Here is a 144,179-nt window from a genome sequence, read left to right as displayed (position 1 = left end):
CGGCGAGGTGCGGGGCAGGGGCGCCCGGCAGACCCCGCGACCCCGAGCGAGCGGGCGCCCGGAGCGGGCAGCCTCGCCGGGGGAGGCGGAGGCGGCCACGGCGGCCGCGCTCGGGCGCCCCTCGCGCAGCGCTCCATGCCCGTGTGGTGCTGCCGCTGCTCCCTGGCCGGTCATTTCAGGTGACTTCCTCGCCGAGGATGGGAGGGGAGCAGGCGGGGATGCAGCGCTCTCGAGCTCTTTGGCCTGGCCGGAGTCGGGACTGGGGTGGAGGGCGAGCGCCGGGACCGCAGCGTCCTTCCGCCTCGGCCGTCCTGCTGGGCGTGGGGGTGGTGTGGGGTGCGGTGTGGCGGGGTCCTTGCTCCGGGGAGCCTTGCGCTGTTGTTCCCTTTTCTCGCGCTGGACCGCGCGGGTCACGGGACTGCGGGACTGGCTAGGCCCGGGCTGAGTCGGTTACGGCGAGCTGAGACTTCCCAGTAGTGCAAAGTTTTAGCGAAGGTTTCTACAAAGTGCCTGCCTCCCTAAAAAAAATTATTTCTTAAAAAGTCTTCTAAATAATGTAATGAGTGGGAGGAAGGTAGGGAACTACATTTCAGTGTCATCTAGTTACAAATAGATTCTGCCTTGGTTAAGATGTTAGCCATGGTAAGTCATGTGTGTTGTAGAAATTTAAAGAATGAGGCGATTTTACACTCACCTTATGGAGAAAGTTTTTAGGGATGATAAAAGATAATACGTTTCTAAAATAAAAGTATGTTTTCTAGATCTAGCACATTTGGTCAACACCTCAGTCATTGGTGGAAAGACCAGACATTAGAAACTGATTTTAACCCTGGGGTGAAGAATTGTTAAGTTTAGGGAATACCTTAGTACCTTGCTTTACATATACTGATGTTCCAGAATAATTCTATGTAAGACTTCTTTCCTGGTAAAATATGAAATTATGATCAAGCGTTCCTAAATTCCGGGTTTTCTAGATAGAATTTAGGTAACACATGAACTTAGATGGAAAGAAAGGTATATCATTTCTCTAAATTTTAAAAACTAATATTCAGTTACAAATATAAGCAACAAATCACAGTAGTATGTGTGACTGTCATCAGTAGAGATCATAAATATGTTTATATCACATTGCAGTTGTAAATATAGAAATGCTGTGTATACTTATTCAAAATTATAGTAACACATTACTGAGTTTATTGAGTGCAGTGGAGAAGCACATGTACATACATATCACGTTTATTTTTTATGACTGTTTTAATAGAATTGGTTTTCTTGTAAATCCTGTGTATATTTAAGAACAGTATTCAGAGAAGCGGTCAAGAAGCGTCATCCTGTAGTAAAAAAGATGTAAGACACAGAGAAAGTTCGGAACTTCTTTTTTAATAGTGATAATCCAAGCTTGTCTAACCTCAGTGAGTTTAGAATGAGTCTCTTAAGTTGTGGATATTAAGGAAAAATAGTTTCATATAATAAACTGCTTGATTTTAACTTTTAGGTGAATTTGTTGACTACTAAGACAGCGGTTTGAGAGTATCAGATTCTCTATGGAAAGTTTTAGGAAATAGGTTCCCCTAGTGAAACTTGTTAAACTAAATAAAGCCCATGAGAAACTAGCATGCGTTTCAGAAAAATATTGTGTGAAAGCTATTTGACACCTTTTGATATACAGTGTAGAATTCATATTCTTTTGACTAACTCTGGGTGGTGAATACCATTTGCTTCCTGCTGTGCACAGAAATTTGGAGTAGGGAGTGAAAACCAAGTATTTGCTATGTTTTGGTCTTGAGGGACAGAAAGGAAAACAAGCTAGCTGCCAAAGATAAACATTATGATTAATAAACCACACTTTTTATTGCAAAAACAGTTCTGTTGTGTCTAAAGTTTTTTTTTTTTTTTTTTTTTTTTTCAATTGTTTACCAGCTCCTTCAGGAATATGTTTCTGATTTACCAATGCTATTTCTCGAGCAGTTTCAAGTCAGGAGTTCAGGTCAGCATGGCCAACATGGTAGAAATCCCGTCTCTACTAAAAACACAAAAATTAGCTGGGCATGGCGGTGTGTGCTTGTAATCCCAGCTACTCGGGAGGTTGGGGCAGGAGAATAGCTTGAACCCAGGAGACAGGTTGCAGTGAGCTGAGATCGCACCACTGCACCCCAACTGGGCGACAGAGTGAGACTCTGTCTCAAAAAAAAAAAAAAAAAAAAAAAACAGATTATAAAACAGATTGTGGCATCTGTATTGTCTAACATCTGAATGGATAAGTAGTGAGAGAACTGTCCTAATTTTCCAACGGAAAAATCTTCTTTTGTGTTCTGGAAGATGAAGAGTGTGACTGACTTCATTTGTGGCTTTAGAACCTTCTTTCCATGTGGTAGTATACATTCGATAAATTTTAGGATCATGGTTCCAAAGACTATAAAAATTCAGTTAGTAAAACATTTCATTTTAGTTTGATCATTTAAACACGTGCTTCTGCTATAGTATGGAAAAAGTCTTTTTGTTGTCCAGATACTATGTCTACACTCTCCTTTGAAATGTTCTCTGAAACTTTGTGCTGTAATGTTTCAAAAACAAAAAATGGAAGGCCTCTAAAAGCATCTTAAATGTCAAATAGGCTTTTAACTTGCTTCCTAACAATAGAATAACTAATTTTGCATGTAAAGTGCTGTTCTTTAGTAGTTGCTAAATGTAATTGTGCATATTTTCCAATTTTAATTTGTGTCTCAAAGAAAAAATGGATTTTTATTACTCAAAATAAGTTCTTGTTTTAAATAGAATATCAAATTGGAAATCTAGAGATTAACACTGTTCATAGACTTGTGATATACTGTGCATGTACTATAAAACATGTACAGCAATACTGAGTTTACAACTTAAGCTCTGAATTTTTTAGAAAGAATAATTATTAAAAGTCTTGTTTAATTAATGTTTTATGTAAAACCAGTGAATCACACTTTCTGTTTTTTGTTTCCTTGTTTTTCTTTGTGTTAAACCACTATCAAATAGTAGGCAGGTTTACTGCAAATAGTTTATCACACAGTTTATACCAGTGGCTCCTGAAAAATCAGAGCAAATTACCTATACTGTGTAAATTTAGATAAACTAATGTGTAGGAAATTTGAATAAACTAAACTTTGGTTCTTCATTGCTTGAGGGCTGCACACGCAAAAAACTACTAGACCTAATATATAAATGCAGTGTTATTGCAGGATGCAAAATCAACATACAAAAGTGAATTGTATTTCTATACATTAACATTGAACAATCTGAAAATTAAAGGAATTTCATTTATATAATAGCATCAAAAAAATGAAATACTTAAGAATAAATTTAATAAAAAATGCAATACTCGTACACTGAAAACTACAAAATGTTGAGAGAAATTCCATGCCTTTGCTATTGTGAATAGTGCTGCAGTGAATGTACACATGCATGTGTCTGTATAATGGAATGATTTATATTCCTTTGGGTATATATCCAGTAATGGGATTGCTGGGTGGAATGGTATTTCTGTCTTTAGGTCTTTGAGGAATCACCACACTGTCTTCCACAATGGCTGAACTAATACACTTCCCCCCAACATATAAGCATTCCCTTTTCTCTGTAACCTTGTCAGCATTTGTTATTTTTTGACTTTTTAATAGCCATTTTGACTGGTGTTAGATGGTGTCTCATTGTGGTTTTGATTTGCGTTTCTCTAATGAGTGATATTGAAATTTTTTTCGTGATTGTTGGCTGCAGGTATGTCTTCTTTTGAGAAGTGTCTGTTCATGTCCTTTGCCCACTTTTTTATGGGGTTGTTTTTTCTTGTACATTTAAATTCCTTATAGATGCTGGATATTAGACCTTTGTTGGATGCGTAGTTTGCAAACAATTTTCTCCCATTCTTTTGGTTGTCTGTTTACTCTGTTGGTAGTTTCTTTTGCCGTGCAGAAGCTCTTTAGTTTAATTAGATGCCATTTGTCAATTTTTTTTTGCTTTTGTTGCAATTGCCTTTGGCGTCTTCCTCATGAAACTTTGCTTGTGCCTGTGTCCTGAATGGTATTGCCTAGGTTGTCTTCCAGGGTTTATACAGTTTGGGGTTTTATATTTGATTCTAAAATCCATCTAGGGTTACTTTTTGTATGTGGTATAAGGAAGGTATCTAGTTTAGATCTTCTGCATATGGCTAACTAGTTATCCCAGCACTATGTATTGAACAGGGAATCCTTTCCCCATTGCTTATTTTTGTCATGTTTGTCAAAGATCAGATAGTTACAGGCGTGTGGTCTTATTTCTGGGTTTTCTCTTCCATTGGTCTATGTGTCTGTTTTTGTACCAGTACCATGCTGTTTTGGTTACTATAGCCCTGTAGGATAGTCTGAAGTCAGGTAAGGTGATGCTTCCCGCTTTGTTCTTTTCACTTAGGATTGCCTTGGCTATTTAAGTTCTTTTTTGGTTTCATATGAATTTTAAAATAGTTTTTTCTAGTTCTTTGAAGAATGTCATCGGGAGTTTAATGGGAATAGCAATGTATCTATAAATTGCTTTGGGCAGTTTGTATGAATTTGTATGGCCATTTTAATGATACTGATTCTTCCTACCCATGAATATGGCATGTTTTCCCATTCGTGTTAGCTCTGATTTCTTTGAGCAGTGATTTGTGTCATCTCTGATTTCTTTGAGCAGTGGTTTGGAGGTTTCTGATCAAACTGACTTTGATCAGAAGCCTCCAAAGGTACAGGAGAACCTAACTTTTGCACATACTTTGGAGAAATATCAGGGACAGAGCAGAATATAAAACATGTGAAATGCAGTTGCCAAGAGGTGGAAGCAGGCACAGGCAAGACAGCTGATGCATCTGGATCTGATCAGAGGCAGTAGTTGGAATTAATCAGAAATCGATGGATTGAACATATAAAACTTCCTCCCAAGGGTAGGCTTGCACTGTGAGAAGGGTTTTCCCCTCGTAGCCATGTCTGATTGGTGTCTGTTTTGGTCAAAAGAGGCTATGTAAGAGGAAACCAAATATTTGGGGTACAGGTTACTTTTTTTGCTTCAAGAAAGCTCTCAGTGTGTCCTGAGTAAGTCTGCCCTATCCTAGGGTAGATTGGGAACTCTGAAGTTTATAGGGAAGTAGAAATTCCTGTCTCTGCCTGATTCTTTTCTTTGTGTCAACCTCCTCTGGGATCAGTGAGTTCAATCCTGTGAAATAACTGATCCATCCCATGCTTGTTTATCATTTGAGAGTAGTAATAAACACACCCACTAGTAGGTACTTAATTTAATACTTCCAGACATTGTGGTTGTTGCTGACTGTATGAAGATAAAATTAAGGGATTCTATTCTAAAGTAACTGTAGTATAATGCAGAACATTAGCTGTTCAGGAGATACTCCATGTATTGCATGAAAATGTGAGAATGCTAAAACTAATTTCTAGAGAGCCAATTGAGAAAGAAAAATTGGAAAATAACATTAAGATATAATTTTAATATATTTTTGAAATATATTTAATATATTTTTGGTAACATAGCGAGATGCTGTCTCTACCAAAAAATATTTTTTAAATTAGCCAAATGTGGTGGCACACCTGTAGCCCCAGCTACTCTGGAGGCTGAAGGAAGAGGATCACATGAGCCCAGGAGGTGGAGGCTGCAGTGAGCCATGCTTGCGCCATTGCGCTCCAGCCTGGGTGACAGAGCAAGACCTTGTTTCAAAAAAAAAAAAAAAATATATATATATATGCACACACACACATAGTATATATATGTAGTATATATGTAATACTTTTCTGAGTAAAAATGTATACACCTAATTTCTTATACCAAAATGCACAATTTATAATGTATAAATACCATAACTTTTTCTTAAAATGTGTATGACTATATATTGTCTTTAATGCACTCACCTTTTAAAAAGAAAAATGTAGAGGAGAAACTAGCCCTTTCTAGACTAGTTTCAGAGAATTATGAACTCCCCAACACAATGCTGTCTTTGATCTTGAGAGAAGTGCTTATTTCATAGGGACTTGACTACAAGATACTTGTGAGAGAAAAGCAGCTATTAATATTTGGAATTTTTGAGAAAAGCAGCTATTAATATTGGGGATATTTGGCGTTCAAGTTGGTATAGGTTGACATGTAGCGAAGCTATTAATTTGAAAGCATTGGTCAGAAGGATTTTCTTTCTTCTTTTATGAAACGATTAAAATATTTTATGTCAAAATCAACTCAGAGTAGAGATTGATTTTTGTAAAGGCTATATTGACTATATCTCTTTTTATTCCCTTTTTTAAAAAAGAAACTATAGTGACACTGAAACTGAAGGAGAGATTTTTAATTCCTTAGTGCAATACTTTGGTGATAATTTGGGGCGAAAAGTTAAAGCGATGCCATTAGTTGAAGAAACTTCTTTACTGGAAGATTCATCAGTGACTTTTCCTGTGGTAATAATAGGTAAGTTATTGTATTTTATCTTTTAAAATTACATTTATGACCCTTAATACTTTTATAAATCTACAGTTAGTACAAGTTCTTAAGATTTTATTGAAAAGTGTTCTTAGGTGGTTTGATATGCTAAAAAACTAATAACCAAATCTTTGGAGAGTAATTGGTTTATCTGATTTTAGCATCTGTGTTAAAATGCAGTGTCTTTTTACTGAAGAACTGATATTACTACATTATTTTAAAATACCTCCTACATTTGTATTAATTATATGACAGTGTCATGGTGATGTGATAATATTATTAGAGCTCTGAAGAGTGTTCTATGTATATTATTGGATAATACCTTACAACTTTGTAGACTTCTGATGTTGGTAGGGCAGATACAGAGAGAGAAACTGACACAGATATTGAGTAACTTGTGCAAGTTAGTAACTAGTGCTCAATTAGCAATGACATTATAGTACTCTAAGGTGATGTTTATAATTACTTTAACCACAACATTACTATTTTATATCCTTTGTATCACCTCAACAGATAGGCATATAAGATATTAAAAATTTAACTATTAATACAACCTAGTTCAGATTTAGAAACTTTTATAATTTAGTTTTATTGCATGCATTTAATTACTTGTTATGTATATTTTTCATCTAATATACAAACGCGAGGAATTCAGACAAGGAATATAGGGTGAAGCTAACTAAGACAAAGGAGAGAGTTAAGGAATATAGGTGGCTTGGTGGCTTATGACTTCCTATGTTTCTTTGATAGTTTGTTTCAAAGTTAGTAGGAAGGGGAGAAAATTCATGTCTTCTGGCTTGTGGGAGATACTGTAAAGGAAGGAAAAGAGGAGAGCAAAATTGTTCGTCTATACTAGGTTCTATACTAGATTCTCCTCTACAGTATATGATAGAGATGACAGTTTTTGTAATAGTTCTCAACCAAGAGATATCAGGGACCATAACGTTATGTTTCATTTTCCCCCTTACGTCTAACCTTGGTTTTCTGTCCTGAATGAATGGAGGAACCCTGTCTTCTTGTGTGGCTAGGCTGTGGGAAGGTCAGAAAAGAAAAACTTAACCTTCATTTGCACCTGCTCACTCCACTCCCCACAAAACAGCCTATCCCCGTTTTGCCTCAGCTAGCTGTGAGTAGCTTAACCTCGTGTGTATTTATATAGTGTCATTACTGTTGACAATGGCACCACCAGCCTGAGCATAAAGAGCTAATTAATATATGTTTTCTGTTGCTGCTGTAACAAATTACCACAAACCTAGTGGCTTTAAACAATGTGAGTGTGTTATTCTACTGTTCTGTGGGTCAGGAATTCAACATGGGTCTTCCTGGGCCAAAATCAAGGTGTTGGCAGGACTGTGTTGCTTTCTGGAGGCTCTAGGGAAGAATGTTTCCTTTTCCTGGCTTCCTTCTGTAGCTTCAAAATCAGCAATGTTGTTTCTTAGCCTTCTTTCATTGTCATGTCCCCCTTTCACCAAAACTGAGAAAAGTTCTCTATTTTTAAGGACTCTTGTGATTAGATTGGGTCTACCTGGGTAATCTAGGTTACTCTCCATCTCAGGATCCTTAGTCGTATCTACAGATTCCTTTTGCTGTGTAGTAACATTTGCAGGTTCTGGGGGATAGGTCTGGGACATCTCTGGGCGCAGTGGATCAAGCCTGTAATCCCAGAGCTTTGGGAGGCCAAGGTGGGCTGGATCACCTGAGGACAGGAGTTTGAGTCCAGCCTGGCCAACATGGTGAAACGCTGTCTCTACTAAAAATACAAAAATTAGCCAGGTGTGGTGGCGGGCAACTGTAATCCCAGCTACTCGGGAGGCTGAGGCAGGAGAATTGCCTGAACTCAGGAGGTGGAGGTTGCAGTGAGCCAAGATCGTGAGAACTTGGGCGACAAGTGAAACTCTGTCTCAAAAAAAAAAAGAGGGCTGGGCCTGGTGGCTCACACCTGTAATCCCAGCACTTTGGGAGGCCAAGGTGGGCAGATCACAAGGTCAGGAGATTGAGACCATCCTGGCTAATAGGGTGAAACCTTGTCTCAACTAAAAATATAAAAAATTAGCTGGGTGTGGTGGCGGGCGCCTGTAGTCCCAGCTACTTGGGAGGCTGAGGCAGGAGAATGGTGTGAACCCGGGAGGCGGAGGTTGCAGTGAGCTGAGATTGCGCCACTGTATTCCAGCCTAGGCAACAGAGCGAGACTGCGTCTCAAAAAAAAAAAAAAAAAAAAAAGGAAGATTAGTTCTAAATATTTTTTTATTTTTCTTTCAGTCTTTAAGGCTTCCTATTCTAGTATTATAAGTTGAAATCTTCCTCTGCTTTCTCTATTTCTAGTATTCTTATGGTTTTACTTTTCTTACATCTTTGAGTATATTTTATTTGGGGTAACATATTAGGCAAGGAACAGGATTTTTGCTTTGTGGCTAGCAATTCTCTCAGTTGGATTAAATTTTTAAAAGGCAGAGATAATAAAGAAGTGGCAATCCAGAATAAAGGAATTGTTAATTCATAAATGGAAGTAGTTCAAGTAATCCAGTTTGGTTTTAGTTAAAGCATATAAACATATAGGAAGGCGATATCAGCATTTAGGACTGGAAAGATGGTTGAGACTAGAACGTGTGTAATCACCTGGCGGTTTCTTGCCTGTTGCACAGCCAAAACCAGTTCACTGAGATCATGGCATTGCAGTAAAGAGTTTGACACAAGGCCAGCCCATATGAGAGAACTGCAGTTATTCAAATTAGTCTCCTTATAAAACTCCTGATTGGTTGGGTGCAATGGCTCATACCTGTAATCCCAGCACTTAGGGAGGCCATGTTGGGTGGATCACGAGGTCAAGAGATCAAGACTGTCCTGGCCAACACGCTGAAACCCCGTCTCTACTAAAAATACAAAAATCAGCTGCGTGTGGTGGCACACGCCTCTAGTCTCAGCTACTTGGGAGGCTGAGGCAGGAGAATTGCTTGAACCCAGGAGGCAGAGGTTGCAGTGAGCTGAGATTGCACCAGTGAACTCCAGCCTGGTGACAGAGCAAGACTCCATCTCAAAACAAAACAAAAAACGAAACAAAACTCCTGATTCCTCCTGATGGCTTGGAGGTTAGAATTTTTCAAGGATAGTTGGGTGAACAGGGGACTAGGAAATAGAGTGCTGCTGATTGGTTGGGGATGCCGTGCTAGGGTTTCAAAAATGATTCTCTAGTACTGAGTCCAACTCTGGGTGGGGAGCCTCAGGACTGGTTCAGTTGAGTCTTGGGTCTGAGTCTTGAATCTTGGGAACAGTAGAGTCAGACAGTCATCAGAAATGCAAAAGTCTGAAAAGACATTTCAAAAGGCCAACCTCAGGATCTACAATAGCGATGTTATCTGTAAGAGCAATTAGGGAAGTCACACATCTTGTGACCTCTGGCTACGTGACTCTTCAGCAGTACAGAATTATAGACACTGTGCCTACATCTTAGCAGAATTCAGGCACCTCTCATAATCCTAACCTTGTGGCCTTTCATTAGTTTTAGAAAGGCAGTTTAATTTTGGGAAGGACTGTTAACCATCCTTAAACTATAAATTCCTTCCTTGGTTAGCTTTGCCTATACCTAGGAATGAGTGAAGACAGCCAGCCTTTGAAGCTAGAAGCAAGATGGAGTCAGCCATGTTAGATTTCTCTCACTGTCATAGTCTTTGCAAAAGTTATTTCAAATGGAGAACACTGGATAGTCAGAAACAAACTATTAAGACCTTTAGAATGGAAGGGTAACATGATGAGGATTGTGTGTTACCAAAACTTATCTGAATGGAGTATGTGAAATGATTGGAAGTGGGTGAATCTCAGGGCAGAGAAACAGTAGGAGACTTGTCTTTTAGGTGAAAGTACAGGAATGAGAATAGCAAAGACAACTGACAGGATATGGGGGGCAAACTAGGTTTAGAACCAGAAACTGATTAACTTAGAAGTTTGCTAGTACCGTATTTTGAGATTGGATAGGGTTAGAAGGAGAGGGCACCTCAGTGAAGGGACTTATGAGCTTGCTTTTGAGCACATTATGTTTAAGTTATTAGTGGGCCACTCTGTCAGGTAGAGTCAAGAAATAGAATGGAAATGTGGAATATATCCTTGGGAAATAGGTCAATTTAGAGAACTGATTTTGGATGTCAGTAGCATAGAGAGTTGAAGCCTTGAGTAGATGAGATTCCCAAAAGAAAATAAGAGAGAAAGCAAAGGTAAAAATCTCATGAAATATCTAGTTTTAAGAGATTAGAAAAGGAAGAATTGGTGAGGGAAAAGAGCCATTTTCAAAGTAAGAAAAAAGCCAAGGAATGAGAGTATTAAAATGCATGACCTACCCCTTTCCACCTTTTATTTTTAATAGGAAATGGACCCTCAGGAATATGCCTTTCTTATATGTTATCAGGCTACAGACCATATTTATCATCAGAAGCAATACACCCAAATACAATCTTAAATAGTAAATTAGAAGAAGCAAGACATCTTTCCATTGTTGATCAGGTATTATTTCTTACATGTCAATTAAAAAAATTTGTTTATGCTGAAACAAGACTAGTTTTTATTTATGTAAGCTTTGTTTCTTAGTTGAAACCCTTTATTCTAAATAACACCTTGTATCATTTTTATTTTAGATTCGTAAATATATTCTGAGTTACTTCTGTTTATTTTCTTGAATTTATTAGAGCAGAGTTTTCTGAATTATTTCCTAGTGGAGATTTAGTAGGTGCTCTGTGGTCAAGTTTGGGAGTACTGCTTTTTATCATTGGAGCATCATGGTAGACATTAGAATATACTATCTGGGAAATGCTGGCTTTTTTCAAACTCTGTCTTCCGTTGGTTCATTCAGGACTTAGAATACTTGTCTGAGGGCCTTGAGGGCCGATCATCCAATCCAGTTGCAGTGCTTTTCGACACACTTCTTCATCCAGATGCTGACTTTGGGTATGATTATCCATCCGTTTTGCATTGGAAATTAGAGCAACATCATTATATCCCTCACTTAGTTCTTGGTAAAGGTCCACCTGGTGGAGCTTGGCATGTGAGTATATTTTTCAGCATTTTAGTGTATGTGAATTATTTGTCTTGATAAGACCAAGTTGATTCTTAAGCATTATGATAATGTTATAAATGATGTTTATAACATTTTTATTTGAGAAGAATTTTAATGCTGTTCAGTTAGTTAAATATGGGTTTATTACTAGTAGCAGTAAATCAAGCCAAATTTTATTACCGGTACAGTCTTAGAATAAGCATGTCTCTATACTCTCTTACAAGAATTATGTAGAAGACATTTCAAGAATGTTTTGTTTAATAAATATTTAAAACTCACTTATTCATTTTAGACTTTACAGAATCTCACGTAGTATTTCAAAGCAGTATCCATTATTTTCTCACATTTGCAGAATCTTAAGTGAAAAACGTAAAGGAGGTTGTATTAGTCTGCTTGTCTGCGATAACAAAATGCCACAGAATTGATGGCTTAAACAACAGACTTTGTTCTCACAGTTCTGGAGGCTGGAAGTCCCAAGATGAAGGTTCCAGCCAGTTCAGTTTCTCATAAAGGCCCTCTTCTTGGCTATCAGATAGCTGCCTTCTCAGTGTGTCCTCACATAGCAGAGAGAGAGAGAAATTTTCTCTTCTTATGAAGCCAGTAATCCCATTCTGAGGGACCCACCCTCATGACCTCATCTAGCTCTAATTACCTCCCAAAGGCCCTGTCTCCAAAAGCATCACACTGGGGGTCAGGACCTCAACATAAGAATTTTGAGGGTAGATACAATTCAGTTCATAGCAGAGGTTAAACCAGAGAACCAGTGAATTAAAAGATTCACTCAGTACATTTCATTAGTGGGCCAATGAGTAATAATCGTTCATCCTTCCTGTGTTCTTAGCAGTTAACACTGTGTCTAGTGTGTAGTGAGTGTTCATTGGTTATACAAATTGATGTTAAGTAATTTAGTTTGCTATGTTATGAATTACAGACTTCATGGGAACTTTAATATATCACATACCAAATTTTTAGTAGAAACTTCAGTTGGCTATTCGTATATTAGTGCACTTTTGCACATCTGAAAAGTTGTTTATGTTTATAAAATGACTGTTTCAGGATATCGGGACATTCCTAGATTAAATATATCATGGGTTTCTTTTAAAATCTTTATTCTCTTTTTAATAATGAGTAGCAACTACTAAATTATTTGTTGCTTTTAGCTTAAGTTTTATGATGTTTACTTTTTAATATCAACTTTAAGCTTAATTTATTTACAGTAAGCTGCATCCATTTAGAATGTATAATTTGATGAGCTGTGACAAATGCCTGTAACTGTGAAACCACCAATACAAGATAAGAAAGAATTCTGTCGTGCCCAAACCTTAAGTGTTTATATTTGCTGTTAATTAGTAGCATTCTTTAAAAAAAAAAAAAAAAGCCGTAATGTATTTGGAGGTGGGGAGGGCATTTAGACTGCCTTCTCTGAATTCCTGAGGTTTTATTTTACTTACATTTTTCTGTTTGAAGAATATGCAGGCAATAATTGATGTTTCATTTCTTTCACTTATGTATAAAAAAGTTAAAGTATGGATAAACCCTGATTACCAAAAACACATTTTGAGCCAGTGGTAAAAGTTAAAATATACCTAAAAGTTGCTGATTTTTTTCAGGCATGTATTCACTAGAATAGGGCTGTAAGTAAGTAATATTTCAGCTGTGTACCAGTTGTCAGTCATCACCTCTGTGAAGGTTATTGAAGGTCAAGACATAATTACTTGATCCTATCTGCATTCCATATCTTAATCTTACTGTGCTTGCCTGTAGTACTATTTATCTGTTTATGTGACCATCTCCCCTGCTATGGTTTATGTACATCCTAATTAACCTGAGTCATGGCTTAAGATGTAAACTTCTTGAGTCATCACCCCTCTCTCCTACTTATCTTCATATAGTTCTCTGTTTCTCTTGTGATCTAGTTTCTCATCACTCTTCTCTCTTCCAAACTTTCTGTGGCCCCTTGAACCAATTTAGTGGTAAACAACTTGTTTGCTTTGCTATATCTTTAACCATTCAGTCAGATGCTGCTTCTGCTCTCTTTCTTGAAAGCTTGCTATTTCCTAAAGGTACCATTCCCACTGCAGCCCTCTGAAGTGGAGCCTATTCATTCTCCCATAGCCCCATGTCCTATCAGGTTGGCTAATAAGGTTGGTCTTCTCTTCACACCCCTATGCACTTGTGTAAAAAGCCCTGTTCCATTGAACAGGTCATGCCATTTTCTAGCTTTTCTACCATTCCAGACTGTCTCCAGACTGTGTCCATTTCTGACTTTTTTACCATTCCAGACTGTCTCTAGTTACTGAACCTGTGGCACCTAATTCATGGTCTTCCATTATATCCCAAGTTTTATTATCACCTTGAATAATTTTACCTCTACAAACATGACACAGAACCAAGATCTTAACCTTTTAGTTTCTTGGTCTCTTCATTCTCGACGATGTTGTATTCTTCATTGGCTACTGACTCCAGTGGCTCCATTGTAGATCTTACCTCTCATAACTACTCAACTTGTAAAAACCTAAATTCTCAAATGTCTTCCTTTCTGATCACAGTTTCCTGCTCTTCAAGCTTATCACCCAGTTATGCACACTATACATAATCTTTGAATACAGAGCGTGCTCCTGGCCGTGATCTTCATATTACTTATCCAGCCCAGCTTCTATAGTCCATTGAGTTAACTATTCTCTTTAATTCCCTTAACCCATTGTCCTTCTATCACATGGGTTTGTCAGATAGGCAGTTCATCTAACTATCCACTTGATCTTTTCTTGAGCAGTCAGACCCCCAGAAAAAAAAATATATATATACAACTGTGAAAATATTCTCTACTCTCAGTTGGGGCCAAAACATTACTATAAGCTTCGATATTTCCTTCTTTTCAAACCTTTATCTCTTTTTTCTCTTTCATGCTGAGATAGAAGTGCTCTTGGTTCTTATTTTACAGAGAAAATGTAATCCATTAGGATTGAACTTCCACAATTTCACGCTCAAACCTAAAACTTACACATTAATGCTAATTCTTTTTTTTATCCCGTTATAACGGAAGAGATATTACTACTATCTAAGGCTCACCTTCCAGCTACATTGTGGATCCCTATCTTCCCAAGAACATTATTTATTTGATTTTCCCTGTTTCTTTTATAGCTTCAATTTATCCGCCAGCTTCTATTGGTCAGTATGTAAACATGCTGAAATTATTTCCATCTTTAAAAAAATTTTAGGTGCCAGCTGATCTTCATCCTTTGGTTTCTAACTAACTTCCTGAAAGAGTTGCCTATACATCCTCCTCCCTGCTTTGCCTTCTGCTCCTTAGCTTACTCACTCTACCTTCTGCCACTGGTTTTCCTTTGGAACTATTTTTTCTGAAAGTCAGTAACTTCCTTTTTTGCTTAATTTGATGATGAGTCTCTAAATTTATCTTTTCTGACCTTTGCAGCTTTTGACAGTGTTAATATCTTTCTTAGATTCTCTGAATCTTCAGTCTCCTTGTTTTTCTTCCTGTTTGGTCACTCCTTTTCTGATACCGTTGTGGATTCTTGTCTTTTTTGTTGGTGTTTTTGAGACAGCGTCTCACTCTGTCATGCAGGGTGGAGTATAGTGGTACAGTCATAGCTCACTGCAGCCTTGGACCCCTGAGCTCAAATGACCCTCCTGCCTTAGCCTCCCAGTGCTGGGATTGCAGGCATGTGCCACCACACCCAGCTGACTCTTATTTTTAAAAATGTGCTTCTGTAGACCTTATCCCTAGCCTGGGTCTTTTCTTCATGCTCTTCATTCTCCCTGGGTTATCTTACCTATTTCAGTGGCTTGCATATTGATATTAATTGATTCCCAAATCAGAATTCCCAAAATCAAAACCAGCCCAGATTGCTGTTTCTCATATATTCCCTTGATTATTCTGCAGGTGTCCTGAGACTTAATGTGCCTAAAGCTAACTATCTTTATCATCAAGTTCCTTCAATTTCCTTGTCATTAAATGACATTCTTATGTAGTTACTCAAGCCAGGAACCTGAGAGTCTTCCTTGATTTCTCTTTCTTCAACTCTCATTTCAAATTAATCACCAAATCTTTTTCATTTCTGATTTTTGGGTCCATCTATTTCGTTGCTAATATTGGTCACCACTGTCTTTCACCAGAATTACTGCCAACCCTTTCTAAATAGTTTTCTTACTCGTTTTGTCTCCTCCAATCCATTATCCATACCAAAGCCAGACTCATCCTTCTAAATTACCTGTCTGAGATGTTACACCAATGCATAAAACTCTTCAGTTGCTCTCCATTCATCTAATATATAGTTGTAGACTTTGTAATGTATCTCACCATAGTCCGATCTAGCCCTTACTTAGGTTTCTTATCATACTCCTCTTTTTATCTCTGACATTCTGTTCTCTAGCATGCTTTTGTTGGGGAGTCCAAGTTCATTCTCAGACTTGAAGATTCAGTAGGATTCACAGGACTCAGTAAAGATGGTGTACTTGTGGTTAAATTTTACTACAGTGAAAGGATACAGATAACAATCAGCAATGGGAAAAGTCTCACAGGGCAGAGTCCAAGTGTAAGTTTCTAGATATCCAATCATAGTAAAGTCACAGGTGTGGTGTCTAGGGATGTTTTCTGTGGGGTCAGTCATATAGGCCAGCAGATCCCATGTGACTTACTTCTGCCTCCCAGAGCAAAAACTGATATTCACATAAATCACATTGTTACGATAAACTGTCAGGGTTACATTGGTATAGCATCGCCAAGGCCTTAGGCATGCAAAACCCATGCTCATCAGGTAGAGTATTCAAGGGCTCAGAAGTTATTTCTGAGAAGGTGGCAGCCAAGCTTGGTCCTGAAGACAGGCCTTTCTCGGTAATGTGAAAGGTTGGAACAACGCAGGCCTGCTGAGTTAATCTTATCAGGCACAAGGCTGAATTTCTTTTGTCTTCTTGAAGGACATTCATATTCACTGTCTTTATTAAGCTGCCGCGTGAATTTTTATTTGGCCTTGAATGTTTTCCCTTTCTGTTGGTACACTCCTCAGCCCATTTGTGTCCTTGAAGAACCAGATGCTTTCTGTATGCTCCTACAGTACTTCTGTTTAGTTTGCATCCTTTAATACTACAGTCTCCATGACAGCTTGTCATGGCATATAGGTTACATGGGGAAGAAAGAAAGGTAGGAGAAAAGAGATCAAAGCACTAGGGCTCTCAACCAACTGGAAGAACTTGTGCAGTGGGAATAATGTTAAGAAATTGTTGTCAGAAAGTGAAATAGTGGTTTTTTAAGGTTTTAGAGTTACAGGTGAAACTCTCAGGTTCCAAATAATCTCCTATAGATAACACATTCTTAATAGCTCCTTTTATGATGATTCCAGGTTCTGAACCTGGTATCAGGGCTAGCCTCCCTCAAAGCAGGGTGGCAGCTTGCTGCATTCTCTTTCTTGGGTGATTTGTATACCGTCACAAATGATGCTTCACAGGGCCTAGCACATAGTAAGTACTCTGTGAATGTCAGTCAGTTATAATAATAATAGTATGTCCCGTTTTCAAACTGGGTGTTATAGAAGCAGGGCAAGAAGTTAGGAGAAAAGAAGCTACTGCCTAAAAGAGTTGATTGAAAGAGATCATAAAGGTCAAGATATAATAGATAATTGGCCTTTGGGCTTTTCTTGCTTTGTATTGAACAAAGCAGAAATAAGTAGGTCAAAGGAGCTTGATGGCAAGCAGTGCCTCAGCAGTGGGTATGTTTCTCAGGCATCTACTGCCTATTTCTGTATCTTTAAGAAGAGATGCTGCTGTATCCACATCAGCCTAGATTTTAGAATTATAATTGATGGAGGGGGCAAAAGCTTTGTTGCTAATTTTAAAAAAAAGTTAATATTAAAATGAAAAGCCATCTAAAATTTTGGAACTTAATGAACATTTTTCCTTTTGTTCAAAAAGTGAATATAGTGAATTTTTGTTTCCCTGACATAATATTGTACATCTGAATTATGTTGATCATAGACCAAAGTTATCAACATTGTGTAGGCATTGGGTAGTATTGTAAATCTGTTTTCTAAATGTGTAACTATATGAAAGAAGGTTGTTGGGATAATATCAAATGATGAAGGCATATGAAAGTTTATTGGAGTAATGTTTTTGAGGTAAGTTATCCAACCATTTAGGACTGTGGGAGCGTACCTTATCCAGAGTCATAATTATTGTAAATGAGATGGATTTGGTTAAAAAATAGACAAACAAACAACAACAACAAAAATGTTACTTCTTGTTTTTTGACTGTACTTTTTTTTTCCCTTTAACTCTGATAGAATATGGAAGGCTCCATGTTGACAATCAGCTTTGGAAGTTGGATGGAGCTACCTGGACTTAAATTTAAGGACTGGGTATCAAGTAAACGAAGGTAAAGATTAAACTGTATTAAAATTCTTTGGTGTACATTGAAAAAGAGAATGTGGAAAAATTTCAAAATATTTGTGATTTTGTCATGGCTGAAGAATATAAATGTACATGTCTTTCAAATAAAAATGTGTCCTTGAAGCAGTGATTATAATATGCTAGTTTTCATTTAGAGATGTTATAAAACTAAGCACAGAGGTAAGGGATTATTGCAGATTGGTTTCCTGTGACTTTTTGTTAATCATGGATTTATCTACTCTTTTGTTAAATCACTCTCTGTTTAGTTACTTTCTCATCCATCCATATATTATTTTTCATACTTTATTTTAATGAGTTGATATATAATTTTATGCATATTTCTTATATGAATACCTAAACTCTGCATACCTAAAGTGTTTGACTTTTAGGGTAAAGACTGTATATTGTATGATTGATAACTTAAAATTATGGATAAACTAGAATCTGGCTTATGGATAGCTAATTGGGTATGAAGGGACATATTTAAAAAAAAAAGTCTAAGAGTAGAACTGAGGGCCTGGCACAGTGGCAGCATTTTGGGAGGCTGAGGTGGGAGGATCACCTGAGGTCAGTTCGAGACCAGCCTAACCAACATGGTGAAACCCCGTCACCACTAAAAACACAAAATTAGCGGGGCGTGGTGGCACATGCCTGTAATCCCAGCTACTCGGGAGGCTAAGGCAGAGAACTGCTTGAATCCGGGAGGCAGAGGTTGCAGTGAGCCGAAATCACGCCACTGCACTCCAGCCTGAGCAACAGAGCAAGACTCTGTCTCAAATTAAAAAAAAAAGTAGAACTGAGAAGAAATCTCATCTTGGAAAATTATAAATTTATTTATTTTAAGGGAAAGATTCCAAAATTTAAAAAGAAATATGAAAATCCTATCATTTTCAAGGATAGTAAATATTAGAGAAGAATTACTAATACAGAGAATCTACTCTAATTTGACTACTCACAAAAACAATAAGTGAAGCAAGAAGTCACGTAACCTTTGTTAGAACAGGGATGTAACATTTGAGTACTTCAATTAGATAACAACCATGTTAATTCATAGAAATTTTCCTTAATTTGAGGAAATTCAGGGAGAGCAAATTTATATCATCATGGGTAATTGAGATTAAACCTTTCAAAAAATTCATTTTAGATTTTTCAAAAGAATTATATATGGGTTTGAAACTTGAAGTAAAATTAGGCAGGTGGTACAGTTCTTGATCTTCGTAAGTTGGCAAGTGAAATTGCTTAACACATTCTTCACATTGTAAAAGGGTAAGAAAGAGAAAGCTTTATGATTTATGTACCAGAAGCATTTACTTTTCTAAATTATGAATATTGTGTTGAAGTAGTATGTGCAGATGAATTTTGTGATAAATTTAGGTTTAGTTGCTGCCTTTGCATAGTGTTGAGAGAAGACTCTTAGGTCTCTAGAGATTGGTGGAGTTTGAGTTCTGACTCTGTGACTTCTAGTGTTGTGATCCTGAACAAATAAACTAGTCAGTTTTCCATTCTGTAAAATGGAGATGATAATACAGCCATGTATTGCTTAATGATGGTGATATGTTCTGAGAATTGAGTCATTAGGTGATTTCATTGGGCAAACATCATAAAGTGTACTTACACAAACCTCCATGGTATAACCTGCTATACACTTAGGCTATAGGATATAGCCTGTTGCTCCTAGGCTACAACCCAGTACAGCATGTTGCTGTACTGAATACTGTAGGCAGTTGTAACACAATTGTGTTTTTGTATCTAAATATAGAAAAAGTACAGCAAAAATATGATATAAAAGATTAAAAATGGTATACCTGTATGAGGTGCCATACCAAAAATGGTATACCTGTATAAGGGCACTTACCATGAATGGAGCTTGGAGGGCCGGAAGTTGCTTTGGGTGAATCAGTCAGTGGTGAGTGAATGTGAAGGCCTAGCACATTACTGTACACTAAGGTACACTTTTTAAACACTGTACCCTTAGGGTACACTGAATTTATTTTTTAAAAAGTAATTGTACCACAACTTTAAGATGGCTATGATGTCACTAAGCTGTAGGAGTTTTTCAGCTCCTTTGTAATCCTTTATGGGACCATTGTTGTGTATGCTGTCCTTTGTTGATTGAATTATGTGACACATGACTGAAGAAGTAAAAATCGAAAGTTAATACTAAATCTTAATTATAATTATTAAATTTTAAAAGAAAAATTTTTGCGAACTTCCCATTACAAGTTACAAACAGTCCCTGATTAATAATGGTTTGACTTAAGGTTTTTAGACTTTAAGGTGGTACCAAAGTGATGTGCATTTTATACAAACTATACTTTGGATACCAACACATCTATTTTGTTTTTCACTTTCAGTATAGAATTCAGTAAGTCACATGAGATACTCAACACTTTATTATAAAATAGGCTTATTGTTAGATGATTTTGCCCAACTGTAGGCTAGTGTAAGTGCTCTGAGCACATTTAAGGCAAGCTAGGCTAAGCTTTGATGTTCAGTAAGCTAGTTATTAAATGCATTTTTGACTTAAAATATTTTCAGCTTACATGATTGGTCTTTCAGGACAAACCCCATTGTAAATTGAGGAGCATCCACATCATGAATTATGTCAAGTAATTTGTTTCTTATCTCTGGGGCAGGGGATTTTGCTTGTTGCTTTGAACTTTGGAAAATGACATATAGACTAATGCAAGTTTTTCATAAAGAACAGTTATGTTTTAGCTCTGCTTATGAGTAGGAAAACACATAGAGTGAAATGTCATCTATTATTTACCTAGATGTAAGATGACTTTGTTTAGCAAAAGACAGATCTGAATTATTTTCAGTTATTAGGAAAACAGCAGTGTATTAAAATTCATTTCAAGATGGTATATTTAATTTTAAGAAGCATAGATATTACAGTTAGACCTGCTCAGTGATTGTCATGAAAATAATTCAGTTGATAGTTATAGATTATAATTGTGAGATAAAGTAGTCCAATTTTCAAATATCCACATTTTAATACCTTCATTTAATGAAAGTTTTATCAAGCAGTGTGTTTGAACAGACACTATTCATGGCATTGGGGAAACAAATGCGTTAAATATAGTCTCTGCTCTCATGGAACTACTACTTCTTTTACTAAAAGTAATTCATGAAGATTTTTTACTAAAAATAGAATTTTTTTTTAAGTGTTAGGATAATGTATAGCTAAGATAGCCCAGCAGAATTAAAAAACTATAAAAGCTTACTAGGTAGATAATAATCATGTAAACTGAAAGTAGTATCCTTATAGGATATTTTTCCTTTTCCTTTTTTAGGAACCTAAAAGGGGATCGAGTTATGCCAGAGGAAATAGCTCGCTACTATAAACATTATGTAAAAGTCATGGGTCTTCAGAAGAATTTCAGAGAGAATACTTACATAACTTCCGTATCAAGACTCTACAGAGATCAAGATGATGATGATAGTCAAGACAGAGATATTTCAACAAAGATAGAGAAGTCAAACTTTATCAAGAGAAACTGGGAAATTAGGGGTTATCAGCGAATAGCTGATGGTTCTCATGTTCCCTTCTGCCTCTTTGCTGAGAATGTAGCACTGGCAACTGGAACGTTGGATTCTCCTGCCCATCTGGAAATTGAAGGGGAAGATTTTCCTTTTGTGTTTCATTCAATGCCTGAATTTGGAGCTGCTATAAACAAAGGAAAGTTGCGTGGCAAAGTGGATCCAGTGTTAATTGTAGGTTCTGGGCTTACTGCTGCTGATGCAGTACTGTGTGCTTACAATAGTAATATCCCCGTGATTCATGTGTTTCGCAGACGAGTAACTGATCCAAGCTTAATTTTCAAACAGCTTCCCAAAAAGCTGTATCCTGAATATCATAAAGTTTATCATATGATGTGTACTCAGTCATACTCTGTAGACTCAAATCTTTTATCTGATTATACCAGCTTTCCTGAGCACCATGTGCTTTCCTTTAAGTCGGACATGAAATGTGTTCTCCAAAGCATTTCTGGATTGAAGAAAATATTTAAGCTGTCTGCAGCAGTAGTATTGATAGGTTCTCATCCTAATCTGTCTTTTCTGAAGGATCAAGGGTGTTACCTAGGCCATAAGTCAAGCCAACCAATCACATGTAAGGGTAATCCTGTGGAAATAGATACATTTACCTATGAGTGTATAAAAGAAGCCAACCTTTTTGCATTGGGTCCTTTGGTTGGAGACAATTTTGTTCGATTTTTAAAGGGAGGGGCACTGGGTGTTACACGCTGTTTAGCTACAAGACAGAAGAAAAAGCATTTGTTTGTTGAAAGAGGAGGAGGAGATGGGATAGCTTAAAGCAAGTTTACAAGTAATTAAAATGGACAGTTTGCTGTTAAAGATTTTTAATAGTGGTTTTGCAGTGTGCTGGCTTGAATTTTCTGGACTTGAGTTAACTGAAGGAGAGCCTCAAACTATAGTAACTTCATTTTTAAAAGTTACTAGAATTTGGTATCTTGATTTATATTGTAATGTTTCAAAGGTGTCAGTGTCAGACAAATAGAAACACTGCCAACTTGGTGTATCTTAAGCTTTCACTTAACTAAAACATTCTTTTCTTCCAAAACTTATTTTTCGTGATCGTTTTTGGTTATTTATTATACTCGATTCCAAAATAGTACAGCCTTGAATCTATAAAACTGTGCAGTCATTATGCCAGAAATTATCTTAAATATATAATGGGCCACCTTGCTGTTCAAAGGGTGGTGCAAGGTCCTGCAGCATCTTCTTCATCTGTAGCTTGTTAGAAATGGGCCCTACAACTTCCTGCATTTTAACAAGATCCCCAAGGGATATGTATGCTCATAAAAATTTGAGACACACTGTGTGTTAAATGAAAATGATACAAGGTATGTATACTGGGGGTGGGGTGAGGGTAGGAGGCATTTACAACTCAGATTTTATTTATTTTGAAATTATCAATTGTATAAATCTAATTTATTACCAAATAGGGTCTTTTAAAAAATATTTTTATTGTTGAAACCTTGACAGGTACTTCATATTCTAATAATTTCAACAGTCCAATAATGTGTTATACACTTTGACATCCAAGAACTCACCAAGATATTTTTCAGAGATTTATTCTAGATTTAACTATCATAGCATTTAACAAGTCTGATTTGTAGTTCAATAAATTGTGGGTTGAACTACTTATCCCTGTGTGAACACTGAATTACTTTCTGTCACTGAAACTAAGGTATTTGGGTGTGGTAAGTACTTCTAAAATTGTTATACTGTTTGGGCATTGTCTGAATTATTAAAGGTTAAAATAAAAATAAAGTCAACATTTTTCTTTTCCATTCCAAAGGTGTACTTAGAGATCTATAATAGTATTCATTGGAGATGACATAGCAGCTCATATCATGGTTTACTGGATTTATGTGTTCTAATTATCTTTATATAAGTGTGTTTACTGTCTGTGTTTTCACACAAACCGCTAGAATTTTTAATGTTAAGACAAAAACATCTTCTGAAGTTCTCCATTGCAAATTGAATTTTTCAGTCATTTTCTCTCTTTTTTATTTTTTGGTACAATTACTTCATCTGGAATGTCTTCATTGAACTTCTCGTTATTCTATTTTTCTTAGAATTAAAAGTGGATTACGTGTGTTTTTCTGTTCATTTTATTGCAGTATTAAATGCTTAGCTTATTACAACCATAATTCACTATACAAATATTATTGTATAGAATATATTTGCGTCATCAACTAATTGCTTCAGATGAATTCTTAGACTCTTGATAACATCACACCTAATTTAACTTGATTTTACAAGCTGTACAATCCAATTTTAGTTTTCTATTGTGATAACTTTTTTCAAACCAGTTTCACATCTTAATGAAATAACATTCTCTGACTGCACTTGCTTCAGTACTCTCTTGCTTGCCTGTTTTTGACCTCTGCATGAGTTGGATTAGATGTTTTTCTTACTGTCACTTCTAAATAGAAAATGACAGTGTTATAAAAAAGGGAAGGATAAAACCTTTGACATCCCCTTGTGTCTCAAAAGTCCACACTTACTCAAACAATGGCTTTTTTGTGATGAGGGTATTTGTTAAAAAAAAAAAAAAAAAGAGAGACTTCAAGAAAAATAAAGGTTCAGTGGAGCTGCAGATAAACCTGGTGAATCATTTCATCTTTGGTAATCTCCCATTTCCTGAGTTCTTCCTCAACCCAGGCTGTCCTGTATGGTATATAACATTCAGGCATTTTCTCTGATATACTATACTTTCATACTCTATAAATTTCTGTCCCATAATTCCAACACTTTACATTTTTACTTTAGTATCGACTAGCTATATTCATGGAAGGGAAAAAATCACTAAATACTTGTCTAGTTATAGCATGATGTGAGCATCTCCTCTTCATCCCTCGATGCCTGGCTTGGTGTCTGGCAAACAGTCCATAATTAGCAGATGTTGAAAGACTGTTTACAAAGCAGAATTTATTTGGGGATTTAAAGTGCAATGATACAACAAAAAGATTTAATTACAGCTTCCAGTGTTTTGAGTATGTGAACCATATCCAACTTTTTTGAAAATCTAAAGTTTTATGTAATACATTGCTGTGGCATCAAATTTTAGTTGGTTGTATTAGTCAATAGGAAGTGGTGGAAAATTTCTAAATAAATTCAGCTATTAAATAAAAGCAACTTCCACTAAATCTCAGCATTTGGAACACTGGAGAACCCAGAATGGAACAAAATTAGACAATGTAAATGTCATTTAAAAATCTAACTGGGGCTGGGCACAGTGGCTCACGTCTGTAATCCCAAAACTTTGGGAGGCTGAGGCAGGTGGATCACCTGAGGTTAGGAGTTCAAGACCAGCCCTGCCAACATGGTGAAACCTCATCTCTACTAAAAATACAAAAGCTAGCCAGGCGTGATGGTGGGTGCCTGTAGTCCCAGCTACTTGGGAGGTGAGGCACAAGAATTGCTTGAACCTGGGATGCAGAGGTTGCAGTTAGCTGAGACTGCACCACTGTACTCCAGCCTGGGCCTCAGAGTGGAACTATCTGAAAAAAAAATATTAAAAATCTAACTCAGAAAGGCTGCTTGCTGCATAGACCCATTTTGATCTGATCATACAGTCTTTTAAAAAGTTGTGTACATTCCTTGGTGTGGGGGGATAAAGGGTCTGAGTCCCCTAGGGCTAGTCTGAAGAGTATGTGAAATAAGGATTAAAGAGACACCCTGATTATTTTGAACAGCCCCCTCTCTGCCCCCTGCATGCAGGTTATTCAAGAGAAATGGTGTCTTTGGGGAAGGAACCGGGTAAAAAAGGTAAAGATGATGACTGATAAAGCATAAAAAGAATGAAAACCTTCAAATTAAAAATAAAAGGATGGCATCCTGGTTTTAATCATGATGGAGTAATAAGAATGGGGCTTACCCTTTACTGTAAGAATCAACTACAAAACTCTTGAAAATACATAAAGCAGTGTTTTCACACAGTTGTAGACAGCAGTCCAGGACTGATTTTTAAGATTTTTAAGAGAAGTAACAAGCGGTGAGCTCCATAATCACCCTGACTTTCTGCTTGAAGGTACTTTGCAAACTAACATAAAGTGGAGTATGTCTGGTTGGAAGAAAATAACACAGTATAGGGTTCCTGCTAGAATTTGCTGAGCAGAGTACTGGGGAGGAGGAAGCTGCAGAGAAGCAGCTGCAGAAATCTGCATAATTTTCTTACATGTGGCACAATACTAAACAGTACAGGGAGAAACCATGGGGCTTTAGGGATTAGCAGCTATAAGTTAGGGGTTGAGTGGAGACTTTGAAGGTATTCAGTTCTGGAAGACTTTGGAATTCTGGCCAAATAGCAGAGCCACCACCTCAAGCGTTCAGCTGAAACCCCAAAAAGGCTATGCCTTGCGAATAGGGGTACCTTAATTTGCCCCAAACTAAGCCGCAACAGGATCAAGCAGGTCTGTGAGTAAACTGCCTGCCAGCACAAGACTTGACACTCCTCAAGGAAGACAAAATCCAGACTGTAACAACAGCATCAACAATGTCCAGCACACAGTAAAAGATTACTGGGTGTCCAGACAAGAAAATGTGACACAACCAGAAAAAACAAGCAATCAAAACAGATCTAAGAATTGATACAAATGTTGGAAATCGCAGACAAGTACTTTAAAACAGTTAATATGTTCAAAATATTAAAATGACACTAAAGAAGTGGGGAATCTCAGAAGAAATACTAAAAAGTGAACATTGTATAGCTGAAAAGTACATTCTGAAAAGAAAAATTCACTAGATGAGCTTAACATACAGGACACCACTGGAGAAGAAAAGATCAATGAACTTGAGGACAGGTTAATATAAACTATCCCAACAAAGCATAAAGAAAACTAAAAAAATAATTGCAAGACTTGATGGGATAATATCAAGTGTCTAACATGTATAGTTGGAATTCAAAAGGAGAGGAAGACTGAGCCAGAAAAATACACATTTGGAGAATAAAAAGCAGAAAAATTTCCAAATTTCATTTAAGAAATCTACAACCCATAGATCCAAGAAACTCACACTGCAAACAGGATAAAAAGGAAATCACACCTATGCACCTAACAGACTGCTGAAAAGTAGGAAAGTTTAAAAGCTGTCAGAGAAAAAAGGGAACAATGATAAGAAATACATGACTAGGAAAAATGCAATCAAGAAGACAGTCTTAAATATCTTTGAATTGCTGAAGTAAAAATACTGCCAAACTAAAATTCTATATCCAGTGAAAATATTCTTCAAAACAAAAGTGAAATAGTCATTTTTGGATATGTGAAAGTTGAGAAAATATGCTGTCAGAAGACCTGCACTGCAAAAGGTGGAAATTCTTCACACTAAGGTACATGATACCTGCATGTATCTACATGAAAGAAAAATGCCAGAAATGGTAAATAAAAATTATGTATTTTCTCATTTCTTAAATTATTCAAAATCCAGTTGACTGTTGAGAATGTGTTTAAGCATAAACAATTTAAACAAAAAGTAAAAAACTGTATGATTTAGGACATGTAGAGTAAAATATACCATAATTATAGCACTGTACAGAAAGACAACGAGAAGTATACTTCCCCCCTCCACACCCGAGAGAGGGTATCACTCTGTCTCCCAGGCTTGACTGCAGTGGTGTAATCTTGGCTCACTGCAGCCTCAACATCCCAGTCTCAAGCGATCCTCCTGCCTCAGCCTCCCAAGTAGCTGGGACCACAGGCAAGTGCCACCACACACAGCTAATTTTTTGTAGAGATGGGGTTTTGCCATATTTGCCCAGGGTGATTTTAAACTGAGCTCAAGCGATCTGCCTGCCTTAGCCTCCCAAAGTGCTGGGATTACAGGCATGAGCCACTGTATGTGGCAGAAGTATACTTTTATCAGGTGTATACATTATACAATTAGTGGTGTGTTATTTTAGATAAGAATCCATATCCTTATGGTAACTACTAAAAACAAGTAAAAGGTACAACTATAAAGCCAATAGAAGAGATGAAATGGAATACTAAACAATAACTCAAGGCAGAAAAAGAGAAACAAGGGACAGTGAGAAAATAAGCATGATCATATACTCCAACTCAACCACAGCAATAATTATATTTACATACAAGTGGCTTAAGCACCACACACTTAAAAGCAAAGATCATCAGATTGAATAAAAAGCTTCAACAAGGTTTACAATAGCTTTATCCAAATATAAAGATACCAATAGGTTATAAGTAAAACTGGAAAAAGACATACCATGAAAACACTAATAAAAGACTTCAAGTATTAGAGATAGATATTTTATCACGAAATATTTAGTTAATGGAAAACATACCAATTCTAAATGTATATGCACCTAATTATTGAGTTTTAAGATACATAAAAGACAATGGAGAACTAAGGTGAGACAAACTCACAATCATAGTTGGAGATTGAGTAGACAAAATCAAAGGATGTAAGAGATATTCAATGGCATTACCAACCGCTGATCTGACATATATAGAAAAACTACACTCCTAAACTGCAGAATACTCATTCTTTTTACATGCAACCAGAATATTCACCAAAACGGGCCAACAATATGCTTGCCCATAAAACAAGTCTCAAAACATTTAAAAAGATTAAAATATTACTGAATATGATCTCTGACCACAGTGGAATTTTAGAAATAGTATCATATAGAAATAAATAAGAATTAACTATTACATCTTTTGGTAGATGGAAAAATTATATTTGGAAATTAGTCCATATGTCAGTGAAAAAAAATCACAGGGAAATTGGGGCATTTTTTGAGCCAAAAGATCACACAAGTAACCAAATTTATCACATGCAGCTAAAGAGGTGTGTTGAGTGAAATTCTAAATACTCAGTTTTGAAGATGGGTTTAAAATCAATGATCTACAATGGACTAGGGAAAAGGGGCAAATTAACCCTAGGTAGGCCGAAGGAAGGAAAGTGAAAATCAATGAAATAGAAAAACGAGAGGCCGGGCGCAGTGTTTCATGCCTGTAACCCCAGCTACTCAGGAGCCTGAGGCAGGAGAATCGCTTGAACCTGGGAGGTGGAGGTTGCAGTGAGCCAGATCGGGTCACTGCACTCCACCCTGGGTGACAGTGAGACACAGTCTCAATAAATAAATAAATAAATAAATAATAGAAAAAGGACATACACTAGAGAAAAATTAATGAAATTAAATGTTCTTCAAAAAATTTTAATATAATTTATAAAGCTCTAGCTAGATAAGAACTAAAGAACACGAGATTCAGGTAACAAGAGACTCCACGACATATTACAGACATTTTAACACAAATACTATAAACTTTTATACCAATACATTTCACAACTTACTGGAAAATGTGAAGTCCTTAAAAGACACAAACTACTGAAACTACTAGAGGCAGAACATCTATAGCTCCTTGAGAGAAAAAATACAGACATTTAACATTGCATTGATAGCCACTGTAACAGGTAAGAAAAAGAAAAGACAAAAACAATTGGAAGGAAGAAGTAAAACTGCCTGTATTCACCAATGACATGATTGTGTACTTAAAATCCTAAGGAATCTGCGGGAAAAAAAAAAAATGCCAGAATAGGTGAGTTTAGCAAGTTCACAGGATCCAAATTCTATACACCAAAAGTAATTGTATTTTCATATAGAAGAAATAAATCATTGCAAGATGAACTTTTTGAAAGTATCATTTACAGTACCAAAAAAATTCTTAGGGACAGATTTAAAACAGATGTCCAAGCCTCTACAGTGAAACTACAAAACAATGTGGAAAGAGTAGATCGATCGAAGTAAATGAATAGACATATTACATGCATGGAATGGAAGATTGAATATTTTTAAGATGTCAGTTCTTCACAAATTGATTTTTAGATTCAGCACAATAATTCTAGCCTATTTTGGGGATAGAAATTGACATGCTTAGAGGACTGATGTATCAGACTTCTAGACTTCCTACATAGTCCTGACTTACCATTTTTCGACTAGATGGTAGTATAAGAGTGATACACATTCAATAGAAAGCCTACTTTGAATTTTGTTCTTTTCCCTGGCTAGTAATGTGCCCATACAATACTTAATCTTGCAATGCTGGACAGCAGCAGCAAGCCGCAGCTCCCAGTCAGCCACAGCATCAGGAGGGTAAAAACTGATTCTTGCTCTTTGTGAAGAACACTATTCCTGCTAAACCGTCAGTGTCAGTGCCCTTAGTGCCTTCAACCAATGCTTCTACTCAAGCCTAATCAGTAGGGAAATTGATAATCCTGTTGCTGTAGTATTCCCCATCATGCCGCAATTTTAGTGCAATGCTTCAAACATTCTTCAGGCCCAGTGTGCTTTCAGCTGTGTATGTTAATAAGTAGCTATACAATCATTCTGTTTTTTGCTTTCAGTTTAGTATTTAATAAATTAGATGAGCTATTCAGTAATTTACAATGAAACAGTCTTTGTGTTAGATGATTTTGCCCAACTATAGGCTAATGTGTCATGAGTACATTTAAGGTAGGCTAGGTTAAGCTATGATGTAGGTTAAGGTGGATTAAATGCACTTTTGACTTAAAATACAGTATTTTCAACTTACGTTGCGTTTATCCCAACTTAAGGAGCATCTATGCAGCTACAGTAATTCAAGGCAGTGTGGTATGAGTGCAAGGATGGACAAACATTTCAATGTAACAGAACAGAAAGTCCAGAAACAGATCCACCATTATGGTTAACTGATTTTTTACTAAATGGCAATGTAATTTAATGAGGAAGGGATAATTCTTTCAATAAACAGTGTTACAATGACTGGATACTTGTATGGGGGAAAAAAGAACCCTGATCCATAATTCACAACATACATATCAATTCAAGATGGATCACAAATATAAAAAATAAAGTTTATATAATAAAGCAGAATACCTGAAATCTTGGGGTTAAATTGGAGAGAAAAAATACAAAACATAAAAGAAAAAAATAAATTTCACCTTCAAAATTTAAAACTTCTATTCATCAAAAGACATAAAGAAAATAGTCAAGCCACAGACTAGGTGTAATATTCTCAATACATACATCTGACAAGAGACTTGCATCTAGAATGTATAAAGAATTTCTATGACCCAATTATAGTTATCAGGGATATACAAATTAAAACCAAAATGAAACATCACTACACACCCATTGGAATGGTTAAAAGGAAAAATACTGACACCACCAATATTTGTAAAGATAGGAGGTACCAGAATTCTCATTCATTATATTCATAAATTTACAAATATAAAAATTGCTATAGGTAGGGCAGTCTTAGAAAGGGATTGTGGGCATGACAGAGACCAATATTAATCTGTCCATTATATTCCTTAACTGTAAAATGGAGACCATATGTTCCACCAGCTTCACTCGGTAATTATGATACATGGCTATTAACAGACTCAAATGACTCCATTTCATCAATTAATATGCCCTGTCAATTCTACTTCTAAGGTATCCCATGTTCTATCCAATGTCATACCACTATCATAATTTAAGTGTTCATAACTCTCTATAATATTTCAATAATCTAACTGATCTCAATGCATATAGTAGAAATTGCAGACTGACTCACCTAATTTCTGCTCCCTAGGAAGGCTGAGAAGCTTTAAAAAAAAAACTTCATTTCCCTAACTCCCTTGCAGCTGGGGTTCCACCTGCAAGTAGCCAGAACTTGGAAGTAAGTTTAATTTGGTTCTGGCAAGTAGATGCACTTCCACAAGATTTGGAAGGTGAGAGTGATGTAGAGGCCAACCTCTTGTCCCTTTTGTTGCTTCTGTTTACAAGGGAAGTCATGGAAATATGGCCTCCATTCCTCACTGTTCCATTTCTCATTCTCCAGACAACTAAGCAGTTGTAGTGATTCTTGATTGGAGCTTCCTTCTTGCTGGATCACAGGTACATGAATATATTCTCGAACACAAGAGTTGAAAATCACTTGTCAATAAAGTTTGAAAAAAGACATTTGTTGTTTCTTACCATCTCCCTTTAAGGTAGAAAAAGAAAACAATCTCACCATTTCTACTTTTTAAGTAGGAAAACTAGGACTCTAAATAAGCTCAAAACAGACACACACCCAGCTCAGTAAGACCACCAAAAATGGATACAGGTCTTTCCATTCTGGTGAAAACTAAACCCATGTTTGATGAAGTCTCCACATGGTATTCAGTTTCTAGTACTAGAACAACATGTAGGTGACATCTGCACCACTGAAGCCATTTTGTTTGGATCACTAGAGTTTAGGTAAGACTACAGCAAAATGGAAAAGAAATAATAATAAAAAATATATTGATATTCCTATAATTTTTAATCTACTAAGTAAAAAAGCAAGGTGTAGAACACTGTATATGTTATGCCATCATTTGTGTAGGAAATTATTTAAAAATAGGAATTTGAATAGGACTCAAAAATCCCAGGAAAGATTCATAAGAAATGAGTATCATGAATTTTTTCTCCGGGGAACCAAGTAGCTAGGACAATGGTGGAAGGGTGACTTTAGTCTTTACCTTATGTACATTTAGAATTTTGAACTGTGACTAAATAACTATTTAATAAACAAAACACATTGAAAAATGAAAAAAAAAAAAAAAGATGCAATGAGAAAGCCTGAAAACAGAGTAACTGTTACACACAAAAGAATCAAAGTTTTGTGCATTTTATTTAATAAATTTAGGCCATAAAATATTGTAACTTAAATCTCTTCTATATACTATATATATTCATATAACCTTGTTGGCCTGAAGTAGATGTTTACTAGGAAGTTTTTCCATGGCTTCTTTTTAAAATCCTCAGTTATCTTCTCCTTTTTAAATAAGGATTGTATCTGCAAAGAAAGAAATGGGGTTAAATGATACTTAGATAAGGGATAGTATTTCTTTTAAAGGTAAAGGACTTTCAAACTGTAGTCACACTTTGGCAAATAGGATAGGAATGACAATTTTGTCCTTAGGATCAGATATTAATCACTGACATTTTTATTTTCATTTATCCCTTTGATGTTGCTTTGATGAAAATATGGTAAAAACCAAACAAAAAAATCAACAATAACAAAAATCCTGTAAAGCTTTAAAATAATTAATGAAAACAGTTTAAAAATGAAGGTATGTTTATACTTCTTTCTCTATGGCTTCAAAGATCCCCATTCCTCCCCTTAATGGAAGCATATCATCTGTATAAAAGAGCATAATCTACTTAAATGTAATTAGCACTTTACAACATTTTCTCCTACAGCAGTTAAACAAATATGGCTGAACAACTTATCTCATTCGACTAATGACAAATCAGTATTGTTTGTTAACCTTTTTTTTTTTTGAGATGGAATCTGGCTCTGGAGTGCAGTGTCATGGTCGCAGCTCACTGCAGCCTCCGCCTCCCGGGTTCAAGCGATTCTCCTGCCTCAGCCTCCTGAGTAGCTGGAATTACAGGTGCATGCCACCACGCCTGGCTAATTTTTGTACTTTTAGTAGAGACGGGGTTTCTCCATGTTGGCCAGGCTGGTCTTGAACTCCTGACCTCGTAATCTGCCCACCTCCGCCTCCCAAAGTGCTGGGATTACCCAGCCTGTTTGTCAACATTTTTACCAGCAATTTATACTCTCAAGTATGAAATTAGAGAATCAATCTAATTTGCTGCAAAACAGACTCAAAAAGTATTTCTTCGTTTTGTCTTTAAGTTGGGAAAATATTCCTCTCCCCTAGCTGATATCTACCTCTACAGTATTGTATTAGTATTTCAGAGGCAATTATTATAATAGGTTTGTTAGGTCTGCAGGAATGCTGAAAATGTATTAAATCAGAATTAAATTATAATCACATAGTACAACTCTAAAACCTCCCATAAAAAACCTGCTGTGAAACTCTAATCCAGCCTTTTGTTTTTATGCATGTGCCAATTAAAACTAAACAAATAGTCTGGCATTTTACTTGTCTTAATTCAAAACTCAATCATAATTCTACTCAGAGCTGAAAAATCTCACAAATTTACACAACAGTTTCACACAATTCAGGAACCGTCTTTTTGCCTGAATGCCCCCATACAAATTTTAAGTATCTTACAATACGACTTAACCCCAAACCTTGATGCTATATTCAATTAACCCAATCGAGAGGTGCTTAAGTAATAAAAATAAACACTTATGTTAGGTGAAGGGACTAGTTGTCTATGAGGACACAAGAAACAAATTCTTAATTTCTATGAACAGAACTAAATTTTATATACATCTCTCAAAGGTACATGAGAAAGCTGAATCAAACTTTACCTAAAAAGATCATCAGCAAGAGACTCTTCTTTTGCATGTTGATTTTGTACCTGTCAAAATTAACATAATATCAAACATTTGCTCAGTGGTGAATATATAGTTAATGAATTGCTATAGTGATAGGTCACTGTCATCTTAGAGATTTCCACATCCTGGAGGTCACCAAGTCTATGAGTTCTTGCCTCTGCAATATTTCATTTAACGGATCTTCTATATTTTCACTCCATGCTAGTATTATTACAAAAGAGCTCTAATTAAACAGCTTTCTCCCACCAATCTCCACTCAAAGACAACCAATGTATATTGCTAGCTTGCTGAGTTTTTAAACACTCTTTCCAGCAAAACCCTTTTACTAAATGAGATTTCAGTGCTTGGGGATCAGACCACTGATGAGACTAAGAGGGCAACATTTACCCCACCTTCAACTACAGCAGCTCCACAGTTAAAGGGGCTCCTGTGTTCTTGGTCCCCAATCAGGGCTTAGAGGCTGCTGCTAAATTACCTCCCCTCTAAAGTCCTTTTAAATACAAACTCAGTAAACTACTACAACACCTTACAGAGTCAAAATCAAAAAATCCCTGTGCTGAGTGCATCTTCCTGAAGTCCAGCTATGTCCCTATCATATGCCATTTGAAACCCTTCAGTGACTTCTCCCACCTACCAAGGAAAACACAAACCCTTGCATGTGACCCACTGAAATGTGCAAGGTTCTTCATAACCTGGTTCCATTTTACTTTCCTAATCACTTCTCAACCTCCTCTTCGTGGGCTCTGTATGCCGGTTAAAACTGAATCACACAAAAAAGAAAAAAGCGAAACCAAAACAAAACCCCAGAATCATCTCCTAATAAATATTCTGTGACCTTCTATCTGCTTTTGTTCATGTTTCTCCCTCTGCCAAGGAAGTTAATTCCTTTTTTTCCCTCTTCCCACATGTAATCATCTTTAAAGGTACATTCATTCAATACTTATTTAGTGCCTCTTTAGCAAAGGCTTCCCGATCCCCTTCTTTCAAAAACAATGCCTGCTATGAAGAACTCTCCCAAAACTTCAGCTACAGAATTCCCAAGATGCTTATCAATTTCTACCTTCTGTTTAATTATTTATGTTTGCACCCTATCCTCTCTAAAAGACCAGAAGTTCCTTAAATACAGATAGAGTAAGTCCTGACTTAATGTTTTCGATAGTTTCTTGGAAACTGCAACTGTAAGTGAGATGACAAACAGCAGGTCCTTGAATCATGTTGTTTTGTTGTACTAATGAGAAATAATACTGTTTATGTCATTTCGCTTAAAGTTGCAGTTTCCAAGAACCTATTGACAATGTTAAGGACTTACTGTGTTTATTTTTACTGTTACTAACTTACATTTGAACGCTTCCAGATACTATCTTAAACTCTCTCTCTCTCTCTCTCTCTATATATATATATAATCTCACTTCATTTTCATGTAACTTCATTACTACTATTATACTATTATCTCAATTTTAACCAATGAGGTAACAGAGACTTAGGTTAGGTAACCTGCAGAAGATAAGGGAACTCAGATGGAATAGCTGGGATTTGACCAGGTCTACCTTATTAAGAGCACTAGCTCTTAACCAGGCTGCCTCAGGGCTTCTGAATCTCTAGAGCAAGCCTACAAGAGTGACTTGCAGGGATTCGATCTTACAGACTGATTTTTCTATCATACAGTGAAACAAAATTACATCTTATCTTTTCAGATTTTCTAATAGGGATAGCAGAACATAAATGGGAAGACATAGTTTTAATAAAACAGTTGTCAAAATAACTACTGGTATCATTTTTCTAAATATTCTTAGAGGTTTCCTGGGGAATAATTTTAAAGCTGTAGCATAGTAAAGAAAAAACAGTGAGGAGAAAGCAGTTTTTTCACATATATTTTAGTAAAAACATATAAAATAGTATTAAGAAACAGAAATGCCTCATATTACTGGCATTTTTCAGAGGTCTGCAATAACTACTACTCATAGTCTTTCAAATTCAAATCAGGTTGGATACAGTTCAAATAATTTTTGTTTGATGTACACAATGAAAATATCCTGAATTCAAGGGAACTTCAGGAACTGACGCAGTGATTATGAAAACTAAGACTGGTGGGTCTGCAGCAGAGGCAGAGAAAGAAGCGATGAAAAAGAAAAATAGGAAGGGAATATAGAAAAAGAATAGCTGCAGCCAACAGGGAAATGAGATGGCAGTACAGAACATTTACATAAATAAACAGTAGCCACGCAGCAAAAGAAAGTCAAGTCTGTTATAGAGTAAGTCCTACCAATAGCATCTAAAATGACTCTAGCAAAAAGAGAAGTGATTTGGTGAAATCATCTAGAACACAGTCCATCTAATTCCTAATGAAATAAGCAAAAAATAGAAAACAGCAGATGTATGATGTATAATCATTCTCTCAACTTCTTCCCCATCTAAAATTAATCAAACATAACTTGACTGTGTTAATTAATGAAGGAAAAGAGTTTAAACCACGTCATACACTTAAAAAGTGCAGTTGTGCAAAGAACCAAATGATTCTGATGCAGCTGATTCCTAATACTGTCCCAATCCATTAAAAGCGCTACAGAACTGGTCAAACCTGAGGGTTCTTACTAATGCCCCAAATTTGGGGAAAAGGTAGCATCAACAGGGAAAACAATTGCTAGTAGGTTGCTGGGAAGGGACTAATGGTATAGAAGGTGAAGAAGTGGGGCTGACACTGACCAAACACATAGGCTCCAAGGATCTAACAAATTAGGTAAACAACCCAATAATGCTAGGTTATTCTCTTTTAGCTAGGGCACACTCCCTGGTACAGGACATTTAATTAAAATCCCAGGAGACAGCTAGCCCAAGCTGCACACAGCTCCAGCTGAGCCCTTCCTCTCCCAGATTCAATGTCTTCAGACAACAGAAACTAGATGGGACATGCCATGTGCCATTGACTGTTTCAGCATGATGCCATGCTGACAGTGAGGCATGAGGGAATTCTGTTCTTTAATTTTTATTTTATTTATTATTATTATTTTTGAGACGTGGTCTTGCTCTGTCACCCAGGCTGAAGTGCAGGGGCTCCAATCATGGATCACTGCAACACTGACCTTCTAGGCTCAAGCAATCTTCCCACCTCAGCCTCCTGAGTAGCTGGGACTATAGGCACACGCACTACCATGCCCAGCTAATTTGTTGTGTTTTTTTGTTTAATTTTCATTTTTATTTTTATTTTTTTGTAGAGACAGGGTCTCAAGATGTTGTGCAGGCTAGTCTTGAACTCCCAGGTTCAAGTGATCCTTCTGCTCCCAAAGTGCTGGGGTTATAGTCATGAGCCACACCATCGTGTCTGGCTGAATTCTGTTCTTATGGGCAAGTTAAGAATGTTATAAGTAATTTTGATTATACTCAACTTCTGTCTCACAAACTTGCTTCTGAATGCAATCCCTGCATAAGATGGCATATGATCCTTTATGTAGCAAACAGAGTATCTGGATAAGACATTTCCCTTTACCCAAGTGAAGACAAAAACAGGAAAGGGATACTGGAACAGAACATGCAGAAAACAGATAAAGAACCTAATCTGCAGGAAATAATAATCTATGAATAAAAAGCAAAATAGAAATATGAAAGCAATGAAATAATGACAAAAAATTAGATGTTAACAGAACAATGAAATGAAAAAAGAACAAATGCTAAGTAAAAGAACCATAGTAACAGCCTTTCAGAATTAAATAAATTAGAAATAGCTAACACTCTAACACTTTCCACTGTTATAAATGATTTATATGTAGTATCTGATTTAATCCTCCCTCATATGTCTGTGAAATAAAGGTACTACTATTATTCTCATTCTGCACAGATGGAAACAGAGACATTAAGTAATTTGCGTAAGGTCACATACTTGGTGAGAAACATTACAGACACACCTGAAATGTAAATTTTTGATACAGTGAAAGAGCCTAAGAAAACCACAGTGAATGCAGAAAAAATAGATGTGGAGGACAAAGGTAATCCAATAAAACGATAGTTATGTCTTAAATGTAGAGAGCCCAGCAAATACAAAATATTTTAAAATATATAATAGAAAAAAGTTTCCTGAGAAAGAGAATTACACCTGCAAATCAAAACAGCATACTATATGTCAGGAAAAACTAATGGAGAATGATCGACACTGAGATGTATTCTGACTGTTACTGGCTTTCAAGCTTAAGAAAGATGGCTGTGGTCATGCAAGTCACCTAAAAAGGGGACAAATAGGACTGGCATAAGGTGAGGGAAGCTAGGTGGGAGGAAGTACTAATAATCTCCTCACTTTTCATTGTAGGGAGCCAACAAATAATTGTATATGTGAAATTAAATATGAAGTTTAAAACAACTACCAAATCCGACTTATAGTGATTTTTATAGTTTTCTTCCTTAATATTAGACAGATCTCACAAAATATCTTGGAGGGAAGAAACATTTATAGAAATTCAGCAATGCCTTCATTTTAACTTCTTCCTATCAATGTCTCCCTTCCTTCCCAGTCTGTCCCTGCCTCTCAGTACTCCTCAATGAAGAGATATCTGGAATGTTGTTCACTTAACTGTTTAAACAGGTAATTTCTGGGCTTTAGGTTTTCACATCTTCATTCTTTGTGTACTACCATAGTTCTGTGGAATGCACATGTTATAAAATAATAAAGCCAATTTATTCTTTAAAAAAGGAAAGGAGAAAGGATGTGATTTCCATTCTTTCATTTTTTAAAAATAAGCATCCTGAATGACCTTAACAACTCTACTTCATGGGTGACTTTCCTAAATAACCCTTTTTAAAAATAACTGATAGAAAAGCATTTTAAAAAGCAAATTACACTACACCAACTATAAAGCAAAACAAGGAACGCTGAGAGATTAGCAAGGACCACAGTCAGCTTTTGCGTTGCCCTGTGAGTATCTGCAAGTCATGAAAAACCTGAACTCTGCTTTAATGTCTATATGGGGTATGAGTGATACGAAAGAAAACCCAAGATGGTGACTTTAATAAAAGACCCAGCACTAAAGGAAGAAAGAGAAATAAACCTTACAACACAGAAGGAGCTAGCAAAGAAACTTGCCCATCTTCATCCTGGCACTTAGTGAAGGAAAGAAATAAAAATCTCATTTGAAGTTTCTAATGACAAGCTGGCCTTCATTCACTCAGGCTTCTGGTCCAAATATTAATACATACTAACTGTCCGGGTGATTCAAAGAATCACAAGAAGATATTTTAATTTAAAGTGGTCTCATATTGGTAGAAGAAGACTGGAAGATAAAAAACATACCTTTTCTAGGGGAAATAAACCCGAACTTAAGACTCAAGAAAACTTCACAGATTGAGTTCCAAAGAAAACAATCGGCTCATATTCAAAAATCACAAAGCACAAACTTGAAAACAAGGTACTGTAAGAGCAGAAAACAGATCAAACATTTTAGTAATGGTATCATTCGGCAAAGAATATAAAAGGAGAAGCTTGAAAAAGAGCAAGGAACAAGAAGATTTAGAAAGAAAGAAAACAGACTTCCAGTAATGAGAAAATGAATGAATGGATGCAATGCCAACTAGAGTTGAAGACAGAAGTAGTAAATTGGAAGATGATCTGCAGCAGTTGCCAAAAATATAACCCAGAGAAACAAAGACATGAAACACACAGGAAAGGCAAATGGAAAAGAAAATTTAACTGACATTAAATTCGAATTCCAGAAGGAGATAACGAGGAAAACAGCAAAAAGGTAACTAATATTCAAGAAAACGAATGAGAAATTTTCAGAATTGTTAAAACAGAATCTCCGATTTAAAAAGGCCAGTCCCTTGACATACTATTTAAGTGATATATTTGTAATATCCTCCACATTCTTTTAGTTTTCCTTAAATTTTTGTGGCTTTTATCTCCCCCTTTTCATTAGGATGTGAACTGAATTTCTTAGGTCTCGCTTTTTTTTTTTTTTAAACAAAAGTAAATTTAGTATTCCTTTAAAGCAGCATTACAGAAGGGTATAGATTAATGCTGTGTAACTCAGGAATTTTCCTGAATGAATGACTTTATGTCACTTATTTTAATTTGGTTTTAAGAAGAATTTGCTTGAAGGCCACCATAAGGGACCAAAGTGCAATTTAAACAAGTTTCTGGGCCTCACTTCCTACTAACCTCCATTTCCTGCCTTAGCCACTCTTCTAGTTCTGTATTCTTTCGAGCATGATGAGGTATTAGATCTGATCCTCCAATGATGTGTGGAAGTTTTCCTGCTCCAGGATATGTGACCTATTGAATAATAAAAGTAGTACGATAAAACATATTAACAACAAAGATGACCATTTTTAAAAAAAGATTAAAAAGCAAAGATGGTAAATCACGCATAAGTGCCAAAGACGTTTATATTCTACAAATAAAAGTTAGAGAGCAATAACTCTGTTCTAAACCCATCTGTTTTCGCCCTTATCTTTTATAGTTATTACTATATACAGATCTGGACATGTCATGGGATTTATGTATTAAAAATAAGTTAACACTTTTAATTTCCAGTTTTTATTTTAAAATGGCCTTACCTTATCATTTAACAATTAAAGCAACTCGAGATGAACACAAACACTACAATTTACAGCACTACTGTATTTTGTTCTAACGACTTCAAAGCTTAAGCTCTTTCTAATATTGATGAAAATTTAAATCTTTTTCAAAACTTTCCAGTTCACTGAGTCCTAGCAGGACATGTTGGGGATGCCAACAATTTACACTTTCAATTGATATTTTAATTGTTTACAAGTAAAGAGGTGCTTTAAGAAACGCAAATTCCATGTGAAAATGCCTATCAAGATCATTGTTAATACTTATTAGTTAATACCATTGTTAATAGTAACAGTTCCTTAATATTTGTAACATGCTTTTAAAATTCCAACATATGAAGTAGAAAGAGAATTTTAAATTTCTTTTCACCCCTAAGCAGTATTTTAAAAGTTTAAAAAGCACCATATCATTGATTGGGAGGGTTGTTTGAGACAGGGTCTCACTCTGTCATCTAGGCTGGAGAGTGCAGTCTGAGGAGAGAGAAAATCACCTGGTGACCATTGAAAAGGCCCCAGAGACAAAACTTCTCTGAGCAATTTAGAAGGGAGCAAAGACCAACTGGTGACCATCAAACAAGCTAACCGGAGGCAAAACTCCTTATGTGGGGAATTTAGAAGTAATCAAACTTCCCCAGTATCTAAAGTCAGCTTCTGATTCCAGGCCTCTTTCAACTTTTATAAGTAACTAAAATTTTTATACATCTCTGGAATGCCATGCTGAAACTCATTTTACAATCCCAAACTCCCACCTTAAGGTCCATAAATGCTCCTAAGGACAATCCGCCATGGTGTGCTCAGTCCTCTCGCTGAGGCGCTGCTCTGTATTCTTCTGCAGTGTTCTTCCTTTCTAATAAACTTTCCTTTTTCAAATCTATACTGTTGTCGGTAAATTCTTTTTACCAACCCATGAGTTGACCACTTCCCAGTGCTGGGGCTCTGATACCTGGCCCAGCACAGTGGTGTAATCTTGGCTCACTGCAACCTCTGCCTCTTGGGCTCAAACGATCCTCCGACTTCAGCCTCCTGAGTACCTGGGACTACAGGCAGACGTCACCACACCTAGCTAATTTTTATATTTTTTTGTAGAGAGAGGGTTTCACCATATTGCCCAGGCTGGTCTCAAACTCCTGGGCTCAAGTCATCCACCTGCCTTGGCCTCCCAAAGTGCTGGCATTACAAGTGTGAGCCACCAGGCCCAGCATGACTCTGAGATACAAAAAACTCAGACAAATTCCTGCATTAATATCAATCCAGTTAAACATCCTCCTGTAGAAATTTTGAATTGGATTTCTTCTATAGTTTCAGAACAGATTACTTGGTTAAGGATAGCAGTATTTTTAAGCATTTTAAGTACTTCCAAACCACTTTCCAGAAATTTATATCACTTCATACTTCTTCAATTGTTAATACACCACTCTGTGCCAATAGTAAACATTACTGCTGTTTCTTTGTAAAACTATAAAAAAAGTATTTTGAATTTTATGAGATCTTGTAACACAATATTAAACATGAAGTAACCATGTAGTAAGAATGCCTTTGTGCTATTCATGAACCTCAGATACAGGATGAGAAAAAGTGGGTATTAAACAAAAAGCTATCGTGGTGCCATTTAACTGGAAGATATTTCCATTTTCTGCTCTAAGTAGAAGAGATTCTTCCCATCGAATGGAGTTCAGAACCCTTTAGATACTATTATAGTAGGTAGAACTAATTTAACTGTGAAATGTTAATAGTAAATGCTCACAGTAGAGAGAAAAACCTCTACTACCTCACAGTCATGACAAGATCATGTTACAGAGGAAAGCAGTTTTCCACAAAAATTACTTTTGAGTAATTACTGTACTCTAATCAAATGGATAAGTAAAGGTTAGCAGTCAGAAGTAGGTCTGGAGCAAGAAGCAAATGTAAGACAACAAAAGAATACCTACTGGATAGAAGTCTTTTTTTAACCATTACCGAAAAAATAAGTATCAGTTCCTTAATGAGCAGAAACTCAGGTCTGATGATCATACTCAGCATACATATTTATATTGTGTTTTATACGTAAATATAGACTATAGTTTGAATTATTAAATATGTTCAGTTATTTTAAATACATTTTAATCTTCATAAAGTCCTGAGCTAAAGAACCCTCTTAGGGTAGTTGTAGACCAATATTAGACTAACAGAGAAGATCCTGTGATTATCAACAAAAACTTTCTGCTTACGGTAGAGAAAACCAGGTAAACAGCAACTTGTAAAGAATTCAATCTTGATGAAATCTATTTCATTCTAGGTGTCCAATATATTCATTAACTGTAAGTTCATGTCCTTCCTAGAAGAATTTTTTCAAGCATTTTAAGCAGAAGAAATAATATCAGTTTTCAACATAAACTGCTTTTATTTTCGTTTAGCATCATTGGTATCTCTAAAAACATTTCAAACACTGACCTGTTGTGATACAGTTGAAATACCTACCTTTTTGAATTTCTTGAAATTGTTAAGTTGACCATAATCATTTATGCCAGATGGATTTCTGGAAGTAGAGTTTTCAATCACCAGTGATCTAAATTCAGTCAATAACAACTTTCTTGGAAGCATCTCACTATCATCCTGAAGTTTGTCATTGTTCTTAGATGGGGTTAAGATGGATAGGTAAGAAAGAGAAGCAATAACAAAGAAAAGTCACTTGTCATTTGGGAATCTATAGAAAAAAGTTCAAATACCTGAAAAAATTAGTAAAAATGTTTTATTTCTCATACCTGAATTTGTATTTGGAATCAAATCATATCTAATTCAAAATCAGAAAATTACTCAAATGCTCTCTAACTTTGGAAACATTTATACTCATCTGTGATAGAAGGCTAAAAACTGTGAAGTATTTTTAACCTAGTAGTTATTCTAATAAATATCATCTCAGTAAATAATTTACCTCCAGATATATATTTTATTGACATAAAATCTCAGCATTGTCTGCTTTTCATTAAAATTGTACACTGAGATTATAAAATACCCTGTTCTACAGATCCTCATCTACTTTTCTTAAACTTTTGGGATTGTCAATAGTTTGTATTTTTTATTACTCTTAATATCTCAAAAAAGTCAATCATTAATTCTGGACATACTATCTCATTAACTGACAAGCCATTTTTAATTCAAGATTAATGGCTGTTAAATTCGCCTGAAGAGTCCTTCCCGTTATCCTTCAATTGCTGGATGAGATTCTTGGCTTCATGTCATTTACTATTAACTAGTCAGTTACACATCAACATTGTTACAGCTGCTTAAGGCTGACATCTTAGTTCTTTTAACTGCTGTAACTATGTAATTAATATGCAAGTTGCTAATAGGTCTAAGATAAAAGCAGTCAAAAAGGAAAAAAAAATGGGGAAAGTCAGAAGAAAAGGTTCATCTGATAGTGACAGAATGTAAACAGCACATTATTAAGAACAGCCTAAACTTTTAGAAATATTTCCCACCCATCACTCTATCTGATATAAATCCTGCTAGAAAAGCATCAACCTCATTTTATAGAGTATTTGAGGTTCTTAAATGTGAAAATGACTTGTTCAAGGCCACATATCTAAGGAGTAGAAGGCAGGGAATTAATTATACCCTGGCTTCTCTCTATACTCTTCACTGCATCATGGTTATAATATAATCGATCCAGGCCGGGCACAGTGGTTCACGCCTGTAATCTCAGCACTTTGAGAGGCCAAGGCAGGCGGATCACCTGAGGTCGGGAGTTCGAGACCAGCCTGACCAACATGGAGAAACCCCATTTCTACTAAAAGTACAAAATAAGCCGGGCCTGGTAGCACATGCCTGCAGTCCTAGCTACTTGGGAGGCTGAAGTAGAATAGCTTGAACCCGGGAGGTAGAGGTTGCAGTTAGCTGAGATAACACCTTTGCACTCTAGCCTGGGCAACAAGAGCAAAATTCTATCTCAAAATAAATAAACATAAATAAATAAATGAAAGAAATAATAATATGATCGATCCATTTCCAGGCACAATCATGAAGTATGCCAAAATTAAGAAAGAGAAATAATCCAAAGAATGTAAAATGACAAAAACTGATGAGATGACAGTCTCTGTAAGCCAAATCTGTAAAAAATTAATAAAACGTTTCTCACAGATATTTCTTCTTTAGTTGACCATAATGATCCTTCCTTGAGTTCACGTTTCTTCCCAATTTCATTTTCTTGCTAAAGAAATAAAATAAAAAATACTGTTCATAGGAGTTATAAAATTGTACCTTTATATCACTTCTTGACCTTTTGAATAAGATGAAGTGTTAAATGGTTCCTTTCTAAAAACTTAAGAGATATTCATGTTATGTATAACCAGGCATTTGGCTTTCAACTGCTTTCCAAAAGAAATTATGAGATGAAAATATATGTTGAAAGAGATACTGTAGTATCAGGGCAAAGAATTGGAAGCAATCTAAAGCCACATAAATCACATGCTTAGAGAATATTTAACAGTATGGGAAAATGATTATAAGTAAATTAAAAATGACTACAAAATTTCACTAATAGTCTGCAAAATAAAATGTAAAGAGAAAATACTAAAATATTAACCATGGTTGTCTGCAGATGGTAGGATTATCAACAAACTGTCAGTTTGTTTTATTTTATACATGTCTGTATGATCGTGTATTACTTTTATAATCAAAAAAGAAACATTTTAAAAGAATTCAAGTTTACAATAGTGTCTTAAATCACACTTAAAGAAGAAACAGGTACTTTAACTGTTTAAGATATTTGTCTGGAATAAAAGTGGACTGCCTTGCATATAGTCACAGTACCTTTCACATTAACATGTCTGGATCATGTTCTGGACGAAACAATATTACATAAATGGGTAATGAAAAATGCTTAACTTGAGATACAATTCTCTTGGATGCAAAGTGGGGGACCTAACATTTTACATCACATTTTCAGTAATACAGCAGTAAGTCATGAAAGTTTTAAAAAGGAAGTTGGAAAGGGCAGAAAAACAAATGTACTTTGTGCTTGCCTACAGAGTAAAGAGGATATTTTAATCAATAGGATTAAATGTATGTTCCAGGCCTATCATGTGCCATTTTACTTAGGCTGAGTACTTTCACATAAAATTTACAGAAAGTTGTTAACACAATCAGAACATTTTACTCCCTTTATACATGAATACAAACTCCCTTTACGCACCTTTTCCCCATCCTGCCCTACTCTCTCAAAGTTGCTCTTCCTCCTGAAGTTTTGATTTTCCAACTCAGAGAATCATAAAACCTACCTAGATACTCAGACTATAAGCTTGTAAATTATCTTTTATCCTTTCCTATCTATTTATTTCCCATATAAGCAAATCACCAAGTCTTGGGGATTCTACCTCAATGCCTATCAAACTTCTCTTCTCAAACTGCCTTTCATGGTAGATGCCCAATGCCTACAATCATGGAATAACTCAGTGAATTACACAGTGAAAGCTGACAAAAGAACAGTCAAAAGAGCATGGCAGATCTGTGTTTAAGTCCCAGTTGTCAAACCTAGCTATGTGACCTTGGCAAGTTACTTAATAACTCCCACTGTCAGTTTCCACACATGTTCAATAGGTGTGTTTAACTACTGCATTGTAGGGTTGCTGTAAATATAATAAAGGTATCCAATAAGTGGTAGCTATTACTACAGGATACTGGAAAATGCTATAGTTTTAAGAATTTACTAATGAGTATTGAAAAAACGCTAAATAAAAATACTTAACTTGAGATAGGAGGGTGGAATGAAGTGAAGAGAAATATACTATAGATACAGGGGATGCTGTTAAGAAGAATGTTAAGGATCTCGAGTCAGTTTTGCATTTTATGGAGACTGTGAAACTGAAAGTAAGGCCAAGACACAGCTATCTATGCATAGCTATCATTCATATAAGGATAAAATCCTAGCAGGAATATTAAGCTAATAATTTTCCATTTCAGCTGATAGGAAATCTTACAGACATGCTATAATCTAAATTTAGATCCAAAAACAGAAATGACAGTTCTACCATCAACATCTTTTGGAAAGTGCCTTTCTGAAATATAGCTAAGGATTCCAACACCAAAGAGAAGTATCACAATTTTTGCCTTCAAAAAGTTGCAAAAAAATTAAATTAAAGGATTAAGAAGTATTTTTCTCTTGACAGTCACTTCTGCAGCTAAAAAAATTAAGCACCAATTCCTTTAATCCATGAGATTAACAAGGACTTTCAGACAAATTCTTAAAATAACAAAAATAAAATAATTTAAAACAAACCCACATTGAGTAAGGTTGATGGATTTTATCAATGTCAATTTCCTGGTTGTGATACTGTGCTATAGTTATGCAAGCTGTAACAATCAGGGGAAATTAGGTAAAGGGTTCACTGCATGTGAACAATTATCTCAAAATAAACAGTTTTTAAAAATAACCTTACATTGAAAACAGAAACACTTTTGTACCTATTACAGATTCTTACTAAAAATATTATAGTGCTAGAATACAGTGATTTAACCTGTAGTAGTCAATCCCATGGTATCCCTGGGGAATTGGTTCCATGACTTCCCATGGACACCAAAATCCATGGATGCTCAAGTCCCTGATAAAAAATAGCATAAATTTTGCATATAACATAGGAACATCCTCTCATATACTTTAAATCATCTCTAGAATACTTATAATACCTAATACAATGTAAGTGCTATGTAAATAGTTGTTAGGTAGGAAATAATAATTTTTAAAAAGTTTGTACATGTACAGATGCATTTTCTTTCCCAAATACTTTCAATCACATGCTGATAAAATCAGAGGATGTGGGACCCATGGATACAGACGGCCAACTGTATCTCAATCACAGATACTGCAATTAAACTGCTATTCTCTCTCCAAAAGCCTACTACAACGTATTTTGTACTGTAATTTTCATTTAGAATGTCACGAATTCTGAAACAGTAAAATAAAGGAAAAGTGGAATTATGCTATAGGATCACAGGGCAAAATAAAATAATTATATTTCCTGATATCATTATACCTCATATAAACCTTACATATTAAATGAAAGTTCTGGTCTATGAAAGACTGTCTGATGGCTCCCATGTCAAGGGTGTACAGTGCTCAGTTCTTGTGTTTCCCCGTCAGTGCTCTAACGCCCAGTGCCCTGAGTGACACAAGCCCTGGGAGAATGTGCAGTGAAAATAGGTCTTCAGGAAAATTCATTAGCAGTCATCCAGGATGAGCCAAAGAGAGCTGTTACAAACTAAAACCACAACCATCTCCAGACAGATTTGTGGCCACCGTAGCAGTGGACTAATCTGGGATGGAATTTAAGGGAAAAAAAGGGGGGTGGGGGGAGCTACTTAAAAAAAGATTAAAGTCACTTTGGGAGGCCAAGGCGGGCGGATCACGGTCAGGAGACTGAGACCATCCTGGCTAACATGGTGAAATACTGTCTTTACTAAAAATACAAAAAATTAGCCAGGCGTGGTGGCAGGCACCTGTACTCCCAGCTACTAGGGAGGCTGAGACAGGAGAATGGCAAGAACCCGGGAGGCGGAGCTTGCAGTGAGCGGAGATCACGCCACTGCACTCCAGTCTGGGCAACAGAACGAGACCCCATCTCAAAAAACAAAAAAAGATTAAAGTACGTACTAGGACAAGAAGACTGAAGAAAGTAAGAACATGTCAGAGAAAATCAGAGGAGAAAAGAGCACAGCAAGGGAAATGCATTTCCAAAGCTGTGGCCAAGTAATGTAAAAAGTGCCTAACTTTCTAAACACTTACCTGTAATATTAAGTAACTGAATACAGATTCTGAAACAGTCTGGAACTAAAGTAATAATGTAAATCCATAATGCAACAGAATAAAGATAGCTTTACAAACATATGCAAACGTATTAAACTTAGCAAATAATGTCTTGTATTTCAACAAATGTCACATTAAACTAATTTACCTAGCTCTCCACCATAGTAGAAATTGATACAGAAGTGACTTATAGAATATATAAATCTCTTGTTTCACTTAGTGCTTCTGTGAAATGAAAGTAGTCTTAAATCCTTCACAATAAAAAAAAATAAAAACCCTCTGTCTCCGAAGTTCTCACTCTGGCTACAAAATGGAATCTGGTAATTCAACATTCATTCTCTCTTTGTTCCTTAAATACAACTCTTTATCAGGGACAGCAATGTGCCAAGTTTAAAACATTTCCAGACTCTTCTAGACTGAGGATAGAGAGTGGCTAAATTATATCCAATTCTGGCCAAAAACAAAAGGTATTAAGTTGGGTTTCTGAGAAAGCTCCTTAGAAAACAGGTAAGAATTCAGCTGGAAAGGCCTTTACCCTGTCCCCTCATCATCACATTCTTCCTCCCTGGAAAGTAGACTTGATGGCTGGAGGTATCCTCTCAAAGAGCAGAAAGACAGACATCTAGTAAATTAATACCATGGAAAGCAGCTCTGATAATCTACTTCCAGGCTACTTTTATAGGGGAAAAAAGATTCTATCTCATGGAAGCCACTGATTTTAGAATTTTTAAAAATATCAAAGGAATTCTTAGCTAACACAATGAGGGAACTTATCCTGGGAAGGAAAATCAGATATACTGAATGAAAATCTCTGGGGCTCTGGCCCGGGAATCTATATTTTCAAAAAGCTTACTAGCTGACTCCAATGCAGCTGGTCCACAGAAGGGCATTTAGGATCACTCAGAAGAAGTAACAAATAATGGGGATACCCTTGCCTATATGAAGATAACAATATACAGGCCAAATAGGACATAACGTTCTGTTTTTTGAGGAGTAGTTATAGATTTATAAGGTCCTTGATAAACTCTAGGTTCTCAACTGCTTAGCTAATAAACTATAACTTCCATTCACTTAATCCTATCCTTTCGCCTATTCCTATCCTTATTGTGCAGCTGTTATAGGAGAGGATTACCACAGCCATGAATGAGTGGAGCTAATGAAACCATGTTGGAGATCAGAATACTAAAATTTTACTTCATCAGGTCTGTGCTCTCATCTAAAGAGCTACCAAATCTATAGCCAGATCAACTTACTGATGTATATAAAAAAGAAAATAATCTGAGGTGTTTTCATAGATCAAAATAGGTAAGACAAATTATCAACATTCATGAAAATAGACAAGGATATTAAAAAACCTAAATGAAAATGCAAATTCCTAGTGATGTCATATCCTAAAAATTTATTGAGTAGATACTTAGTTTTACTAACTTCATCTTTCTGTGCCTGTTTCTTATACTGAACCATCTCCTACACTTATCATCACAGCCAAATGTCTTTTATAATAGTACAGCCTAATTTGGAAATCTATTAAAACAATCTTATATGAAAGTTTAATTTGTGGTCATTTATTTTACACTACTGAAGAATCACTGTACTTTTAACATTTACCATTCACCTTATCAACCTACAAATTCCTATAGTACTGAGTGTTAAAAACATTAATGGATGCTCATACTGTCAATACAAAATCAAAAGTACCTTTTAACATTCTAAGCTTCTATGTACTATACCTCTCATTTAAAATGTTACTTACAGATATTTTGCTACTTTCTGGTACTGCTTCATCACTGAAAGTATCATTTGTTTCTATATCCATCCTTGGCCTTTTTCTAATATTGACATCTTCCTCTTGTTTTTGAACTTTCACACCAGTTTCTAATTCTGGTTTTGTGTCCTTGAATAACTGTTCCAATACTTCATCTTCTATGGCCACATCATCCATTTCTCTTTTTTTATTTGATCTTAGCTTTTCTGAAGCATGAGATTTACTGGCAGAATTTTTCACATTGGATTTTAAATCTGTATCTGTAAATAAGTTATCATCTGAGTTTGTGTCCACAGGCTCATTCTGAGATAGATGCTGCTCCTTATTTTGCCATAATGAGGGTTTAGCAGGTTGTGTTTGTTCTAAAACAGAACAAGACATTTCTATTCTTGCTGATTTGCATGAAGACATTTCTTGATTTTCTTCATCCCTTTCCCTTAGATTAAAAAAAAAAAAAAAAAAGAAGAAAACAAAACAAGAAAATGAACACAGCTAAGTAATCTTTTAGTTTGGCAAAATTCATCACTCCCTCCATTTAGTTCACAATGTACTCTTGATTTTATTAATTAACACTATTACTGGAAATCAACAAATAGACCTTTGAAAACAGTGCAGAACTCACATTTCTGCTGTTTTGATAGAACTGATGGACCCTGTGGCTAAAGCAGTATGGTGATCGCTATCTTCTCTGCTTAAGTTGCATTAGTTGATAATTACAGGAAAAGGTAGAAAAAATACAAAGAACATGTTGCCAGGAAACAGCAGCTTACTTTATAATGTAGTAAGGTTGTGGGCAGGGAAAATTACCCTGGGAATATAACCTGATGGGTTAATGAGAGACGGATTTAAGATAGTAAGTCGGAGTGACTAAATCTACAATACGGTACTGACTGTATACTGCAAATGCTATGTGAATATATCACTAAAAGTTTCCTATACAATACTGTATCATTCATTCAATAAATACCAAACACTTTATGCAAAGTGCACTAAGCCCATAGAGGACACAAAGACCTGGGACTCTGTTCTCCAGGAGTTTATTGGATTCATGTTGAACTAGAATAGTCAACCCAATGTTCTATTAACACTAATTTAATGCCAAGGTACCGGACAAACCAACCAATCAAGAGGTTTTTGTAATAATTTAGGTGGTCAGAATTTGAACCTGGCAATAGATGGAAATGGAGGGATTGATAGACACTGAAAATAACAATCAAAAACACTGATTTCAGGAGCCAGAGGACAAAGAGTCAAAAATTGTAACAATGTAAGCTATTTTACTAAAAAAAAAGAAATCACACTGGGTGAGAGGACAGAAAAAGTTTTTAGGTCTATTACTGGGGAAACAGCATGAAACCCCTGTGGAAAAGAAGTAAAGCTTAAAGGAAAAGTTAGGGCCAAATATGTTGACTGTCAGTAATAAAGTCTCAAAACCTGAAGGTAGAGTATAAAGAGCAGTAGGGGGAAGAAAAGAAGTCCTCCAAAGTTCATACAGAAATGGGAGAAATAACATCATCTTTTCTGAGAAGCTTAACAGGGACGGTATAAGACAAAAGGCAGTAGTAGCTAGAGGAAGAAACCAGGTCAAGAGAAGGTTTTCAAAAATAAAGGTGAGATTGAACTTTTGAAAACAGAAGAAAAAAATCTAGGATGATCAATATATTCAAAATATGGAAATTGAGAAAGTAATTGATGGAATATGGTATTAGAGGGAGTGAGAGCGGTTCTCAAGGAAAACCAGCAGAAATGTGATTTTAGAACTGAGATGGGAGCTTAGTTCTTATTGAAGAGAATTGCGGCAAGGAAAACAACACGTAAGTATATGCATAGAAGGAGATAAAGGAGAATCTGTCTAGTGGCTCTAGTGAAGGAGATGAGGGACATTTCTGAGAGGGAAAGGGGTCAAAAAGCCGCAGCAGAAGAAGCATACTTAATCAGCACAGACTAAAGACAATACCATTCTACAACAGGATAAAAAAACTTTCATATTTTTTTTCCAGAGACATGAGAGAAGTTATCAAAAACAGACCTTTTTTTGGTAGACGGCTGAAAGTAGTTTCTGATGGAGTTGGTCTGCTGCTGCTGAGAAGCCCTATCTTTACTTTTATTTATACTTGGCAATTTAGTTGGTGAAAGCTGATAGTTTGGGATTCTCATCTTAGCTAAAGTATTTGATATCATACTATTATTATTGGAGCTTGTTTTGCAGGACTCCTTTATAGTGGGTGTGTCTTGTGAAAGCATTCTGATTTTTTGTTCCATTTTGGAGACTTTGATTTCTTTCGGCCTTTCACTCAAATCCCTGTAGAAAAAGAAATGAATGCAAGGTAAACAATCTAGTTTACAGCAACTTTAATATAGAAACAAAGATCGTTAAATAGTTCTAATGTAATATAATTTTAAAAGATAATTTTTAGACAAAAATACACTGAATATATTTTACCATCCCAGGAAAGCAATTCCTTTATTACCTGGGCAAAGGATGATACCTTACTCTTCTTCACCCCCTAGAGCACATATTGTTGCTCTACTATAGACAACTGACAAACACACAAAGAACACCAACTGAGGATAGCCTATTATAAGTTAAACTAGGTAATAATCCTAGGCAATTTCTGTTTTGTTTAAAAATTTTTAATTATTCCCACATAAAATCACTATTATTATGGTACTTTCATTATTATTTACTATTATATTATTATAGTACTTTTTTATTAAAAATGGAAAATCAGAATAAAATCACATATAAGATATTCAGGTCACTGTAAATGAACTGATATGATTATATTTCAGTCAGATGGCAGGCTCTAGAATAGAACATAACTCTAGATTACCAGAAAAATATTTTAAACACACATGCACAGAGTATACTTTTACATACTTTCTACTTTTACAAAGTATGGTTAAATTAGACACTGCCATTGCTATTCTTATTTTACAGGAAAAAAAAAAAAAAAGGTCAGGCTGTCATTCAAGCAACTTCCAAAACCTTAACAATTTCTCTTGAAAAAGTTAAATCTGGCCTCAATATGAGTGTAGCAAAAATTAAAATAAATATGGTTTAATATAGTGGTATCTTAAGTATCTTAATATGAACACTTCATTATGTAATATTTAAAATAAAAAAACATACTGTTATAAACAGAAAATAACAAATAATATAAAAGCACTAACCCCTCCCATTCAAAAAAACAAAATAAAACCCCTCTTCAGATAAAGAACCATAGAAAAACTATCTTTATGGACAACTATTAACTATTTAAATAGGTAGATAGACACATATAAAGTATCTTCAAAATTACAAGTGATATTCACATATAGGCAACATCATACAATACAAATACATGTATTTCAAACTTATCTCACCAGTTACAAATAAATTGAACAACTCTTTCCAGTCATCTATGTACATTTGCAAGGAATAAAAAAACTATCCTAAGACAGGAGTTGCCAAGCTACAGCCTGTAGGCCAAATCTGGTCTGCCACTTATTTTTATAAACACAGTTATTAGAACACAAAACTTTCAATTACAGTCACCGACACCATATAATGATATTTCTGTCAACAATGGACTGCAACATACGATGCTGGTCCCATAAGATTATAAAGAAGCTAAAAAACTGCTATCACCTACTGACAGCACAGTGCAACCCATTAAGTGTCTATGGTGATGTTGGTGTAAACAAACCTATGTTGCCAATCATATAAAAGTATAGCACAGTAGCACATACAATTAGGTACAATACATAATACTTGATAATGATAACAAATGACTATGTTACTGGTTAATGTATTTACTATATTATACTTTTTATCATTAGAATGCACTCCTTCTTTTATATATATATATATACACACACACACACACACACACACATATAAAACTTTAAAACAGTCTCAGGCAGTCCCTTCAGGAGGGATTCCAGAAGACATTGTTATCATAGGAGATGACGGCTCCATGTATGTTAGTGTCCCTGAAGACCTTCCAGTGGGACAGGATGTGGGGGTGGAAGACAGTGATTGTGATGATCCTAACCCCATGCAGGCCTAAGCTAACATGTATGTTTATGTCTTTGTTTTTAACAAAAAAGTTTAAAAAGTAAAACAAAATATAAAAATTTGAAAACAGAAAAGCTTAATGAATAATATGAAGAAAATATTTTTGCACAGCTATACAATATTTTAAGTGTTTTAAGCTAAGTATTATTAAAGTTTACAGAGTACAAGTTACAGTAAGCTAAGGTTAATTTATTATTGAAGAAAGGTTTTTTGTATATAAATTTAGTGTAGTCTAAAAGTAGTGCTAATAAGGCAACGATCATGTATAGTAATGTCCTAGGCCTTCACATTCACTTACCACTCACTCACTGACTTACCCAGAACAGCTTCCAGTCCCACAAGCTCCATTCACGGTGTCTTCTTACACAGGTATACCATTTTTTATCTTTTATACAATATTTTTTCTGTACCTTTTCTATGTTTAAATACACAAATACTTCCCATTGTGTTACAATTGCCTACAGTATCAATACAGTAACATGCCATATACATGTGTAGCCTAGGAGAAATAGGCTATACCAGCAGTTCCCATCCTTTTTGGCAACAGGACCAGCTTCCTGGTGAGGTTCTGGGTTTACCGGTGTGGGGAGAGGGGGGAAACAGTTTCGGGATAATTCAAGCATATTTATTGTGCACTTTATTTCTATTATTATGATATTGTAATATATAATGAACTAATTATACCACTCACCATAATGTAGAACCAGTGCGAGCCTTAAGCTCGTTTTCCTGCAACTAGACAGTCCCATCTGAGGGTGATGGGAGACAGTGACAGATCATCAGCCATTAGATTATCATCAGAACCTAGGTCCCTCACGTGCACAGCTCACAATAGCGTTTGCGCTCCGATGAGAATCTAATGCTGCCGCTGATCTGACAGGAGGTGGAGCTCAGGCAGTAATGCGAGCAATGGCGAGCAGCTGTAAATAAAGATGAAGTTTTGCTAGCTTGCCCGCTTATCACCTACTGCTGTGTGGCCTGGTTCTTAACAGGTCATGGACTGACACTGCGGCTGAGAGATTAGGAACCCCTGGCTATCTATACTATATAGCCTGGCATATAGTACTCTATATACATAAACATAGGTTTATGTCAACACACTGTTAAATGTTCACACAATGCCGAAATTGTGTAAAGAAGCATTTCTTGGAAAGTATCCTTGTCTTTAAGAGACTACGTATTGTCTCTTGAGAAAGACCACATATCATCTATGGCCACTTTCATGCTACAATGGCAGAGTTGAGGAGCTGGGACAGAGATCAACAGTCCTCAAAACCAAAAATAACTACTCGCCGCTCCTTTACAGAAAACCTGCTGACCCTTGTCCTAAGATATCATTTTCCCGGGGCTCCCACTCTCCCATGCTTTCTCTCTCAAGAGACAACCTGATAAAGGTATTACTTCCTGAATACACTATTAATTTATTGATAGAATAATAACAATAGTTTGGTGACAAAGAAGCTTTACCATGTATCTGCTTGCTCTGATTCTGTGTCAGCTACGCATGTTGTAGTGTTCACTGGGGCGCTTGGCATTAGTTTTTCATCAACTGAGAAGCCTTGTGAAAGGCTTGGTCCTGGAGTTGTTGTCTTTAATCCTGTAAATCACACAAATAGGAAGAAATAATCACAACTGCGAGATACAAGATGAACATCTGGTCACTTAAAACTGTTAGACTATGCCATGCTGAGGGGATTAACTAGGGAATACTGCACATGGTTTTCTCCAATGAGTGGCACCAACAAACACAAAACAGTCTATAAGCAGCCTGCTGGCATCTATGACGGGCTTATCTAAACCAAATCATTTTTAAGCTACATCAGACCCTTTGTGCTACAGTATTATCAACTGAAAGAAAAATAAAATAAGCAAATTCTAATTCAAATTATCTTTTAAGTCAGTGGGCCAAAAAATTACATTTATTCCCCCACAGAAAGTATACACACCCTACCATCTATACAAATCAGAATCAATGGGTTTTATTTTCATAAGGAATACATTATTTGAAAGAAATCATGTAAAACCATCTTAGACATAAACTTTTGGCTACTCCAGAAAACCATAATGATTACCTCATCTTTTTATTTACCAGTTCAAGTGCCACCCTTCTGGAATACTTTTTCTTCTTAACACTTTTTAAATGTTTATTATCATTATTATTATTATTATTATATAGAAAGAGTCTCACTCTGTCACCAGCCTGGAGTGCAATGGTGCGATCTTGGCGCTCACTGCAACCTCTACCTCCCAGGTTCAAGCGATTTTCCTGCCTCAGCCTCCCGAGTAGCTGGGACTACAGGCGTGCACCACCCTGCCCAGCTGTTTTTGTGTTTTGTATTTTTAGTATCACCACGTTGGCCAGGGTGGTCTCGATCTCTTGACCTCGTGATCCGACTGCCTCAGCCTCCCAAAGTGCTGGGATTACAGGCATGAGCCACCGCGCCCGGCCTGGAATACTTTTTTTGAATCTCCCACACTGAATTAAGAGCTCTCCAATTCTGCTTCCATATCACCATGCACATCAGTCTATTAACAATTCAAGCCGGGTGCAGTGCTTCATGCCTGTAATCCTAGCATTTTGGGAGGCTGAGGCAGGAGGATCACTTGAGCCCAGGAGTGTGAGCCCAGCCTGGGCAACAACGGGAGACCCCATCTCTACAAAAAATAAACAAACTCGCCAGGCATGGTGGCACACACCTGCGGTCCAAACTAATTGGGAGGCTAAAGTGGGAGGATCACTTGAGCCCAGGAAGTCAAGGCTGCAGTGAGCCATGATTGCACCATGGCACTCCAGCCTAAGACCCTATCTCAAAAAACAAAAAAACAATAAACAAAATTCACTTATGACTAGCTGGGTGACCTGTGTCAAGTCACTTAACTTCTTTATGCTTCCATTTCTTCATCTATAAAACGAGAATAATTATAACACCCACCTCACAAAGTTGTTTGGAGGGTTAAATAGCCCCTGGAAAAATGCTTGGAACATAGTAAGCACTGTGTCAGCATTAGCTGTTATCATTATCATCACTTTACTTGTTTACTTGCTACTTTCCCTTGTTAGACTGGTGTATCCTTGAGAATAAGGACTAAGTCTTGCATATTTCTATATCACCAGTACCTAGAGTGATATTTGGTATAGAGTAGATGTAAAAAAAGTTTACAGATTAAACTGTTAACTGAAAAAATTTTTAAGTTGATGTTTACTAAATACCTAAGCTAAATTATTCTGTTAGGTCCTTGTGACATAGGATGTGCTTAATAAGTATTTATTACTAATTCTAAATTCAGATACTTAAATGACTTCTGCCACTTTCCCGACATGACCTCTAGAAGCTCACCGGCATCTCCTTTAAGACACATATCTCTAGAATTCATTTTCACTTGCACATAAGTTTGGAAAGAGTAACAATTATAAATGTTTATATAATCACTGAGTAATTTAATATAGGCTTGGCAAGGTGGCTCGCTGCTGCTCAGCACTTTGGGAGGATGAGGCAGGAGGACTGCTTGAGGCCAGGAGTTAAAGAGACCAGCCTGGTCAACATTGTGAGACTTCATTTCAACAAAAAAACTGAAAACTAGCTGGGCATGGTGGTGCACACCTATAGTCCCAGCTACTCAGGAGGCTGAGGCAGGAGGATTGCTTGCGCCCAGGAATTCAAGGCTGCAGTGAGTTACGATCATGCCACTGTACTCCAGCCTGGGTGACAGAGCGAGACTTTATGAAATAATAATAAGCTGATGACCCAAAAATAACGGGTGTTTGTTGACAGATTACTTACAATTTTCTCCTTGTTAAAAATACCATAAAGGCAGGAACTTGGTCTCATCTATTCACCTCTTTATTTCAAATGCTTGCCATAACACAAGTATGTAACAAATGTTCAATAAATATTTGTTGAATAACAAAAGAGTGAATATAAAAACAAAGGAAGGAGGAGAGAGAAGGGAGACGCATTCACTCTTTTCCCCCAAAGAGGTTGTGCTATAAAATTATTTTAGTATCAGAGGACTACGACTTGGAACCCACATAAACCTACCTACGAAAATGTGCTAGTAATACTACTTACAGTGTACTTTTTAATTCACTTTCATGGCTCTGTTTCTATATGAAATAACACATTAGAAAAAAGTACTAGTCTGGTAGTCAGAAAATCAAATTTTAGAATTGGCTTGGCCATGAAGTAGTTATAGACCTTAACTTTTCTCGGCCTTGATATACCTTATCTTTTAATAGAATGATTAGATTATCTCTAAGGCCCTTTCATCTATAAACACAATTTAAACAGTGGGTGACAAAATTTTGTTGCTCCACACTGGAAAACATAATCTTGTGTACCAATAGCTTAGTTCAATTATGCAAAATATTTATACCTACTACAAACAAGTACCATGCTTGCTGCTGTTAGGGGATTCCAAATTAGTAAGAGCCTACAATATATCTAGTGGCTGAAAGAGGCGTGCAAACAACTGGTTATATCCAAAGTAGGAAGAAACTCCGGCTGGAATGCAAAAGAGCTACTGAGCATAGAAACAGAATAGTCAAATCTGACTTGGAGGAGTTGGGAGGGAAAACAATTTAGAAGAACCTCACGAAGGAGGTAATCATTTGTAGAATGAGTCAGATTTTGACGAGCAGTACTGAGCATTCTAGGAATGGAACGTTATGATCAAGGTGAGGAAGTGTGGGAACTATAAAAAATATGGCACATGTATTCTGTAGAGAGGCTATGTAAAAAAGGTGAGGATGGGAGGAGGAAGGCTGCAGCTAAACTACTGGGGACTCAGAAGTCTAGACAAAGGGTCTTGGAGATTTATTCTGTGGATAATAAGAGCTAGTTAACGTTTTTCAGAAAAGAGAAGGTAATTTAATAGTGGCATAGTGAAATATTAACTGTAGAGATGAGTTTGGAGTAAGGACCATTACTAGGGCAATTATTAATACAATCAGCTCTCCAGAGAGAAGGATGTAGAGGGTTCAAACAGGGCACTGGCTGTGAGAAGGGGACAGTCACAGACCTCTTGAGTAGAAGCTGTAGAGTGAGAATTTCAGGTCTTGGTGATAAAACGGAAAAAGAAGAATAAAAAATGACCAAAGTTTCCAGTCTGAGTGCTGCTTCTTTTTATATAAAAGAAGACTCCTCTCTAGTTCATTTCTTCCCAAGATTATTCTAATTTAGTGGTTTCTGGAGTTTGTATTGGAAACAGGAGCTTAAAAATCAAAACAAACCAAAAAACTCAGATGTCTAGGATGCATTTCAGAATGTTCTGAATCATGGAGAATGTACATTTGAATTAAAGATTGCTTCTGAAGCATAATATCTAGTTGAGAATTGATTTGCTAAACAGAAACACAGGACAGTGACCCCAAATGGGTGCTGAGACAAGGGGAGCTACTAACTTAGACCTAATCACCATTTTTACATGTTTGTTGTAGTTAAAGCCTAAAATTACTGATACTGGTCTTTTTTCTGTAACAGAACAGAAATCTATCAACAAAATAATACGTACAGCACCTGCTAGTTCTAAAGGTTAGGCATATTTCTAATAGACAAGGAAGGAGTAGTTCCTCCAAGAATATGGCTCTCTTTGGCGTCCACATTTAAAAAGTTCCCTTGCCAGGAGTCTGAAGAGTTGGTCTTTAGCTTTTCACTTTATGGATGAATTCTAGGAATTTGGTGAAAATATTAATCATATCACAATTCCACCAAAATAAGTTATTTGGATATATTTAAAAATTCACAAGCACTTAGGACTGTGTGTATTTGAAGGTTACCTATGTGCAGACACAAACATATCTAGTATACTCAATGGGATAGGGTAGAGACAGCACTTGAATAAACATTCTTATCCAAATAATAAAAAAACAGCCTGTCAAATTTTATCAGATGTCTATCCTTTTGCACCAGCTCCCAATCATCCCTACACCACCATTTCTCAAAACGTCACACATTAAAATATAAGCCATTTGCACTGCAATGTAATAATGTCACAACAGCTTTAAGACTCAGTTTGAACCAATTACTTGCTATGTGACCTCCAGCTAATTTCCTAACCTCTCTGTCCGTCAGTTCCCTCATCTACGAAAAGTAGATGATGCCCTTCCCTCTATCTTATAAGGATTGTTTTGCAGATTAAAGTTTGATGATGTACGCAAAGTGCTTACTCTAGTCTCCGCACACTCCAGAGGCAGCAGTTATTATTACTACTCATGGTTACTAATGATCGACATATCTAATAGCTTCCTGGTCATTAGGCCTAACAGCTAACTCCTTCCAAAATTTAGCTTAGCACATTCCTTACTTGTTTAAACCAAGGTTGCAGAGCATGAGGAGATACACGGACTGACTCCATAGTGGCCATTCAATGGACTACAGTGAATGGTGCTCCTCGGAGTGTGCAATGCGGTGGTGCCGTTCTCTAACTTGTCTCTTTTTGCCCAAGTTCAATAGCTGCTGATGAAATAACTACAGAACAAATCCAGGAAGCAAATAATTATATATAGGAATACAGAATGGATGCTCTGAGAGTTAGGCAAATTAGAAAAGTTAGTAGAGAGAATAAATGTAAAAATCTCCAAGGTAAAAAAGCAAGAAGAAAATAAAGAAACCATTTTTACAACAGCTTATTAAAAATTTTTTTTAAACTATGGAAATGTGTTTTAAACAATAAAGGGGAAATAGTGACTGTCTCTGAATACATTGGCTTTCGTGATTAACGCTGAGATTATTATAACGCACGTTCTTCATCTCAGTAAATGGCACCACCATCCACCCAGTTACTTACGCCAGGAACCTAGGAGTCGTTTCTAACTCCTCCACAGGAAAGTCCCACCAGGTCTAGTTCTAAAATATATCCTGAACCTGTTCATTTTTCTGCATCTCTACTACTATCATGCTGGTCCAAGGCACCAGGCTCTTTCACATCTAGATTTCCACAACAGCATTCTACTCATATCTCCTCTTCCATTGCTGACCCTTAGAATTCTCCACCCAAACCTAAGAGTGATCTGTTCCTTCTATCTGGAATTATCCACCACCCAGATCCTCACAAAGCTGCCTTTTCTCATCATTCAGGACACACAGCTCAATTGTCACCACTTGAGACTTTCCTTGAATACCTATCTAAAACAGCCTACTACCATCACTATTACATATCTCACCTTGTTTTACCTGTCTTTATATTTGGCTCGATCTGAACTTATTACGTATGTTTGTTTGCTTGTTTACTAAATCCTGATCTTCAGAACATAAAGTTTACAATAATAAGGATCTTACTTTATTTACCACTTCATAACAGTGTCTGCTACATGGTAGCTAGAAATATTTACAGAATGAATAAATGAAAGTATAAATGGATGAATTTTAAAATATGGTGAATATGCTCACCCCTAGCAAGTATATAAGCAACGTATATTTAGCTTATCAATTTACATAATAAAGTTGTTAACGAATCAATAAAATCATGCTTTAATTACCTGTACTGGGATGGCCCCGAGGATCACAGTAATTCTTTGTAGTCATGAAAATCACCGCCAATCCAATTTCTGCTTCAGGAATAGGTCTAAGACCTTGCCTATTAGAATAAAATAGTTGAAGTATGATAATATATTAAAACTAGCAACTTTTATTAAGACAATGTCAAGATAAAGCAACCTCTTTTTTTTTCCTCCCAAATAATTTTATGGTATAGACAAAATTTCAAATGCAGAGTACTATAATAGCTTACTCGCTGGGGCACTGTTACGTTGACGAGTCTACCATCTTTCAGTAACTCCATTAACTTTACCTGTAAAAGAAGGGGCTAAAGAATATAGATCTTCCCAGCTGTACAATTCTACAATTTTTGGAATAAAAAGAAAACAGTACTACCCACATTAAACAATAGAACAGGCTTTTATGGCCAGGCATGGTGGCTCACACCTGTAATCCCAGCACTTTGGGAGGTTGAGGCGGGTGGATCACCTGAGGTCAGGAGTTTGAGATCAGCCTGGCCAACACGGTAAAACCTCGTCTCTACTAAAAATACAAAAATTAGCTGGGTGTAGTGGTGCACACTTGTAATCCCAGCTACCTGAAAGGCTGAGGCAAGAGAATCGCCTGAATTTGTGAGGTGGAGGTTGCAGTGAGCTGAGATCATGCCACTGCACTCCAGTCTGGATGACAGCATGAGACTCCATCTCAAAAAAAAATAAAAAATAAAAAATAAAAAAAAATAACAACAGGCTTTTACAAACAAATCTATGGATACTATGATCCTAAGATGAAACTTCAAAGAGAAGAAAAAAAGAAGGGAGAGAGGAAGGATGGAGAGAAGTAGATAGAACTATACCTAACGTATATCTATACATGTGTTACAACTTTAAGTATAGTAAATCAAATCATTTTGCCAAATTTACATGTATTAAGGTATCTTCACATTAAAGGAATCTTATGGTGAACCTATTTTTTGTTGTTCTGTAAGGTCAATGACTGATTTTTATATAAACAAAAATACACCATTTAATATCATATAAAAATGACACCTCAAATTTTAACAAAGAACTACGACATGTCTTTTAATACTCATTGTAAAGTTGTTGTTGTTGTTGTTGTTGTTTTGAGATACAGTCTCGCTCTTTTGCCCAAGCTGGAGTGCAGTGGCACAATCATGGCTCACTGCAACCTCTGCCTCCCAGATTCAGGCAATTCTTGTGCCCTTGGTTTCCCAAGTTGCTAGGACCACAGGTACACACCACCACACCCAGCTAATTTTTGTATTTTTAGTAGAGATGGGGTTTCACTATGTTGGCCAGGCTGGTCTCGAACTCCTGGTCTCAAGTGATCTGCCTTTCTCAGCCTCCCAAAGTGCTGGGGTTACAGGCGTGAACCACCTTGCTCGGTCAAGATATTTTAAATGGTTAGTTTGCAAGGTCTTTTTCAAATGCTTAATGTGTCTTTTTGTGTGTATTGAGCTTACTTAAATAGGATTCAGTTACATGTGCAATTAAAGTACTAGACTAAAAAAATAAAATTTTAAAAAGCTTTATAATCGAGTGATCACATATACCTACCTATAATTCAGGTAATTCAAAACTGGTATTTTATTACTCTACTAACTTTTGCAACTATAAATTATACTATGTGAATTAGTTATGAAGAATGGTTACATAAAATAGAAACGTTTTAATACATATTTAATAATGCTCTACAGAAATTACATCACCCTTAATGGAGAAACACTGGAAGCATTTATTTTAAAGTCAACAGTGAGATAAATGTGGACATTATCACCACTTCTAGTCAACACTGTTCTGGAGGTCCCAGTTGGTATGAAACAAAGAGACAGAAAAAAGAGGTATCAGAGAAATAAGGATTAGAAAGGAGGATGGAAACATTCCTTATAGATGATATGATTTATAGAAAAGACTACAGATAAATTATTAGGAAAAAAGAGGAGTCTGGCAAGACGGCTGGATATAAGATGAATATCTGAATGTCAGCTGAATTTCTTTACAGCAGTAGTGAACTAGAAAAAGTAATTAAACTGACAATATTCACTTATAATAATACCAGAGAATATGTACTAGCTAGGAATAAATACAGTAAGATATTCAAGATCTCTATATACAAAGTATAAAATTCTATTAAGAGATTTCAAGAAAACCTAAATAAATGGAGATACCACATTCAAGGATAAAAATAATTAAAATTTACATAAATTGTTCATTCTCAAGTTTACTTGTAGATTCAGTGCACTTCCTAATCAAAATCCAAACAAACTGTAGCAAAAGATGATTCTAAATGTAAACGAAAAAATAAAGGGCCAAGAATAGCCAGGATGCTTCTGAAGAAGAACAAAAAAAGACTTGTTCTACCAGCTAGGAGGACTTCATGGAAGTTGTACTAATTAAGACAATGAGGTATCGGTACAAAGAAAGGCAGACTGATGAACGAAAAAGAATAAAGTCAAAAACACAGAAGTGCATGTACGTAACTTTTGTATAAAACAGAATTCCAGATAAGTTAAAAACAAATGTCAAAAACAAAAGATGGTATCGAAATACTAGTAAAAAACATAGGTATCTTTAAAGCACTGACTAACACAGAAAAGATTTTTACTATATAGCAGGTCCTTGAACAACGTCATTTCATTCAGTGTCATTTCATTATAACATTGGCCAAGAAAAAAAACTGATTCCGAACCAGGGCCGCTGTCTGTGTGGAGTTTGCACTCTCCCCCAGTGTCTGTGTGGGTTTTCTGTGTGTACTCTGCCTTACTACCACATTCCAAAGATGTGCACATTAGGTGAACTGGTGTGTCCAAATTGTCCCAGTCTGAGTGACTGTGGGTGGGTGTGTCAGTGTGCTCTGCAATGGAATAGTGTCCTATCCAAGGTTGGTTCCCACCTTGCACCCTGAGCTGCTGACTAGGCTCTGGCCATCCACAACTGTTAACTGGATTCCGGATGACAGTCATTTCACACAGGAGAAAACTGGGCTAGGGGTAACCATGTAAGTTGTTTTCAAAGATCTGGCTGGTATTTTAGATGATAGATTTTTTTCAGACACTTACTGTCTGAAAAATAACTAAATAAATAATTGGTGAACAAAATAAATGTGTATTATGCACAGATCAATAATGAGCATGTGTCACAGACCAAGGATTATGATTCATCCAATTCTGTGCAAGGCTGGGGAACAGGTCAGAAAAGAAGGAAAAGCAGGAGGAGATAATAAAGAGAAAATAATTAAATTAATAACAGGAAGAGTTACCAAAATTTGAGCTGAGATACCAGAAAAAGGCCTCAGCAAGAACAAAAATCAGGGTTGTATTGTTCCCCTGGACTTCTAATCTTCTCCAGAAGACACTTAATCTTTACCACAGATTTCCTATACTCACTTCTGACATCTAATCAATACAGCCATGGCAATCACCGATCACAACGTTGCCCTGTTGAAGTTCGGTCAATAGCTGGCTTTACTGGACATTCTGCTTCATATAATTGCTCCTTCATTGGCTTGAACTAAGTTAACAGGTATTATTTTAAGTGACAGTCTTTCTCAAAATATAATACTGCACTCCCTCCAAAAAATGTATTGTGGCCAGGTGCGGTGGCTCACACCTATAATCCCAGCACTTTGGGAGACTGAGGCAGGCAGATCACTTGAGCTCAGGAGTTCGAGACCAGCCTGGGCAACATGGCAAAACGCACTCTCATAATAAAGAAATTAGCAGCAGCATGGTGGCGTCCACCTGTAGACCCAGCTACTTGGAAGGCTGAGGAAGGAGAATTGCTTGAGCCTGGGAGGCGGAGGCTGCAGTGAGTCAAGATCACACCATTGCACTCCATCCTGGGGCAAGGGAGTGAAACCCTGTCTCGACCCCCACCCCCACCAAAAACCCAAAAAACCATATCGTAACAGGAGCCAAGTGTCACCTCATGATCAAGGTACCAGCGTCTGAGCTACCTGGTACTCCAGTTACTTTTTTTTAACCTCAGGGTCAATATATGCTGAAAGTAAAGAGCCTGGACTCCAGAATCCAACTGCCTGGGCTCACATCCTGGCGACGGTGCTCACTGCCTCTGCTATATGCAAACCCCCTTCTGCCTCAGTTCCCTCATCTGCACAGTGAGGACCACAACAGTAAATAATATATAGGTTGAGGATTAAATGTTTATACATACATAAATTCTTAGGCCAAGACCTGCTATGCAGGATAATTTTTTCATTATTATTATATATTACTGCTGTTGCTCTGCCTGGCACATTCTTTGTCTGGCTCTTTGAAAAACTGGTCATAGGTAAGACATTGTCTAAAAAAGGCCTTCTCTGTTTAGAGTAAGCTTCTTCCCCACTGCCAGGTTACTGCTTCCTTTATATACATGTGTAATGATTTGTTTACTTGTCTTTCTGTGTCTCTCCCTCTAGACAGTAAGCTCCAGTGATGGCAGGGACCATGACTATCTTGTTTTTCATTATATTTCCAGTGCCTAAAACACAATGGAACTACAGTAAATTTGTGTTGTAGTAGTAAGATAGTATTTTTGTTATACAGTACATCTTCTTTTTTACAGTAGTTAATACATCTCAATTAAGTAAAATATTTATAGGATAGATGACTAAAATTTTACTTTTTATTTCAGCAAGCCTGTAAGAGAAAAAAAGAAAATCCCCATGGTCAGAAGGATTCCTGGGACAGGAAAAATGAATCTTTTGTAAGAAGCTGGCTGTGGACTTTTCAGGCATATAAACACTTTAGGACTCACCTTCTTTTTGCTACATGAAGAGCAATTTAGTCAGAAGACTGCCAAGCCTGGTATTTCTATAATACATACTGGCTTCAACAACGCTAAGACTATTAATACAAATTAAGGTCTGAGGAAAATCCTTCAGTTAGCTCTTTTACAGTCTCCCTCCACACTACAAACATCATTTCAACCAATCTGCCTTTTTTTCTGCTTTCCCATAATAGCCTATATAAGGAGAAAAATGTTTGTATGTCTTTCTAATGGGTAATAACCATCAAAGGGCAACTACATTTCAACGCTAGGCAACTGCAGAAAACCTTTCACCTTTGAGTTTTAACTTTCTCAAATGCAACATATTCTGTAAAAAAACTTAACACTACTTTGTTAATTTACAGAGGTAAACTCTACAAATTCTATTAAAAAAACAAAAGAGCATAAAATATTTTTGAGTAAAACTGTCATGAATAAAGATATTCTATATCTAATATACCAAGTCACAATTAATTTTCAAGTATACTACACTATAAAACCTTTTATTAATTCTTGTATCAGCCGGGTGCAGTAGCTCACGCCTGTAATCCTAGCACTTTGGGAGGCCAAGGTGGGTGGATCATCTGAGGACAGGAGTTTGAGACCAGTCTGGCCAACATGTCGAAACCCCGTCTCTACTAAAAATACAAAACTTAGCTGGGTGTGGTGGTGCACACTTGTAGTAGTCCCGCTACTAGGGTGGCTAAGGCAGAGGATCGTTTGAACCCAGAAGGCGGAGGTTGCAGTGAACCAAGATTGTGCCACTGCACTCCAGCCTGGACAACAGAGTAAGACCCTGTATCAAAAAAAATAAAAACTAGGCCAGGTGTGGTAGCTCATACCACTAATCTCAGCACTTTGGGAGGCCGAGGCAGGTGGATCACCTGAGGTCAGGAGATCAAGACCAGCCTGGCCAACATAGCGAAACCCTGTCTTTACCAAAAGTACAAAAATTAGCTGTGCATGGTGGCGGGCACCTGTAATCCCAGCTACTCAGGAGACTGAGGTAGGAGAATCACTTGAACCCAGGAGGCGGAAGTTGCAGTGAGACAAGATCGCGCTGCTGTACTCCAGCCTGGGTGAGAAGAGCAAGACTCCGTCTCAAAATAAACAAACAATTAAAAAAAAAATTATTGTATCTACTTTTACGTTGTTAGGTGAAAAGCAACCAAAAAGGTTAAACATAAAATCTCCTACTTGCAGTTTTCTACTAATAAAGAATAATTCTATACCTTTGGAGCATATCCATTATTGACTGAATCCATTTCTTCTGAGAGTCAGGAATTAAGGTCTGTGAGTTTGTTATTCCTATATCAACAACACACGTTTCCGGAGCCAAAAAGAAATTATGTTCTTCTTCATTTTCTTCTGTTATCAACCTAGCTTCCCCACCTCCAAAGACAACTGCAGAACTCAATTTCTTATGCTAAAAATGGAAGGAAACATTTTAAAAAGTAAAATGTAATAATGTCTTGAACACATTCTTATAAGAATTTGATTTGGGAAACATAGAAGTACAATTCAAGAAGACTTGGTGCTACTTCTTGAGTAGGTAATTTCAGCTCCCACTCTGAGAAAGTCCCTAGTTCAACAGGTCTCTGCAGCCCTGAACTGTTACACTCTCTGTGGTTCCTCATCACACTTCCTAACAGCACTGTAACTGTGGGCTTACCTGCATTTCTCCACTACAACATAAACTCTCAGAAACCCCATTTTGGCACACAGAACATATTCAACAGATTGAACTTCTTTAGTTAGCTTACTACCTAAAGAGGTTTAGCTTACTAATTAAAGAAGTTAAAACTAAGTTTCCTGTCCTCCTCACTTGTGTAGTTATGAATAGGCCAGTTATCACAGATTTTAAGAAACCCTGTAATCACAGCCATGATCACTGACTGGGCAAGTCTGGTGCCTAGGCAGTTTTTTATTCTACTTCACACTTTTACACAAAATCCCAAAATGAAATACATTAACAACTATTGATAAGAGTTAATAATGTATTCTAGTTTGTAATGTATTCTTTAGGAAAATTTAGCTTATAACATAATTACCTGTTTGGCACTCAAAAATATAAATGTTTTCCCTTTGAAGATTTGTTTTCTTTCCTGTCGTCCTGACAGATCAACATTTTTACTTCCAATAGACGGTTCATCAAGAGGTGGGTAAAAACTGTAAAAATAATTAAAGTATATTCTAATTACATACTACTATGTTTGCTATTAAATTTGTAAATGGAGTGACTATCTGACACTCAAAAGGCATAATTTCCATAATACCATTATAGTATTTTTTTTTTCTAAGTAAGAATTTTATCTGGGACAAAATGACAAAAAGCATCTAATTGCCTTTTCTAGAAATACAGTGGCAGGTGACACAAAGAGCTAGAATTGATCATTAATACCTCAAAATAAATAATCCAAGGTAGACAATCATAACAATATGAACATTAAACACACATGACTCAAACAAGGTACTGAATTACAAAAGGTTGAGAGAAACATCATCCATAAAGATCAAACTCTATTAGCATCTTGTGTTTGCTTAGGAGCCAATATCTATTAAAACGCTCATGTTTCAATTCTATTAACACAATCTATTATGAGTGTTTTGTTAGAGTTCTCTTTGGAGAAGTTCAGGAAATTTTTAAACTTACATTATTTACTCAGTTTAAATAAAATTTACAAAACAAGACTAAAGAATATAACATTTTAGCTCTTTAACTTAATGCTATAAGAACATCTTAATCATCCATGAAAATAAAGGAAAATAAGAAAATGGAGAAATATCAACAGCCTCTCATCAGTCTAGAGTTTCAACTTCCTGTATAATCAGATCTTTTGCTACAGCTGTTCATAATTGACCAGCATTTCAACTTCTCTCTCTTCCTTTCAGTAAAAATTACTAACCCATGATGATGATGATAAGGGGACAATGTAGGGAGGGAGAAATTCACAACCTGGACAATCAGTCACAAATCAAGAGTTAACTATCTGCAGAGATCAACATCCAGCGTGGTAAAAACACTGTAGTCATTAAGAGTCACTATCCAGCATTTTAGAACTAATTACCTTACATCTTTCCCCTGGACTTCTCCTTGGAAACATACATGTTTCACAAAGGAAAGCTGAGTTATGATTGAACAGTTACATTACTTTAAAATTTTTTTCATAACTGATGCATGTATTTTAATTTCACTACAATGGATGCTGTAAGTCTATTTTGAAGTAATGATTTCCGGAAGCTGCAATCTCAAATGAGTTATCTGCAGGCAAGAGCAGACTCACTTGGCAGGACAGAATGCAGGCCACTGTGTTAGTTCTGGTTTTTCTAAATAACTAACTTAAAAATTCTATTTATTTTACTTTTAAAATATACAGAGAACAGTGGAAACTATTTTAACTGTTAACAAAAACTAAATCTACAATAAGAGCACTGGAAAGTTAATAGACATTCGGACACATAAAAAGGATCAATTTTAGTATCTCTTTGAATCTTTTTTATCCCTTATCTCGTAATAAATATTCCCCCATAATTTATACTTCTTTTTTAGTGTAAAACCTAACTAACACTTTACTTATATACAAATAACTAGTTTACCAGTTAGTCCACACAATAATGTAACAACACTAGGACAGATTACAGAGCCAGTTACAGACAAAAACAGTAAGTAAATGTTTAACACATATGACTATGTGTTACAGTCATATACGACTACAACACTATGACTGAGTAGATGTGACATTCTTCCTGCTTTCCCAAAACACTAAAGTTGAATGATTTTTAAATTATCTACCGCTTTATATTATTCACACTGTCATTCTTAATTATGCCATAGATAATAGTTTACAGTAGCCAGGGAGCAGCTAACTGTAGCTTAGTTCAATGAAGTCTGAGCCAGGTTCCTAAACATACGTGTACGGTAGCCTGTTAGGCCTCTCTAACAGCTCCACCAGAGTTCTAACTTTGTTAGTGTGATTCTTTAACAGCTGACTCCTCCACTAAGTGCCATGAGGGCAGAAACTGTAACTTTTTTTGGCTCATCATTATATCCTCAAGTCTATCTTGCCTGACATTACAAAATATAAATAAAAATTCAACCTAATAATTGAAAAGTGAATAAAAAGTATAAACATCTTTCAATTCCCTCAAGTATAAATTTGAGTATTAAAATTCCAGAACTTGTACAATGTATTTTGGTTTTGTTTGAGAACACTGATAAATTTGAGCCCCAATACTCGGTAAGATCAATCTTGAACAAAAAAATACAAAACTGTATTATCTAGAAGCTAACCAAATGCTGGCTATGACACCAACACGGATTATTCTTAGTAATACATATATCTGATATATGATAGATACATTCATACATAGATAATTAATACAGTGATTAAAAAACACTGTGTTCTAGAACTTCAAATACCTACATAAGCCTTTTTCTTTTTACCAGTGTAATGATGAGAATGAGAAAGAAGAGATTAGTGATGAATATGAAGAGATCATTAAAAAATCAGTATTTCTGAAGCATTACATTCTAGAAGTTTTAAAGCATTTCTGACACTCTAGTAATTTAATAAACTAGTACAAAAACTGGAAAATAGGAAAGTAACCTGTCAGAGACCTAGGCTAGAGGCATATTGACTGAATATAATGACACTACAAATAAAAAGTGATCTCCAATTTCTATCATTAAAAAATTAAAATGTTTTGGGTTCATTTATATAGAAACTTCAAGAGCTACAAATAATTATGTTTTATTACATAGTAACTAGTACATATTACGAATCATACATTCTATAAAATGTTTAATCTAGAAATTTTGCTTTTTCCCATTTACATGTTCTACTTAAATTCGTTACATGATCTTCAATAAATTTCATATAACCTACAGTATATCATCTTCACTTCTGTACCAAGATTTTGCAAATACAGAATTTTTCTGAATCCATGTATAATTCTGGCTCTAGAAACTGTATCCCAAGCCACATATATTTATTTGTCCAATATCTGGACAGCTGCTTATTTCATTAGTCCTGCAAGCACATGTTCATAATTTTTAGAACCATTTACTATATGGCTTTATTTATTTATTTTTTTGGTGATCTGGAAAAGGCTAGACTACAGTGACATCCACAATTTGCAAATGTGAGGTTCTATCTCCTGAAAAAAATTACTAATACTAGCTAAATTTCTTGCCTTCGATTTAAATTAACTATGTAAGGTGGCCTCTATAAGCTTCCTAAACTGTCAAACTTTCATTTAATGACATTATTTCAGGCCAATGTGTCTTTTGGGTCTGAGATTTGACTACCAGCTGATAAGTCAACCTGTTCCTGTTTCAAGGATGCTGGCAGAAGACAAACACTCCTGAGTCACAGCAAAGCAAGCAGCATGAGCCCCAGTATGCTTGCTGCAGGTCTCCTCTCTGACCAGGTGCCACAGGTAAGACGTAGGGGGTACATACAGTGGTGTGTGTTACAGGAGAGAGGAACACTGAACTTGGGAAACCACCAGTATTACAACAGGCCATAAGCAAGCCTACATTTTGTCACAGGAAGGAAACATTACTTCATCCCTCGAGGTTTCTCACTGCAAACATACCCTCGAGAAATGGTCTGCGTAAAGGAGAGTCAAGGCCTTGCATTCTTGGCCTATTCAGCAAATTGTTTACAAATGCAAGGGACCCATGGAGGACTCCACCTCTCAAGAGTATCTCCTTAAAACAATACTTGTTGTTTGAAATAATTAATACACCATCCTACAACATGACTCTGTAAAAACTCAAATAAAAGCCAACTCCCCCTCCTTTCTAGGGGATAATCTCCTTACATTTAGACATATAAATCTCCTCTATTAGACCACAGATTATCAAAATTGAACACTCCTTTTAAATGTATTCTTCTAAAAATGACTTCATCTACTTCAGCTACTTTGATGACAGTCAAGGAAAATGAGATATTGCAAATCATTTTGTGTACATGAAGTTATAACTGTCATATCCTGTTTCTTGATAACAGTGCAAAGATGTACACATAGCTGTACTAAATAAGACTGTACATTTTATTGGAAAAAAATATTATAGTATGCCTCCTAATTTAAATCCAGGACTAGCAGTCATACTTTTTTGGAACATTAGAGGTACTTACATAATCAATGGAGTCACCACAATTTATTTCATATCCCTTTCATAACCCATTCCTTCTACTAGTTAATGTTTATAAATCGAATCTTTTTTCTGTTAACTGAGTACTCAAATGAGCTTTCAACAAGCACATCAAAATGGATCCAGATGGGTACAGGACTCTATTAAGGCAAATAACTACATACATTTAAAAATTTTATTATCAATTGCCATCATCAAACATGGGCTAATAGAATAAATAACCTGTTCTAGTTAACACCGAATTAGGAGTTATTCAACAATCTCATGGTAGGGATGCTGCATAGTCGTCATGTACATTGATACAATCAAAAACTGAATCTAGAAAAAAATTATGTTGAACTTGATCAAAAACAACCCTAGGTTAAACACAACTGACAATCTGAACAAAAAGAGGAATCAACAACTAATTCTAAAAACTCCAAGACCACAAAATATATCACTAGTAGTGAAAACTTATCAGACTCCTCTACCCTCAAGTATAATCTAGAATTAAGAATAGTTCATTATCTGTAGCCAGAGTCATTATTTACAAGATTTTATGTACTTCCTCAGGGAGACTTATCAAGAGGCTTCAGGGAAAATTGTGATTCTGTTAAAATACTATGCAATTTTGTAGTTATGTCGGTGAAGTTTCTTGAGGAGAGACCAGTGCTTTCATCTTCTTCTTCTTTTTTTTTTTTTTTTGAGACACAGTTTCACTCTGTCGCCCAGGGTGGAGTGCAGTGGTGGGGTCTTGGCTCGCTGCAACCTCCACTTCCTGGTGTCAAGAGATTCCTATGCCTCAGTCTTCCAAGTAGCTGGGATTATAGGCACCTGCCACCACACCAGGCTAATTTTGTATTTTTAGTAGAGACAGGGTATCTCCATGTTGGTCATGCTGGTCTCGAACTCCTGACCCCAAGTGATCCGCCTATCTTGGCCTCTCAAAGTGCTAGGATTACAGGTGTGAGCCACCAGGCCTGGCCTGCTTTCATATTTGCAGGAGTTCAGTCAGGGTGGTGGGAAAAAATGTAGAGGGATGAAAACCTTGGAAGGCCAGAAGGTTTTACATTTGAAAGCAGCCAAATTCTCTTACACAATGCCTGAAAGCTTAGATTAGATAACAAGGGATGTAAAGAAACTGATCTAGGTAAGTTACTTAGCTCGGAACCTGGCCTTTTATCATTCGTAGGACTGCTCTCTCCGGATGGGAACCATGTTAATTATCCACAACTGCATAGACTCAAAGCCTTTGTCATTAAATCTATACTGAATAAATGACCACAGCACCAGCTAGTTGGGCTGTGGCTGCTAACTCTACAGCACCCTCCTCAGTGTCTGTGGGTGGCTCAGCCCCGTAGCTCGCTCTTTCACTGGATACCTGTGTTTGAGTGCATTTGTTCATCTGTCGCTGGGTCAGGGTCTGTGGGTCAGACCTGGCACATATTCAGGGGTCTTGGACTCAAAAAACGTTAAGAATCCTCTATTTTAAAATCTGAGCATCTTTTTCCAGAGTCCAAATATATCGCATTATCTGCCAACTGGAGTATAAAATACAAAAAAACTTCCCAGATAAAAATTATAAACAAAGAGAAAAACCTGATTTTTGGTTATTTTTAACAGCTATTATCAGGTATAAACGGTCCCTAAAAAACGAACATTAAGCAAAATAGCTTGTAACAGCTCAAAACAGATTAAAATTAGTAGTAAAATTTCTAACTGGCATAACATTTTAATTTTTTTTTTTTTCAATTTTAAGTTCTGGGATACATGTGCAGAACGTGTAGATTTGTTACATAGGTATACATATGCCATGGTGGTTTGCTGCACCTATCAACCTGTCATCTAGGTTTTAAGTCCCGCATGCATTAGGTATTTATCCTAATGCTCTCCCTCCCCTTGTCCCCCACCCCCCGACAGGCCCCGGTGTGTGATGTTTCCCTCCCTGTGGCCATGTGTTCTCACTGTTCAACTCCCAATTATGAGTGAGAACATATGGTGTTTGGTTTTCTGTTCCTGTGTTAGTTTGCTGAGAATGATGGTTTCCAGCTTCATCCATGTCCCTGCAAATGACATGAATTCATTCTTTTTTATGGCTGCATAGTATTCCATGGTGTTTATGTGCATGGGTATGGACATATACCCAGTCTATCACTGATGGGTATTTGGGTTGGTTCCAAGTCTTTGCTATCGTAAATAGTGCTGCAATAAACATATGTGTGCATTTGTCTTTATAGCAGAATGATTTTTAATACTTTGGGTACATACCCAGTAATGGGATTGCTGGGTCAATTGGTATTTCTGGTTCTAGATCCTTAAGGAATCACCACACTGTCTTCCACAATGGTTGAACTAACTTACACTCCCACCAACAGTGTAAAAGCGTTCTTCTTTCTCCACAGCCTCACCAGCATCTGTTGTTTCCTGACTTTTTAACTCGGCTAGGTAGGTATTAGTCTCAATTTTGAAATGAGTAAAATGGAGCTCAGAAAAACTGAGCTACATTCCCAAAGCTATGGTGCTGTTAATATTCTGGACTATGTGGCTCCCAAAGAGGGTTGCTGCACCACACAATTCCAGAGCTAACTGTGGTGTGATGCCCGGACCTGACAGATGTGCTCTTCTGATCATACCTCAGTGCCATTTACTGTCTGTCCATTTTTTTCTTTAAATATTAGCATATATTTAACATTTGTTTCAGAGATACAGAATAACCAACAAATAAATTTGGGAAACTCTTTCTTTACATACTAACAAAAAATCTTCCATTAATAATACTTAACTATAACAGCAACTATTACATTCTGAAACAAGCATTAAAGAGGGACTCAACCTAAATAAAAATCAATGCTATCATATATTATAAGTGATATCTTGTTATATTTAAAATACATAATATACCTTTCAATTTGTGGAGGCTGCTTCTTGGACTGAACTGCTTTCAGGAATTCAGTAAAATATTCTGGCTTTATAATTGGACGTCCACAAATAAGTGCACATATAGTCTAAAATGAAGAAAACATGTGAATATATATATATTCATATGCTACCATTTTTTTAAGGAAAAGTTTTAAATTATAAACTACAAAGAGGCTGTTTACATTCATAAAAAATAATGTTTTCCCTTTCATCTCTCTAAATTTATAAAGAAGCCACAATCTATAAAACAGAAGTCAGTCTTTGGTCACTGCATCATTTTAGAACATAAATCACAATATAATCACTCAATTATAAGAAATCACCAATTATAATACTAATTTTTAAAACTGCTTTTTTGGAAGGGGTGCAACAATATAAAATAAAAGTCACTTTTAAAATGCATTCCACTTTCAAAGACATTAAAGTGTTAAAAATTATTTAAGAATTGAGAAAATGTAACATCTGCTGCAGGGAAGACAGTATTAGGAGATGAACATGAGATATTTTTAGACTAACTGTCTTTCAGAAAAATTGTACTATGCAGTAAAGCCTTTCTGAGAAAGTAAATAAAGAAATCACTTTTGGTAAAAGCACAAAATAAGTATATATAAAGTGGAAAAAAAAGAAATTTAAACTCACATGTGAATTAAGCTGTAAGTCTCAAATATGATACATCCAAAAAACATGACAAACATTAGAAAATACTACAGTGGGTAATGAAAATAAAATTCAGAATAATATAAATATGCTTTTTTATTTTTGAGACAGGGTCTCGCTCTGTTGTCCAGGCTAGAGTGCCGTGGCGCAATCCTGGTTCACTGCAGCCTCAACCTCCTGGGCTCAAGCAATCCTCCTGCCTCAGCCTTCTGAGCAGCTGGGACTATAGGCACATGCCACCATACCTAGCTAATTTTAAAAATTTTTTGTAGAGAGGGAGTCTCACTATGTTGCCCAGGCTGGTCTCAAATTCCTGGGCTCAAGCAGTCCTCCCACCTCGGCCTCCCAAAGTGCTGGGATTACAGATGCAAGCCACAACACCCAGCCATGAATATGCTTTTAATAACACAGGGTACTTCATTGTCTAAATAGGGGCAAGCAGATTTAGAGTGTCTCTCAAGTATGGAACCTGAAAGACATCACCTTCCAAAGTGAAAGAAAGAAACTAGCATGAACCAGTAACGTGCAAATCAACACTGTACTGAGTAACCTCTAATACACGTGACTTGGGAAATTAATTAGTCCATGCCTCAGAAAACAAAAGTTGAACTGAAAGGTTTTTTTTTTCTTGTTGTTGTTCTTGTTGTTTTTTTTAAGTAGCTAATAGCAAGAAAAAAATGGTCTTTGACTTCCTTTTTGGCTCTAACATTCAATGACTTGAAAAATATAAGCTAATTGTACTTTCAGAAAACTTACCAAAAAAATAATATAACAACAAGGTTTTCTATTTTGGCATATGAATGATCAGGAATTTTTTTTTAACAAATTAATCTGTAAACCATGTTGGTGTGTGTAATAAAGCAATTCACAAGGTGGTCATCAGCATCCCACCCACTGGAAGTGCCAGGTCTGTCACAGACGTAGTAAAATATCTCTCAAGACAATCTAACTACCTTTGATCTTATTTCACATGAACCAAGCAAGTGTATGATTACCTACTCTATTTCTTAAGTAATATCTTAAAGAGGACTGTGCTAGGGCCCACACTTAAATATTGTAGTAAAGGTGCAACCCTTCTGAAAACCATAAATGGACACTTTGATTTGTAAATCTACTATTTGTGAGTTTATATGCATATACTAGTACTCTGGAGGCTAATCACACTGCTGAATTTATAAAATCAACTTCATAAACTTGCAAAAATAAAAAAACCCTTGATTACAGACAACCCCACCAAAGCACAAGTTGAGTTCCAGCTGAGCAGCAAGCCTTTCTCCATGATAACTCTTTAGCTATAAAATATAATTCTAGTTTAATTATATTAAATACTAAAGGATTTTTAATAAAGGAATCTAAGTATTTGTGGTTTTTTACTATAGATATTAATCTAAAAGAATCCCACAAACCTATAGTCAACCTGTTAAAAAGGAGATGAATCACCTGGAGACTGGAGGAAGACAACTTGATGGAAGAGACATGAGATGCTAACTTTGAAGACTGGCAGTTAATCTCTAGTTGCGTTGCTTTAAGACTGAAAACACAAACTAGGCACTGTCATAACCTTCTTGGTGGAAGGACACCAGAATCACTTTTTAAAATGCTAAACAAAATGTGAAATATAATTTTAGTTGCTTTGGCTTGTCTCAGATAATAAACAGGTTATCTGAAAAGCCACTCAAGCCTAAACGGTATACAAAGGGACGGAGTGGGTATATATACATCTACAACTAACAGTTCTGATAGTCTTAAAGTAATTTAAAAAGAAATTCTGTGTATAGTGGGTAAGCTTAAATTCAAAGAACTTATTTTAACATAAGAACAAGATATTCAACCTACTTTAATGGTAACTTTCACTGATACCATGACAAGGTGAGTGCATTCTTCTGTCCAATTGTTTACAGTAAATCCTCCAAGTTGCAATATAGCTTGATTTAAAGCAGTTTTCCCAGACACATCTAAACAAGAAGAGCATGCAACCAAAGGCTCATACTCTACTCTGTAAATGAGAATAAGTTAAATAAAGTTATAGTATCATAGTTGCAGAGATGGCAACTTTTAGCACTTTAAAACTTTAAGCTCACATCATATACTGTTATCGTAACTTTTATTTATTGTTACCCTTTGTAACCTATGAAATTATCAATTCCTCATCATTATTAAGCTTTGTAACCTAGGAAATTATCAATTCCTAAGTCCTGAGTCCAAATGAAGAAAAAACAATGACCAAAAGTTAACATTATACTTTCACCAATGAGGAATCGAAGAAATATAATTTCCCATGAAGTCCCTCAGGGCCCACTCAAACTCCCATCACCATGACGTACAAAACGCACTAACCACCCCCGGCACAGAGTCCAATACTGTGCCAAGTAGGAACTAAATTACACTGTTTTAAATTCATTAATCAGAAATATCATTTTCCTTTAGGATTTGGCTGAAATAAAGCTGTCCATTTTAATATCAATTTAAACATTTCTTACCTGAATTTACTTTCAAACACTCCAAAAGTAATACTATCCCCCGACTTCAAAGTTCGGGAAAAGCCATTCTGCATTTTTTCCTCATTAACAGAGGTACCATACTTAGAATTATCTTTTAATGTCAATACAGGGATTTCATCTGTTTGACTCTGAAAAGTTAGAAAATAATTTAAAGTCTTTTACCATTCAGTACATTCACTTCTCAGAGAAAAAGGTTTTAAAAGAAAAAACAATAGGCAGGTGGCAAACCTCCCAACACAGCAGAAAATTACTGCTTTCGTTGCCTTGAGAGGAAGATCCCTCAACTAACAATTCATATTTCCCCTTAGGGAAGTTTCTTAACCCAGGATTACCCCTCCCAGAACACACATTTTTTTACTTGTGTACATCAGTGGGGATTTTCCTGACCCCTCACACACATTCGAGAATTTTTTGCTTTGGTGCAGTCTGTTTCATTAAAAACATGACAATTTCATTCTTAGATCTTTTTTTGTTTGTTTTACAGTATCGAAACCACATTGCAAAAATTAGTCCCATGAGAATATGAGGTTATAGGCTAGTGTTTCTGACTTACAGTAACAATTTTACTTTTTCTGCAGAAATTTCAATGTTTTTCTATACCTAAAAGAATAGAAACAAAACCTAAATAAAACTAACAAATTCAGATCGCATATATGCAATCTTTGATTAAAATAATGGCTTATCTTTCTTATTCCACCAGCGTTATCATGAGTACAGATATTTATGTACTTTTTTAGCCCTTTTATCACCCACGCTTGTGATCAAAACAAACTCAAAGCCATTTAAACGAGCTGTGGGCCTAAGTAAGCATTTCCCTAATAAAACAAATGAATTCCCATTGCAAAAACTTGTGTTATATGAGAAATGCCCGTGTCCACACAGCTACATAACCTCTTTAAGAGCCAGAGCCATGAAGAACTGTTCATTGTTCTATTCTCAGGGTTGGCATAGTTACTGACACATAAAAACATATTACTGCTAACAGCAAAAACAGCAATTACTTTTGCACCAAACTAATAGTAAACAATATTTAGTAAGCAAATAAAAATAAATATATCCTACTTCCTCTGAGATTCTAACTAAAACAAAGAGTAAATTACTGAAATAGAAACTTCAAATCTCAAAATAAACAAATACCACTGGTACCACTGCCAAAATATAAGTATTTAATTTTGTTAACATTAAAAAAGTCTACACAGCTCTATAAAATGACAAGTCCTGTGATCTCTCTCTCACATACACACCAAGAGAATATTTTGTGCAACCCCCTTACTGGAAACTAGTGAAACAAAATTAGTAACATACCAGGTTGGTTACCGAAAAGTTAGCAGTTAACACAGCATGATTTCGGCTGATTGACTGATCATTTTCAATTAGAATGGCACAGTTTTTCCTTCCAACAACGTACTCAACGCCAGTCAAAAGTCTGTATGGCTCTCCTGAGACAAATTTTTTTTAGAAAAAGTTGATAGACACATACACATGTACACGAACACACACACACGTAAGTATATATGATATAGGTATGACGAATATTAAATAAAACGTCTTTATTTTGTTATTCAAATGTTACTCAACTTTATATATGTCAAACTTGTGTTTTCAGTAAAGCCTCACTGAAGGATACCAAAGGTTATCTAACTATGGTGTTTCAGAAGTAACAACAACAAAATTTAAAACACAATAAAAAAGAGAAAAGAAAAGGTTATCTAGATAGAAGGCTACATCATTTTTCTAAAGGGAAAGCAATGCTGAAAGAAGTCAATGTTCCCTCAAATTAACTTAAAAACTTAATGTATTACCTAGCAACAATCACAATATTATGTTTGGAACTTGATAAACAAAAATATCTGGAAACTATAAAAAAGATACTCAAGCCTGTAATCCCAGCTACTTGGGAGGCTGAAGCAGGACAATTGCTTGAACCCAGGAGATGGAGGTGCCACTGCACTCCAGCCTCGGTGCCAGAGTGAGACTCCGTCTCAAAAAAACAAAACAAAACAAAGATAGTCAAGAAAAATGTGAATAATATTATAGGAGCTTGCCCTACCAGATGGCAAAACATGTCATAAAACTAAAAGTATGGTATTGGACCAGGAGTGAACACCACAGACCAACGCAACAAAGTCCAGACTAAGATGCACGTGTACATTTTTTGCAATTTTGTTTTTATCTTAAGGAGAGCATCTCCAATCAGTGGGAAACGGTTATCAGTTTCTTTTAAAATTGCTGTAAATCATAAGTTGTTGGAATAACAGTATATATACTGGAGACATGCGGAGTTCCGTCTGGGAGCGTGATTTCGTTACCCAAGTGGCAGAGAGATTAGGGCAGATAAAGAGTAAGGAGTCCAGGAGAGCCAGGTCTCCAGGGACGCCTTGACCTGTGAGTCTTCACAGTATATTTATTTAGTTTGGCCGTCTCCACACTCTCTTACCCTGCCAGTCCATTTAGTCTCTACATAGATCTTTGCTAATCATCATGTAAACTTCCCGAGGACAAGACCCTTCACACCCACCACAGGCAACCAATTAACATGTGATCACATTTCACACAGCTGGAAATGAAGGGGAAAAAATCGACTTTTCCCGTTGTTCTGATGACATTGTGGAAAAGGAGTCTGAAACAAAACTGAAAGTAAGCCTTCTCGTGGTAGTCATTTCCCCAAACTGTCCGGTAGTTCTTCACAAAAGTCATGTGTGGCCCCCGTGTGGTCCGCCCACGCTAACTTCCTGCCGGGGGTTCCCACTAGGCGCCGGCTGCCGCTCACCCGCAGGCCATCCAGCCCGGGCGCTGCAACCTTGCCTCGGTGAGGCTGGGAGGAAGGGGGAGTCGGGGGAGAGGCGCGGGGGACGGCCACCAGGGGGCGCAGCAATCACCCCACCGCCCGCGCTGCATTCCGGCTCACAGCCGCCGCGCCACCGGGAAAACGCGCTTGCCATACAGTGAACTCGCCGCTTCTGCGACCGCTTCCGCAGCCTCCCCGAGCGGGAACGGACGCGACGCAGAAATCATCACCCCGCAGGCCCTCCCCGGAGGCAGTCGCTACCGGGAAAATGGACCCCGAGGCTTCCCTTCCGCCCTTACCTCCTGCCGGACCCGCGACGGGCAGCAGTTTCCACATGGGTCCGGCTCCTCAGGGCTGAGGCCGACGTGCAACCGCGTAACCGGGGTGGTAGACGAGCGCGGATACGGCGCCTGCGGTCGGCACGGGCTCCGGGACGTGCGCGCTCCCGGGAGCCACGCAGGCTGCCTTGGATGAGGCGGGAGTGCGACTTGGGCGCTTGGCCGCCACCTGGTGGTTGGAAAAGGAACAGCACAATCGGTATTAAAATGTGCTGCGTTAAAAGGGCACGTTTCTAAGGTGTCGCCGAATATAAGGTTACTACCTTTCCTGATTATGAACGAAAAGAATTTAAAAAACTAACTCCAAAGCAACATAAGGAACGTTTTTAATTAAATGCATTAAAATACCAGTTATGTAGTTTCGTGCGTTTGCAATTTCTTAAATTGCAGGTGTTCTTTTGGATTCTAGGGATGGTGATAATAATGACGAAGATAAGGATTTCACCTCAAAGTAAACTCATTATTTTTACTCTTTTCTAAGTTCAAATCAACTTGTCCTAACATCTTTATTTCATAATGCCACCGTTTCATCTAATCACATGCTAACTACTGGGCAGTCTCCTGTATTTAATACCCTTCCTTTCCATTTCCACTTGTCTCAAGCTGGTTCAAGCTCTCCTCCTAATTCCAGTAGCTTCCTAACCCATCACCACCCACGTCCCCCATAATGTAGGCTACATCCTGCGCACTACCAAATAAACATCTGAGAGCACACTCCTGATCACATACATTTTGGCTTTCAAAAGCATTCTGTAATGGGGGGAAATGTCACTTTCAAAAGGCTCGTTTAGGCTCAGCACCGTGGCTCATGCCTTTAATCCCAGCAGTCTGGGAGGCCAAGATGAGAGGATCACTTGAGGCCAGGAGTTTAAGATCAGCATGGGCAACTTGGCAAGACCCTGTCTTTATAAACAAGTTTAAAATTAGCAGGGCATGGTGGCATGCTCCTGTATTCCCAGCTACTCAGGAGGCTGAGGCAGAAGGATCACTTGAGCCCAGGAGTTCAATGCTGCAGTGAGCCATGATCATGTGCCACTGCACTCCAGCCTGGGCAATAGAGCAAGATCCTGTCAAAAAAAAAAAAAAAAAAAAAAAAAAAAAAAAAAGCTGGTTTACCAATCTCTTTATCATCATAAATGCAAAATCCTAAACACAGTGTTAGCAAATTGAATCAAGTAGTATTAGAATAATCATAACTAAGAGGGATTTATCCAGAAACAAAAGGATGGGTTAACATTGGGGAAAAAAATAAATGTAATTCATCAGAATAATTTTTAAATAAGAGAAAAATCATGATTATCTTGATAGTTGCAAAGAAATTGATAAAATTTAACACCCATTTATGATAAAAACCTCTCTGCAAAGTAGGAATAGAGAAAACATCCATGATTTGATAAAGGACATTTACAAAAAAAACTACAGCTTACGTTATACTTAAGGTAAATTATTGAACATTTCCCCATGACATCAGTAATGAAACAAGGACGTACATGCTCTTACCACTTATTTTCAACATGGCTTTAGATGCTCTAGCCAATGCAATAAAGGAGAAAAAGTAACAAAAGACATTAAGTTTGGAAAGGAAAAAATTACAGTCATTATTCACAAATTACATGATTGCCTATATTGAAAATCAAAAAGACTGTTGGCAAACTATTTTAATTAATAAATCAACTTAATAAGGTTCTAGATATAATATCTAGATACAAAATTTAATTGTATACTTATATTCCAGAAAATAAATAGAAAATTACATGTATAATTATAATGGCACCAAAATAATCAAGTACTTGGTATTACATCGATCAAAATATGTAATACAAAATATTATTGACAACATAACATTATTGATGGAAAGTTTTTTTTTTTTTTTTTGAGACGGAGTCTCGCTCAGTCCCCCAGGCTGGAGTGCGGTGGCGCGATCTCCGCTCACTGCAAGCTCCGCCTCCCGGGTTCACGCCAGTCTCCTGCCTCAGCTTCCTGAGTAGCTGGGACTACAGGCGCCTGCCACCGCGCCCGGCTAATTTTTTGTATTTTTAGTAAAGACGGGGTTTCACTGTGGTCTCTATCTCCTGACCTTGTGATCCGCCCACCTCGGCCTCCCAAAGTGCTGGGATTACAGGCGTGAGCCACCGCGCCTGGCCGATGGAAAGTTTTTAAAGTCCTAAATAAATGCAAGGATAATGGATCATGTTCACAGATTGTTAAGATGTCATTTCCTCCAAAATTGATCTATAGATTCAATATAACTTCAGTAATGTCTCAAATGCTTTTTTTGAATAGAAATGGATAAGCAGATTCTAAAATTTATATGGAAATGCAAATGCCTAGAATAGCCAAGGCAATTTTGAAGAACAAAGCTGGAGTATTTAAATTATGAAATCCTGAGATCTATTATAAAGTTACAGTTATTAAGTTAGTGTTTGCTTGGTACAAGGATAGAAAACAGGCAAATGAGTCAGAATAGAGGGCCCTAAGAGAAGTGGACACATAAGGTAATTTGATTTTTCAAAGATGATTACAGGGCAACAAAGGAAAGTCTCATGTGCCCCCACCCCACCCCACAAATTAATGATCCCGTTTATTAACATGACACAAGAAATGTGTTCACATAACACAAGAAATGAAGACTGATCCCCCTAATTCATTTAGATGAATTAGACTTCATCTAAATTCCAGATGAATCATAATTTAAATATGAAAGTAAAACAATAAATATTGGTGGAAGAAAACATGATTTCAAAGTAGGCAGATCTTTCTTAAGTAGGACACACAAAAGTATGCCCTGCATCATCGAATCCCTAAATGTCACTGATTTAGTGAAGCATCAGCATTTTGCAGGAATTTTCTTCCACACTCTGAAGTATGCGTATCTCACCAACGCCTCCAACCTGTTTGCCAAATCCTTGCTCATCCAACCTGGCGAGCATCATACCATCACTGTAGTAGAACAGTGGGATGTTCTGTAGCACGTCCAGACACTTCAGGTCTCTTGGGACTACATTATGCTAGAGGTTAAGGAGATACAACTTAGCTCTGGGTCAACTTTCCAAATATTTTCTAGTATTTGTTCTAATTAAATATGAGCACTTTTGGATTCTACTTTCTGATAAGGTTGGGGAAACACATGTCATCATACCAAACACCCCAAACCTGTTGCCTAGGGTCATGTTGCTCTGCTCTTGTAAAGATTTCACATCTGATACGGCAGCTCTAATTGGGGTTATTACTTTGTTGATTGCAGTAATCAGCTGTTTATTCTCCAGGAACTGTCAGGCTTTTGTAAGTCAAGTATGGTGAATTAAATGGAGATATAAAAGGAACCAAAAAGAAAGCACTAATATCTATCATTCCTCTATATTGTTTTTGCTCACTGTCGTGGCTGTGCAATTTCAGAGGCTGCTCCCTGTTGGCCTTGCCCACGTTGATAGCTCTTACTCTATAGGTCAAGGAGCTGATGTGAGTATTGTAAGAACTACCAAGGATGTTCATTTCGATTATATATTTGGGAACTAGGGAAATGACCACCACGTAGGTCTGTGTGTTCAGTGGACCCACTGTGTGCCAGACCTGGACAAGGACTCCCTTAACTCTCTGGCTTCTGAATACCTCTGCTTTACCCAGGAGCCATACTATTTTGGGTTCATGTGTATCAATAATGATCATGTCCCACAGCCCTCCAAGTATGTGGGCATTCTCTTTTCCTCAGTGTATGATTTTCCAAGTGAATGGCTATAGGTCCCTTAAGGGAAAGACTGAGAGTAGGATGGGGTGCGGGGAGGTTACTACCATATATTCTTGCTATGGGATTGCAAGATCCTTCTTCCTGGCAGTCCTGCCTCTCCACCAGTCAGTGGGTTCTGGATTGGTAAAGTGGCTCAGGTCATGATATTCAGAAAGAGACCGTGACTTTCTCTCCTTGGTCAGGATCATTTCGTGTAACTATCCACCCTCTAGACCTTCTTTTTCTATTACCTACTGCAGGTATGACCATGTCAGTTGCCCATATTCATTAAGGACACTGTCACGTATGTGAGAGATTTTACTCCATCTCAACTCTTGCCATCACTCTCAACTATGCTGAAAACTCACTCTAGGCTCACCATTCTTCAACTATCTCAGCTTCTGTGACTTTCACCTCTACTCCACACATACCACCCTCTCGGTTGGCCACACTTTCGATCTTCACATCATCAGAAACTTCTTCACCCTTATTCTCCTGCTTTCTAACTGGAGCTGCCTGGCCTTCCCACTTCTTTGTATGTTCACTTCCATTGCCCCTCTTTTTAACCTCACCCAGGACTCCAGCCTCATGATCCTTCCACTTTACCCAGGTGTCAGTCTCCTTCCATCCTCCTTCATATCCGGGCTGGACATCAGGATCAATAGCTCAGTAACTTTGCTGTCAGTCAGCTTCTCAGTACTGAGCTGTAGCTCTCAGAAGTACTTTTACTCTGAGATCTCTCAGCTCCATAGCTCACTTGTCTGGAAGCCCTAACAAACTCAGAACTATGAGTCAATCCCACAACAAATTTCTCTACTGAGACACCTGAGTAAAATCTGTCCATCTTCAAAAATACGGAGCCAATGCCAATCCATAAACTCTTATATCAGTTGAACTACAGAATACAATTGATCAGTGTCTTTTCCTGCTTTTAAGAAAATCTATTCTCAATAACTCTGAAGAGCTATTTGACACATTTGCTGAACTCCTCAGATCTGATCATCTCCTGCTTTCCTTCCAAGAAAATGGTATCGTATCTTACTAGAAATTGATGCAAGAACTTCCTTACAATTTCTGACCTTACACTGCTGCTGTTCGTATCACAAGACAATCCTCTTGTCTTTTAAAATCTGTACCCATGCCTTATCCTTGCCTTCTTATTTCTGGTTTAATATGATTTTACTATTCAGTTCAGGATCAATTTCTCCATGTGCTTACACCCATCTCCTCTCATTTACCCAGGGTTTTGCTTTATCAGTTATCCCTTTCTCCTACTTGTTTTCAGTTTCTCCCTTTGGTTCCTTTATCTTACCCTAAAAATATTTGCCTTGTCCTCTCCCCCAAAATTCCATTAACCCTGCCATTAATTTCCAACTAATGTTCAGCTAAAATATAAGTTCAATAGCGCTAGACTTAATTACACAATGGGTAACTAACAAAGGTAACTCAGTCTCCTCTTATCCATAAGTCTCTGAGACAAGTCTCAATCAATTTAGAGGTTTATTTTTGCCAAGGTTGAGGACAGGCTTGGTAAAAAGACACAAGCCACAGTAGAATGTGTGGCCTGTAATTTTTCCAAGGATTTTGAGGGCTTCACTATTTAAAGGGGAAAAGTGGTCAGGAGGGGAAAGACGAAAAGAAAAAAAGAAGGACGGTATGGTCACACTCTTGTGAATCCACACGTTGCACAAGAAAGGGAGGGGAGAGAGGGAACAGTTGATGTATTCATATCGTGCTCAATAAATCTGTGCTTTACATAAGATAAAGTAAACATAGAAGAAGCAGCAAATATGCATTTGTCTCAGGGTGAGTGGGTTGGGGGGCGGCAGGATGATTTCTAGTCTCCTCTTGTCCCATACCTGTGAAGATAACGTGTTAATTTACATCATCAGATGAGGGAGGACCCCTGTGGAGATACATGGCCATCTGTCAGTTTAAGACAAAAGGAAAGGTAGTTTTTTCATGACTCAGTTTCTGAGCTTAACTCTTCCCTTTTGGCATAGTGAATTTGGGGTCCTCAGATTTTATTTTCCTTCCACAAGATACTATAATATATACATGGTAGTTGTTAAGCAAATGTGAGTTTCCTTTTCTTCCTTTCTAGTTCCATGAGGGAGGAGGTGGTGTCTAAGACATGTCTGTGTTCCTACTGTCTAAATCACTTTTGTGTCTCATATTTACCATAGTGATGAACACATGGAAGATACATAACTCTTTGTTAAACTTAATTATTCATTGAACCTCTTCCAACTTTTACTTAGATTGCAACTGTGAAGGTCGTTGGGGTGTGGGGTGTGAGTGAATGAGAAGCATGTGGTGAACAAGTGTTGATTCAAGGTGTATCTTTATTATTATGAATATGTCTGATAGTAAGGAGCAATGAGTTCTGTTTTTGTGTCCCAATGCTCATTCTACTTTACTATAATGGTTTTGCTATAATAATTATATATTTTACTAGAATAAATAATTTAACTTCTATGTGTCTTGTTTCATCTTTATATGAGAATATAACAATATATGTATGATTAATCTGTGCATAAGAAATAGAATTGACACATCAATGGATTACTTGAATCATATTGGCTGTTTGATCATAGTTTTTTTTTTTTTTTAATTTAAAGATAAAAGAATGTAAGACTCCAAATTGCAGAGTATGAGATTTGGCTTCACTGAATGAGAACAAATAAGTCTGTGTAATGGGATCATGGGCAAGCCTCCCTTGCAGAAGTCATTCCAGAAGCGAATTAACAATTGCAAAGCACTTTGAAACTCTGAAGCTTAATATTTACCTAAAATATGTAAATTAGACGGAGTATTCAAACACCAGAGATACATAAGAGCTAATATTATATATATATGTTATATATATATTTAAGTTATTTTCATTTTAACAGTATTTCACAATGACCTCCTTAGTAACACACCAGGTTACCTGTAGCAACTCTATCAAATCTAGTTTATTTGCAAAATCACAGATTTTTAGAACTACAAGTGATCTTATAGTTCTACACTTTTCTCATTTATGCAAACACCCTAGTTTTATAAGGAAAATAAAGCTGATAAAAGTTAATTTGTCCGGTAGCAGAAAGCCAATTTGTCACAGAGTTGTGACAAGAACAGTATCATCAGGTGGTTTGCTTCTCATTGCAACTCTCTTTCAATCCCTTCAGCTCCCAAATGGAATAGACTTAGTTCCTGGAGCACAGCACAACTCTTGAGCAATTTCTGTAATGTACAATCTGGGGAGTGAAGGCAGGATCAAAAACCAGAGAGGCCTAGCACAGTGGCTCACATCTGTAATCCCAGCTACTCTGGAGGCTGAGGCAGGAGGATTGCTTGAGCCCAGGAGTTTAAGGCCAGTCTGAGCATCATAGTGAGATCCCATCTCTAGAAAAAAATTAAAAGCAAAAATCTAGAGGGAGGAACATTATTCACTGTAGCTCCCTTTTCCCCGACTCAGACTTGCCCTGTAAGGATGTCAGTGATCACTTGTCTGGCACCTTCCACCAGACGTAAGCATGACTCTCCCTTTCAGGTGGGCCTTACTGATATTCTTCAGTAGTGAGTCAGAAATCAAAGAGTGTCTCAGTCTATTTATTCTATTTCCAAAATAATATGGAGTAACCCTGTGGCCATTTCTGAAAGGTGTGGGTCTTCCTCACCGCAGCAGCACAGGCTGGTATAACAACATGGCTTTGGGGCTGGGTGCCAAGGGGTTTACTTGCAGCTTACTGCTGTTGGGGATGTCCAGTTAAACACAACATTTCCTGCCATCCCAGTAGACTCACAGGCAATTGACTAGATATTGTGAAGACAAAAATAAATCTCACACTTTATATAGACAAGCAGATACAACCATTTCATACATGTTCTTAAGAGGAACAATAATTAGTCCTCAAGTAAGAGGACTTGACAGCACCCTTTGTCACACCTTGTTCATTCCAAATTCACTTGGTAATTAGGGTGATCACCCATATTAACTAATTGGGTTGATTTAAAGGAAAAATTAACTTATTTTATCTTTATGACTGGGGGTAGGTTTCAACTTGAAGCTAGGTAAACAGCTGAAGTTAGGCTCCTACTTTCCCACAGAAATAGGAGATAGGATAGGGGCACTATCTTCTTTGATTATTACTTTGCAAAGGAGTGGCTGTAGGGTCCTTAGACACTGCTGCATTGTAAGGCTGGGAAGAGGCTTACTTAGCCTTAAATAAAAAAAGATTTGCATACATTTCAAAGAGACAACGAAAGAATTTGCAAGGACAAGATTTATAAAGCAAATGCTCTAAGAAAAGGGAGGAGGGGAAACCTCTTCCTTTATTTTCAACAGGGAGAATTAAGCCTCTTATTCTTAATTTGTGTTTGCCCTTACATTCCCAACCTGGCTAAGCCTGATCACCCTCTTCAACCTCTTTTCCTGGGGCAGAAGCTGTGAGCCTTAATTTCATTCAAACACAACTCCATTTTGGATACTGCGTGTCTTTTTTTAATTTTTAAAATTTTTTTTATTTATTTTTTTTGACTCTAACAAAAATATTAAACTGCACTGGCCAGACGAGGTGGTTCATGCCTGTAATTCCAGCATTTTGGGAGGCCTAGGCGGGCTAATCGCCTGAGGTCAGGAGTTCGAGACTAGCCTGGCCAACATGGTGAAACCCCATCTCTACTAAAAATACAAAAATTAGCTGGGCTTGGTAGTAGGTACCTGCAATCCCAGCTACTTAGGAGGCTGAGGCAGGAGAACCGCTTGAACTCGGGAGGTGCAGTTTGCCGAGATCACGCCACTGCACTCCAGCCAGGGCAACAAGAGCAAAACTCTGTCTTATATATATATGTGTATATATACATATTTGCACTAAGCATAATTTCTAGACACCAATGCTTTCGGTAAGGCCTTTTGTAGGTTTTTTTCTTTTTCTCCCTTAGGGTAGTTTACTTCATGGGTAATCATCCTGTTGAATTTGCTTAGTAGTTATAGCTTGTGATTCTGTGAGAAAAGAAAAATCATTACATAGTGGTATCAGGGGTTCTATGCTGATTCTGGGCTAATTACTGGCCATTCTCCATGTGCATGATGATAGTGAGCATTTGCTGGCTGTTTTGTATGTGTCATGTTCTGTTCTAAGTGCTTTAAATATATTATTTCATTTAAATCTGAGTAGAAGCTTTTGAGGTTGGCACCCTTACTATTGTATCTGCATCTCACAGATAAGGGAATCAAATTAGAAAGTTTGTAACTGGCTAAACATTATACATCTAGTGAAACATGTAGCTTGGCTTGAACCCCAGAAGTCTGACTCCTGAGGTTCCACCCCACTAGCAAAGAGTAAAAAACAGTGGCTGAAAGCAGGGGCCCTATAGCGTGACAAGGCTGGGTTCAGATTCCATCACCGTTGTTTACTAGCTGGACAGTTTGCCTACCTGTGTTGTGCCTCAGTTTCCCAAATGCTGATAATGATAATATAAGCCTTATAAGTGCTTGTGACAATTAGTGAAATGTGTACACAGACTGTGTGCAGAATCTGACACACAGAAAAAATTGAGAAATACTAGCTTTCATGAGAAATAGATCCTCAGACACTGAAGTTATGTTCCATGGCTCCCCCTCATGGAAATACTGTAACTTAGTGTATTTTGAATGGCCTCTTGGTTTTATGCCCCTTGTCTGTTCCTTAGTAGCGCCTATCACTGCTGCACATTCTCCTCTAAATTACTTTTGTGATAATCCCATTAGAAAATGGTAACAGTCTCAGTACCTCATTCAACAAAGTGTTTGAGGGCTCACCATGCACCAAACATTGTGCTAGATATGAGGGACAGAAGGATGGTAAATTTAAAAAGATAGGCACCCCACCCTACAGCCTCTAATATGTAAGAGAAAGACGCAATTGCAATTGTAATAAGAGCCCCAAAAGGGAAATTCAGTGCCCTGTGAAAACATATAGCTAAGGCAAGGGCTGATTTACCTGAAGCTGGTAAATTTCAGGGCCTCTCGCTTGCACAGCTCTTCCAAGACCCCAGGGCAATTTTTTTTCCCAGTCAAATTCACAAAAGTAAGTTATTTTAACAAACGGAGTTAAAATAATTATCTTTCCATTCCTATTTCTGTCAAAATTCCTCTCATGTTGGATGATGTTGGAGTGGTCACCAGCAGTTTGGGTGTCTGCTAAATTGAATTGGGGAATTAATTTATTTCTTAGATCAATTCAGAAATACTTGTGTGGTTTGTGTCACTTCAGTATAGAGTTAATGCTAGTTGTCCCTCTGTGGGGCTGTCTTCCAGCAGACTGGATTATACTTTCTGCCCGCCTTGTGACGTGTACGTGCAGGGCCAGTGGTGGTACTGAAATGTAGAAGTGTCCAATGGTACCCAGCTCTGGAAGTAAATGGGAATTGGAGGAGAAGCAAAGTTTGAATTGTTTAAAGTGTATGAAGCCATAAGCTAGTACCAAATTACGTAAAACTGTTAGCAGAGGATATGGTTTCATGGATGCAGAGTCAAAACAGAAGTTTGTCCCTGTCATGAATAGTCACAATGTTGTGTTTACTATTAGGAATGCACCATGCTTTTTTTGGTATATGATAATAATTGCATGCAACAGAAATTTTTAGAAATTCTGTGTTGGCCAGATACAAATCTGTAGTGATTTAGCACTTGAACTCCCTATTCTCTCTATTAAAAATATACGTATAAAATCTTCAACAAAGGAAGAGGTGATCAAAGAGAATGCAGCCCCGAAATGTAGGCGGAAATTACAAATAGAGGCGTGTTACATATTTAAGTAATTTGAAACATTACCTTATATTTGTGTGAAATTTAGGATACTGTGAATTTTTTGGAATTTGTCATTTGTTATAATTTCTTTTTATATTCTAAGTTAATATTTATTTTTGCATCTAATTTTGTATTCTTTTTCTTAAATGACTTCCCAAAGTTTGTAAGCCTCAGATACCACCAAACTTGGATGCTTCCCTAATGGGAAGACCTGAATTAGTGTAGAAATCAAGGTAACTTTTCCTGAGAAAACAAAATTAAAGCTGACCCCTGATTATGGGGTCAGAGGCAGCCATACTAGGGTGATGATGTGAAAGTAGGGAGAGGAGGCGTGTGTGTGAGGGAAGCAGCCATTGCTGGAGTGTAGGAGTCTGCCAGGCACTAAGGCTGAACCATCAGATAGGAAATCAGAAGAATAGCACCAAAGGGAGAGATCTGTCCTCATGATCCAGTCACCTCCCACCAGGACCCAATTCCAACATTGGGGATTACAATTCGACATGAGGTTTGGGTAGGGACACAAATCCAAACCATATCACTAATGTTGCAACTTCTTCTTAGAAACAAGATGAACCCCACTTTTAGGCCTTTGGATTTCAGAAAATATTAAAAATTAAAAATAATGTAATCATTTTTTCTGTTGATATTCAAGACACGCTAGTAGTATCAATGTTCAACCATATATTCAAGGATGAAGGTAATATTTTATTTTATTTCAATTCCATTCTTAGCCCTATTCATCCCTCCATGATTGTGGGAATTGTGAGAAATTCAATCTTAGTCATCTTTAGTGCCCTGTCTCCTTTCTTCCCTTTTGGTATCATAAGAAGGACCCTAAGTCCTATACAGGCCTTTAGGGGAGGCCTCTCTGATTTTCAGTTCCTAGTGGTTATATTTTTCCTAACCGGTTTATTCCTTTGAGGTTCCAACCCTCTGCTTCTGTACCAAGCTTGGGGAACATAGTAAAACAGAACCCAGAGTCCAGGCTGCCTAAGTGTTTTATGTAGCTATTTCCCTCTGACAGATTGTACAGTGTGGGTGATGCAGTTTTGATGTGTGTCCCCACCCAAATCCCATATATTGAAATGTAATCCCTGGTGTTGGAGGTGGAGCCTGGTAGAAGGTGATTAGATCACAGGGGCAGGTTTCTCATGAATGGTTTAGCACTCACTATTCCACTTGGTACTATCTTTGCCATAGTGAGGGAATTCTCCTGAGATCTAGTCATTTAAAAGTGTGCCCCTTTGCCTTCCTTGAGTGGAAGCTTCCTCAGGCCTCCCCAGAAGCAGATGCCACAGTGCTTCCTATACCGCCTGCAGAACCATGAGCCAATTAAACCTCTTTTCCTATAAATTACTCAGTCTTCGATATTTATTTATAGGAATGCAAGAATGGACTAATACGGGGGGTCTACCTAAAACTTTTGCAACCTTCTTTTTCATGCCTAGTGTATGGTTGTGGTAGACAGAGTTCTCAGATGGTCCCATGAGTCCAGTCCCTGGTATTCATGCTCTGTATAATTCCCTTCCCTTGAGTATGGATAGGAACTGTGACTCACTTCTAGTTAACAGTATGTGGCAAAGGTGAAAGAATTTTGCAGATGCAACTAAGATCCTGTGAAAGAAAAACAGAATATAGGGACTCTGAACTCACTATGCCATAAGGAAAGTTAAGCTTGGGAACTCAGTCACCAATACTGTCTTTTTGTTGTTGTTGTTCCCAAACCAATAGCTGTAGTTTCATAATCCCAGGACATAACATCATTTCGTCTACTCCCTCTTTTCACAAGGTTATTTTATCTTATGTAAAATGTAGATTTACTGAGGCTAATCAGAGTCTCAAAAGACTGGAACCATCTGCCTCACTGTCTACCCTCTTTTCCTTTTTTTTTTTTTCTCCTGCTTGCTCTTCTTTTTTAAATAAAGAATTTCCCAAAACCCCCTTTGGAAAAAGCATAGGTTACAGATGCTTCTGTGAGTTGCATTTTTTTCCCCAGACATGTCCTCAACCTTGGCTAAATGATCTCTAACCGACAGAGACCTGCCTCAGTCACTTTTTGGTTTGCAGTCCCAAGTCAGTTGATTTTATTTAATCAAAAGGAGATTAAGACTATTTTCAGTGGGCCTCACTTAATCTGATGATTGTCCTTAAAAGATGGGCTGGGGCCTCCCTGAGGTACAAAATTATCCTTGCTGGCTTGATGTAGTAAGCAGTCTACTGAGGAAGCCCGCATGGGAAGGGATGGAGGTGACTTCGAGAAGCCGAAGGCAACTCCAGCCAACATCCAGCAAAAATCTGGGGCTGTCAGTCATATGGCTATGAGGAAAATAATTCTGGAAACAATCTGGATGAGCTTGGGATCAGATCTTCTCCAGTTGGGACTCCAGATAAAAACAGCCCAGTTGACACCTTGATTGAAGTCTTCTGAGACCCAGAGCCAAGGATTCAGCTAAGCTGTGCTTAGACTCCTGACTCCTGTGAACTGTGAAATAATAAATGATTGTTTAAAGTTACTAATTGTGTTACTCCATTCTCACAATGCCATAAAGACATACCTCACACTGAGTAATTTATAAAGAAACGAGGTTTAATTGACTCACAGTTCTGTAGGCTATATAGAAAGTATGACTGGAGAGGCCTCAGGAAACTTACAATCATGGTGGAAGGCGAAGGGGAAGCAGGCTGTCTTACACAGCTGGAGCAGGAAGAACAGAGAGGGTGGGAAGTGCCACACACTTTTAAACAACCAGATTTCCTGAGAACTCTATCAGGAGAATAGCACCAAAGGGAGAAATCTGCCCCCATGATCCAGTCACCTCCCACCAGGCCCCAATTCCAACACTGGGGATTACAATTTGACATGAGGTTTGGGTAGGGATACAAATCCAAACCGTATCACTAATGTTGCAACTTCTTAGAAACAAGATGAACCCCACTTAAAATTTGGTTTGGAAGTCAAGAATGACAGTGCCCCTATACATATATCAAGAGCGTAGCAAAAGGTTTATTATTGATATATGCTCAATAATTTTTTTTTTGGGGGGGAGGACAGAACAGGCCTCCTAAGTTAGTCTAAAAGTTATTTAAGAGAGCAAGTGTTCTGGGCTGAATTGTGTTACTTCTCCTTCTCCCAGCCAAATATATACATTGAACTCTTAACCCCCAATACGTCAGAATGTGACTATATTTGGAGATAGAGTCTTTAGGGAGATAATTCCAGTTAAATTAGGTCATTGAGGGTGGGCCTTAATCCAACACGACTGGTGTTCTCATAAGAAGAGGCAATTTAGAAATTGAAAGGTGCACAGGAGGATCATGTAAAGACATAGGGAGAAGATGGTCCCACAGTGGCTCCACAAGAAACCAGCTCTGCTGACTTGTGGCCTCCAGAACTGTGAGGAAACAAATTTCCATTTAAGCCACCCAATCTGTGGTAGTTTTGTTCCTGGACCAAACTGAGGGTCAGCTGCTATTTCTTGCTGCCAGTAATGAGATGCCGATGAACTGGGGAGGAAGAAAGTTTTTATTTCTGTAACCAGTTACAGGCTTGGAAATTATCACCAGACCAACTCAAAATTACAAAGTTTTTCAGAGTTTATATACTTTCCAAGCTATATGTCTACATGTAAGTGTACATTCATCTAAAAACATAAGTGATTAAATTCTTTTAATCTATAACTAAGGTCTGAGTACTGAAGACCTTCCTCTGGAGCCTCAGTAAATTTACTTAGTCTAAATGGGTCTAGGTGCTGGGTGATTACCCTTATTTTGTCTCCTGCTAGATTACGGAGGTTTAGGGAGTTCCTTCAGTCCTCCAATAGACTTGTTTGTGGAGGCCTGGGGAGTTTCTTCAGGCCCCCAATAAAACTTGTTTAATCCTGAATGGGTCCTGTTAAGAATCCTTCATTATTTTGTCATGCTTTAAGTTTAAGGCCCAGGAAAGGTCTAGGAAAAACTGCTGATGGGCTTTTGTTACATCCCAGCCTTTGTATAAGGACATTGGTTTTTTTTTTTAGCTTTTAATATTTAACTTATCCACTCAGTCACTACTGAAACAGTTGTGATGGAGGCCTGCGTTAGTGAAACCTGGCCTGCCACACTTTCTCGTGGCAGCCCTAGAAAACTAATATAGCAAGGAAAAAATGTTTTGGGGTTTTTATAATGGTTAGGGGATTGGGCTGGAGAAACAGTTTCCACACACAAGAAAGGGCTTGGCTGCCAGAGCCAAAGGAGGGAGCGTCTGGGCTTTCTTATCGACTTGCCCAGATGCGGGAAACAGGGGAAGAACTATCAGCAATCAAACGTCAAAAAAGGGAGTCAGACTTTTATTGCAGCTAAGTTTGTGGTAAACACTATTTCAGGGCACCATCTAACTCCAACGATAGTGTCTGTGTCACTTTTCTTGAGGTCTTTTTCTGAAGCAAGCCCTGATGCTACTGTCACAGGCCAGAGTGCTGGGGAATCAATAGTCCTGGCCCTCAACCGTTGGCATGAGAGTTTGTGTGCTAATACCCCAGCTTCCTCATCCCTTGGATGGGATTTCTCTGAGGCGTGGGTTCTCCATTTCCACCCAGAGTTTCCCCTGTGGCATTAAGCTCTAGTAGCCCACTGCCAGACACCTGGATGACTTACCTGGGTTGCCTACCTTCTCTTCCCTGCTAGTGCTTCCCCAGGTTCTCAAATGGGTCACTTGCACTGGATACCGGCCTCAGAGTCTGCTTCAGGAAAATTAACACTGAGACAATGAATTAATACTGCTTTCAGGGCACTGTCGAGGCCTTCCAGCCAAAGATAACCAGGAACAAATCTGCAGTTGACAAATAAACCAGTTGGGTTTATTATTTTTTTGCAGTGAAGGACACATGCCATGAAAAATTATAGGGTGTCTCAGTAAGAGGTGTTAGAATGTTAGAAAGAACTTCTTACAGGGTTTGGATTTCAAATGATTTAGGAGATGGCCTAAGGAAGTTGGGGTTCACTCTAGAATGGATGTTGTCAGAAAGGGCGGGCAATTCTGTGAGACTCTCAATAAATCTTACTTATAATGAAAGAAGATTAAGTCTATAGGTAGAATGAGGTTAAAGTTGTAATTGGAAAAGAAATAGCAACTCATTTTGGCCAAGAGACATTGTGTTTGGTGTTTTGTGGGTGGCACCATGAGTTGTTTTTGTTGGTGCTTAGAACTATGAAGTTGACTTGCTTTGCCTCACCTTATTATGATCGCAGAGCAACCTTGTTTGAATTGGTATTCTGCGTGAAGGTTTAAGTTTAATAGATTAGTATGATCTAGCTGTGAGTCCCGGGCCAGGTTCTGAATATCAAGGGCTGCTTTCTTTATCAGCATTTGGAAAATTCCAGCACATAGTAAACACTCAGTATCATCTATCACCAGCCTGAGCCTGGGGCCTCACACCCGTCCTCTTTTATCTAAAATCCTGAATTAGCCATGAATATTCACATTTTACGAATAAGGAAAGAAATGTGATCTGAGCTAATGCCTTGTGTCAACAGGTATATTACACTAAGATGGAGAATGATATACTGAATCTGCGTTTGCCTTTAACGTGTGTATAACTTCGAGAAAAAAGCCAAGGTTGGGCGGCGGAGCCACGCTGCATCTCGGCGACAGGGGGCGGTGTGTCCTGCGAAAAGTCAAAACGCCGGCAGCTGGCCTTGGTGTTTTTCAGGCTCTTAGCCTTACGGAAATTACATCCAACATATTATTCTGATAATATGTGACTTGGCGCCACGCGGACTCCGCACTTAAACACGCACTTAAGGGATAAACATATACTACTGAAAAAGGTTTTCGCCCTTGGTGGGCAGTGTAGGGGACGCGCAGCTGCAATCTGCAAACCTTTGCAGGGCGCAGGGGTTCGTCCACCCGCTCAAGGACACAGAGACCTCCGTGCTCTGCTATACAAAGCACTCCGGGCCGGACCAGAGAGCAGGAGAGAGCATCGGCCAAGCAGAGCTAGGCGGCGCCCTCGGCCCGAACCTGAAGGTCAGGGCCGCGGGGCGTCCTCGCCGCCTGGGTCACAGTCCCGGTCCCAGCTCCCGGCAGCCCAGGCAGCGATCCCAGCCGCAAGAACTTTGTTCTTTTTGTCCCGCCCCCTGCGCTGTACCGCCTTCGCCGACTTCCGGCCCGAGTTCCGGAGAATCAACATGACGCTGCAGGCCAGGGTTTTCTTTGCTCTGGGGTCGCGGCTGCCCTGTGGCCTCGCTCCTCGGCGGGTAAGGCGGCCGGGGTCGCGGGACAGGGCGTCCCGACGCGCAAAAAGAGAGGACAGGGCGTCCCGGGGCCTCGGAGAGCGAGGACAAGGCGTCCCGGGCCTCGGGGAGCGAGGACAAGGCGTCCCGGGACGCAAAAAGAGAGGACAGAGCAACCCGGAGCGCGGAAGAGAGGACAGGACTTCTCGGGGCGCAAGAGAAAGGGCAGGAGGTCTTGGGGCACAAAGAGAGGACCCGGCGTCCCAGGGGCTCAGGGAGCTAGGACAGGGCGTTTTGGGGCGCAGAGAGAGGGCCACCAGGTCCCGGGGCGAAGGGCAATGCCAGGAGTGAGCACCGGGGCCCAGGTCGTATTCCACTCTCAGATGAAGCCCTGATGTGTGTAGGGGAATAGGGAAGACACGTGATTTTCGAAGTTTTCACAGTTCTGCAAGTTTCCAACTTGTGTGTAAATAGGTAGGAAGAGGTAGGGAAGAATATGGCCCTCGCCCGTCCATTAAGGGGTGAGAGGGACCAGGCCGAGCGAGCACTGGTCTTTGACGTAGTTTGTTATGAGGAAAGCCCATCTATGTGTTATGGAATTAAACACTAATACAAACAAATTCTCATAAAAATGAAACAAAAACAAAACCCCAGCTGTTTATAGACTCACCTTCCCAGATGTATAGCTGGGAGAGGTCCCTCTCACCCTGGCTTCCCCCTCTCTCTCGCCTACACTCCTGTCAGCATGTCTCCATTGCACCCATAATGGAAATAAAATACTGCGAGTGAAAACAGGAAGAGGAAAGAGAAACAAAAACAAACAAAAAAAAACCAATATCCAAGACAAGCCCTCCGCACATCTAAATTACAAAATTGTAATAAGTAAACTGAAAAGCACGTTTTCTTTAGCCAGGCAGAAAAATTAATACCTCAACTGTGAAAAAACTTCTTTTGATTTGATAGAATAGACAGCCATGGTGTTCTTTTTCAAAAAATATGGGCAGCAGTAGTTCCAAATAGGAATACAAAGAATTAGTATGGTGGTTCCCTCAAGTAAGAGATCTTTCTTTTAAAAAGTGAGATTTGTTCAGGGTTAGGTGTTTGCTGAGTTTTGTTTTTTTTTTCCTCCCTGTGAAAACTGGGTTATAGATCATTTTAAAGGAAGCCTATATTTTCTGATTCTTTCTCAGAGACATTTCTCATTTGAAACCTGCAACAACTCTGTGATGTCTTCAGAGATTTTATTTTTTAACACACATCATTAGGATTGTAGTAATAAGGTCACACAGACCTTATCCGAGCTCTTCTGACACCATTAGACAATACAGTTTGAGAGGGAGAAAATGAACTCATTTAAAACTTAATTGTAATCTGACAATTTTGAAATTTCTTTGCGGAAAAAAAAAGTGGCAGTTTTGAGGATCGAGGTTGGGAGACAAGAGAGGCACCTGTTAGTGTGGTTTGTCCCCTTCCTAGCACATGTAGCCTCAAGTTTGAATTCCTGGGAGAAGAGAAGTGTTTACATCTGTGAAGTGGGAGGTTGTTCCAGGGAACATCATGTTTTCGTGGGCAAATACAAGTTGTTATAATTAAAACCCCTAATTTGAATATTTTTGTTACCAAGAACCAAGGCAAATGTTTCATTTGTTTTAAAACCTATTTGTGAATTGCTCTATTAAATTGTGCTGCTGACGAGTAGACCTCATTTCAATTTAATAAGTATTTATTGAGGACTGGCTTTGTGTCTGGCCCTGTGCTATGCCCTGGGACTCAAGATATAAAAAATATGAGCCCTGCTCTCAACTGCTGTCAAGTTGCTCTCAGTTCTATTGAGGAAAACATTCAGTCATTCAGTTGTTTATGAGGAAACACTAATTAATTAAGTACCTACTAAGTGTTGGGCATTCTTCGGCAATTTGTGGTTGAAAGACATTCCTACCTTCAATGCAGTATAGTCTCATATATGTTTTTTAAGCCACAAGTAATAACGAATGAGTAGGCCTTAAAATCAATTTAATGGAGCAAAACAGCCCTTTGGGAGGCTGAGGCGGGCAGATCATGAGATCAAGAGATCAAGACCATCCTGGCCAACATGGTGAAACCCTGTCTCTACTAAAAATACAAAAGTTAGCTGGGCGTGGTGGTGTATGACTGTAGTCCCAGCTACTTGGGAGGCTGAGGCGGGAGAATCGCTTGAACCCAGGAGGCGGAGGTTGCAGTGAGCTGAGATTGCGCTACTGCACTCCAACCTGGCGATAGAGTGAGACTCCATCTCAAAAAAAAAAAAAAATTGGAATAGAATAGGGTATATCTAAATTCATCTCATGTAGTAAGGTTGTTTATTTTGTTTTATATTTTTATATATTATTTTTTATTTTTACATATAATTTATATATATTTATGTAATAAAATATATATTTTATTTTATATATTATTACTTATATATCTCAAAGAGTGAGACTCCATCTCAAAAAAAAAAAAAGTAGTAACTATCAAGAATAAAATCACTATTTTTAGAAAAATGGTTCCTGGCCTCTATTATTCAGCAATACAGTTAAAAAAACAAAGTAACATATGACCTCAAACTGGCCACCCAGAATTAACTAGGTTTAACATTTGGTGAACATCATTCCAGGCATCTGTTCTGGTAAAAGGATGGATAGGCATAATTTTACTTGGATGTCACATTTTCCCTTAGAGTGTAGTCAACTTTGTTTCATTGCTTTCTCATGATGAATATTGTCTTGGAGCAGTATAAAACCAGCTAGATGTGTTTTCTATATATATTTTTTAAAATCTGGAAGCGTAAGTATTTCTTTATTCAGTGTAAAATTCTGGAATATAAGCTGTATGCAGGCAAATATTTTCTTCTGTTTTGTTCACTGTTTATACCTAGAACAGTGCTTGGCATAGAGTAAACATGTAACAAGTATCTGTTACATGAATGATTATGTGTACTGTGTTGCTATGAACATGCGTATGTTGCTATATAAAACAGATTTCTTGCTATGTTTCACAGTCAAAGAAATCTGAAAAATGGTACTCTAGTGAGTCACCAGCAGACATCAATAGACTGTGAAGATGCAGATGCGTATTATAATGCGTATATGACCCAAACTGCATACCTAGAGGAGGCAAGGTAGGCTTCATGGAGGAGGTGGCCCCAGTAGCCTACTGTTAAACCAGGAGATGGAATTTGTGTGGTCCCAATGGCAATACAGACCTAAAGAATAGCATGTATCAAGAAGTGAAGGAGTGGCTTATTTATAAAAATTCAAGTGGTTTGGTATTGTGGAGTTGGTGAAGTATGGGAACAGAGAAGCGTGTGGAGATGAGATCAGTCAGGTTGCTGGGGGACAGGGCATGGTGGGCTTTTCTTATTTATGTAGAAAATTGAGCATTTACTTTTTGCTAGGCACCTTACTAGGGATATGAGGGTGAGAAGAAGAGCTGATCCCTGCTGTCAGGAAGCTTAGAGTCCAATGGTGTTATGGTGTGATGTGCTGCATGTTAGGTTGGGTGTTCTTGCTTTTGGGGGGGATCCCAAATAAATAGCATCTGTTTTTTTCCAGTCTGAAAAATGAGTAAAGGTGGAAGCCAAAGTATCACTTTTATTGTGGTTTGTGAGAGGCAGCTGGGCCCATCAGCTGCATCTCCCGAAGTAGGCAGACTTACATAACTCTGGAGGAAGGCCGAATATTGCCCTCTGAAGGCAGCTGGCTCCCAAGAGGGAGACCAAGGAGGACTGTTCATACCCAACGATCCTGTCAAAATTTACCGGTCATATCAACTGTCTCTGCAGGGACAGATTGTACCTCAGTTTGTGTTGTTATAAAGGAACACCTGAGGCTGGGTAATTTATAAAGAAAAAGGTTTGTTTGGCTCATGATTCTGATGCCTGGACAAGTTCAAGACTGAGCATCTGCATCTGGTGATGGCCTAAGGCTGCTTGCACTTGTGGCAGAAGGTGAAGGGGAACTGGAGTTTGCAGAGATGGAAGTAAGAGGGTCTTGGGAGGTGCCAGGTTCTTTCCCAGCCTGCTTTAGTGGGAACTAAGAGTGCAGACTCACTTGCCACTCCCAGGATGAGGATGGTACTATGACGTTCGTGATGGATCTGCCCCCATAACCGAGGCACCTCCTATTAGTCCCCACCTCCAACATTGGGGATCACATTTCAACATGAGGTTTCAAGGGACAAGCATCCAAACGTCCCTAGCAGGTTGACTGGAGTTGTACTACCTGAGCTTCTCTCAGTAGGGAGATGTCAGGACTGGGGAAGAAGCATCTCCTGCTCGTGGGGGAAGTATGTCCAGTTTTATGAGAGTGTTGTTGTTTGGTATATATCAAAGCTGAGACCTGAAGGATGAGTAGGAGTTAGCCAAAGGGAGAGATGTAAGAATGTTTTAGACAGGAGAGTAGTCTATGTGAAGGCCCAGCATGGAGGTTATCAGTAGAGAGCAGGGAGGCAGGAGGTGAGAGACAGCTTAGTGAGCAGCCTGTCAGCTGTGTTAAGGAGTTAACACTTTGTCCTGAGGGATGGGAGTGGAGACAAACAGCCAAACCCTGAGTAATCCTCTCATCTGATGAGAGGTGATCATGACCTCAACAAGGGCATGCATTGGGTTTGGAGACACTCAAAGTTGAGTGATATTTGGGAGGTAAAATCAGAGGCCTTGGTGATTGGTTGGTGGTGAGGATGCGAGATAGGGCTGAGCTCAGAGTTGACATGTTGCCATCAAAATTGTGAGCAGAAATACAATATCCTCAGGTAAGACTGGAAGTAGGGAGACCAAACATCAAAACACCAGTGATGAGGGTCTGAACTGAGTGTAGCATTAGAGCTACTGGGGACTAAAATGAACTGGGCTTGGTTTGAATGTATGGGGCAAGACGAAGCCCAGATTTCCGTCTTTGGCCCCTGAACTAAGGACAATGCCACTCTCTTGAGTGAGGACATTAAGTGGGGACTGGAAGGAGAAGAGGAGTAAGTGACATCATTCTTGAAATGTCAGTAGGATCTGGGACTCCTCAAGTGGTATATAGATAATTAAGCTACAGAGGTGGAGGAGAGAATGTTAATTCTCCCTGGGAGTGTTAGGGAAGGCACCAGAGCTCTCACAGCTGGGTTTCAATGATGAATGTTGGGTGACGATAGGGAGCAATTTGTGTAAAGACAGGGAGGTAGGAAAGAGTTTGTGTTTGGGGAACCCTGAGTACTTTGTTTTCCTTAGTGTAAATTTCAGGGGAGATGAGGCAGGAGAGAGGGGCAGGAGCTAGGTCGTGAAGACATAGCTGTGGGGAGCAAAGGAATCTGGATGTTCTGCAGCTACCAGGAGCCGTTAGAAGATCTTAGGAGAGAAGTAACATGAGCCCGTTGATAGTCATCTGGAGATCAGTTAAAAGATGACATAGAGTAGGCCCTCAATGTTTGTGAATATTGTGAGTTTGGGGTTTGAAATCAGGTGGTGGATAGAGGGGGACACTGGGGAGGTAAAAGGCATGGGGCTTAGAGATGGATGGGATGTATCAGGTGAAGAGGAGGAGAGGGAGTCACCGAGGTGGGGCGGGGCAGGGCAGGTGGTGGGGGTGGGGTTAGTGGATGAATCTTGGCCTTGTAGCTTAAGTATGCATCTGAAGAAATTTCAAACAAACTTCCTGCCCAAACTAAAAAGCTAACTTTATAGTATTACCAAAAAAAATCTAGATCTCAGATATGTCCCAAAGGTCATGATAATGACATCAAAAGAGGAGGGAATTTAAAGTTATCCAGAGTTTCTTATAGCCCATGGTAGAAAGCATGCCATTGATGTTTAGCAACTTTTAGTTTTTGCAGAAAATTCTAGGTAGAAAATGATCAGCATTCTCAGCTGTCCACAGCTCTAAGTTGATGAATCATTCTGAGATCGAAGTGCCAGGGTAATGATAAATAAGTCTAGAATAAAAAGTCAACTGCACTTTGATCCCTTGCAGTCTGGGAAACTCTCACACTGCATTGTAACATGAAAGCAGTGATAGAACTGTAGGCTTTCATAATTGCTGGAATGATGAAATGATGTTGCCATTTACCTTTAGCCCTGATTTATTCTCTGTGCTTCAAAACAATATTTCCTACTGCAGCTTAGATATCTCTACCTGACTATTCCAGAAGCATCCCAGGTGCAGCATTTCTAATGCAGAACTCATTATCCTCAGTGCTGCAACTTGGTCTTCTCATGCTAACCCAGTCATTTCAGTTACAGCATTACTCTGCATGCAGTCACTTAAAACTGGAACTAAGTTACCTTCCGCAGCTCTCACCTTACCAGGTCTGGCTGGTTGGCTTCTGGGTTCAGGCTAATTTACATTTTAAATGTGTGTGGAATGTGTTGTCTTCTCTTAATTTCTGCTGCCCTTAGTGTCTCTCACCTAGACTAATGACTTCTGTCTGATGGGGTCTCCATTTCCTTTTTTCTGGCTCACAGTTAAATCTTAATTTTTCTAGAACACAAAGGCAGTGCAGATGTAACAGGGATATTGAGGTAAAGGTGAGAGGTAGAAAAATCTCTCTCAGTTCTTTTCAGTAAACAGGAGACCTGTTTATATGCTTTTAATGAAATAGGCAAAAATGGGATAAAATAGATCAAGAACAAAAGCCCAAGCTCATGTTGTTGGGCATGAGGCAAGAAGAAATCATGGATCTAGTGGATATCCTGAATACCCTGACTTGATCATTGCACATTCTATGCATGGAATAAAATATCACGTGTACCCCACGAATAGGTAAAAATGTTATGTATTAATAAAACCTTAAAAAAAGAAGAAATAATTGGACCAGGCAGTATTAGGTACAGTGGTAACTCATAACGTCCTCATTTATGGGGACCTTTGTTCTTGCAAGCAGTTTTATTTGCTAACTTCCCACCAGTTCACATGATAGCATCCTGGGCTAAGCATCACCATCTCTTGCCTGGCCTGTTATACAAGTGTCCTAATAGTTTCCCTGCTTCCAACCTTGCCCTCTACACTCCATGGCAGCCAGAACAATCCCTTAAAACTTCAGGCAGATCATGTCCCTTCTCTCCTCAAAACTTAGAAGATGTTTCCCACTTGACTCAGAGTAAAAGCCTGAGTCTCCACAGTGGCTGACTCAGCCTGAATGGTCCAGTCCCCTTTACCTCACTGACCTCTTCTCCTGCCCCTGTCTCCCTCCTTCCTTCTTCTGCAGCCACACTGGCTTCCTGACTATTACCCCATCCATAAGCATGCCCCCTGCTTAGGGCCTTTGCTCCCAATCCCTTTTGCCTAAAACCCTATGATTCATTCTTCTCCTTCACGTCTTTGCTCCAATGTCACCTTCTCAATGAGGCCTTTGCTGATGACTCTATTTAAAGTAGCAATGCTCTATCCCTAATGGCTGCCTTATTTTTTCCCCACACCACATACCAACTTTTAATATACTACATATTTAACTTAATTTCTGTATCCCTCATTCCCTCAAGGATAATCTTGCTGAGAATAGAATATTGTGTCTTTTTTTTTTTTTTTGCTGCTGTACTGCCATGCCTAGAACAGTGCCTGGGGTGTAATATATGCTCAATAAACACTTGCTTAAAATGAATAAATGAATAAACTCTATATCCATCATAATGTCATGTTTATCCCTAATACTTTTTCATGTAAGCAAATTCTCAAAACAAACTCTTTGCAAGAGCAGAGATTCTAATTTTTGGTTTAAGAAAGATTGTCATTATAGTTTTGGTTAACATGCTAGGGGATCAATAAGAGATGACTCAAATCAGAGGCAGGCAGGAGTGAAGACCCTAGCTGAAAATTTCAAATTGCCTCTTAGCTCTGTGATTTCATCTGTTTTTATTTTGTAGTATCGGGGAAGCATCTGTTCAGTCTGCATCTAACTGCAGACAGATAGGCACTGTAATAAAATGAGATGTACACCCTAGAGCATAGAGCACCGACATTTTCAAGGACTCATGTTCACTGATATAAAATGTATCATTACTCAAAAATGTAATTTCTGTCTTGCTCCTGGCAACTGCATAATTCAGCTTAGCCATTGGAGCTTGGAGTCCAGCTAGGCAGTTTCTTTTTTATTTGTTCAGCCTTACCTTCATGTTGCTGTGGCAACAAGATCTGTGCTCTGCAGAAGCTGAGAATATCAGTGGCCTCTGTTCAGTGCCCTGCTATAAGTTAAGGAGCAGGCAGATGTGCTTAAGCAATCTACACAGTCATAGAGCATGAGTTAACAAGGCCTTTGGCAAACCTTCAGTGTGGTAGTCAGTTATTTTAATGTCTGCAGGGCAACTATTGGCATTTGGGGTGAGACAGTTCTTCATTCTGCAAGACTGTCCTTTTCTACACTGGAACATCCAGTAGAACATTCCACCTAACTATCCCTTGTATTTGCAGATGACTCCATCTAAGGACCACATACACTCTGCTGAAGTGGCAGTGGTCTGGCCGTTGGAAAGAATGCATGCATGGCACAGAAAAGTGCCTTCTAGCAATCGGACAAAATAAATTGGGAAGTAGTTATGGAAGGCTTCCTGTGTTGAGGGAGTACATAAGGTGTTTTGGGAATGCAGATGTACATTTGTCAAACTCATGCTTTGAAAAATACGGTTGTCCAGTGTTTACCATGCTGACATTTTAATATGACAGTTAAGTCCCAGTCTGCAAAACTCTTATGTGAATTTGAGTTGGAGTAAATTTGATCTCAAAAATATTCATTCAGCCTGAACCAACAGATACTTAGAAGCTCTAAGAAAATAGATATGGAAATATTTCATTATTTTTATAAATATAGTTCACACTTTAGTGTTTAATATAGAGTAGTTATGCTTCAAGTAAGGTATATGTCCTTATCATGAAATTGATTCTATGCCATTTTTTTTCTTGCTCTGTTTTCTTCTACGCACTTCTCATATTGTGTGCTTGCCTATATGATTCAATTTTGTGTTAGCTATTGTTAATGAAAAAAAAAATTTATGAACATGTTGAACATTCAAGCAATATAAAAGGATATGCAGTGACAGTGTCATAAGGTTATTATTACTATGGTTATTACTATGAATAGTTTCTTGTGGATACTTCTGACGGTTTTTGTGCATATGTCAACATATGTATGAATATATCCTCATTTTAAAAAACCATACGAATGGGAGCATGTTACATGCATTTCTCTACCTTGAGTTTTACACTTAACACATAATGTCTCACATTGTTGGTATCCAACAAATACTTATTGAATAATTAAAAAATGATACATCTATAGCAATGTTTACAGTCAGCATATACATTCTAGCTCCTTCTTTTGGTAGATAATAGATCCATATAACAGTATTTTGTAGTATAGATGTGCTCTAATTCATTGGCTATGTCCCCTAAGGAAACACACATAGATTGTTTTGTAGTCTTTCTATTACAAACAATGTTTTATTGAATCTCTTTGGCTATTTTGAGTCTCTTGCATTTTCATACCAATTTTAGGATAAGCTTGTCGACATTCACAAAAAGCTGATTAGGATTTCGATAGGGATTTTGTTGAATCTGTGTATCAATTTAGGAAGTACTGTCCTCTTAACAAAATTAAGCTTTCCAATCCATTAACATAGAATGTCTTTTTATTTACTTAGGTCTTTAATTTCTTAATGATGTTTTGTAGTTTTCAATTTATAAGTCTTGTACTTCTTTTATTAAATGTATTAGTATTCTTTTCAATATGATTATAAACAGAATTGTTAATTTCATTTTCATCTTAATGTATATCTTTGATCATAGCTACTTTTCCCCCTGCTTCTTTCCCAGATGAATGAGTATATATATATTTTAGATAAATTCCTGCATGTGGATTTGCTGAGTCAAAGAGTATTTGTATCTAACATTTAAAAAAGTGTTGCCAGATTGGCCTCCTAAGAAGTTGCCAGAATTCTTATCAACAGGTTGTAAGGGTGGCTTTAATCAGCTGTTTCTTGTATTATATATGATAAAATTTGAACCTTACTGGTCTAGTAAGAGAAAAATTGTGTCTCCTTTTGTTTAAATATGCTTATTTAGTTATAAATATGGTTGTATATTTGTTTTTTGTTTGTGTGGAGTACCTTTCTAAGCCCTTTGTCCAGTTTTTCTATTTGCAGGTAACTCAATACTTAACATAGATTGATTTAGATTTTCTTTTCTTTTCTTTTTTTTTTTTTTTTTTAAGAGGGAGTCTTGCTGTGTTGCCCAGGCTGGAGTGCAGTGGCACGATCTTGGCTCACTGCAACCTCCGCCATCTGGGTTTAAGAAATTCTCCTGCCTCAGCCTCTGGAATAGCTGGGACTACAGGCGCATGCCACCACGCCCGGCTAATTTTTGTACTTTTAGTAGAGATGGGGTTTTACCATGTTGGCCAGGTTGGTCTCAAACTCCTGACCTCAGGTGGTCCACCTGCCTCAGCCTCCCAAAGTGCTGGGATTACAGGCGTTAGCTACCGCGCCCAGCCTGATGATTTAGATTTTCTATTCTTGGGATGGCCAACCAAATGTTACATTCAGTAAGACAAGCATTTACCGAATGCCTAATTGGTGCCAGAAATTGTACTGTAGTGATGAATATAAGGTAGTGTCCCTGGCTTCCTGAGCATCCTGATACGTTGATATGAATTGCGGCAACTCCTTAGCAGGCCAATTTGGAAGCCTTCCATTTGCCTGTTTTTAATAGGGTGCCATTTAAAAAGTGTTGACAGAGATATTGACAATGTTGTCTGGTTTTGAAGGCCAATTCTGCTGGGTTGAGAAAGACAGTGGTTGGTTCAGGTCAATGAGAAAGCAGGAGCAAAGGCCAGATGGTGAAAGTAGTTGACAAGTTTTTGGAATGCTGAGGGCTTGGTAAGTGTAGAGTTTACTTCTACATGGCAGACCAATCATGAGGTGGGGCTAGGAAAGTATTAATACATTGGCATCATATTGTCCGGTGGCTTGAATGCCATGCTCAAGAGTTTGATTTTTGTCTTTTTGACTTTGGAAGGCATCCATGTTTTTGAGGAATGGAATTTTAATGTGGAGGACCCATCCATAATGATGATGACGATGATGATGGCGATGATAAATAGCTAAACTAAGTGCTCAAAAGATAATTCATTTAGCCTCACAACTCCCATATGAGAGTCTGTTATTTTATGAATTTTATATATTTGAAACTGGATCTTCTTAATAATGTACCTAACACATTAAACAATTATTTTTGTAGAAATTTCTTTTACATGAAATTTAGTTATGGTGCCAAAAAAAAAAAAAAAAAAAAAAAAAAAAATTGCCTCTTCTTTCGTTTTTTTTGTTTGTTTGTTTTAGTTTCTTGTGTGTTACTTAGACTAGGCATCTAGGAGTCACATACTCAGATGCCTGAAGTCCTTGAAGGCCCTGTTTATGAAAGGCCACCCAGTGAAAAGGGCTCACTTTTCCTGTGTGAGTCAGGGCTGGGCAGAGCTCAGGCCTTGTCTCAGCAGGGCTGTCATAGTCATACTTAATCATGTGGGAAGGTGTGCCCAAGTGTTGGTAGAGCTTCTGACTTTTATGTGAATTCTTCCATTATCTAAATGTTGGCTCAAGTTTTAAAAAATTTGGGCAGGATAACAAAACATATTTGGCCTAGAATCACTAATCTACTTCTGTTTGTGATACCCTAGACATTTTAGATTAGCCAAATTATACCTAAGTAATTTATGTATATATCTCATGGATATACAGTCCTTATCCTTGAGGGGAAGGTGCAGTGTCAGGACTCTCGGAATTGCCATTTTGAAGATTAAAAGTGTGATAATGTCTTATTAGTTTAGATGCTGTAATTTTGGAATACATGAAGGAGGAAGCTATTGTTTATATGATGTGAGAGAGGGATGAGTATGGTGAGGAAGGTGGGTGATAGCTAATTTTTTGTGGGAGAGATTTAGAGCTTGTAACAAAAATAATTCTGTATTGCCAAAGTTGGAAGACTCTAGAAAGTTTTAAGAATTTTAGGTCACTAAAGATCTCCAGAGAATCAATCTTGATATGAAAGGTATTATTTACATTTTTGAAAAAAACTTATTTCTCTAAAAACCATAAAGCAGGACTTGAAAATCTTTAAAACCCTGTTTGGTATCCACTTTTTATAATTCAAAAAAGTCCAATCAAAATACTGTTTCAGGTTATTAAGGATGCTTCTTTGTAGAAACAGGGGATTGAGTATGATGTGACCCTGTGACATCTGATCATCTCAGTGGGTCTTAATGTTGAAATGAGCATCTTCCTTTTAGGCAGAGAAGATGGCTTGAATTTATATTAACACATATGCTGTGTATTGTTAGGGGGTAATGAGAATTAAAATAGCTTATCAATTTCTTCACTTTGGTGGGGAAGTGGAATCATAAGGTTAGTATTGATCAGATCATATAAGAAAAAAAGTGCTACGTAATAACCTGTTACATTGTAGACACTAGGAATTATTTTTATCACATGTGACATTTTTACCTTTATATCCTTTTCTCTACTGGTGAGGAGGTTGAGGAAATGTTTTAAAATAAATTTAAAAATAAAGTTTGTATGCAAATATCTTGTTTAATTATTTTCATAAAGTCCCACATCAAATCCCCTATACACATTAACATTAAAAAGTTAAAAATTATGGTAAAGCCTTCAGAAAATTAGAATACTTTTTTCATTATTATTAATGACAAATTTACCATTCTATTTGAGTAAACTTGTTGATTCATCATCTTAATGTAATAGTTCTGAAGGCAGGTGGCAGCCTTAAGGAAAACTGCCACTTATGTAGAAAAAGATTATTGTGGAGTTGCTTGGATTACTGTGCTTTGGCAAAAGGATATGAAAAGAAAATGCTTTGTCAATATGAAGCTAAAATAAATATGATGACTATGGAGCATAACAAGATTTACAAATGTATCTTCAATTATTTTATACATGATCTCAAATTTTGTCTTTCAGTAACTTTTTTTCTGCTTATAAAGATCTAATCATACTTACTGGATAGATTTGGAAAGTACTAAAAGCCAGTCAAACAAACAAACAAAGCAAATAATTATCTATAATCTCATCACTTAGCCATAACTGTAAACTAATGGGTGGACTGTGAAGTCAGATACTGGATTTAAGTCTTTATTCCCTATTATTATTTATTTTTAAAAGTTAGCTACTTGACCTTTCTGTGCTTCAATTTTTTTCATCTATAAAATAGGAGTAACAATAGAATTTACCTTATAGAGCTGTTTTGAGGACTGTATGGTAAATATTGAATCTACTACTTACTGTTGTTATTTCCTTCTAGTCTTTTTTTCTAAGCATATATTTTTATTTGTAGTTAAAAAATACCGTATATTTGTTTCTTTTTTTTTTTCATTTAACATCACATTATAAACATTTTCTTGTGCAGTTTCCAGTTGATGAACAGCCTCGTTCTAAATCATTTACCACATTTTCTTATTCTTTCCTTAGGATAAATTTCAAGATATCCTGAATCAACTGATGACAGTCTATTTAGCTTACAGGAATACTCTGGAAGGAAATGGCAGCTTCTGGAGTTTTAACTGGAGTTTTAATCTTGCCACCATAACCTAATGGAATATCACATAACCTCCCTGGTGTGATCATTAAGCTTAGCAGGATCTCAGAGAATAGACAGAGGAATATGCAAGCTGGTTATCAGAGAAGGCTCTGGAGCCTGTCAGTCTGTGTTTGAACCGTGGTTCTGCAACTTTGGCAATATATATATTTTTTATCACTCTGAGCCCTTTCTATACAACAGGATAAAACTAATACCTATTTCCTGTGGTTGTTGATATGTAATCCTGGCAGGTGGTAACCACTTAATGAATGTTAGCTCCTATTGTTCATTATATTAAATACCTAAAGTTTGTTTTATGATTAAATGTGAGAGAATGGCAGTGATGTTTGCATGTAATGTAAGTACAAGCTGTTACATATAAAATAGGGCAATACAAATATTTTTGACTCTGAAATGTATTGATTTTTCCCTCCATTTAAAATAAATAACAGAAATATTCTGTTTCATGTTTTGTGGCCAGAAGCTAGCATGTGAAGAGGCATTTGATTTAATAAACCTTATAGAGAATTTTTAACAATTTTCTTCAGTGATTCAAAGGTGGATTTTTATCCATATTATTTTCGTTGAAAGACAAAAATGCTTTATGTTAGTTTTTAAAAAATTAAATTTGGTCGGGTGCAGTGGCTCATGCCTGTAATCCCAGCACTTTGGGAGGCCGAGGCAGGCGGATCATGGGGTCAGGAGACCGAGACCATACTGGCCAACATGGTGAAACCCCGTCTCTACTAAAAATACAGAAATTTAACTGGGCATGGTGGCGCGTGCCTGTAATCCCAGCTACTCTGAGGCAGGAGAATCGCTTGAACCCGGGAGGTGGAGGTTGCAGTGAGCCAAGATCATGCCACTGCACTCCAGCCTGGTGACAGAGCGAGACTCTGTCTCAAAAAAAACAAAAAACCAAAAACCAAACCAAAACACAACAAAATTAAATTTAAGTAAAACACCTGCAGATAATAATGTAAGCATTTGTAGTGTTTACTATATGCTACACGCTGCTCTAGGTGCTTTACCTATAATAACTCATATAATCCTCACAATGCCATATGAAGAAATTTATTTTATTGTCCTCATTTTGTAGATGAAGGAACTGAGGCACAGAGAAGTCAAATAACCTGCTGAAGGTTATACAGCTTGGGAGAAATTTCTGTGCTATGTAATCCAGCTCCAGAGCCTGTTCTTTTTAAATCAGAAAGCAAAGAATAATAATTAAGTACAATACCAATATGTTTGCAAAGAGTTTGTGTTAATACAAGAATTTGATTACTATTAAATTCAAGAGCATGTTTTTAAAAATGCATCTGTTTTTTGGAAATATATGTATGCAAATTTCAATTCATTTTTCCCCTTTTAGTTTTTCAGTTATGGGACAAAAATATTATATCAAAACACTGAAGCTTTGCAGTCTAAATTCTTTCCACCCCTTCAAAAAGCGATGCTACCACCTAATAGTTTTCAAGGAAAAGTGGCATTCATTACTGGGGGAGGTACTGGCCTTGGTAAAGGAATGACGGCTCTTCTGTCCAGCCTAGGTGCTCAGTGTGTGATAGCCAGCCGGTAAGTCCCTTACCTCAAGCCTATTGGTGATGCTTTTGAAGAAACTATTCTGTGCCATAGTATTGAAAGCACTGTTTGCCCGAGTTGTTTGATTAGCATCTTAATCTTATATGAAATGCTAGAAATATTCTTTAGATTATTTAAATAAGTCGTTTTGAAAAAGTCAGGTACTATTTGAGATGAAAGAAACAATGAAAACCGTGGAACTGATGTTTGGGTAAACATCCACAATTTTCATTATTTTAATTTCCCCAATTCAGTGGTAGAATATTTCTTTTTCTGTACACGAAGATGAAGTTAAAAAGCTTGACATGCAGCCAGGTGGGGTGGTGTGTGCCTGTAATCCCAGCTACTGGGAAGCTGAGGCAGGAAGATCGCTTGAGGCCCAGAATTTGAGACCAGCTGGGCAACATAGTGAGACCTTGTCTCAAAAGAAACTTTTTTTTTTTTTTTAAGCACTACATGGAGGTTGCTTTGTCTTCAGTGGGAATGATTATGGTTACTGCTTTAATTAAACATTAAACTATGAATATATTTTCTTTGTAAAGCTGGCTTATTAAGGAATAATTTAAATCTGTGAGTAGAATGTTAAAGTAACTGGTTTAAAAGTGACTAATTCAATAAATTAGTATCAATATATAAAAATGATCTAAATTTGACTTTTAGAAAATAATTCACGTTGATTTTTGTATATAAATAACATCTATACTTTCTCAGAAATGCTTTTCTTTAAGCTATGGATTCTCTGTATTCTTCAATTAATGAAATTGAAAAACATAATATGAAGTCATACAAGGTGTTTATTTCTAGGAAGATGGATGTTTTGAAAGCTACCGCAGAACAAATTTCTTCTCAAACTGGAAATAAGGTACATTAAAAATCAGTTATTTAATTAGATTTAGGAATTATAACATGTTCAAATAATTTGTTCATGTGTTTGGTTTAAGAAACCTGGAAAATGTCATTTTCTTTTTGTTATTTTGCAGGTTCATGCAATTCAGTGTGATGTGAGGGATCCTGATATGGTTCAAAACACTGTGTCAGAACTGATCAAAGTTGCAGGACATCCTAATGTAAGTGTAGTGATGACGAAGCCGAACTGCCAGACACTTGATGTTGATAACACCCAACAACTTGTACAAAGGAAATAAAATGTTGATATTGATGTAGGACAGGCAAGTCCCAGTCTGGGGCTTAGCCTTGGAAGGTTCTTGGGTTTACCCAGGAAAGAATTCAAGGATGAGCTGGTGGTAGAAGAGAACAGCTTTTCTGAAGCAGCAGCAGCAGTGGAATGGATTTGTGACTGTTCCTTCAGAGCAGGGCAACCCCATAGTCAATGTGCTGGGCATAGCAGTTGAGAGGCAGTTTTATAGTCATATTTGTACCCACTTTTAATTACATGCAAATTAACTAGGTTTATGCAGAAATTTCTAGAAAAGGGTTGGTAACTTCTGAGTCATCAGTTCGTTGCCATGGAAAGGGCAGTAACTTGCTGGCATTGCCATGGCAATGGTAAACAAACATAGTGCATTGGTGGATATGTCTAAAGAGGGGGTGCTTTCATCTAGGACTTGGTTTAACTAGTCCTCAATCTGGTCCTGTGTTGGAGCTCTGCCTCCAGAATTAGGCCCGCCTCCTACCTCAATATGAGCAAGTGCTGTGTTGAGAAGCACCTATTTTCTGTCCCTCGGAAAATGCCAGTTCTGCTAAAGCAAAGAACGAAGTAGAAAGACCGCTACACGACTTCCTTTCAGGAATACTTAAAGAATCCATTTATGATTGATCGGAAAACAAACTTGATTTCACTTTATTTAATAAGATTATGAAATAACAAGAGCAGTTATCCAAGAGCACAGCATTGAGTTTAAATGATTGATGCTTTTTGCTTCTGCTAATAACTTTTGATTGTCTTCCTCAGTGGAGAACAATATAAACATGAAAAACTGTAAGAAATACAAAATTTCTCCTTTTAATACCTGAAATATGCATGAATATTTTGCTGTTGCTTGGTATATTTACTGGAGAGAAGCCATTTCTTCCAGTAGTCTCAAAGATAGCACTTTCTATGATATTTTCAGAACCAATAACATTGAATCTCCTGTAGAACTAGCCAGAATCTTTATTGATGGTAAATAGATAATCAACCACAAGCTGCTTTGGTTAAGTTAAACTAAAATAACACCAGAAACAAAAAGGCATTTCTTGAGATCTTTGAAATAAAATAGAGTCACATGGTATATATGTTTATCTGTATTAATTTTCTTTTTCTTTTTACCTTTTAAAATTTTATTCATTTATTTTGAGACAGGGTCTTGCTCTGTCACTCAGGTTGGTATGCAAGTGGCACAGTCATGGCTCAGCAGAGCCTTGACCTCCTGGGCTCAGGCAGTACTCCCACCTCAGCCTCCCAAGTAGCTGGGAATACAGGCACATGCCTCCACACTCAGCTAATTTTTAAAATAAAATTTTTGTAGAAATGAGGTCTTGCTTTGTTGCCCAGGCTGGTCTTGAACTCATCCCAAAGTGCTGGGATTACGGGCATGAGCCTCTGCACCCTTTTAGTTTTCTTAATAACAGAATCTACCCTAATTTAAAGACGGCTTAGGATTCTGAAATTTGGTAACTAACATAGGAGGTTTTCACAGACTCAGACTACTAAATCTCATGGTATTGTTTCGTAGGTAACTGTGAACTTCAACTTTATTGTATTATTTCTATTAATATATTTCAGAAACAAAAACCCTGCAGAGAAAATGTTTTTCCTCATCTAAAGTTTCTGTAACTTGCCTTGTCCATTTATTAGATTGTGATAAACAATGCAGCAGGGAATTTTATTTCTCCTACTGAAAGACTTTCTCCTAATGCTTGGAAAACCATAACTGACATAGTTCTAAATGGCACAGCCTTTGTGACACTAGAAATTGGAAAACAACTAATTAAAGCACAGAAAGGTATGTTTATTTGCTTTTCTCATATTTATTTGACTCTTATGTGTGCAAGGTTCTGTGCTAAGCTTTGTGATACTTTAAAAGTCAATGAGACAGTCTACACTTGTACAACTCCCAATGTAATGGAGAAAAATGATATTTAAATAATAACTATGTATTACAATTTGAGCAGTAATAAATGTATGTTTCAAGTGCATTGGCAATCCAGGGACAGGAATGACTAACTCTCTTTAGGGTCAGTGATCAGGTTGAGGAACAAGATGCAACTTAAGCTGGAAGTTCAAAGATCTAGATGTAGAGAAAGAGGAGGGAAAGGACATGTGAATGTCCATGGATAGAGGCCTGGTGGAGAGGAGGAGCATAAGTACATAGGGAATGATGAAAAACTTGATGTTATTAGAGATGGGGAGAGGAGTAGGAAATGACTTTGGGAAGGTGAGTTGGAGTGTAATTGGGAAAGTTCTCAATACCAAAATAAGGAGTTTAATGTTAATTCTGAAAGAAATAGTAAGTATTTTTGTGTAGATTTCCATTGAAGGTGGAACAAAGAATGTGACTTGATTGGAAAGGTTAGTGACAACAAGATGGATGATGGAAGGAGTGCTATTCAGGAGGATTTGATTTTTCTTTTAGCATGTGGCTAGGTTGCATGGGAGATAAAGTAGAAGATATTTAGAAGATGAGATCAACAGGCCTTATTGATTTGATGAGAGTGTTTTCAGATGGGTTGAAGAGTCTGAATGACATTAATACCACTGAGATTAAGAACACTGGAGGGAAGATAGATTTAGAAGTAACTTACTAGGAGAACATTTTTGTTAGTATTACGAATGAATTACTTTACAAAAGTTCATAGGTACATGAATAGCAAACATGTCTAATGTATACATCTAGAACCAGCGTACATTTATTCACCTGACAGACACTTACTAATGACTTTTGGGTAGCAGGCCCTATACTCATGCTCAAAGCAGAGGTGGACAAGATTCTGTCCCTGAATAATTTGGGGAACTTGAAGGATGGGGGTATTTTCTGAGAGAAGGTGGAGAGTGTTCTAAACAAGGAAAATAAGGAAGAGTTCTCATGCTCCTCAGAGGGTGTCCTTTGAGGGCTGAGGGGAGGAAAGAGGGCATGGAGCTGGCCAGGTTCCTCCCTCTGGTTCAGAAACCTTTGCCTTACAAGGTTCAATTTCTTCTTTTGTGCAGCACAGGTGATCCTAGCACCAGCTTGAGATAGGGTATAGGAGCAGAGAAATGCTACAGAGGCACTAGCTGTGTGTGTGTGTGTGTGTGTGTGTGTGTGTGTGTGTGTGTGTGTGTGTGTCTGCTTCACACACATACACTAATAGCTTCCATCCTTTCTATGCACTCATTGAAATTGAAATTCCTGGTTACTCATTTCCATGACGGCAGAATGGATGTGATTTATAATTGGAGTTTGGATGATAAGTGTTTGATTTAATTTTTTTTTTCCGTGGGGGGCGGGAAGATGGATAGGAGTGGGAAGGGGGACAGGGAAGAGTGTGACTCCTCTCTCTTCTCTTCTCTATCTGAGGAACCTTGATCTCTGTATCTCTCCTGTGTCTCTGCCTCTGATTCTCTCGCCCTACCCCTTGCTCATGTCTCAATCTCATTCTCTACTGCTCTGCCTCTGTCAGCTCCTCATTTTTAGTTCTCTGTTTCTCTCTTCATCTGTCTCTTTTGTTTCTTTGTCCTTCTTTGCCTCATTGTCCCTTATTTCTTCCCTTGCTCATCTCTGTGACACTCGATTTCTGTCTGACTCTCCCTTCTTTCCTCATTATTGTCTTTCATTTTAACATAGACTCTGATCTATTCTTGTTCATCACATTGGATTAAAATTCTATGGGCTTCATTAAAAATATATTAGATAAGATACCTTTTTATTTTATTTTATTTTATTTTTTTAATTTATTTATTATTATTATACTTTAAGTTGTAGGGTACATGTGCATAACGTGCAGGTTTGTTACATATGTATACTTGTGCCATGTTGCTGTGCTGCACCCATCAACTCGTCATTTACATCAGGTATAACTCCCAAAAGATGGAAGCCAGTTTTTATTCTTCCAAGATTCCTGTCAGTTATTGATGCTGTAAGCTGACAGAGCTTAGAGAACTTGGACCACTGGACTGAGGGGAGTAAACAATAAAAGATTTGTCCTGGTACTGAATCGACAGTCAAGGAACTGAAGCGTGACATTTTTAACAATATCATGTCTTCCAATCTTGCACCATTTATTTAGGTCTTCTTTAATTTCTGTCAGCAGTGTTTTGCACAGGCATTGTACAAGTTTTTTTTAACTTTCTCCCAAAGTACTTAAATTTTTGGTGCGATTGCAAATGGCACTGTTTTCTAAATGGTATTTTCTGGTTCTTTTCTTGTAGTATTTAGAAATACAATGGATTAGTTTTGTGTATTGATGTTTTCCCTAGGAGCTTGCTAAACTCAATGGTTATTACACTTGTTTGTTTGTTTGTTTGTTTAGATTCCTTTGGATTTTCTACATTGGTAATACTGATAATGAAAAAAAGACATTTTTTATATTTTCCTTCCCAATTGATAAGCCTTTTATTTTCTTTCTTGCCTTATTTTACTGGATGGGACTTTCACTAAAATATTGAATAGTAGTGGTAAAAACTTAGATTCTGCTTGTTCCTACTATTAAGAACAAATCAAATACATGAAGGAAAGCAATTAGTTTTTCACTATTAATTATGATTTACCTGTAAGTTTTCATAAATATCCTTTATCAGCTTTAGGAAGTTCTCTTCTATATCTAGTTTGCTGATAGCTTTTTTTAAAAGTTATTATTATTATTATACTTTAAGTTATAGGGTACATGTGCACAACGTGCAGGTTTGTTACATATGTATACATGTGCCATGTTGGTGTGCTGCACCTATTAACCCATCATTTACATTAGGTATATCTCCTAATGCTATCTCTCCCCCCTCCCCCTACCCCATTACAGGCCCCGGTGTGTGATGTTCCCTGCCCTGTGTCCAGGTGTTCTCACTGTTCAGTTCCCACCTGTGAGTGAGAGCATGCGGTGTTTGGTTTTCTGTCCTTGTGATAGTTTGCTGAGAATGATGGTTTCCAGCTTCATCCATGTCCCTAAAAAGGACATGAACTCATCCGTTTTTATGGCTTCATAGTATTCCATGGTGTATATGTGCGACATTTTCTTAATCCAGTCTATCATTGATGGACATTTGGATTGGTTCCAAGTCTTTGCTATTGTGAATAGGGCCACAATAAACATACGTGTGCATGTGTCTTTATAGCAGCATGATTTATAATCCTTCGGGTATATACTCAGTAATGGGATGGCTGGGTCAAATGGTATTTCTAGTTCTAGATCCTTGAGGAATTGCCACACTGTCTTCTACAATGGTTGAACTAGTTTACAGTCCCACCAACAGTGTAGAAGTGTTCCTATTTCTCCCCATCCTATCCAGCATCTGTTGTTTCCTGACTTTTTTTTTTTAATACTTTATGTTCTAGGGTACATGTGCACAGCATACAGGTTTGTTACATTTGTATACATGTGTGATGTTGGTGTGCTGCACCCATTAACTGGTCATTGACATCAGGTATATCTCCTAATGCTATCCCTCCCCCCTCCCCCCACTCCACAACAAGCCCCAGTGTGTGATGTTCCCCTTCCTGTGTCCAAGTGTTCTCATTGTTCGATTCCCACCTATGAGTGAGAACATGCGATGTTTGGTTTTCTGTTCTTGCAGTAGTTTGCCGAGAGTGATGGTTTCCAGCTTTATCCATGCCCCTACAAAGGACATGAACTCATCCTTTTTTATGGCTGCATAGTATTCCATGGTGTATATGTGCCACATTTTCTTAATCCAGTCTGTCATTGATGGACATTTCGGTTGGTTCCAAGTCTTTGCTATTGTGAATAATGCCACAGTAAACATACATGTGCATGTGTCTTTATAGCAGCATGATTTATAATTCTTTGGGTATATACCCAGTAATGGGATGGCTGGGTCAAATGGTATTTCTGGTTCTAGACCCTAGAGGAATTGCCACACTGTCTTCCACAATGGTTGAACTAGTTTACAGTCCCACCAACAGTGTAAAAGTGTTACTATTTCTCCACATCCTCTCCAGCATCTTGTTTCCTGACTTTTTAATGATCACCCTTCTAACTGATGTGAGAAGGTATCTCATTGTGGTTTTGATTTGCATTTCTCTGATGGCCAGTGATGGTGAGCATTTTTTCATGTGTCTGTTGGCTGCATAAATGTCTTCTTTTGTGAAGTGTCTGTTCATATCCTTCGCCTACTTTTTGATGGGGTTGTTTGATTTTTCTCTCGTAAATTTCTTTAAGTTCTTTGTAGATTCTGGATATTAACCCTTTGTCAGATGGGTAGATTGTAAAAATATTCTTGTAAAAATATTCTCACTCTGATGGTAGTTTCTTTTGCTGTGCAGAAACTCTTCAGTTTAATTAGATCCCATTTCTCAATTTTGGCTTTTGCTGCTGTTGCTTTTGGTGTTTTAGACATGAAGTCCTTGCCCATGCCTATGTCCTGAATGGTGTTGCCTAAGTTTTCTTCTAGGGTTTTAATGGTTTTAGATCTGACATTTAAGTCTTTAATCCATCTTGAATTAATTTTCGTATAAGGTGTAAGGAAGGGATCCAGTTTCAACTTTCTACATATGGCTCGCCAGTTTTCCCAGCACCATTTAATAAATAGGGAATCCTTTCCCCATTTCTTGTTTTTGTCAGGGTTGTCAAAGATCGGATGGTTGTAGATGTGTGGTGTTATTTCTGAGGGCTCTGTTCTGTTCCATTGGTCTGTATCTCTGTTTTGGTACTAGTACCATGCTGTTTTGGTTACTGTAGCCTTGTAGTATAGTTTGAAGTCAGGTAGCGTGATGCCTCCAGCTTTGTTCTTTTGACTTAGGATTGTCTTGGAGATGCGGACTCTTTTTTGGTTCCATATGAACTTTAAAGCAGTTTTTTTCCAATTCTGTGAAGAAACTCATTGGTAGCTTGATGGGGATGGCATTGAATCTATAAATAACCTTGGGCAGTATGGCCATTTTCACAATATTGATTCTTCCTATCCATGAGCATGGTATGTTCTTCCATTTGTTTGTGTCCTCTTTTATTTCACTGAGCAGTGGTTTGTAGTTCTTGAAGAGGTCCTTTACATCCCTTGTAAGTTGGATTCCTAGGTATTTTATTCTCTTTGAAGCAGTTGTGAATGGGAGTTCACTCATGATTTGGCAAATGCACCTTGTTTCAGAAGTGGGAAGAGTAGAGCATAGTGGAAGGCTTTCCTTATTTGTCAGTAGTGTGAGTGCAAGGTGTATGTTGCTTAGCGTATGTATATAAGAACCACATGAGTACATTTTTTATATTGTGTCTACATATTTTTTCTAGAACAGTGGGTGCATCTAAAGAATATTTTAAAACACATTTTTAGTTATCTGTTGAAATTTATTAAGGCAGTATTAGTATCCTTTTAAAATCACTTTTTGTAGAGTCATCTCGTTTGATGGGAGAGTTCAACCTTATCGTTTAAAATTTCTTAGAGCAACTGTGTACCTTATTTGGGTGTTTTTTGAAGATAAGGTAAAGGTAAAGTGATTTGGGAATTTTGAAAAGGAATTTTTTTTCTTTCTAAGTAGTAATTAGATGTCTTGGCAAGGCAGTAGTAGTTACATAGTAGTTAAGAGTGCAGGCTCTAGAGCCTAACTGCCTAGTTCCAATCCTGGTTAATACTTGTTAGTCCTATCAACTTGGACAGATCAGCTTGCTGTGCCTGTCTTTTCTGTAAAATAATGTTAATAATAAAGCCTTTCTCCTAGGATTGCTCTAATGATTATATGAGCCAGTGTCTGTAAAATGTTAAGAATCGTTCCTGGGCCAGACTAGTACTCAGTAAATGTTAGTTATGAAAGAAAATGTTAAGTTTCCTCCAAGGTGGGTGTATTTTTACATCTTTTACAAGGGGACCATCAACTATCTGAAACTTAGGTTTTGACTCATAATTAAAATTGGTTAGAAAAACTAGAGCCCTGATATCACTTATTATAATTAAACTTAAAAATAACAGCCTACATGAGGGATGTATTTATATTAAATGTTTAAATGAGAAAAGTATTTCCTTAGTAGATAATATTATTTATATAAGGTTATTCTAGTTTTTAAATGTTATAGTCCTATTTTGAGTAGCTTTTAGAGAATTAAAGATTTTTAGATTTTCATATGGGCTCTCATTGAAAAATGGCTGGGAGACAGGTATCCTCTGTGCTCCCATCAAAAAGACAGAGAAGTTTGTCTTCTTACCATGATTGTCAGTAAGATTAATTGCTAGCAATAACAGTAGAAGAGTTAGAACTGCAACAACAGCTCAGTTGTGTATTTAGGCATACAAGGAGTTCAGTGTTGCTTATATGTGACGTATAATGCCTGAAGGGGTAGGAGATGAGGCCAAGCAATGTGGACTTTATCCTTTGGTGATAGGTAAAGTTAAACAAGGATTAAAAAAAATTCTTAAGATACTTTATTTCTGTTTGCTGGAAAATTGACATAATACACTATGCTAGTCCCCCATTGTGGCTACAACAAATGACCACAAACTTAACAGCTTAATATGTCAAACACTTATAATTTTATAATTCTGTTTTTCACAAGTAAATGCACAGAGTTGCTTGCCTGGTTTCTCCGCTTCAGATCTTATAGGCTAATATCAAGGAGTCACCCAGCAGAGCTCACGTCTTGGAGGCTCTAGAAAGACTCTATATCCAGGCTCATTCAGGTCGTTGGAAGAATCAAGTTCCTTGTGGTTGTAGGACTGAAGTGTATATGTTCATGGTTGCTGTCAGCTGAGGGCCACCCTATCTCCTAGGGACCTCTCTCTGATCCTTACATAGGGACTGGTACATCTCAGAGCCAGTAATACCACAATATGTCTTTCTCATGCTTGGGGACTGACTTTCCCTTCTACCACATCTCTCTTGCCTGCTCCTTAAAATTCATCTTTCTGACTACAGCCAGAGAAAGTTATCTGTTTTTAAGGGTTTATGTGATTACACTGTGTTACTTGGATAATCTCAGAAAGGTCCCTCTCTTAAATTCTGTAATCTTTCTTAACATCTTCAAAGTTATTTTGCCATGTAAAATAAGAAATTCAGTTCTTAGGAATTAGGGCATGGGATCTTTAAGTGGGGTCATTCCGCCCACACATATTTCTTGTCTTGTTAGAAAGGAAACCCTCAGAACAACCAGAAAATTTTGAAATAAGTAAATAATCATGTAATATCTGTAATGTAAAACATGCTTGCTTAGAATGGCACCCTTATGCACTGCTCAACCATGTGTAGCAGCCCTGACCTACCGGCGGTTCAACAAAGTCTTAGATGTGTCCATGAAACTAGGGGACTGGGATGCCTGTTGGAGTCTTGGCTTATACAGTTACCTTCCATTCTGGTGATGTTTCGTAACACAACTTGCCAAATTATTAATACACAGGTAGTAAATGGCAATCTTTTTGCATGAGAGCAGAAGAGTAATAGGTGGAATCAATAACAGCAGTAAATTAACAAGTAGTTCTTAGAATCTAATGACATTTGCTGGACACTTCTTACGTTCCTGTTTTACAGGAGATAAATCTAGGGTCCAGAGCAGGGATGCGACTTCCCCAAAGTCTCATAGCTATACAGCTAGTAAATAGTGGAATCAATTTCTGAGCCCAGGTGTCTGTACTATTCCCCTTCTGTTGGTCACTGGAACTAAAATTGTTTAGTGAATCTTTCAGTTTTCATAGTTTGTACTGAAACCAGATTTTAGAGCTTTTGAATCTTTTAAATCATAATCTTGCACATATCATAGCTTTTTTGATAGATAATATGATTTTTGATGTTCTTTTATTACTATTTTTTCCATTTCAAAATAACGAAGGATGGGCTAGCATATTTATTTCATTTATTGCTTCCCTTCTCTATTTTCTTAACCTCATTAATAATATAAATTCATTTCTATTGTATGCTCTGAGCTGTTAGAAACTTGCCTTTTATAAAGCTTTTCCATGGGCAGTTATTCTAATTGAAATAATGGGACTCTGTACAAGAAGGAAAATAAATGTGACTAACCCTGGGGATCTAGGAATTCTTTGCTTTGCACTTTAGCACCACTTCATTTTTCTGAAGCTACTAATTGTTTCACCTTGCAGCATTAATGCTATTGGAACAGTGCAGTTTCAAACTTTCATCTCCCTTTTACACTCAGGAGAATTAAAAGCCACAGTATCTCATTCTAAGAGGTGGGCTACCCAAATTTTCTAGGCTGAGAAAATAAAACCTAAAGGGATAAAGAGAATAGTAAAATAACTTTCATTTCAGCATCTAAATTGTGTTAGGATGGCTTAACTCCTTTCCCACGCTTGGAGAAATGTATCTGTTCAGTCTTAGTTGAAAGATAGTGCACTTTCCATTGGAGCATTTGCTTTATATTTGTCACTTTTAAAGCAGTTTTTTTTTTTTTTTTTTTTTTTTTTTTTGTAATTTTGCTATAAGAATGATGCAGTTAGCATCTGTTGTCAGTGTACTGTAATGGAGCTCACTAATGTTCTACATCCCTCCTCTTTCACAGAGTACGATTTTGGAAGCAAAGTAATTTTCAGCGATCTGAAAGCCTGTTTGATATATAAAAGGAGTTACCAGAATGACTAACATAACCATTCTTATTTTTTCCTATCCTCAAAATGGTACTCCTGCCCCCTCCTCCACCCCCGTGTTTCCCAGGATGTGCTGAGTTTTCTTTCTACTCTGGAAAATGCTGAGAGAAAGAGAAACTAAATATATGGAGCAGAGAAAAAACTTATCTGAATATTCTTCAAAATACTTTCCTTGTAGTCCTTCAAATTTAAATTTCTAAAAGTATTTACTGTTATGTAAAAGATGTAAACTTATTTTGATCCTCTTGCAAATATTATTGTCTTATCCAGTGTTATGAATAAATAAGAAGAGAAAAATCACTGATTTCTCAGGACCTAAAGATTATTCTTTTAAGCCTGCCTGCCTGCCTGCCTGCCTGCCTGCCTGCCTGCCTGCCTGCCTGCCTGCCTGCCTTTCCTTCCTTCCTTCCTTCCTTCCTTCCTTCCTTCCTTCCTTCCTTCCTTCCTTCCTTCCTTCCTTCCTTCCTTCCTTCCTTCCTTCCTTCCTTCCTTCCTTCCCTCCCTCCCTCCCTCCCTCCCTCCCTCCCTCCCTCCCTCCCTCCCTCCCTCCCTCCCTCCGAGATGGACTCTCACTCCTGGAGTGCAATGGCATCATCTTGGCTCACTGCATCCTCTGCCTCCTGGTTTCAAGTGATTCTCCTGCCTCAGCCTCCTGAGTAGCTGGAATTACAGGCATGCCCTACCACACCTGGCTAATTTTTGTATTTTTAGTAGAGGCAGGATTTCACCATGTTGGCCAGACTGGTCTCAAACTCCTGACCTCAGACGATCTGCTCCTCTTGGTCTCCCAAAGTGCTGGGATTACAGGCGAGAGCCACTGTGCCTGGCCTCATTCAGTTAATTTATTGAGAACCTGCTGTGTCCTAGATACTATTGACCACTATATGTACAGTGTCACTTTTTAATATAGCTTTTATACAGTTATTTTAAAAAGAAATTTAGAAAACAAGAAAAAATATTTTATATTTACCTGCATATTTACTATTTCTTTCCTTTTGACAATCTGTTTCTCTATAATGTCATTTTCATATCATCTTGATTTTTGAAGGGTATTTTTGATGGATATGGAATTCAGAGTTAATAAGCTTCTTTCGGCACCTTAAAAATGTAGCTCCATTGTCTTCTAACTTATATTATTTTTAGAAATGAGAAGACAATGAAAATTTTTATCTGTGTTTGCGTATTTTTATTGTTTATTTTTACCTTTGGCTGCTATTAAGATTCTATATATCACTGGTTTTCAGTTATTGATTATGACAATGTCTTTATTTTTTTCCCCCTGTTTATCCTGCTTGGGATTCATTTAGCTTTCTGCATCTGTAAGTTACAGTTTTTACCAAATTTGGAATTTTTTAAGTCCTTATTCAAGTACATTTTCTTCCTCTGTGACTCCAATTATACGTTTGTTAGAATGCTAGATATTGTTCCACAGGTCAGTGATATTCTGGGTTTTTCCTCAGATTTTTTTTCCCATTTGTCTTTCATTTTAGATAGTTTATATTGCTGTGTCTTCAGATTCGTGGATCTTTTCTTCTACAGCTAAGCTTATTTGTTCAGTTTTTCATTTCACATATTGTATTTTTCTGCTTTAGAAGCCATATTGGTTTCTATTTTGTATTTTCCATTTTTCTCATCATATTAATATTTTCAGTGAAATCTTTAAAAATATTTGTAATAGTATTAAAAGGCTATTTGTCTGCTACTTCTGTCTTCTCTGTCATTTCTGGGACTCTTTGTCTATTAGTCATTTTTCTCCTTGTTAGGTTTCTGTGTCTTTATGTGTAGTAATTTTTTATTGCATGCTGTGAATGCTATGTTGTTGTTGTGTACTTGTGTCTGTGTGTATTTTAATTTTTTTTTTTTGAGGTGTGTGTTTTTTTGTTATTTTGGAAAGCTTTTAAATTACTTGTGCATCAGCGTAATCATTTTAAGGGTCATTTTAAAGCTTTATTTCAGCAGGTATATAGTAGTCTTTACTTTGGGGCTAATTTAACCCTCCTACTAAGTCATGTTTTTTTTTCCTGAGCTCTCTACTGAAAGCCCTGAATGTTCAGTGAAGCTGCTTAGAACTCACATGTCTCCCAGCCCTATGCGAGCTCTGGGAATTGCATCACTTACAGCTTCCTGATAGTTGTTCTCTGCTAGGCCTCATGGAATCTCACACTAAACATGTATAGCTTATTATTTATCTAAAGACTCATTGAGATTCCATGCAGCTTTATGGAGTTCTATTAATATCTCTGCCTACTTTCCTCCTTGGAGGAACTCTTAGAAACCTTAGTTTCCTCAGGCTCCCCAAACCGATCTCTATCTTCTTAACTCGGTGTGAATGCCATTTTCTGCTTAGGTTCCTCCTCCTCATCCTTCCATCTATATAGTACCTTTAGGCAGAAATCTAGAGTATTTCAGGGCTTATTCATTTTCCTTCTCTCAGAGATCATAGTCCTTCCCTGCCTGCTGTGCAGTATCTGTATATAATTGTAGCCTATATCTTACTCAGTTTTCTTGATGTTTATAGCAGAAGGGTAAGTTCATTATGGCTGGAGGCAGAAGTCCCTGCTAGTTTAATTTTAATTCTGATTTATTCTTATTCAAGTAGTATTTAGTTAATGGGAATTCTGACCAGCTGATTATACAAGGTGCAATAGGGGCATGCCTCTGAGATTTGGGCTTTTGTATTGACTCACCAGGCATGCATTCCAAGTAAGTGCAGACTGGGCCATCCTAAATCACAAGATTAGTAGCAAGACATATCAATTTTCTTATTCTCTCATTAATTTAGAGTGAAGTTTTAAAAAATACTTCAGTTTTTCTTACACCCTCTTTAATCAGATCCCATTTTTATAAATCATGTTTTCCTTATGTGAAGTGATACAGCTATATTGCTAATCAACTGTATCCTTTTAAAATTTCAGGAGCAGCATTTCTTGCTATTACCACTATCTATGCTGAGACTGGTTCAGGTTTTGTAGTACCAAGTGCTTCTGCCAAAGCAGGTGTGGAAGCCATGAGCAAGTAAGTACTTCCTTGTCAATCCTGTTGCTGAACATAACTAATAGAGTTTGGTGGCGCAGGGAACTAAATTCTTGCTTTCTGGTGTCCATCCAGAGAAAAGTAAAACAAAGACTTGGATTCACCATGAGACACGCATTTTATCTCCCAGATAAGTCTTATTTGTCTATAGCAGCATTGTCCTGTGGAACTTTCTGCAGTGATGGAAATGTTCTGTAAATATGCACTATCCAATAGCCACATGCAGATATTGAACCCTTGGAATATCCCACTATGACTGAGAAACTAAATTTTAAAAATTAATAGTTGTATATGGCTAGTGGCTATGTATTAGACACCACAGGACTATAGCTTTTTTGCTCTCCCAAAGATCTTTATCAGTGCCATCCCTAACCCCTCTCATAAGCACATCTTTATTCTTTTATTTCACATACTGTTTAAGGTTAATGGGACTAACACAGACTATGAGAACTTGCCAAGTCCAGTGGCCTTCTCTCAGCAGAGTATAACTGCTTTTTTTTTTTTTCTCTGAGACAGGACTTCACTCTGTTGCCCAAGCTGGACTGCAGTGGCACAATCATAGCTTATTGCGGCCTTAATCTCCCAGACTCAAGCAATCCTCCCACCTTAACCTCCCAAGTAGCTGGGACTACAGGGAGGTGCCACAGTGCCTGGCTAATTTTTAAAAATTGTAGAGATGAGGTCTTACTGTGTTGCCCAGACTGGTCTGGAACTTCTGACCTCAAGAAATCATCCTGCCTCAGCCTCCCAAAGTGCTGGGATTACAGGCATGAGCCACCATACCCAGCCATGATTGCTTTTTGAATTTGTTCTCCATTGTCTTTGTTAAAATGGGGATTCTCATCATTTCATTGCTTGTCTGGCTTGCTGTAATCACGGTATATTTCTTTGCTACCAGTCTCTTCCCCCTGTATTTTTTATTCACATTTTCACCAGAATTATCTTTCTAAGGACATGTATGTCTGCTCACGACACTCCCCAGCTAAAAATCTTAGATCATTTCCTGTCACTCTTTGGAATAAAAGCCAGAACTCACTATGGCATTCTAAACAGACTTGTCTCTGGCCATTGTTAATTAATTTATTTATTCAATAAGTATTTATTATATACCTTATATGTGCTTCGTCCTAGGGATATGATAGTGATGGAAATAGAACAGTCCTCATTGTCAGCTGAGTTTAAATTTTTTACTATTCCATTTATTATTTCCATGCTTTAATTTCCATTAACTGTTCCATGTTTCCCTAAATGTACCATACAGCTTTCCTATGTCTATGCCTGAGTTATATTGTTGTTGGAATTTTGCTGTGATGTTTTGCTTACTTCCTTTGGGATATTTTCTCTGTAATCATTTCCTCCTCTCTGCCTTAAAACTTTGTTTAATCCAATCTAGTGAGAGGACAAACACTAATAAGTAGATTCTAAAATGAAGGTAATATACCAATATAGCAGAGGCAGAGAGCAGGGCATGGCCGGCTGGAGTGCAATGGTGCGATCTTGGCTCACCACAACCTGTACCTCCTGGGTTCAAGTGATTTTCCTGCCCCAGACTTCCAAATAGCTGGGATTATAGGCATATGCCACCATACCTGTCTAATTTTGTACTTTTAGTAGAGATGGGGTTTCTCCGTTAACATTAAGCAATCTGACTTCCCCACTTCAGCATGAGTTCTGTGAGAGAAAGGGCCATATGTTTGCATCCTCATTACCCAGAAGGTTCTGGTCCATAGCTGGTGCTCCATGCTTGTTCAGCTGAATTATGGTACTCTTCTTTTAGTAATCCCAGAGCATTTTTAATATTTAAGTCAGTAAATACACATTAGTTTGAGACAGAAAGAAATATTTATTCACAAGCTGAATCTTAGTCTGAATAGAGATAATTACCATTTTTAAGGTCATGTGGTGTTGGAAATAAAGGATGAGAACTTGACTATTTTGGCAGCATTTGTTCATTGTCAATATTTGTTTTGTGAGAACCCTTCAATCTTGTTAGAGGTTTTCATCTCATGCCCTTTAAGAACTGATTTGGTGCTGCTTTTATTGTGTTCCTGCATATAATAGATGCTCAGTAAACATGTGCCTTCCTTTACAGCTTGAGTTGCCATCAACCTTCTTCTCATACTTTATAGTACACAGTCATACTAAATAAGGCATTGTAGGTTCCCAAATTCTACATGTTGTTTGGGCCCTTGTCCTTTACTCATACTGACCCATATGCCTTGGCTGTCTTCCTTTCTCCATCTGTATTAGTCCGTTCTCATGCTGCTATGAAGAAATACCTGAGACCGGGTAATTTATAAAGAAAAGAGCTTTAATTGACTCACAGTTCCACATGGCTAGGGAGGCCTCAGGAAACTTACAATCATGGTGCAAGGCACCTCTTCACAGGGCAGCAAGAGAGAGAATGAGTGCCATGTGAAGGGGGAAGCCCCTTATAAAACTGTGAGATCTTGTGAGAACTCACTCACTATCGCGAGAACAGCATGGGGAAAACTGCCTTCAGGATTCAGTTTTGTCTACCTGGTCCCACCCTTGACATGTGGGGATTATTACAATTCAGGGTGAGATTTGGGTGGGGACACAGAGCCAAACCATGTCACCATCCTACCTCCTTAATCTGTCAGCTCCTCCTTTCTCCTGCCTTTTGCAGCAAACTCCTAATCCTTCTTCACCCGTCAGCTCAAATGTTACCTCTTCAGAGAAGCCTTCCCTGTCACTCCCACTTAGGTTCTTCTTCTTTTAAGCAGGTATGGCTCACATCACACAATTCCCAGCCTAGTAACTAATTCATTATATAACCAAGCTCACCTCTCTTGAGAGGGAGGGACTGCTCTTTTGAGAGCAGGGACTGACTTTATTTGAGGCTAAACAGTATTTATAGTATTGATACATGGTAAGTGTATGATAAACATTTGTTGAATGAACAATAATAATGGCTAACATACTGAATATATTGTTCTTAGCATCTTAACATGCAGAGCTAACTGTATGAGGTAGATTCATTATCAGATTACAGTAGTTCTTCAGTATATCAGCTAGCTTAATGACAGTTGAAAGATCATGCTAGCAATTGAACAAATGTATCTGACACACCTCTGAGCACAGAGAGGATGGCTTTTCCTCTAGGCAGATTTTCTTAACAGGTTGCTCAGTTTTTCATAGGATAATATAGACTCTGCTCAGTACAGTAATTCTATTAAGACATGAAGCAATTTAGAGTAGATACACTATAAATAAATGCCCAGGGTAGCTATGGCAATGAAGTTTGTCAAAAACATCACTCAGAGAAGCAATTTTTATGTATGTTCTGTCTGAAAGATATACAGCCCACCCATTTCTCTAAAATACATTCATGGATTAAGTCAGATTAACAGGCTATCTTTAGATTACATGTACCCTATTCTGTAGAACTGGGTTTACTGAATTGACCTTTGAAGTGATGCTGTAAGACTGTATTAATGGATGTCTGATAGATTCATAGAACTTAGCCCATTTTTAAAATTATTATAGTTTACATTCTGGGATACATGTCCAGAATGTGCAGGTTTGTTACATAGGTATACATGTGCCATGGTGGTTTGCAGCACCCATCAAGCCGTCATTTACATTAGGTATTTCTTCTAATGCTATCCCTCTCCTAGTTCCCCAACCCTCGACAGGCCCAGTGTGTGATGTTCCCCTCGCTGTGTCCATGTGTTCTCATTGTTCAGCTCCCACTTATGAATGAGAACTTGCGGTATTTGGTTTTCTGTTCTTGCGATAGTTTCCTCAGAATGATGGTTTTCAGCTTCATCCACTTCCCTGCAACGTATATGAACTCATCCTTTATTATGGCTGCATAGTATTCCATGGTGTATATGTGCCACATTTTCTTTATCCAGTCTATCATTGATGGGCATTGGGGTTGGTTCTAAGTCTTTGCTATTAAGAACAATGCTGCAATAAACATATGTGTGCATGTGTCTTTATAATAGAATGATTTATAATCCTTTGGGTATATACCCAGTAATGGGATTGCTGGGTCAAATGGTATTTCTCGTTCTAGATCCTTGAGGAATCGCCACACTCTCTCCCACAATGGCTGAACTAATTTACACTCCCACCAACAGTGTAAAAGTGTTCCTATTTCTCAACATCCCCTCCAGCATCTGTTGTTTCCTGACTTTTTAATGATTGCCATTCTAACTGGCGTGAGATGATATCTCATTGTGGTTTTGATTTGCATTTCTCTAATGATCAGTGATGATGAGCTTTTTTTTTTCATAGTTTGTTGGCTGCATAAATATCTTCTTTTGAGAAGTGTCTGTTCATATCCTTTGGCCACTTTTTGTTGGGGTTGCTTGTGTTTAATTTGTTTAAGTTCTTTAAGTTCTTTGTAGATTCTGGATATTAGCCCTTTATCAGATGGATACATTGCAAAGCTTTTCTCCCATTCTGTAGGTTGCCTGTTCACTCTGATGATGCTTTCTTTTGCTGTGCAGAAGCTCTTTGGTTTGATTAGATCCCATTTGTCAACTTTGAACTTAGCTTATTTTATCTATTGCAAGGATACAGTATCTTAAGGAGATTGTTATACTACACAATTTTCCTTTTGTAAGTCTAGAAAGACTTAAACAATTTTTCGTATTAGAAACAATTGTGCTTTTCCTGAACAATTAGCTTGCTTTTTCTTTATGGGTACTGTGGATTGTGTAACTGATTAGGCTTACCTTTTTTGTATAGAGTCATGGGATGAATAGATACCAGTTTGTGATGTGACTGTTGCAGTTATATGGAATGTCACACACTTCAGTAAATTTAGATATTAACTTCATTCTTGGCTCCATTATATTTCATTATCCTGGCTTTTCTCTCTCTTTATCTTGCTTTTTTTTCTTTCCTTCTTTCTTTCAAATTATCCTGTCTTCCTCATTTGCATTATATGTATTCTTTTAAGCTACCTTGTCATTATTTGAAATTACATTAAGTATATATACACACAAATATATGTATGAATGTAAATTCCTAAAATGAATTTAGATTTTAAAAGAGCTATCTGTAAAGTAAGCTTTTAAAACAACTTCCTTTGAAGTTCTTTGTTTGCTATTAGTGTTATATTTTGCTTCAGGACATTAAGCAAGATTTTGTTAGATTCCTATTTCCTTTCAAGTTTAGTTCAACAATTATATTACAGCCTAGTTAGACATGGATGTGGTTAATATTTTCAGTCGATGTAATCTTTTACTCAAATAAAACACTTTTGATGTTATAGACATTGTAATCCAATGTACAGGGCTATGAGTAAAGTTATAATGAACTTTGTAACTATAAGACTCAACTCCAGAAAATGTGAGGGAAGGGCATAAAGCACTCACGTTTTTATGTGAGTAACGAATACCTACTCTAAAAATGTATATTGACATTGGACTTCATATTCTAAACTACAAATGGTAGGTGGTATAGCATAGTGGTTAAGGACACGAAAATGTAAAGAGTAGGTTGTACAGTAGAGTGACTAAGGGTACAGACTGAAGCTAGACCTCTTCAGGTTGACAAATTGGCCATTTGACATAGAGAAAATTATTTAACCTCTCTGTGCCTTAGTTACATTATCTGTTAATATAGGGAGCGATAATAGTACCTACATCTTGGGGTTGTAATCTCTGACATGTAGTAAGCATCTAGTGAGTCTCAGTTATTACTGTTTTTAACATATGGTATAATATCTCAGAATGTATGTTGTTGATTTTAATTTTTAGGTCTCTTGCAGCTGAATGGGGTAAATATGGAATGCGATTCAATGTGATTCAACCAGGGCCTATAAAAACCAAAGTAAGTTGTATTTTGCTTGTTATCACATTGTGAATGATAAATAATGAAACACTGATAGATATATTCTGGTTGTTGTGTAAAGGACTTTCCAGAGATGCCTGGGTTTAGAGCCCTGGTTCTAAGGAAGAGGCCTTTGCCTTTATTCATTATCGAATATAAGAAATAAGGAGGCGGGCAGGAATATAGCAGCTATGCAATTTCTTCATAATGTCAATTTCCGTGTCTTAATCTTTTGGGATCTTTTATGCCATCAGTGTTGGCACTTTATCTGATTTGCTTCAGTGGTTATTGTCCTGTATTTGTTAACTTTCACGACATTTTAAAGGCTCTTACATTGTCTGACGTCCTTTTTTAAAAAAAAATCAAGGAAATGTAACTATATTTATAGTTTGAGAGATGCTCCAGTAACTTATTATACAGTCTTTGTCTTGCTATAGGTAGGTAGCATTTTCCTTGACTCATGCTTGTGCCCTTTCACTCTCAGTCAATTATGCATGTCATCTAACGCCCACATCTCTCTGATTATGAATCCTTCTGACAGCATGGATTTCACCTGTAAGTAATAATCCTTGCAGATACTCATTGCAACTTGTAATTATCTCTAATGTCACAGATGTTGCTCAGAATGTCCACAGCTTCTCTGCTCTCTCATTATTCCAAAATAACTTCACCCGCACACTTCTCTTGGTTTTTACCTAAAGCAGGTATTTATAATGCCAACCAGATGTAATGTTGAAAGGTCAGGCAAAATTTGGTAACTTGTTTCACTTGTGTAAACATATTGGAAAATAATACTAAGGGATATTTGGGTTATAGGTAGCTCTGGGTATTAAGTAATAACTTGGAAATGTCCATATTAGTTTATTTAGCAGTTTAAAGGATGGGAAGTAGAAATAAAAACTTCCTGAGTGATTGCAACTTGATTGACTATCTTATTTATCTGACAATTCAATACTAAACAGTCTAATACAGTTAGTGGAAAGAAACTTAAAAACATAACATTAAAATACATGATTCAGGGTGGCCATGTCCTAAGCATATCTGAAAAGAGGCTTATAGACACAAATGCTTCTCTCCAGGATACCAATATCTAGGGAAAAATCACCTGCGTTTTATTTATTTATTTAACCTATCTTTATTGACTGTTCACTGTATGCAAGGGTACTGAGAAAGATACAGAAATATCTCTAAGAAAGTGCTCACCACTAAGTTTATAGTCTAGCCACTGAGATAGGAGTTATACCCAAATAATAACTATTTACTGTTAAAGAGATTAAAAGAAAACTGAAGTGTAGAAACTCCCTAGCATGCACTTTTTAGAACCAGGATTTGGACCAGTTGCTACCCCTTGTCTCTGGGCTTTATACCCTCCTGGGAAGAACTGGAGGTCTCTCATGGAGTCCTCTGAGTGTTTGTTCTATCTTCTGGCCACGTTATTGAGGAAAACTGTCACCTAAACTTCAAGGCACTAGTACAGAAAAATCCATTTGTTTTTATTAATCAGTGCACATCCATAATTCATCTTGGTTTGTTCCTTCACATCACTGACAGAAAGCAAATTGTTTGGCAAATTTAGTTATAGTTTTTCTCTGTCTAGAATCTAATTGAATTTCTACATCCTTGTTTTCTTCCTTTTCTAATATTTTGGGATGAAAGAAAAGGAATTTCCTCTTAAATATTTCCTATGAGCCACTTTTCTGTGTTTATTAAATGAAAAGCCAGTAATACCACTGCCTTTACCACCTAAGCTTGTACATATTTCAGAGTACCTTTATATACATTTTTTTCATTTGATGCTTATAACAGTTTTGTGAGGTAGCTAAGATAGATATCCTCATTTTACATAGAAGAAACTAAGATTAAAAGGGTTATATTTTCCAGTGATGTATTTTTTTTTTAAAGAAGAATTTGGTGAAATTGTTTTTTACTTACAAAGCCTGAGGTTTTAAGCTGCATGGTAGCATGCCATTTTATACACATTTTTTTCTTAAGTAGGAAAGGAGTTGATTGAAAAACCCAACACAACCCAATTGTTTTCTTAATTTCTAAGGGTGCCTTTAGCCGTCTGGACCCAACTGGAACATTTGAGAAAGAAATGATTGACAGAATTCCCTGTGGTCGCCTGGGGACTATAGAAGAACTCGCAAATCTTGCTGCTTTCCTTTGTAGTGATTATGCTTCTTGGATTAATGGAGCAGTAAGCATTGTTTATTTCTCTTCACTTTTTTTTTCAGGAGTGTGTTTGGGGCAGGGAAGTCTGTTCTGGAACCAATCCTGACAATGCTAAATGTAAATATGATTTAAAATACGTATTTAGCTGTAAATAATATGAAAATATTATATATATTGTTTAAACTATGACATTTATTCAGTGATGTATTAGTCCATTCTCACACTGCTAAAGACATACCTGTGACTGTAATTTAGAAAGAAAAGAGGTATAAGGGAAGCGCAAGGAGTCAGGGAATTCCCTTTCCTAGCAAAGGGAAGCCCTGACAGATGGTACCTGGAAAATTGGAACACTCCCACCCTAATACTGCACTTTTCCAATGGTCTTAGCAAACGGCCCACCAGGAGATTATATCCCGCACCTGGCTTGGACGGTCCTATGCCCACAGAACCTCACTCACTGCTGGCACAGCAGTCTGAGATCGAAATGCAAGGCCACAGCAAGACTGGGGGAGGAGCATCTGCCAATGCTGAGGCTTGAGTAGGTAAACAAAGTGGCCCAGAAGCTTGAACTGGGTGGAGCCCACCGAAGCTCAGAGAGGCCTGCCTGCCTCTGTAGACTCCACCTCTGAGGACAGGGCATAGCTGAACAAAAGGCAGCAGAAACTTCTGCAGACTTAAAGGCCCCTGTCTGACAGCTTTCAAGAGAGTAGTGGTTCTCCCAGCACGGAGTTTGAGATCTGAGAACGGACAGACTGCCCCCACAAGTGGGTCCCTGACCCCTGAGTAGCCTAACTGGGAGACACCTCCCAATAGGGGCCGACTGAAACCTCATAAAGCCGGGTCCGCTCTGAGTTGAAGCTTCCAGAGGAACGATCGGGCAGCAACATTTGCCGTTCTGCAATATTTGCTGTTCTATAGCCTCCACTGGTGATACCCAGGCAAACAGCATCTGGAGTGGACCTCCAGCACACTCCAGCAAACTCCAGCAAAACAGACCTGCAGCTGAGGGTCCTGACAGAAGGAAAACTAACAAACAGAAAGGACATCCACACCAAAACCCCATCTGTGTATCACCATCATTAAAGACCAAATGTAGACAAAACCTCAAAGGTGGGGAGAAACAAGAGCAGAAAAGCTGAAAATTCTAAAAATTAGAGCAGCTCTTCTCCTCCAAAGGAATGCAGCTCCTCGCCAGCAATGAAACAAAGCTGGATGCAGAATGACTTTGACGAGTTGAGAGAAGAAGGCATTAGACGATCAGTGATAACAAACTTCTCCAAGCTAAAGGAAGATGTTCAAACCCATTGCAAAGAAGCTAAAAACCTTGAAAAAATATTAGACAAATGGCAAGCTAGAATAAATAGCATAGAGAAGACCTTAAATGACCTGATGGAGCTGAAAACCATGGCATGAGAACTACGTGACACATGCACAAGCTTCAGTAGCTGATTTGATCAAGTGGAAGAAAGGGTATCAGTGATTAAAGATCAAATGAATGAAATGAAGCGAGAAGAGAAGTTTAGAGAAAAAAGAGTAAAACGAAATGAACAAAGCCTCCAAGAAATATGGGACTATGTGAAAAGACCAAATCTACATCTGATTGGTGTACCTGAAAGTGACGGGGAGAATGGAACCAAGTTGGAAAACACTCTTCAGGATATGACCCAGGATATGACCCCAACCTACCAAGGCAGGCCAACATTCAAATTCAGGAAATACCGAGAATGCCACAAAGATGCTCCTCGAGAAGAGCAACTCCAAGACACATAATTGCCAGATTCACCAAAGTTGAAATGAAGGAAAAAATGTTAAGGGCAGTCAGAAAGAAAGGTCGGATTACCCACAAAGGGAAGCCCATCAGACTAAGAGCGGATCTCTCAGCAGAAACTACAAGCTAGAAGAGAGTGGAGGCCAATATTCAACATTCTTAAAAGAATTTTCTACTCAGAATTTCATATCTAGCCAAACTAAGTTTCATAAGTGAAGGAGAAATGAAATCCTTTGCAGAGAAGCAAATGCTTAGAGATTTTGTCACTACCAGGCCTGCCTTACAAGAGCTCCTAAAGGAAGCATTAAACTTGGAAAGGAACAACTGGTACCAGCCACTGCAAAAACACGCCAAATTGTAAAGACCATCGATGCTGGGAAGAAACTGCATCAACTAATGAGCAAAATAACCAGCTAACATCATAATGACAGGATCAAGTTAACACATAGCAATATTAACCTTAACTGTAAATGGGCTAAATGCTCCAATTAAAAGACACAGACTGGCAAATTGGATAAAGAGTCAAGACCCATCAGTCTGCTGTATTCAGGAGACCCATCTCATGTGCAGAGACACACATAGTCTCAAAATAAAGGGATGGAGGAAGATCTACCAAGCAAATGGTAAACAACAAAAAAAGCAGGGGTTGCAATCCTAGTCTCTGATAAAACAGACTTTAAACCAACAAAGATCAAAAGAGACAAAGAAGGCCATTACATAACAGTAAAGGGATCAGTTCAGCAAGAAGAGCTAATTATCCTAAATATATATGCACCCAGTGCAGGAGCACCCAGATCCATAAAGCAAGTTCTTAGAGACCTACAAAGAGACTTAGACTCCCACACAATAATAATGGGAGACTTTAACACCCCACTGTCAACATTAGATAGATCAACGAGACAGAAAGTTAACAAGGATACCCAGGAATTGAACTCACCTCTGCACCAAGCAGACCTAATAGACATCTACAGAACTCCTACCCCAAATCAACAGAATATATATTCTTCTCAGCACCACATCACACTTATTCTAAAATTGACCACATAGTTGGAAGTAAAGCACTCCTCAGCAAATGTACAAGAACAGAAATTATAACAGACTGTCTCTCAGACCACAGTGCAATCAGACTAGAACTCAGGATTAAGAAACTCACTCAAAACCGCTCAACCACAAGGAAACTCAACAATCTGCTCCTGAATGACTACTGGGTACGTAACAAAATGAAAACAGAAATAAAGATGTTCTTTGAAGCCAATGAGAAAAAAGACACAACATACCAGACTCTCTGGGACACATTTAAAGCAGTGTGTAGAGGGAAATTTATAGCACTAAATGCCCACAAGAGAAAGCAGGAAAGATCTAAAATTGACACCCTAACATCACAATTAAAAGAACTAGAGAAGCAAGAGCAAACACGTTCAAAAGCCAGCAGAAGACAAGAAATTACTAAGATCAGAGCAGAACTGAAGGAGATAGAGACACCAACAACCCTTCAAAAAATCAATGAATCCAGGAGCTGGTTTTTTGAAAAGATCAACAAAATTGATAGATCACTATCAAGACTAATAAAGAAGGAAAGAGAGAAGAATCAAATAGACACAATAAAAAATGATAAAGGGGATATCACCACCAATCTCACAGAAATACAAACTCCCATCAGATAATACTATAAACACCTCTACACAAATAAACTAGAAAATCTAGAAGAAATGGATAAATTCCTGGACACATACACCCTCCCAAGACTAAACCAGGAAGAAGTTGAATCCCTGAATAGACCAATAACATGCTCCTTAATGAAGGCAATAATTAATAGCCTACCAACCAAAAAATGTCCAGGACCAGACAGATTCACAGCTGTATTCTACCAGAGGTACAAAGAGGAGCTGGTACCATTCCTTTTGAAACTACCCCAATCAATAGAAAAAGAGGGAATCCTCCCTAATTCATTTTATGAGGCCAGCATCATCCTGATACCAAAGCCTGTCAGAGACACAACAGAAAAAGAGAATTTCAGACCAATATCCCTGATGAACATTGATGCAAAAATCCTCAATAAAATACTGGCAAACCGAATTCAGCAGCACATCAAAAAGCTTATCCACCATGATCAAGTTGACTTCATCCCTGGGATGCAAGGCTGGTTCAACATATGCAGATCAATAAACATAATGCATCATATAAACAAAACCAAAGATAAAACCACATGAATATCTTAATAGATGCAGAAAATGCCTTCGACAAAATTCAACAGCCCTTCATGCTAGAAACTCTCAATAAACTAGGTATTGATGGGACATATCTCAAAATAATAAGAACTATTTATGATAAACCCACAGCCAATATCATACTGAATGGGCATAAACTGGAAGCATTCCCTTTGAAAACTGGCACAAGACAGGGATGCCCTCTCTCACCACTCCTATTCAACATAGTGTTGGAAGTTCTGGCCAGGGCAGTCAGGCAGGAGAAAGAAATCAAGGGTATTCAGTTAGGAAAAGAGGAAGTCAAATTGTCCCTGTTTGCAGATGACATGATTATATATTTAGAAAACCCCATCATCTCAGCCCAAAATCTCCTTAAGCTGATAAGCAACTTCAGCAAAGTCTCAGGATACAAAATCAATGTGAAAAAATCACAAGCATTCCTATACACCAATAACAGACAAACAGAGAGTCAAATCATGAGTGAACTCCCATTTACCATTGCTTCAAAGAGAATAAAATACCTAGGAATCTAACTTATAAGGGATGTGAAGGACCTCTTCAAGGAGAACTACAAACCACTGCTCAATGAAATAAAAGAGGACACAAACAAATGGAGGAACATTCCATACTCATGGATAGGAAGAATCAATGTTATGAAAGTGGCCACACTGCCCAAGGTAATTTATAGATTCAGTGCCATCCCCTTTAAGCTACCAATGACTTTCTTCACAGAATTGGAAAAAACTAAATTTCATATGGAACCAAAAAAGAGCCCGCATTGCCAAGACAATCCTAAGCCAAAAGAACAAAGCTGGAGGCATCATGCTACCTGACTTCAAACTATACTACAAGGCTACGGTAACCAAAACTGCATAGTACTGGTACCAAAACAGAGATATAGACCCATGGAACAGAACAGAGCCCTTGGAAATAATACCACACATCTACTACCATCTGATTTTTGACAAACCTGACAAAAAAAAAACAAGAAATGGGGAAAGGATTCCCTATTTATTAAATGGTGCTGGGAAAACTGGCTAGCCATATGTAGAAAGCTGAAACTGGGTCCCTTCCATCTTATGCAAAAATTAATTCAAGATGGATTAAAGACTTACATGTTAGACCTGAAACCATAAAAACCCTAGAAGAAAACTTAGGCAATACCATTCAGGACATAGGCATGGGCAAGGACTTCATGACTAAAACACCAAAAGCAATGGCAGCAAAAGCCAAAATAGACAAATGGGATCTTATTAAACTAAAGAGCTTCTGCACAGCAAAAGAAACTACCATCAGAGTGAACAGGCAACCTACGGAATGGGAGAAAATTTTTACAATCTACGCATCTGACAAAGGGCTAATATCCAAAATCTACTAAGAACTTAAAGAAATTTACAAGAAAAAATCCATCCCATCAAAAAGTGGGTGAAGGATATGAACAGACACCCCTCAAAAGAAGATATTTATGCAGCCAACAGACACATGAAAAAAATGCTCATCATCACTGGACATCAGAGAAATGCAAATCAAAACTACAATGAGATACCATCTCACACCAGTTAGAATGGCAATCATTAAAAAGTCAGGAAACAACAGGTGCTGGAGAGGATGTGGGGAAATAGGAACACTTTTACACTTTTGGTAGGACTGTAAACTAGTTCAGCCATTGTGGAAGACAGTGTGGCGATTCCTCAAGGATCCAGAACCAGAAATACCATTTGACCCAGCCATCCCATTACTGGGGATATACCCAAAGAATTATAAATCATGCTACTATAAAGACACATGCACACATATGTTTATTGCGGCACTATTCACAATAGCAAAGACTTGGAACCAACCCAAATGTCCATCAGTGACAGACTGGATTAAGAAAATGTGGCACATATACACCATGGAATACTATGCAGCCATAAAAACAGATGAGTTCACGTCCTTTGTAGGGACATGGATGAAGCTGGAAACCATCATTCTGAGCAAACTATCGCAAGAACAGAAAACCAAACACCACATGTTCTCATTCATAGGTGGGAATTGAACAATGAGAACACCTGGACACAGGGTGGGGAACACCACACACACGGGCCTATCATGGGGTGGGGGAGGGGGGAGGGATAGCATTAGCAGATATACCTAATGTAAATGACGAGTTAATGGGTGCAGCACACCAACATCACACATGTATACATATGTAAGAAACATGCACGTTGTGCACATGTACCCTAGAACTTCAAATATAATTAAAAAATAAAAAGAAAAGAGGTTTAATTGACTCACAGTTCTGCATGTCTGAGGAGGGCTCAGAAAACTTCCAATTATGGCTGAAGGGTAAAAGTCATAACTTTACATGGTGGCAGGCAATAGAAAGAGAGGGAGAGAGAGAGAAAAGGGAGACAGAGAGGTGTGTGTGTGTGTGTGTGTGACGGGGAAAGAGCCCCTTATAAAACCATCAGATCTTGTGAGAACTCACTGACTATAACAAGAACAGCATAGGGGAAACTGCCTAGTCCAATCACCTCTCACCGGGTCCCTCCCTCCACACCTGGGCATTATGAGGATTACAATTAAAGATGAGATTTTTGTGGGGACACAGCCAAACCATATCAAGTGATAAATTAATAGATGCAAGTTACCTTGATAGATATACCTTTAAGATGATCTTCAAGATTGGGTAGATTTTTGAAATTGTGGAGATGTTAGAAATAGAATTATGAACTGTGTAAATCAATTTAGGTTTAATCATGAGTTTTATCTTTAAAATTTGGGCTTGATTTAAAGTGCCAAAGAGATATTCCATCCAAAGTATGGGAAAATGGCTAGTGGTTCAGAAACTTTTTAAAAGGAGTAGTTTCAGAGTTTAAAAATTTGTTTTTTCCAGGTTGTTAAATTTGATGGTGGAGAGGAAGTACTTATTTCAGGAGAATTCAATGACCTGAGAAAGGTAATGCCATTTTGTGTGTATAATGTAATATTAGCAGCTCAGATACTAAGCTTTAAAAACATGTAAAAAGCACATTAAATTGACATCTTTTTGTGTTAGGTCACCAAGGAGCAGTGGGACACCATAGAAGGACTCATCAGGAAGACAAAAGGTTCCTAAGACCACTTTGGCCTTCATCTTCGTTACAAAAAAGGGAATAGAAATGAAACAAATGATCTCTCATCTTTTGACTATTTCAAGTCTAATAAATTGTTAATTAACAAACATGCATTGAATATGTATTCTGTGCCAAGCCAGTGATAGCCATTGTATATTCAAAGATGAATAAAATGAAATATAGTCCTTCAAAACATTAAAAAAAAAAAAAAAGGAGGCATGGGGAGAGTAGGTAGTAGGTAAAGATTCCTCTTTACCACTAAAAAGTGCTTAGAAGTGCAGAGAAAACAGATCTTTGTGGCTTGGAAAATCAGGAGAAACTCAATGGTGGGGGTAGTATTTGAGTTACATATTATACTATACCTATACTGATAGGGCCTAAAAGAAAGAAATTAGAGGATACACACTAAATATAATAGACTTTGCCTTTCCAGTATATTTTCTTTTCACTGGACTTGTGAATTACTTCTTTGGGTAACTCAGTATTAACTCATATCTTTAATTTTTACTAGGACCTATTTGTAGCCAGGCATTTCATTTAGTACTGAATAAGCTATAGCCCTTGCCCTTTTGAAATTCATTATCTAGCAAGATAGTCAAACTTATAAATAATTACTTATGGTACATTGTGATAAGTATTATTCCAGCAGTATTTGAGTGTGGAGGAGGAAGTAATTCATTCTGTCTCCAGAGTTTAGAGAATGTGATGCCTAGGAGATAGCATGCCATCCCAGCTGTAAAAGAAGAATAGATTTTTCTGGGTAAAAAAAGGTAAACAAAGTCTATAAAATATTTTTGTGTATCATTTGATTAAATTTCCTCTTTGGTTTGACTAATTTGTCATCCTGAAAATCAAATAATAATGAATCCAAAGTCTCAAGTCTACAGAGCTATACTTCTGAGCCTATATTTTTAAAATGTCCATTTTGCTTTCCCAGGAGTCACTTATAACATGTTCACTAGACTGACTATCGCCATTGCCCAAGTTGACAGGAGAGGAAACCAGCTTCCATATTACCTCATCTAAATAAATCTGCAAAGGAATCCAGTTTTCCTGTTTGAATATATATGCCACAAGCCCCATGGAAACCCCAATTACATTGACAGTTAATTG

The 144,179-nt window shown here is 37.5% G+C and overlaps 3 protein-coding genes across 5 annotated transcripts in view; 2 read left to right on the top strand and 1 right to left on the bottom strand.

Annotated features, from left to right (window-relative positions):
- The window catches only part of OSGIN2 (oxidative stress induced growth inhibitor family member 2), a 24,781-nt gene extending 758 nt beyond the window's left edge, over window positions 1–24,023 (top strand). The window contains exons 1-6 of one of the 2 annotated variants that reach the window (XM_050802619.1): window positions 1–179; window positions 6,281–6,435; window positions 10,802–10,938; window positions 11,285–11,476; window positions 17,782–17,873; window positions 21,184–24,023. The exon at window positions 1–179 is cut by the window's left edge and continues 119 nt beyond it. In XM_050802619.1, the coding sequence (XP_050658576.1) occupies window positions 136–179; window positions 6,281–6,435; window positions 10,802–10,938; window positions 11,285–11,476; window positions 17,782–17,873; window positions 21,184–22,204 (1,641 nt within the window). In that variant the 5' untranslated portion in view covers window positions 1–135 and the 3' untranslated portion in view covers window positions 22,205–24,023. The remainder of the gene's footprint in view (window positions 180–6,280; window positions 6,436–10,801; window positions 10,939–11,284; window positions 11,477–17,781; window positions 17,874–21,183) is intronic. The other variant, XM_050802620.1, reaches the window with a different exon arrangement.
- Window positions 24,024–30,093: 6,070 nt separating this feature from the next.
- On the bottom strand, window positions 30,094–81,594 carry NBN (nibrin). Of its 2 annotated transcripts, XM_050802614.1 has the most exons (16): window positions 81,404–81,594; window positions 79,622–79,755; window positions 78,296–78,444; window positions 77,652–77,811; window positions 75,141–75,244; window positions 68,152–68,269; window positions 67,333–67,526; window positions 61,316–61,413; window positions 55,306–55,435; window positions 51,808–52,080; window positions 49,767–50,214; window positions 44,351–44,422; window positions 42,694–42,846; window positions 39,821–39,934; window positions 33,655–33,704; window positions 30,094–32,220 (listed from the first exon to the last, which is right to left on the bottom strand). In XM_050802614.1, exons 1-16 carry the CDS (start codon window positions 81,438–81,440, stop codon window positions 32,190–32,192), a joined length of 2,265 nt encoding a protein of 754 aa, XP_050658571.1. In that variant the 5' UTR covers window positions 81,441–81,594; the 3' UTR covers window positions 30,094–32,189. The 2 variants fall into 2 exon arrangements, with proteins under 2 accessions (XP_050658571.1, XP_050658572.1); XM_050802615.1 differs by lacking the exons at window positions 79,622–79,755; window positions 81,404–81,594 and adding an exon at window positions 78,870–78,892.
- Window positions 81,595–97,994: 16,400 nt separating this feature from the next.
- On the top strand, window positions 97,995–143,175 carry DECR1 (2,4-dienoyl-CoA reductase 1). Its single transcript, XM_050802625.1, has 10 exons — window positions 97,995–98,175; window positions 113,098–113,300; window positions 114,111–114,168; window positions 114,287–114,373; window positions 116,104–116,251; window positions 127,893–127,992; window positions 133,749–133,821; window positions 135,872–136,018; window positions 142,847–142,909; window positions 143,009–143,175. The coding sequence occupies exons 1-10, from the start codon at window positions 98,107–98,109 to the stop codon at window positions 143,066–143,068; spliced, it is 1,008 nt and encodes a 335-aa protein (XP_050658582.1). The 5' UTR covers window positions 97,995–98,106; the 3' UTR covers window positions 143,069–143,175.
- The last annotated feature ends 1,004 nt before the right edge of the window (window positions 143,176–144,179 follow it).

This window comes from Macaca thibetana, chromosome 8 (assembly GCF_024542745.1).
Source record: "Macaca thibetana thibetana isolate TM-01 chromosome 8, ASM2454274v1, whole genome shotgun sequence".
NCBI classification, from domain to species: Eukaryota; Metazoa; Chordata; class Mammalia; order Primates; family Cercopithecidae; genus Macaca; species Macaca thibetana.
This window is presented reverse-complemented; position numbering and strand designations above follow the sequence as displayed.

Excerpts from the sequence above, each read along its gene's own strand:
- NBN (XM_050802614.1), bottom strand. The coding sequence starts at position 81,440 with ATGTGGAAACTGCTGCCCGTCGCGGGTCCGGCAGGAG. Across the intron at positions 79,756-81,403 it reads CGTCGCGGGTCCGGCAGGAG|GAGAGCCATACAGACTTTTG; the intron begins GTAAGGGCGGAA and ends AATTTGTCTCAG. Across the intron at positions 32,221-33,654 it reads CTTGCTGATGATCTTTTTAG|ATACAATCCTTATTTAAAAA; the intron begins GTAAAGTTTGAT and ends CTTTCTTTGCAG.
- DECR1 (XM_050802625.1), top strand. The coding sequence starts at position 98,107 with ATGACGCTGCAGGCCAGGGTTTTCTTTGCTCTGGGGTCGCGGCTGCCC. Across the intron at positions 113,301-114,110 it reads CAGTGTGTGATAGCCAGCCG|GAAGATGGATGTTTTGAAAG; the intron begins GTAAGTCCCTTA and ends GTTTATTTCTAG. Across the intron at positions 114,169-114,286 it reads CTTCTCAAACTGGAAATAAG|GTTCATGCAATTCAGTGTGA; the intron begins GTACATTAAAAA and ends GTTATTTTGCAG.